Source organism: Mobula birostris, chromosome 24 (assembly GCF_030028105.1).
Source record: "Mobula birostris isolate sMobBir1 chromosome 24, sMobBir1.hap1, whole genome shotgun sequence".
Taxonomy (NCBI): domain Eukaryota; kingdom Metazoa; phylum Chordata; class Chondrichthyes; order Myliobatiformes; family Myliobatidae; genus Mobula; species Mobula birostris.
In genome coordinates, this window is record NC_092393.1 from 32,638,441 (window position 1) to 32,779,791 (window position 141,351).

At 39.5% G+C, this 141,351-nt stretch overlaps 1 protein-coding gene across 2 annotated transcripts; it reads right to left on the minus strand.

The window, feature by feature from the left end:
* Positions 1–60,606: 60,606 nt before the first annotated feature.
* LOC140187043 (SEC14-like protein 1) lies at positions 60,607–121,139 on the minus strand. Of its 2 annotated transcripts, none has more exons than XM_072241932.1 (16): positions 120,981–121,139; positions 120,442–120,526; positions 95,180–95,329; positions 85,225–85,356; positions 83,514–83,642; positions 81,296–81,539; positions 80,856–80,965; positions 79,621–79,810; positions 77,840–77,928; positions 74,044–74,114; positions 73,777–73,948; positions 73,546–73,680; positions 66,657–66,791; positions 65,438–65,689; positions 65,108–65,286; positions 60,607–61,469 (listed from the first exon to the last, which is right to left on the minus strand). In XM_072241932.1, exons 2-16 carry the CDS (start codon positions 120,502–120,504, stop codon positions 61,364–61,366), a joined length of 2,157 nt encoding a protein of 718 aa, XP_072098033.1. In that variant the 5' UTR covers positions 120,505–120,526; positions 120,981–121,139; the 3' UTR covers positions 60,607–61,363. The 2 variants fall into 2 exon arrangements, with proteins under 2 accessions (XP_072098033.1, XP_072098032.1); XM_072241931.1 differs by having other exon boundaries at positions 120,442–120,529.
* Between the last annotated feature and the right edge of the window lie 20,212 nt (positions 121,140–141,351).

Genomic DNA, 141,351 nt, shown 5'->3' on the forward strand with positions numbered 1-141,351 from the left:
GTGAAACTGAGGTAGTAGGGCTTACTGTCAGGTACATTAGGCAACTTCAGGTCATACTTGCTGCTGTCATGAATAGCTCTGGATGCCATATTGATGATGTCAGTCTGTCTGCAACTAACTTCCAATAAATGTCATAAAAATATATGCATTGCTAAATGCCATTCCAGTGATGTCATTTTAGAGGGCAACAGTCTACGTGCATCTTTTTAAGTCACTCTGCCTAAGTATTAAGAAAGGCTTCCAGCAGTATTTGTTTAAAGAGGGAAGAGGAGGGGAGAAAAGTGCTTAATTGGAGGCTTTACAGTGTCCAGGGATTATATTCAATAAGAAACAATATCTGAAATCTTTCCCTTTCCTTCTGCTCTCCCCTATCCTTCTGCTGTCCCAGTTTGGAAATGGTGACCTATCTCCCCCTATGGAGATCTACTTGCTCTATTTTGCCTCATAGCTTGGCTGTTGGCCTCATTTGCAGGTGACTCAGAAACCTCTGTGGCTGTGGTTTTACAAGCAGTGTATAGTGCATTCATCTGAAGTTTGATGACTCTGAGTCTAACACCAGGTGTTAATGTGTTTTTACTGCCTGCTGAGGCTACACTTCCTAAATATTTCATATTTGGATTAAGGTTCGGGTAAGGGGAGGGAGGTTTCAAGAGGTGGACTCTTACAGTATATCAGCAAATAATCTGCGAGTAACTCAGGAGGTTGATCATCATCTACCGAAGGAAAGGAATTGTCGAGATTTGGGATCGAAACTCAGGTCTGTGCACCACAACCCTTCAGCTGTGCAGATATGAGATGAGAGGAAGTCCATTAGATCAATGGATAATGTTAGTATTGAATGACTGCGGATTAGTCCAGTCAAGAATGGCGCCAGGCTGCGATAGCTATCAATGTTATGGCTCACACCTAATTGTTCTTTGAGGTTTGTAAGGCTAGTTTAGGGAACAGAGTGGGGAGTTATATTTAGAGACATGGATAAGATGGAGTTAGAGGTCAGGAGTAGTAAATGAAGAGTTTGGGCAGGAGCTCAAGTCCAGAACATCACCAATCCTGGATGTTTGTTCAGCAGGTGCTGAAGAGACCAGTGGTTCCCAGGTCAGCAAGTCCAGTCCAGAGTCAGAAGTCCATATGCACAGCAAGTTACAGGTATGGGCGGATGTCACAAAGGCTAGTAACCCCCACCGCTCAACCCCAGATCTGGGCGCATCCTGAGTCAAGACCGGCAGATCGACATCCTTGGATCGAACACCCAGACATCAGCAAAGTCCGGAATGCAAAGCCAGAAGTCGAAGACCAGAGCACGGTGAGCCCAGGTGTAGAAACCTGAGGCTGAAGACCAAAGGTCTGAAGGAGTCATGAGGCCTGGGTCACCAGTGTCAATGATCCATGCAAGTCCAGAAGTTGAGGCCCAAAGGTCAAATCCATAATTGGCGAGTTCTGAGGTAATATCTGACGTTGAAGGCCTGATGTCTGCAAGTTTGAGATTCTAGGACCAAAGACAGGAGGCCTGGAGGTGGCCTGTCCTGGGATTAGAGGCCTGTCTGTGTGTTTGAGTGAGTGCCTGGGTGGAAAGGATGGGAAATAGGCTTGTTTTGCTGGTGTTGTCTTGTTTTATTTTGTTGTTGCTGTTTGCGTTGTTCTGCTGAACATTGTAGGTATGCTACATTGGCATCGGAATAGGTGGCCACAATTGCAGGCTGCCCCCAGCACACCTTTGGTTGGTTGTTAACATAAATGACACATTTAACTCTATGCTTCAATGTATATGTGGTAAAGAAATCACATATGTTTCAATAATGACCATGACTATCTCAAGGTTAGGAACAGAGGCATCTACATTTAGGGGTAACTCTTGTAGCCTAAGTAAAGTAGCAAAATCATAGAGTACTGTGTAGAGGTCACAGGCACCGCAGAATTTTTATATGGTTTCAGATGGTACGGCCTCCAGAGCCCTGAGTTCTACATCATCAAGGCTGTCTGGGATTACCTGGAGAGACAGAAGCAAGGGAGACAGCCAACGTCTGCAGAAGAAGCTGTGACAAGTTCTCCAAGGTGCTTGGAATAATCTAGCAGCCGATTTTCTTATAAAACTGCAGGACAGTGTACTTAAGAGAATTGATGCAGTTTTAAAGGCAAAGGATAGTCACACCAAATAGTGATTTGATTTTTTTTACTGTTTACTGCTCTTTATATTAATTTTTTGATATTTAGAAACCTTTCAATTCATTATTTTGAAAGCATCTTTGCTTTACCAAATTTTTTACATGTGACTAAGACTTTTACATAGCATTGTAGATCATACTCCATGGCAACTGACCATTCTGTCCAGCATACCCATGCTATCCAGCAGTATCCATCTGTATTCATTTTACCCTCTAGAACTTGGCCTGTATCCTCCTACGTCTATTCAAGAGCTTGTCAAGGCACTTCTTAAATGTTGTCATTTTCTCTGTTTCCACCATTCTCCCTGGCAGTGCATTCCAGGTACTTACCCCTCTTTGGATGGAGAAGTTCCCTTTCAGTTCCCCTATAAATGTCTTCCATCTTACCGTATCTCTATGTCCTCTGACATCAAAAAAGTTTCCTGTAGTCTACTCTATCTATACCATTCATAATTTTATTTAGCTCAAACACGTCCCCATTTAGCCTTCCTTTCTGAGGAGTAAAGATTGAACCTCAGCAGCCTCTCTTCATATTTAAAAGGTTGCATCTTCGTATTTAAAAGGTTAATATCCTGGTGACTCTCCTCAGCACCCTCTCTGGCATTATCACATCTTTCATTTAACATGATGACTAGGCCTGTGCATACTACTTCAGCTGAGGTCTGAACAATGTCTTATAAAGTTCTTGCAATTGTATTCACTGCCCAGACTGATGAAGACCACCTTCCTATTTGCCTTTTTAACCGTGTTACCTTGCTGCACTGCCACCTTTGGACTTGCTAACCAAGGTCCCTCCAGTCTTTAGTACACCCCAGGGTGTTACCGTTCATGGTGTAAGTTAGTCCTCCTAAAATGCATCACTCACATTATCAAGATTACTTATCCCATTCCATCATCACGGTGATATATTTCTGCAAACTAAGACTATCCTCCATACTATCAACATCTCCAGCAATCTTTATTTCATCTATGATCATACTGATTATTCCAGCCACCTCCACATTCAAAGTATCCGTGTCTAATACAAACATTGAATGAGAGGGGTGAAGTTAAGATGGCGCTGAATGGCAACTCCTTTGCTTCCATCTTCGCAAATGGCTTTATTTCTATCGTTGATATCTCTTTTTTCCCTTTTCAGGGTGTGTGGGGTTCTTTGTAAACGTTGACCTGGAGCTACACTCTGCCTTCGGTCCTTTGTGGGAATGGGACCTCAAGGCTGGCTGCTTTTTGATATCCGAAAGACGGGGCCTGGAAGACGAGCGCGCCTTCAGGGTTCTGGGATTTCGTGGTGTGGCTTTGGGGACGTGCTGATTCTAGTCCTGTACCCCTGGCCGAAGCGTCGCGGCAGAACACGGAACATCGGGAGCAGCGGGTTAGCTGCCGGGGGTTGTGTGCCCGGAGACCTGCGCATTTTTGGTGCCGACTCTTAAGGTGCAGAGCTTGGAAAAAGTGACGCAACAGACTTTTAACGTCGTAAATCAGCAAGCTGATTGTTATGTCTCCCCTCTCGCTGTGAAATGGGGACATTTCTTTTCCCCTTATTAGGGAGAGAGAGTGCCTGTGGTATGTCAAATTATTGGATGAATGAGGAGTTTTGGGGGTGCTGCAAGTCTGTGTTTTTATTGATGTTTTTCTGCACACTTGACTGTCCAGTGGAGGGTGCCGATGCTTTTTTGCTGGTGGGGGGGGGGAGTTTTGTTGCTTTGCTACTGCTTGTGCATGTGAGGAGGAGCTGAGGAAGGGGCTTTGGGGTCCTAACGTTTTAACTGGCATTCATTCTTTGGGGCATTCCTCTGTTTTTGTGGATGTCTGCAAAGAAAAAGAATTTTAGGATGTATATTGTACACGTTTCTCTGACATTAAATGCACCTATTAAGCCTATTGAACCTACTGAAACAGCAAGAGTACCATTACTGATCACTGGGGAGCAGTGATAATCACAGGCTTCAAGTCACAAATAACAGCCCTTTACCATCAGCCTCTGTCTCCCATTACTGAGCTAGCTTTGGATCCATTTGTGCACTGCCCTCTCCTGTGAGACAGAGAAAGAAGAACCCTTTAGTCTCTCAAAATTTGTTTCAGACATCTGCCACAGTTTAATAACTGCCAGCACTTGCATGTCGTAAGATGAGGGAGAGCTACATCCGATCCTATGTCTGAGGATAGAGTGAAGCGTATGATTGTTAGTTACGAGACCTGCTTGATATCAAATACTTTTAGATGAGTAACAGAACTCTAGTCCATGGAGCAATGGTCAAGACCATTTGGTAAGTTATAGCTTAAAAGAACCATTCATCACCTGACCACGTGTAAGGTTACTGAACACCTTGCAGCTTACAGTCAAAGGTAAACTTCTGGCATTATTTGTTATTTCTCTCATGCTATTTGTTCCTATTGATTTCTGAATGTGTCTCTAACAGCCATACTGGCATGCCACCTATTTGATCTTCCACCAGGTAAGCTGGTTACATTGGCTGCAACTGTGAGGTCATTCCTTCAGCACTTTGCAAAAAATTCCAGCTCTCTGGGTAGATGAATCTGTTAACCTTACACCATCCCAAGTGCTGAAACTCTTTGAGAAGGCTGAATTTTACTGACTCTCCTCCATTATGTCCTGTTTAAGTTCAGAGAAAATAAGAAGTCGGACATTTGATACATCCTTTAAATTTGAGCAAATCTGGTGACCTTTTATCCAATATTTTCATTTAATTTGATTTATTACTCTTTCAATCTTTTTTTTTGAAGTTTTAGATTTGATTAGAAAGTCTTTTTTTCTTTCTTTTTTGGTCGTATCACTGAAGATGGCAGAGGAGAAGATGGCGGCGGACACAGCGCGCACGGCCACTCTGGTGAATGATATTTGTTATGTGTCAAGTAGGGTACCGTGCACAATTCTGATCTGATGGAGACAGACATGAGAGTAGGGAGGAACATCTGGAGAAACTTCTGAAATGCCCGCTTCGCTGCAGCTGCTACTGTGTGGTAACGGGAATCTCCGGAGCAGAAGGCCCCGAATCCTTGGCTTTGCTTGATTCGGCGGCCGGGGCGAGGTCGAAGGCGCTCAGCAGAGGATGGCACTCGGGAGGCTGTATCGGAGGGGGTGGTCGGAGGCTCGAAGTTTTCGGATGGACGGACTCAGTGTTGGCTGTGGTCGGCTGCTTCCAAGGCATCGGCAGTTACCGTGCCCATGGTCTGTTCTTCATCAAATTATGGTATTGCTTTGCACTGCTGTAACTATATGTTATAATTATGTGGTTTTGTCAGTTAGTTTTTGGTTTGTCCTGTTTTTCTGTGATGTCGCTCTGGAGGAACATTGTATCATTTCTTAATGCATGTTTGCATTTCTAAATGACAGTAAACAAGGACTGAGTGTTCTCATTATCTAAGTATCCTCAAAATGGACTGCGCAGTCCCTTTTTTATAGTGTCGTGGTTTTTTTTCCTTTTCATTTAAAACCTATGGTTTTTTCCTTTCTCTTCATAAACTGGTAAGAGGATAATTGTTATTTTTATTTTTTTAAATTATATATTTTATACTAATTTAACAATATCTATGATTTTGATGATGCCTATCTTAATCTTGGTTTATATTGTTACTGATATATATATTTGAACTAATTCTCCTCTTGATTGTATTTATGCTTTTTTAAATCAATAAAAAGATTAATAAAGAAAGAAAGAGAAGGCTGAAAATACTGAAACAGCCTTATCTTGCTAACCAGACCATAAAATCCTTGTCAGCAGCGAGCATTGTGGACCTCATTTCTTGCAGATAACATTGCTGGCACTGGTCATGTCAGTCAGCTCAAGCTAGGTACCTGGGAATGACAGAGAACAATCCATCCACTGACTGGCCACTGCTAGAATAAACACTGACTAAACCACAAAGAAAGTGCACTTATTTTTTAGTCAAGTATGAAATTCTTTATTTTCTTCTGAGAGGAAGACTGAATATTTGCAGTATTTTCAAGAAGATGGCATGCCCAATAGTACAACATGTCATTCTGAACCTACAGTATTGTTAAGTTCTTGTAATCAAAGAAATAAGAGAAATAAAGAACTTATATATTTTGCAGTACTTCATATAATATTTTTTCTAAGAAGTTTATGTCATTAATTTATAATAAAAAGAAAAAGAAATAGCTGGCAACACAGCAGTTCAGGACACAACTGAGGTAAGAGAACCATTCTGATATCCATTTGGAACCATAAAACTTTGTTTCACAGAGTTTCCTGGAATGCTGAATCTTTCCAGTATTTTCTGTTTTTATTTTACATTCAAGCCAATGAAATTATTTTTATGCGCTGTCTGCTTAATTACACTGAATAACATCATACCAAAATTTTCGTTAATAAAATAATTTTATCTTTGACTAAATATGGACTATACTTTTCATAATGTAGTCTTCTAACTGTGACTTTTTTAAAGCTAGATCTGCTGCCTTGTGATTTTGTTTATTAAATTTAGATTTTGCTGAATTGAATTGACTTTATTACATACATCCTTCTATACATGAGTAAAAATCTTCACGTTACGTCTCCGTCTAAATGTGCAATGTGCAATTTATAGTAATTTATAATAAATAGCATGTACAACAGAACAGTCAATATAACATAGAAATACAGTTGTGTCAGCATGAACTAATCAGTCTGATGGCCTGGTGGAAGAAACTGTCCTGGAGCCTGTTGGTCCTGGCTTTTATGCTGCGGTACCGTTTCTCGGTTGGTAACAGCTGGAACAGTTTGTGATTGGAGTGACTCAGGTCCTCAATGCATCTGTCACTGTAAATGTCCTGATTAGTGGGAAATTCACATCTACAGAGGTGCTGGGCTGTCTGTACCACTCTCTGCAGAGTCCTGCAATTGAGAGAAGTACAGTTCCCATACCAGGCAGTGATGCAGCCAGGCAGAATGCTCTCAATTGTGCCCAATATAGGACCATTTTTACAAGCAGGTTTTTGCTTCATAAGAGTCTCTACTAATCTACCGAAACTTGTCAAGACAGAGCAATGAGAATACTGGGGGAAAACAAAAAGCAAGAACAGTAACAAGGGTTTCCTGAAAGTTGCTCCCATTGCATTCATGAACGATGAAGCTCAGACATCTCCTGTAGGTGCCACAGAAGTTTTAGTTGATGGCAGCAATCCACAAGGTGAGCAACTGTTGTTCAACTCCAATGTGCTAAACTGGTTTGCAGTTCTGCAAAACGATGCAATCCATTTATTGACATGGGTTGTGTGCTCTGTCTATCAATGGTCAAACCTCCGCATATCACAACTGATTGGATTCACTACCTGTGTATTATATCTGCCTTATATCTGCTGATGAATGAATGTTTTTGTAACAAGTAGAATCTGGTTTACACACTTCAGAACAGAGACGATAAACTAAAGACTCAAGTTTGCGATTCCAAGGCTAAAGAGTTTGGACATCTGAGGCTAACAAACATGATTGTGGTCACATCTAAAATAGCCTATTAATGCCAGAGGAAGAGAGCAAAATGTATTCGAGTTCTAAAGCTTGCAGTAAAGGTTCAAGGAAATAATGATTTTAAGTAATTGCTATGATTCATATTCATTTTATTTATTACATGTACATCAAAATATACAGTGAAATGCACCATTTGCATTAACAGGCAACACTACCGAAGGATGGGCCTGGGGCAGTTTACTAGCGATTGTCAGATGATGTGGCACAAAGAAAAAATTAAGGATGAGGCTACTTAAGTTCACTGAACCAGAGAACAAATAGTTTTCACAGTGAATCATCAGTTCCTGAAAGAAGTTGTCCTAAGATGTTGCAAACTTGGTAATCAGAACAATTCCAGAACCAGGTAAGTTGTGTTATGGGAAATAGTCAAGAGAAAGCTGTAATTTCTCAGCTGTCATTCCAAGCAATTTGGTTGGGTGTCTTCAGAGCTTGGGTGGAGGTGATCTAAGGTTTGTCTTATTCGTAATTGTCAGCCTTGTCCAGGAAATATTATTACTTAAAAGAGAACTGGGGAGGAGTGGGAATGATAGTTATGCAGACAGTTTTCTAAAGATCTCAATCAAGTTTTGTGTTCTGCTGGGTGAGATATTGGTGCAGGTACAAGCAAAGTAAAATTGGCCCAAAATGTAAACAGTTTCGTAAATTACATACAAATAGTTGGATCTCACAATACGGCAAAATGTGGAAAAAGTGCACCTGGAGATAACGTAAAATGAACTGAGATCGACAAGAGGTCACTAGGATTTCTAATAGCTTCCAATAAAATCTTTCAATTTTAAAATCACAAAGCACTGAATCACTGCATTTACATTGAACACAATAGATCACAGGCTTCCTGATTTAAATTAAATAGTTACTCTTGAAACAAATCTCTTAGCAACCGTGATTTCTATGAGTATATCAAACTTCATTTCTATGCACTGGCCTGATTATGGTTGAACATTTCTAGGCAAACATTTATTTTTCCTTTAAATAACACAGGTTTTCATTCTCCTGTGCTGACAGGAATCTGCAGACACCACCTCGGCAGCTTACAATCACACATCACAGACAACTGCAGACACAATGTAGACAGTTTAAGCTATCTCTTCTTCTGCAGAAAATGGAAGATGCATTGGGCCATCATCGTACAGTATACGTTCAAGAATTATCTAAACATAACAATGAACAAATGGAGCAGCAATCAATCCTGGGAACCACAATTTCTTAGTGAGAACTGCTTCCACTGCTTGAGTTGATGAGCTACTCTGATGGTTCATTGAGCTTAGTTAAGGTTCATATTTCATATTTATTATAATTACTTTTGTGTATGCAGTGCCTCTTCAAGCAATAGTTGTTAAGAATTTGCATATATAATACATTTTTCTGGCTTAATATACAAAACATTTTATCAGACATGGATTCCCAATAAACATTCTCCTTCAGAGAATTTTATGCCAGGTGGCCAAATAAATTAACCACCAGGATTAATTTAGGATCTAAAATTACCGAAGCCAATTCAATTTCATGTATGATTTTGAGGAATTTTTATGCATCTGTCATTTTTCAAATTACCATTGATATGAACATGTAACTAATGTATTATGACGGAGGGATTATAAAAGGTGGGTGTAGATGGGTCCTCAGTGAAATCCAAAGCACTATAATTATAACATTAACACCAAAGTACTATAAATCCAAATTTATTCTTTCAGTTACTCTAATTAGCAATCTATTTTGTGTGACAGCTTTTTTAAGGGTGTCATTCATTCATCCCACTGTACCATTTCTTGGTTTTCAACAAATTAGATAAATGAAAATGATTTCATAAGAGGCTGCTAAATTCCCAAAGAACCTGAGTTCAGAGGATCTTATCAGTTACAGGACCTCCCTGCAGTTTAAAAAAATCTCATTTAGTATGAATTTATTCAGGAGAAATGAGTTTTGGGAACATAAGATTTGTTTGCTCACATTGTTGACCTTTACTCTACATTGGGCTCTCTGACTGACAGGAACTCAGCATGAAAGAATGAAGAACAAGTATATATTGCAGCTCTTGAAACTGAAGTTACTTACAAAATGTATGCCTTAATAACACATCCTGCAAGGATAATTTAATTCTAAACCATCAGTAATCTGGGAGTTAATGAAGATGTCATGTGGAGATCAGATTGGCTCCTTGGTTTGGGATCACTCAACTTATAGGATGAAGTCACAACTTTAAAAAAAATCAGGCTTGGTGCTTTACTGTGCAGACGCACATTATAATTTCAATCCAGTATATTCCACTCCTGAAATTTGCTCTGCCTCACTATTCAGTACTTTTATTTGATAAGGATTTCCACAACATTTGTTTTGTGACAAATATGCATTATCAAGTGTTCTGCTTGCATTTTTGAATTTCACTTTTCTCTTTATTCAGGTGTTCTTCTACTGGCCCCATGATGACTGGAAGATTTTATCACCAAAATATGTTTGTTTGCAATGGAGAAGTGAATATGGTTTCTTTTAGTGTGAGATGTTAGAAAATTACAGAAACTCCTACATGGCAAAAGGAGTCTGCTTTTAGATTACTGTAGATGATGAAGGTATGCAAGCATTTATACTCTTACACGGTTTTGGGCTTGATTTGATTTGTCTGTTTATTTGTGTTATAACTGTCCTTCCTTACATCACATCCTTAAACCACATTTCAGCTCTTAATATCATCATTTTCTTCACACATACTTGGCGTATTCTTTAGATTAGATTTTAACTCCTTTGGATTAAATGCCTGAAGCACCTTCAATAACTCCAAAAGACTGAAGTAGGGTAAATACTGAAAAGCTTTTATTCGCTGTACAATATGACATCCATGGTGAAAGTCTGCCCCCGGACTGAGGGGGAGGGGCAAGGCGAAACTCCTTTATACAGGAACTGTGGGAGGAGCCACAGGGGCAGTCAGCAGAGGGGCGTGTCCAGACAGTTAACCCGGTTACAACATATTTATGGTTTACCACAATGCCACACTTAAATCTTAAACTGATATATTGTTCCATTTGCACCTGAGTACTGTAGTTCTGAAGTGATTTCCTTATATAGTGCCAAAAATATTCAAAAACTTTGCAATTTGATTTGTACACGGATGAAGTTATGGAGTACTTAGTGACACAGGACAAGATAGGACAAAGTCAGCATGGTTTTGTTCAGGAAAACCTGTTGGAATTTTTTGAGGAGATTACAAGTATGATAGCTAAAGGGGATGCAATGCATGTTGTAATTTGCACTTTCAGGAGGACTTTGACAAGGTGCCACACATGAGGCTGCTTAGCAAGTTGAGAGCCCAGGAAAGTTACTAACATGGTTAGAGCATTGGCTGATTGGTAGGAGGCAGTGTGTGGGAATAAAAGGATCCTTTTCTGATTAGCTGCCAGTGACTAGTGGTGTTCCGCAGGGGTCGATGTTGGGACCACTTCTTTTTGTGCTGTATATCAATAATTTTGATGATGGAACAGAAGGCTTTGTTGCCAAGTTTGCAGATGATACAAAAATTGGTGGGGGGGTGAAGAGGTAGTTTTGAGGAAACAGGTAGGCTGCAGAAGGACTTAGACAGATTAGGAGAATGGGCAAGAGAGTGGCAAATGAAACACAATGTTGGAAAATGCATGATCATGCACTTTGGTAGTAGAAATAAACGTGCAGACTATTTTCTAAACAGGGAGAAAATTCAAAAATCTGAGACACAAAGGGACTTGGGAGTCCTTGTGCAGAACACCCTAAAGGTTAACTTGCAGGTAGAGTTGGTAGTGCGGAGGGCAAATGCAGTGTTAGCATTCATTTCAAGAGGTCTAGAATACAAGAGCAGGGATGTGATGCTGAGGCTTTAAAAGGCACTGGTGAGAGCTCACCTTAAGTATTGTGAACAGTTTTGGGTCCTCATCTAAGAAAAAATGTGGAGGCATTGAAGAAGGTTAAGAGGAGGTTCACAAGGATGATTCTGGGTATGAAAGGGTCATCATATGAAGAATGTTTGATAGCTGTGGGTCTGTACTTATTGGAATTTAGAAGGATGAGGGGGGATCTCAAAGAAATCTTTCGAATGTTGAAAGGCCTAGACAGAGTAGATGTGGAAAGGATGGTGGGGGAGTCTAGGACAAGAGGAAACAGACTCAGGATAGAGGGACTTACATTTAAAACAGAGATGTAGAGAAATTTCTTTAGCCAGGGGGTGGTGAATTTGTGGAATTTATTACCATGGGCAGCTTGGAGGCCAGGTAGTTGGGTGTATTTAAGGCAGAACTTGATAGGTTCTTGATTGTACATGGCATCAAAGGTTACGGGGGAAGGCCTGGGAGTGGTGCTGAGGAGGGGGAAAAGGACCAGCCATGATTGAATGGCAAAGCAAACTCAATGGGCCAAATGGCCTAATTCTGCTCCTAGGTCTTATGGTCTTTTGGTCTAATACTTTAAAGAGAAGCTCAATTTCACACAAGTCATTTAATCTCATTGATGCATTTCATTAAACTTTTAACAGCATAGTAATTTAATTAAAGAATTAAAGATGTTTATTAGGTACATATGAGTTGAAATGTAGCATTTTTACAATGTTACTGGCATCCAATAATTGCAATCTCAGATTTTTGTTCAAGTCTGGGCAAGATGGAATGTGGGAGAGACAGAGAGATACAGAGAGAGAGAGAAGAGGAAGGTAATCTGTAAATTCAATCAGTTTTGTAAAGGATTGTAAAACACAAAACTTAGCAATGCTGTGGAGAAGTGCAGAGTAATAAATAGCAGCAGAATATAAATCAGCGGGAGGAATGGCAATCATGGCAGATGAAGTTTAATGCAGAGAAATGTGAAGTAATGTATTTTGGTAGAAGAAACAAGAAGAAGCAATATACAATATCGAATAAGAAACGATCAGTATGGATAGCATGCAAAACAAAGTTTTTCTCTGTATCTTTGTACATACACTCAGTGGCCAGTTTATTAGGTGCACCTGTTCACCTGCTCATTAAATGCAAATAGCTAATACTCCAAACATGTGGCAGCAATTCAATGCATAAAAGCATGCAGACATGGTAAGAGGTTCATTTTTGTTTTTCAGACCAAGCATCAAAATGTGATCTAAGTGACTTGAACCATGGAATGATTGTTGGTGCTAGCCAGGATGGTTTGTGTATATCAGAAACTGCTGAACGCTTGGGATTTTCACGCACAACAGTCTCCAGAGTTTACTAAGAATGGTGTTAAAAAAAACCAAAAACAAAATCTCCAGTGAGCAGCAGTTCTGTGGATGAAAGTGCCTTGTTAATGGGAGAGGTCTGGAAGAATGGTCAGACTGGTTCAAGCTGACAGGAAGGCAACAGTAACTCAAGTAACCAGGCTTTACAATAGTGGTGTGTAGAAGCATATCTCTGAATGCACAACATGTCCAACCTTGAGGTGGATGGGCTGCAGCAGCAAGAGACCATGAATAAACAGACAGTGACCACTTTTTTGGTAGAGATGTTACCTAACAAAATGGCCACTAAGTGCACATCAAAAATAATAAACCAATAAAGAATACTAATTCTGAAAGAGTAATGCAGGAATCAAAGAACCTTTCGGGTATGCTATGTACACAAGTTATTGAAAGTAGCAGGGAAGATTAAGAAGTTGATTAATAAGACATACACATGCCTGGGCTTTATCAAAATGGGCATAGGGTATAAAAATAGGGAAGTTATGTTGTATCATTATAAAACACTGATATAACATCAGCTAGATCATTACTTGCTATAGGAAACATGTATTAGATTTGGATAAGAGCATGGATAGGAAGGGCTTAGAAGGATATGGGCAAAAGGCAGCGAAAAGGGATTAATTTGTTGGGCACCATGGTCACCATGGATACGCTAGGCCGAAAGCCTGTTTCCATGCTGCCATTAGTCTATGACACTATGTGTGGGCATTAGAGAGCAGGTCTGGTAAAAATTTATGAGAATGATCCTGGGAAGAGGGAATGCAGTTACACGGATAGATAAGAGAAGCTGGATCTATTTTCTTCAGTTCAGATAAGGCTAAGGAATAATTTAATGTATGAGTGTGTCTAAATCTGCCTGCCACTCACTTTCTTAGCTCTTTGAAATCACAGCTGCAGCAGGAAGTTGTCAAACATCTCTCTCTACCGGAAAGAAAAACAGGAATCAGCAGTTCAATCCCATGTTCGTTTTCAAAGAAAGTCTTTAGTTTGTAATTCACTTCTTGCACAAAACTGTGAACTTAAAGATGGGCCCTTATGCAAACCTAAAATGAGGAATCTCAAAGTGTAATACTCTAAAAGTGTGAGGTTGGAACATTTCCTTCCAGGTAATAGAAGTAGAATAATACATTAACAAGTGTGAAAGAGATCTTTACCAGGTGTTGTTTTTTGAGTGAATGCCATAGTTTTTATGCTATGAAACCTGACTGACTATTTAAATTAAAGGTGGGTGTCAGTAGACGAGAACAAAAAGCTAGGAACATTTTCTTTCCAGTGTCAAACCAGCCCTGTAGGACTTTCATAATAAAAATTAATAAAGGATGAAACTCCTTTTGCATTGTCAAAATGGTTTAAATAATGATTCCATCAATCATCCCAGGCCAAGTTTGTATAGTTAAATACAGTTTAAAACTTCACCTATATTGCCCTGTAATGTAACTTTAGAATATGTGATCATCAGCTTCATTCCAATCAAGAACAAGATTGGGAGGGTGCAGAATAAATCATTATCCTGCGTTCTAGAATGTTCATGGGCTTGGTTATTTGGGCATCTGCCAGAAGATTTAACTCCTGTAGAGACTATTCTGTAAGACAAGGACTGGGCCTAGCTTTTAGGTATTCTGTCAGCTTTACAGGAGGATACTGCTGAAACAACAGTGAGGACATTGGGTGTCTGTTCACTTTGGTGGCAAGGCTGAGGTGTAGATGTCATGTTTATAAAACAAGGGGCAAAAATATTACGAGTAGCATGAGGAAAATATTTTTATGCAGCATTGGTTGGAATCTGGAATATATTGTCTGCAGACGTCTGCTTCCACTTGGGTCTCAAGAGGGAATTGAATAGATATATGATGTGGAAAAAAGTGAACAAGAGAAAATCTGCAGATGCCGGAAATCAAAGTAATACACACAAAAGGCAGGAGGAACTCAGCAGACCAGGCACCATCTATGGAAAAGAGTACACAGTCGGTGTCTCAGGCCGAGATCCTTCATCAGGACTGGAAAAATGAGGAGCAGTCAGAGTAAGAAAGTGGAGGGAGGGGAGGAGGAAATACAAGGTAGCAGGCAATAGGTGAAACCGGAAGAGTGGGAGAGGTGAAGCAAAGAGCTGGGAAGTTGATTGGTGAAAGAGATAAAGGGCAGGAGATAAAGCTGCAGAGAATGGACTGTTGAGCGAAATGAATGAGTTTCTCTGCTAGAGAGATAGCACATAGATGATTAAGTTCTGTGTTGGAACTATTCCATGATTCTATTGAACAATGAATAGAATGCAACCCAGGAGAGTTTATTGCCACCAATGAGGAAGGAGGTGGTAAAAATGCATACAAAAAGCAGAGGATAAACTAGACCCAACCAGTTCAAAGTAAAGTAAAATTCAGGGCCCCAGAAGAGGCAACACTTCACCTGTGAGTCTGCTGGTGTGATATACTGTGTCCGGTGCTCCCGGTGTGGCCTTCTATACATTGGTGAGAAAAGCTACATCGACAACTGCATTGGCGCTGCTTCCTGCACGCATGCTGAGCTTGTTGACTTCATCAACTTTGCCTCCAACTTCCACCCTGTCCTCAAATTTACCTGGTCCTTTTCCGACATCTCCCTGTCCTTCCTTGATCTCTCTGTCTCTATGTCTGGAGACAGCCTATCTACTGATGTCTACTATAACCCCACGGACTCTCACAGCTACCTGGACTATTCCGCTTCCCACCCTGTTACTTGTAAAAATGCCATCCCCTTCTCTCAATCCCTCCGTTTCTGCCGCATCTGCTCTTAGAATGAGGCTTTTCATTCCAGGACAAAAGAGATGTCATCCTTTTTTAAAGAAAGCCCTTCCCTTCCTCCACCATCAACTCTGCTCTTAAACGCATCTCTCCCATTTCACGCACACCTGCTCTCACTCCATCCTCCCGCCACCCCACTAGGAATAGGGTTCCTCTTGTCCTCACCTACCACCCCACCAGCCTCTGTGTCCAACATATAATTTTCTGTAACTTCCGCCATCTCCAACTGGATCCCACCACCAAGCACATCTTTCCGTCCACCCCCCCCACTTCCTGCTTTCCGCAGGGATCGCTCCCTATGCGACTCCCCTGTCCATTCATCCCTCTCCATCCCTTCCCACCAATCTCCCTCCTGGCACTTATCCTTGTAAGTGGAACAAGTGCTACACTTGCCCTTACAATTCCTCCGTAACCACCATTCAGGGCCCCAGACAGTCCTTCCAGGTGAGGCGACACTTCACCTGTGAGTCGGCTGGGGTGATATACTGCGTCCGGTGCTCCCGATGTGGCATTCTACATATTGGTGAGACCCAACGCAGATTGAGAGACCGCTTCGCTGAGTACCTACGCTCTGTCCGCCAGAGGAAGCAGGTTCTCCCAGTGGCCACACATTTTAATTCCATGTCCCATTCCCATTCTGATATGTCTATCCACAGCCTCCTCTACTGTTGATATGAAGCCACACTCAGGTTGGAGGAACCACACTTTATATTCCGTCTGGGTAGCCTCCAACCTGATAGCATGAACATTGATTTCTCTAACTTCTGTTAACACCCCTCTTCCCCTTCTTAACCCATCCCTATTTTTTTTTCTCTCTTTCCCTCTCAAAATAACTCCTTGCCTATTCTCCATCTTCCTCTGGTGCTCCTCTCCTCCTTTCTTTCTTCCAAGGCCTTCCGTCCCATGATCCCTTCTCCAGCCTTGTATCCCTTTTGCCAATCAACTTTCCAGCTCTTAGCTCCATACCTCCCCCTCCTGTCTTCTCCTATCATTTCAGATCTCCCCCTCCCCCTCCCACTTTCAAATCTCTTATTATCTCTTTTTTCCGTTAGTCCTGACGAAGGGTCTCGGCCCGAAACATCGACCGTACCTCTTCCTATAGACGCTGCCTGGCCTGCTGCGTTCCACCAGCATTTTGAGTGTTGGTAAAATTTGTTATCAGAATACGTACATGTCGCCACATACAACCCTGAGATGCTGCGGGCATACTTAGCAAATCTACAAAACAGTAACTGTAAACCGTAAACATCAGGAGCTAAAGAAATGAACTGTGCAAATGCAGATATAAATAAATGGCAATAAATAACAAGCATGAAATTACAATATAACAGTGTCCAGAAATGCAAAATGAGTATAGCTATCCCCCTTTGTTCAAGAGCCTGTTGTTTGAAGGTGTTGGCTAGAAGAACCTCCAGTCTACAATTAGTGGATTTGGTGAATCAAGTACAGGAGAAGCAGACAAACCATTTGTCTTTGTCCACCACCAACACTCCCCCCCACCCCGGTCCCCCCTCGCCCATTTTGTGGATTGTGAATTGATTCTTGCTCTGGCATAATCCAATCAGAGCAATTGAATGTGGACACAAGGAGCTTCAGGGAATGACCTGCTAATCCTGAGGACATTCTCGGATGAGCCGCTACTTATTATGTAAAATGCCAGACCCACCAAAGAAGCAATCTATAATCTTGCAAACACGAGGAATTCTGCAGATGCTGGAAATTCAAGCAACACACATCAAAGTTGCTGGTGAACGCAGCAGGCCAGGCAGCATCTCTGAGTCCAGACCGACTCCTGACGAAGGGTCTCGGCCTGAAACGTCGACTGTACCTCCTCCTAGAGATGCTGCCTGGCCAATCTATAATCTTGTTAGACTCTGTCTGGGTTAGTTCATTTAACTAGTTTGGACCAGTCAGAGTTGAAAGACACCAATACACAAAGCTGAGGTCGGCAGAACCATGAAACAATGGTTGTATCCCTGGACTAGAACCAGTAAGGAGGTGACCCAGGTAGCTCAGGTGACCTTGAGCCAATGGGATAGAAATCCACCAGTTCAACTGATAAGGAACCCTATAAGAGTCAGGAGCTCCAACTACATAGGGGTGATAACTCTCCAGCAACCATAGTCCAACCATTACGGATAAAGAGGACTTCACGGACACACGGAGATTGGAACCATGAGGAATGTCTGGCTGGCATAGACTTTTTTCCCAGGTTTATAGCTTTTCTCATCATTAACTGTTCCTGGAGGGCTGGGGATTCTAGTGGGCAGCACACAGGTAGTTAATTTGTGAACCCATGTACTTTGGTGTAAACCTGGTCACATCTTTGTAAAAGAATGAATCTGCGCTGAGACATGGAACTGCTTGCTGTGAGTTTGTATCCGTTTTATCTACCGCGTGAGTTCAGCCATGCCATATTGCTCATTGTCTACAGTCCACCTTCCCGATGCTGCATGTGATGTCATAGACACAACCATCATGAGACTCCATACAAGAGAAAATAAAACATTGGACGTCTCGTATGCAAATAATAAAGATGCATACAGCTCCACAGCTCTCCCCCTAATTGGAGGATCAGATCACAATCTGATTCACCTCATTCCCCTGTAAAAGCCCAAAGTACAGCTACAGATAGCTACCACCAAGATAGTAAAGAAATGGTCTCCAGAAGACATTGAGACCTTAAAGAGTTGGTTTGAGGTAACTGACTGGAATGTGCTTTGTGAACCATATGTGGGAGACGTTAATGGACTTACTGATTGTATTACTGGCTGATCAACTTCTGTATGGTCACTGTAATACCATCAAGGACTGTTTGCTGCTTCCCTAACAATGAACCATGGGTCACCAGTGATCTAACGGTTGTTTTCAACCACAGAAAGAGAACCTTAAGATCAGGATACAGGGAGGAATTGAAACACGAGCAGAGGGAGCTAAAGGAGAAGATCAAGATGGCTAAAGAGGAATACAGGTGAGAGTTGGAGAACAAGCTTGGGTAGAGTAGCACACAGGAGATGTGGAGAGGCATGAAGAACATCACTGTCTTCAATCAGCCTAGCTGTAGAGCCTTGGAATGCAGCCGTGAATGGGCTAATGAATTAAACCAATTCTTCAATAGGTTTGATAATTACCCTCCTGTTCACACCCCCCTCAACACATCAGTGCAGATGCAAAGGCACCCAATGCTCCCTCAGCACCAACACCTCCCCTCTTTCCTCCTCCTGCCTCCTATTGAACACATGGATGAACAACACAAGCTACCATTGCCTACCTCCCTTTCTTGCCCTGCACCTACCATCCACATCTCCACATACCAACTGCTATCATCCCAATCTTTGTCTCCCCTGCTCCACCTTCTATCAACTCCCCAGACATCATGGACTCACCTTCAAAACTGAGCAGGTGGGAAGGTCTCTGGGGAAATCGAGGCATGGCAAAGCATTGGGGCCGGATAGTCTTGAAGGAGTGTGGAGTCGTCCAGTGCATTTTTAATCTGAGTCTCAGCTTGCAAAGGGTCCCAACTGTATGGAAAACATTATATGTGGTCCTAGTACGCAAGAGGGGCCAACCAAAAGTCTTGAATGACTACCATCCATTGGCCCTGAACTCACACATCATGAAGACCCTAGAGAGGCTGGTCCTGGCTCACCTCTGACCCCTGGTCCGATCAGCACTCAATTCTCTGCAGCTTGCCTACTGGGGCACATTGGGGTTGATGATGCTGTCATCTACCTGCTGAACAGAGCCTACTCCCTTTTGAATAAGGAGGGCAGCACTGTGAGGATTATGTTTTTTAATTTCTCAAGTGCCGTCAATACCATACAGCCCTCACTGCTGGGGGATAAACTCTGTTTCATGCAGGTTGGCACCCCCAGTGTATCCTGAATAATGGACTATAGAACCATAGAACCTACAGCACAGAAACAGGCCTTTTGGCCCTTCTTGGCTGTGCCAAACCATTTTCTGCCTAGTCTCATTGACCTGCACACGGACCATATCCCTCCATACACCTCCCATCCATGTATCTGTCCAATTTATTCTTAAATGTTAAAAAAGAACCCGCATTTACCACCTCGTCTGGCAGCTCATTCCATACTCCAACCACTCTCTGTGTGAAGAAGCCCCCCCTAATGTTCCCTTTAAACTTTTCCCCCCTCACCCTTAAGCCATATCCTCTGTTTTTTTTCTCCCCTTGCCTCAGTGGAAAAAGCCTGCTTGCATTCACTCTATCTATACCCATCATAATTTTATATACCTCTATCAAATCTCCCCTCAATCTTCTACGCTCCAGGGAATAAAGTCCTAATCTATTCAACCTTTCTCTGTAACTGAGTTTCTCAAGTCCCGGCAACATCCTTGTAAACCTTCTCTGCACTCTTTCAACCTTATTTATATCCTTCCTGTAATTTGGTGACCAAATCTGAACACAATACTCCAGATTCGGCCTCACCAATGCCTTATACAACCTCACAATAACGTTCCAGCTCTTATACTCAATACTTTGATTAATAAAGGCCAATGTACCAAAAGCTCTCTTTATGACCCTATCTATCTGTGACGCCACTTTTAGGGAATTTTGTATCTGTATTCCCAGATCCCTCTGTTCCACTGCACTCCTCAGTGCCTTACCATTAACCCTGTATGTTCTACCTTGGTTTGTCCTTCCAACGTGCAATACCTCACACTTGTCTGTAGTAAACTCCATCTGCCATTTCTCAGCCTATTTTTCCAGCTGGTCCAAGTCCCCCTGCAGGCTCTGAAAACCTTCCTCACTGTCTACTACACCTCCAATCTTTGTATCATCAGCAAATTTGCTGATCCAATTTACCACATTATCATCCAGATCATTGATATAGATGACAAATAACAATGGACCCAGCACTGATCCCTGTGGCACACCACTAGTCACAGGCCTCCACTCGGAGAAGCAATTTTCTACTACCACTCTTTGGCTTCTTCCATTGAGGCAATGTCTAATCCAATTTACCACCTCTCCATGTATACCTAGCGACTGAATTTTCCTAACTAACCTCCCATGCGGGACCTTGTCAAGGGCCTTACTGAAGTCCATGTAGACAACATCCACTGCCTTCCCTTCATCCACTTTCCTGGTAACCTCCTCAAAAAACTCCAATAGATTGGTCAAACATGACCTACCACGCACAAAGCCATGTTGACTCTCCCATGTTGACTACCTGACTGGCAGACCACAGTTTGTACAGCTTCAGAACTGTGTGTCAAACGTGGCTAGAAGCAACACTGGGGCCCCACAGGGACTGTATCGGCTTCCCTCCTGTTTACCCTGTATACCTTGGAGCTTTGGATACATCACTGTGTCATGTCATCTGCAGAAATTCTCTGATGACTCAGCCATAGTTGGGTATCTAAGGGGAGGATGAGCGGACGAATACAGGTCCCTGGTGGAGGACTTTGTCAGGTGGTGCAAGCTGAATCATCTGCAGCTCAACATCAGTAAGACGAAGGAGATGGTGATGGACTTTAGGAAGACTAATCCAGCACTGCTCTCTGTTACTATTGTTGGTGAGGACGTGGACGTGGTGAGGACATACAAGTACCTTGGGATGCGCATAGATGACAGACTTGGGTGGAGCACCAATACAGTGTACAAGAAAGGCCAGAGTTGTCTCTACTTCCTGAGGAGACTGAGGTCCTTTAGAGGATGTAGGCCTCTCCTTCACACGTCCTACCAGTCTGTTGTCACCAGTACAATTTTCTATGCAGTAGTGTGCTGGGGCAATGGCATCAATGTGGGTGCTGCCAACAGGCTCAATAAACTGATTTGAAAGGCTGGCTCTGTTGTAGGAGTCAGACTCGACACACTGGAGACTGTGGTAGAACAAAGGACCATATGGAAAATCCTGGCAGTTTTGGGCAATGTTTCTAACCCTCTGCATGCCACCTTGGCTGAACAGGGGAGCACTTTTAGTAATAGACTAAGATATTGTGCTGCTCAGAAGGGCGCTATATGAGGTCACTCTTACCCTCGGCCATTGGGCTCTATAATGAGTCAACCTATAGCTGGGGAAAGGCTAACCCCCTCCTGTTAGACTGTTTGTGGTAACTAATTTTTTATTCTTTCTACCTCTCTTTTAATATTTATATCTGCGCACTTGTAATGCTACTGTGACGCTGTAATTTCCTTCGGGATCATGTATCTATCTTTTAGTTGAGACAATAGAGGTCACTTGTCAGTAAATACAGATTCTCTGTGCCTCACTGAACATTATTACAAGGGGTGATTCTTGTAACATCTGTTCTTGAACATGATGAAGCAAGTCCTGATGGCAGCAGCGAGAAAAGAGCATGGCCTGGGAGGTGAGGACCTTTGACAACAGACGTGCTGCTTTTCTGTGGCAACATTTCATGTAGATGTGCTCAATGGTTAGAATTTCACCTCCACTAACAACCTCATCTGTTTGGCAGGACTTATTCTCACCATCAACAACTCTTTAAATTCTTCTCACCTTCTTCATTCTCCTTCCATTAAAAATAAACAAAATTCTTTTCAATGGCCATTAACTATGATTTGCCTTTATGCACATGATAGTTGAAAACCTTTGATTGTGTGAGAGGGGTTTAAGAATTACTGGAGAGTTGCAATGAGAGAATTTAAAACCAAGGAGGATTCTATTAATTCAGAAGACATCTAAGATGGAAAAGGTGAATGTAATTATGCATTTTGGGTTTTAACTACTCACAGGTTTATATCTGCTCATGACTGATAAATCTCCTTAACATTTTTAATTACATCATTTGTATTTAGTTCTCCTTAAATAAAATTGTCATGTTGGCATTTTAATTTTGCAGGCTTAACGACAATATGTTATCATATTTAGTGCAAAATTTGAGTATGATCTTTGATCATTTTTCGTTTCATCTTCCCAAACTCATGACCTTCGTCACCCATAAATTTACATACCACATCAAATTGGGCTCTAATATCATCATCATTGTATTAAAAATCTAACAATAGAGTAGCATCATCTTTACTACAGAATTTGGAATGAATCTTCCTTCTCAGTTGCACTGGGGAATACTTAACGAATGCTCCATTTGTTTCTAATGCCACAGTCTGCAGAAGTGATGTCTGAAGTTTTCAGGATGAAGTGGTTGATTTGCATGGTAATTCTAGTCATTTCCCCAGAAATGTCAGCTCCAGATGTGGAGATCCTGGATCTGCAATGAATTGTTCACTGTCAGTCTTCAGCATTTGCTCCAAAGATGAATACAGGAAGAGATGCAAGCTTGTAGTAATTTTACAGCTCTTACTGTGAACATTGATTAAAATATTTCCACTCTCTCTCTGTCAATGGAGACAAACAGGCAAAAGGGATTAAGCTAAATATTACTTTGTATTTTAGGTGCTATTAAGCATTTCTTTTAATGTTCTTTTTTAAATCATGTATAACAAGGTTAAAAATTTGAATAGTTATTAAAAAGTTTTCAATATCCATGAAGAATCTATCATTGTGTTTCAATGCCAGACTCATATTAAATTTTTACAGTTCTAATGCAGAATTTCAACCTGAAATGTCAACAATTCCTCCTCCCCAGCAACCATCTGCATTCCACAGTCATAGCTTGACCTGGTGATTTCCTCCAGCAGATTGTTTCTCAAGATTGTGCCATCTGCAGTAATGTATCTACACTCAGTGACCATTTTATTGGGTACAGCTGTACACCTGCTTATTAATGCAAATATATATTCAGCCAAATATGTGGCAGCAATTCAATGCATAAAAGCATGCAGACATGGTCAAGAGGTTCAGTTGTTGTTCAGATCAAGCATCAGAATGGGGAAGAAATGTGATCTAAGTTACTTTGACAGTGGAATGATTGATGGTGCCAGACAGGGATGTTTGGCTATCTCAGAAACTGCTGACCTCCTGAGATTTTCACACACAGCATTCCCTAGAGCTTACAGAAAGTGGTGCAAAAAATAAACCAAATAAAAGCATCCAGTGACCAAAAGTTCTATGGGCAAAAATGGGCAATGTGCAGGATCAGAGGGATCTTGGGGTCCAAGTTCATAGGACACTCAAAGCTGCTACGCAGGTTGACTCTGTGGTTAAGAAGGCCTTCATCAATTGTGGGATTGAGTTTAAGAGCCCAGAGGTAATGTTGCAGCTATATAGGACCCTGGTCAGACCCCACTTGGAGTACTGTGCTCAATTCTGGTCACTTCACTACAGGAAGGACGTGGAAACCATAGAAAGAGTGGAGAGGAGATTTACAAGGATGTTGCCTGAATTGGGGAGCATGCCTTATGAGAGCAGGCTGAGTGAACTCGGCCTTTTCTCCTTGGAGCGACAGAGGATGAGAGATGACTTGATAGAGGGGTACAAGATAATGAGATGCACTGATTGTGTGGATAGTCGGAGGCTTTTTCCCAGGGCTGAAGTAGCTAACACGAGAGGGCATAGTTTTAAGGTGCTTGGAAGTAGGTACAGAGGAGATGTTGGGGGTAAGTTTTTTACACAGGGAGTGGTGAGTGTGTGGAATGGGCTGCGGGTGGCAATGGTGGAGGTGGAAACGATAGGGTCTTTAAGAGACTGCTGGATGGATACATGGAGCTTAGAAAAATAGAGGGTTGTGGGTAAAGCCTAGGTAGTTCCATGGTAAGGACATATTTGACACAGCTTTGTGGGCTGAAAGGCCTGTACTGTGCTGTAGGTTTTCTATGTTTCTGTTTCTCTAAAATGTCTTTTTAATGGGAGAGGTCGGAGGAGAATGGCCAGACTGGTTCAAGCTGACTGGAAGGCAACCGTAGCTCAAATAACCACAGTGGTGTGCGGAAGAGCTTCTCTGAATGCACAACACATCTAACCTTGAAGTGGATGGGCCGAAGCAGCAGGAAGGCCATAAACCCATACTCAGTGGCCACTTTATTAGGTGCAGGAAGTACCACTAAATGCACATGTTAAGTTTTGACGTAATCTTTAGCTGATTAAGGGAAGGGCCATAATTTAACTGGTTGACAAAATGTTTTCACTGTTTAGAGGGAGGTGCTTATTTTGGAAACACTCTCCCTTTCCAACAGCTTCTCAACTTGTGATTCATCATGACACCAATGTTGTTCCCTTTTGCGCCTTGTGGCGCATCGGTGGCATTTTTGCCATTTCCGTAGCACTTGACTGCTTTTTTTGAAATGAGGCAGAGTTGCTAGCTCGACGAGAAAACGTGCAAGGAAACAGCCGGATTTGAACTTAGGACTACTTCCCTCAAAGTTTGGTGCTGATGCCACCACACCACCGGCAGGCATTATTTGACACCAAGTTCCTGTCAATACGTTGAGCCTCACTGTGAGGGATAGAGCTAATTCTATACCAGAGGAAAAGTAGACGTAAATGCAGAGAACAGTAAGTTGCATGAGCAGGTTGTCGCTGCTCACAAACTGAAGAGCAAAAACATTTTCAAGTTTAGAGATACAGCAATAAACAAAAATACAACATTTTAATGACAAAAATTAATTGACTTTATTAAGGATTTCAGGTGAGACTGACAATGAACAACGAAAACATTACAAAAAGGATTCCAAAAACTGTATTGGTTTATGTAAATCGATACGATTTAAGTTTTGTAAATTTATTCTGAACTAGCTTTCCATCTCACACCAGGATTCAAACTTCTACACATTGCTAAGCCAGAAAAAGTTTTTGCTAATTACTTTGAATGAAACAAAGCTGCCAGAATACTTAAGAAGGAAAGAAGGAAGGCAATCCATCTTTCCTGGTGTAATTTTAGGGCTCCCAAAGACTATTGAAAAAGAAATTAAAAACTCTGTCCCATATTGAACCTTTATTATTCTCAATCTTCATCCAAATCTTTAAACATTATCACTCAGCACATATGATTTACTTTAGTCCTGATGACCTAGAACAACAAGTTTTTGAAGGTTGGAAGCAGCCAACCAACATAAGTGGAGACAATGGCACTTCAATGATGATAAGTAGCTTTTGCTTGGAATACATTTAAAACTGTTTGATGAAAATTACTGATTGTTGATTTGAGTTACAATGAAAATCCTGGTACATCAGCAACCTAACACCTAAACAAACAGCCTTGTTTTTCCTATTGTAACCATAAAATAAGCATTAAATGCAAGGAGTAGAAGTTGTATTGCACAAAGCATGGATGTTTCTGTTTTGTACCTGTACTATATGTATTCTAGTGATTCTGGACCACCAACTGGGTTAAGGTTTTTATCATACTACGTACATTAATTGGGAGGCCCTTGTTAAAACCACCCCTCTGTTAAATTGGTTCTTAATCTGACCGTGGAATATCCCATTGAAGCCAAGGAAAATGAGAGTCATGAGAAATATACTGTACATCAAAACACTGAATCAATATTGCCCATTTGTGTTACCATCTAACATCATAATTAGACTCTGTGACTTTAAGAATATAAATAGAGAAATTGCTGAAGGTAGACATCAGCTGCAGGTCAGCTGAATTTTAAGAGTGTATTAACTTCTTTCTGGATCTATTCAAGGTCTGTGAATGGACTGTGAATTGGTGGCTACAGTACCTTCAAGTAACCATATTTTGGTGTTGCAATTAAAGAACAGTGGGGACGTTAAAAAAGATAATTAAAGCTGTGTCATGATATTTTTTGAGTTGAACTTATTGTGATTTTGCATGTGGTATTTTTACAATGCCAGTAATTGTCTGGTTTGCGAATGGTGAAGCAGGTACAAGCAGCCAAATGGTTTACCTCTAATTCTTAAGCACAAAGAATATCAAGAAACAGTTAAAGGATATAACAAAGATTCTGGTACCAGGCAACATGTCAGCTGCAGTACTGAGGATTTGTTCTCCATAATTAGCTATGCCTTTAACCAAGCTGTTACAGGCCAGTTACAATACCATCCATCTGGTAAGATGGAAAACCTGTTCACAAAAAGCAGGACAGTTCCAGAGTTGCTAATTATATCCCAATCAGTTGACTCACAACAATTATCGAAGTGCTATGAAGATGCACTTAGCCTGCTCATTAGTGGAAAACTGGTATGTTATCAGGGCCAAGCAACACACACAAAATGCTAGAGGAACTCAGCAGGCCAGGCAGCGTCTATTGGAAGAAAGTACAGTCTTGGCCCGAAACGTCAACTGTACTTCTTTTCTATAGCTGCTGCCAGTCCTGCTGAGTTCCTCCAGTATTTTGTGTGTGTATTGCCTGGATTTCCAGCATCTGCAGACTTTCTCATGTTTGTGTTATCAGAACTGCTCATTTCTAAATCACATCACAGTGCTGGCTCAACAGGGACAAGAGAACTGCGTTTCGGGTGCGCAGTGTGAGATAAAGGTGTTGAACAATCAAGGCAACATGCAATCAAGTATGACACCATGAAATCATGAGAAAACCAAAGTCAATAGAAATCCTGAGGAAAATTTAGTAGTGGATGAAATCGGGACATTATTCCAGGAGTTCCTTGGGCCAGTGATCTGGGCCCAACTATCTTCAGTTACTTTATCAATGATGGTCCATGTATCATATGTTCAGAAATGGAGATGTTCATTAATACACAATGTACAATTCTTTTTGGCTCTCAGCAAATATAGCAGTTCATGCCTTCATGTATAAGATCTAGATCTTTGACATTCAATAGCCTTGGCATCATGGAATTCCCCCATCGTTGGCCAGAATTTAAATTGGACCAGTCACTGCAAGCTACAAGTGCAAGTCAAAGGCTGCCATTCTGCGTTGAGTAACTCATTTCTGACAATGCAAAGCCCTTATATATGTAATCTACGTCATCCATAATGCACAACTTTGAAGTGTCGTGGAACACTCTTGCCTGGATGATGTAACTCTTACACCATCCACCACCAAGCAGTCTGCTTGATTGACATCCCATTAACATTCATTCCTTTTACTGTACTGCATCTACAAAATGTACTGCAGATGCTTGCTTCAGTTATTCCAATAATGCTTCCAAAACCACAACCTCTACTGCCAAGGTCAAGGGCTGCAGGTGAATGAGAACATGAACTGCAATTTCCCCTCCAAGTTCATCAACTTTCTCTAATCATTACTGGTCTCTTTCCTAGAATTTCCGGCACAACTGAATTGTATGATTCCCTTCAGGACTACAATGGCTCAAGAAGACTCCCCTCTTTGAAAAGAAAATTAGGAATGAAAAAAAATGATGTTACAGATGCCAAAATCCCAAAAAACAGTGACAATTTACCTGTATAAGTTAGTGATATTAAAAAATCAGAGGTAATTTTGATTAATTAATTCAATTCTTAATTACTGCTCCAAATTCAAATGATTGAAACCTATATTATTCACTTTACATGAAGCTTATGCTCTGGTCATCTTTTCTTCAAATATTTGTATCATTCATGTTGTTTTGTTCAACATTATGAACTTCATTCTGTGCAATACCAAAGCACCACTGCCATCTTGTGCTCATAAGTAATCTAGAGAATTCTAACGTAAAGAAATATTCCCTTTTGTTAATGAGTTAGAAATAAATATTGAATAATTTAATCAATAAAATTCCAGCAGATATTTTATTGGCTTTTCTTCTTAATAACTTTAAAATAAATCATTCTATCACAGTAGCATGGATAATTTGTATTTCCAGGAAGGAGAGATGCTGAGTTGCCCAAAATTATGCAGAATTAGGTTGATAAGTTATCTTGTTTGAAGGCTCGACAGAAATGCTTCAAATAACACCATTTATCAGCCAATGCTAATTAACTAAGTCCCATGAAAATAAAATTACAGTACTTGCAAAGTTATTTATTTTTGATATGAATAAAATCTTTCTCTCATATCATTCAAAGTGATTTTCAGGCAAGAGAACTATTCTTCCTCTTGATGCATATGTAAAGGAGTTAATCATTTATTATTAATCATAGAAGAAAAATTCAGGCTATGTTGAATATAGTTGATACAGTGCCTATGAAAAGTATTTACCACCCCCCACCCCCCCGCCGCGCCACCGGAAGCTGCTGTTTTATTGTTTTACAACATTCAATCACAGTTGACTTAATTTGTTTTTTTGACACTGATCAACAGAAAAAGATACTTCCGCACCAAAGTAAAAACAGATCTTCACAAAGTGATCTAAATTAGTTACAAATATAAGGCACAAAATAATTGAATGTATGAGTATTTACCCCCTTCAAGTCAGTATATATTAGATGCACCTTTGGGAGCAATTACAGCCTTGAGTCTGTGTGGTTAAGTCTCTATCAGCTTTCCTCATCTACACACTGCAAATTTTCCCCATTCTTCTTTACAAAACTGCTCGAGCTCTGTCAGAGTGCATGGGGATCATGAGTGAACAGACTTTTTGAAGTCCAGTCAAAAATTTTCAATTGGATTAAGGTCTGGACTCTGACTTGGCCACTCCAGGACATTAACTTTGTTGTTTTTCAGCCATTCATGTGTAGCTTTGGCTTTATGCTTGGGGTCATTGTCTCGCTGGAAAACAAATCTTCTCCCAAGTCACAGTTCTCTTGCAGACTGCATCAGCTTTTGCTCCAGGATTTCCCTGTATTTTACTGCATTCATTTTATCCTCTAACTTCATAAGCCTTTGACGGTTTGCTGCTGTAAAGCATTCCCACAGCATGATGCAGCCACCACCATGCTTCATGGTAGGAATGGAGTGTTTTTGATGATGTGAGGTGTTTGTTATAGGGCAAACATAGCATTTAGCCTGATGGCCAGAAAGCTCAATTTTGGTTTCATCAGACCATAGAACCTTACTCCAAATTACTTCAGAGTCTCTCACAAACACTCTTGCAAACTCTAGCTGAGATGTCATGTGAGTTTTTTTCAACAGTGAAACATAGAAACATAGAAAACCTACAGCACAATACAGGCCCTTCAGCCCACAAAACTGTGCTGAACATGTCCATACCTTAGAAATTACCTAGGGTTACCCATAGCCCTCTATTTTTCTAAGCTCCATGTACCTATCCAGGAGTCTCTTAAAAGACCCTATCGTTTCCTCCTCCACCACTGTTGCCAACAGCCTATTCCACGCACTCATCACTCTCTGCGTAAAAAACTTACCCCTGACATCTCTTCTGTACCTACTTCTAAGCACCTTAAAACTGTGCCCTCTCGTGTTAGCCATTTCTGCCCTGACTATCCACATGGTCAATGCCTCTCATCATCTTGTACACCTCTATCAGGTTACCTCTCGTCCTCCGTCGCTTCAAGGAGGAAAGGCCGAGTTCACTCAACCTATTCTCATAAGGCATGCTCCCCAATCCGGGCAACATCCTTGTAAATCTCCTCTGCACCCTTTCTATGGTTTGCTTCCTGTAGTGTGGCGACCAGAACTGAGCACAGTACTCCAAGTGGGGTCTGACAAGGTTCCTATATGGCTGCAACATTACCTCTCAGCTCTTAAACTCAACCCCACGACTGATGAGGGCCAATGCACCATATGCTTTCTTAACCACAGAGTCAACCTGCACAGCAGCTTTGAGTGTCCTATGGACTTGGACCACAAGATCCCTCTGATCCTCCACACCGCCAAGAGTCTTACCATTAATACCATATTCTGCCATCATACTTGACCTACCAAAATAAATCACCTCACACTGGTTTTCTCTTTGCTACTCTCCCATAAAGCTGCAACTGGAGAAACACCCAGGCAACAGTTGTTGTATGTGCAGTCTCTCCCATCTCAGCCACTGAAACTTGTAACTCCTCCAGAGTTGTCATATGGCTCTTGGCAGCCTCCCTCACTAATCCCCTTCTTGCATGATTACTCAGTTTTTGAGAATGGCCTGCTCTAGGCAGATTTACAGCTGTGCCATATTCTTTCCATTTCTTAATGATTGATTAATTGTACTCCAAAGGATATTCAGACACTTGGAATTTTTCTTGCATCCATCTCCTGACTTGTGCTTTTCAATAATCTTTGGAGTGTTCTTTTGTCTTCATGAGGTAGTTTTTGCCAGGTACTGACTCACCAGCAGTTGGACCTTCCAGACAGAGGTGTATTTTTCCTACAATCGGTTGAAAAACCTTGACAGCACATAGTTCTCCAAAAACAGATCTCCATTTATCTAATTATGTGACTTCTAAGACCAATTGGCTGTACCAGTGATGATTTGGTGTGTCATATTAAAGGGAGGAGTATACTTTTGCAATCAATTATTTTGTGTTTTATACCTGTAATTAATTTAGATCACTTTATAAAGATCTGTTTTCACTTTGACACAATAAAGTCTTTTTCTGTTGATCTGTGTCAAGAAAGCCAAATTGAACCCACTGTGATTCAATGTCGTAAAACAATAAAACAAGAAAACTTTGGGGCGGGGGTGAATACTTTTTATAGGCACTGTATGCCACAAATAACCTGGTAAGCAAATGCCTTTCTGCTTTCAACAACACATGCCAAATGATGCTTTAAAAACAAGGAATCTCACTTAGTGCAGGTGATAGAATCATAGAGTCATGCAACATGGAAACAAATCCTTCAACCCAACTCATCCATGCCTTCTTGAGCTAGTCTCATTTGCCTTTATTTTATATATCTAAACCTGACAGTCTTGATGCTGGTTTTCAAATGTTGACAGTTTCTTTCCTTTCATTGATGCTGCTCGACCCATTGAGTTCCTCCAGATCTGTGTTTGTCGCTCCAGTTTCCAACATCTGCAGTCTCTTCTATCTCTCTCTAAACCTTTCCAATCCTTGTGTGTGTGTCCATATGTCTTTTAAACATTATAATTGTACCTATCTCTACCACTTGGTCTGGCAGTGCATTCCATGTACCCATTACTCTCAATGTGAAAAACTTGCCTCTAAGCTCCTCTTCTCAACTTTAACCAATGGTTTCTAGGATTAGATTCCCCTACCGTGGGAGAAAGATACTTATTACTTCCAGCACAACTTGCCCAGAACTGTTGGATTCCTCCTAGGGATATTCTCCCCCATGCATGTGTTTATTATAGTTCTAGAAAAAGTAGTTTGTTGGATAGAAAGAAACATTGTCAGCACTGAATGCAAGAAACCAGAAGGCTGATCCTGTAGATCTGTGCTATCCTGGAGCTAAGTGGGTAGTTGCCAAGTAGTAGTAATGGTTTGAATGATGAGGCCGGGACACAGAGCTCGACAAGAGCAAGCTGTGCCCATTGGGTAGCAAGACTGAGTCCCCAGCCTTCATTCGTACTACCACTAATATCCAGAATTGTTTCATTACTATTTAAATAAGCAAATAAATTGCATGAACATATTTAAAAATTTATGTAAAACATTTATGTAATTAACATTTATATTTGTATTTATAGTAAATACAAATAATTAAAAGAAATGTAATTTATTATTGTTTTTCTTTTTCAAAACTTCAACAGGAACTTTTTAAGTTGATTGCTTTAGAAAATATATTGAAAATCTAACGATTAAAGGCATAATGCAAAAACCTTTTAGGAAATTACCAGATCAAAGCAACTGCTTAGCAAATTTTCGGGCTTTTAAAAATTACCATTTTGTGGATGTGGACTGTAATTCCTTCAGTATCCATTTTATGTTTTAGCAATTTTACTAATATGTTCAATTTCTGGTTGAAATGCATACATAGATTCTATATTGTGCAATCTGTAAAATATTTAAATGTTATAAAAGAAGTTGTGTTTTTCCTTCATATTTGTCTGATTCCAAACTTTCTTCAATGTGATTTTCTGCTCGGCCAAGTTAATAGCATCGAGGTTGCTGGTCTCCTGATATCCTATAGAACTAAGTACTGACAGCAAACAGTTGCAGAAACGGGCAGGTCCCTGCCACAAAGGATTTTTGCTCTTATTGCCCAACTCTCTTTAAGACCAATGAGAAGTTGCCTGGTTTCAACTAAGTCAACTAATGTCAGTTTATGGTATCGCCATTGCTACTTGGTATTCAAATGATATAAAATCAAATTTATTGCTGGAGTAATGTTATATTTTCTATATTTAACTTTGTGAAATAATAAATATATTAAGATGAAAAGTAAGCTAATTCTTCCCTTATTAAATGTAGCAGAGAGTAAAATAGCTGCAGCTATTTGAGTTTGCTGAAGATACACTCTAAGCTTTGCAAAGAACCTTTTCAAAACACATTAACTAGGATTTATTATATTTCAGATATAAGTACTGAAGATATGAGATCAATTTTGAGTACTATTTATATATATTTGAACTGGAACTTAACAACACTCATAAGAGTACAAGATTAATTTGGTTCAGGGTAGGGAGATTCATTTCTTCCAAAAGACTTTTTATTAATTTTGAAGTACTCATGCCTAAAGCACCAAAATAATGAGTTCAATTAAGCTTACATACCAAAAACATAAAATGAGAACTTTGCATTTTACTTGATTTTTTTTTACAATTAAGCCAGGAGTACAAAAATTAAAAGGAATTTATCTTTCTTCAACAGTGCACCTTGAATTTACACATTGAAGTAAAATTAATCCTTACTTTCACATCTTGAGTTTAAACTTTGAAATCAATAGCCTCAATTATATTTTAAATGCAAAACTATGTCAAACATTTTGGAGAAATAGCCAGTCTCAAGAATTCACTTTGAGTTTCATAACATTGGATTGTGAAATCTCATCATAAGCTGATACAATACATAAAAGCAAATGTTGTAGCTGTTCGATAGTCTTTAAATTTTATCAGGTGAGGTATACTCATAATCAGAGGGAAACCTTAAGAGAGCCACCATCTGTTTTGCTGCTGGCTATTACTAAATGGAGCTGGAAATAAAAATTGAATGTCAGGATCAACTTAGACTTTATTTATTCTTGCTGTTACATATCTAGGAAAAATAACCCAAGCAGGTTTCAAATTTTACCTTCCTTTGACTGCGGGTGGAATGCATTAGTATTTATTCAAAATTCTAATAAACAGCGAGCTGACTTTCTTCCTCTGTATTTTCAAATGTTATCCAATATGGTTCAAGGCACTGAAATTGATATTAGCACCAGCTGAGTGTCACTAGAATCGTAAATTAAATCTTAGCCGCAATTGGTGAAAGTTCTGACCAATGTAGGAACATGCACAGGAATTTGAAAGTGACTGCAACCTAACGTTTAACACTGCTTACATTACTTCAATTATTTTGGTTAATTTAACTTTATTCTTTCTTCAATCCAGTCCTGCCAACAATTTTAAAATTTAAAAGAGTTTGCTCTGCCACTTCATCATGGCTGATCCAATTTTCCTCTTGGCACCAATCTCCTGCCTTCTTCCTGTATCCCTCCATGCCCTGACCAATTAATAATATATCAATCTCTGCCTTAAATATAATTAAAGACTTGACCTCCAGAGTTACCTATGGCAACAAATTCCACAGATTCTCCACTCTCTGGCTAAAGAAATTCCTCCTCATCTCCATTCAAAAAGGATGCCCCTCTATTCTGAGGCTGCATCCTCTGGTCTTAGACTCTCCCACCATAGGAAATATCCTCTCCACATCCACTCTATCAAGTCCTTTCATCATTCGATAGGTTTCAATGAGGTCACCCCTCATTCTTCTGAATTCTAGTGAATAAAGGCCCAGGGTCATCAACGCTCTTCGTATGATAAACTATTCAATTCTAGAATCATTTTCATGAACCTCTTTGGAACTGTCTCCAGTTTCAGCACATCCTTTCTAAGATAATGGGTCCAAAACTGCTCACAATACTCCAAGTGAGGCCTCACCAGTGTTTTATAAAGTCTCAACATTACATTCTTGTTTTTATATTTCAGACCTCTTGAAATGAATGCTAACATTGCATTTGCCTTCCTCACCACAGACTCAACCTGCAAACTAACCTTTAGGGACCCCTGCACAAAGACTTCCAGGTCCCTTTGCACCTCAGATTTTTTTTTTCATTTTCTCTCCATTTAGAAAATAGTCAATCCTTTCATTTCTTCCACCGAAGTCTGTCTAATCCTAATCATGTCATTCTCCTAATCTGTCTAAGTCCTTCTGCAGCCTTTCTAATTCCTCAAAACTACATGCCCCTCCACCTATCTTCATATCATCTGCAAACTTTGCATCAAAGCCAGCAATTCCATCATCCAAATCATTGACATATAACGTAAAAAGAATCGTTCCCTACATAGATGGCTGTGCAACACCACTAGTCACCTGCCACCACTCAGAAAAGGCTCCCTTTATTCTGACTCTTTGCCTCATGCTAATCAGCCACTGCTTTATCCATACTACAATCTTTCCTATAATAACATGGGCTTGTAGCTTGTTAAGCAGTCCCATGTGTGGCACCTTGTCAAAAGCCTTCTGAAAATCCAAGTACACAATATCAACTGATTCTCCTTTGTCTATTCTGCTTGTTACTTCTACAAAGAATCCCAACAGATTTGTCAAGCAAGATTTTCCCTTGAGGAAACCATGTTGACAATGGCCTATGTTATCATGTGCCTCAAAGTACCCTGAGATCTTATCCTTAATAATCGACTCCAACATCTTCCCAACCACTGAGTTCAGAGTAACTGGCCTATAATTTCCTTTCTTCTGCCTCTCTCCCTTCTTCAAGATGGAGTGGCACTTGCATTTTTTCAATCTTCCGGAACCATTCCAGAATCTAGAGATTCTTGAAAGATTATTACTAATGCCTCCACAATCTTTTCAGCCACCTCTTTCGGCACTCTGGGCTGTACACCATATGGTCCAGGTGACTTGCTGTATCTAACTTCGAATCTTTCAGTTCTCAGGAACCTTCTCTCTAGTTGTGGTAAGTTCATACACTTCATGATGACCCCTGACATCTCAAACCTCCACCATTCTGCTAGTGTCTTCCACAGTGAAGACTGATGCAAAATACTTATTCAGATCACCTGCTATTTCTTTGCCCCCCATTATTACCTCTCCAGCACTGTTTTCCAGAGGTCCGATATCCATTCTCACCTCTCTTTTGGTGAAGTTGTGTAAAAATTGGGCATCCATATTGAAAATGAAGCAGTGGGGGTCCAGGGAATTGGGAGTTTTCAGACTGGTTGAGTGGGTGTGAAATGTTCCTGATGTAGATGGAAAGGAACAGAACAAAAAAAAAAAGATCGGACAGAGTCAAGGTATGAATTGAAACATCCAGTAGGGCGAGGGCAGGCAGAAGCAATGAGCCTACCAGGACCTTCTTGTTTCTGGATCTTGGAAGCTGGAAGTGCAGGTTGGAGGTTGTGGGGGTGGGTGGGTGGGTGTTGCAGAGATTGGTGATGGTGGCAGATCTCCAGGTGTAATGAGATCTGTGATGGTATAGGTGACAGCCTGATGCTCGTTTGAGGAGTCACAATCCAGGAACAGGCATGAGGAAGTGTTCAAGAATTGTGATCAGGCTCTGCAAATTAAAGGTTATATTGATAGACGACAACAGCACCACCCTTGTCTGAGGGTCTGATGACAAGAGTAGGGTTGGTGCGGAGTGAATGGAGTGCTGGGTGTTCGGACAAGGTGAGGTTTGAGTGGGTGAGGGGAGTGGAGAAACTGAGGCAATTGATGTCACGATGGAAATGTCAAGATGGGGTAAAAGGTGCAAAGATCATGTGGAAGAGGATGGGGAGTATTGGAGATGCAAAAAAGGTCATCAGTGGGATGTGCGGATGTCATGGTCCAGTCTGTGAAGTCCGCATTCCGGTTCACGGTCCGGTCCATGGAGTCAGGACTCCGGGTCTTCCAGCTGTCCCTTGTTTGACTAAATCAAAGGCACCTCATTCCCATCTTTGAGCTGGCAATATAAGTAGCCTTGGGATTGAGTGTGGACTGCTGGTTTGTCTTGTTAGTCCCTCTTGGAGCAACCTGCTGGTGGAAGGCTAGAGCAGCCAATTATCATCTTTAGGCTGTGTTGGGGAACCATCCCCTCATGGAGCCTTGCTGTCAGTAGTCGGAGCTGTCTTTGCGGTATGGATTCGGTTGTTTCCCGGGCCAGCTGAGTAGCTGCCAGCCACTCCTTGCTAGGTAGGGATCTGGCAGTTTCCATAGCCAGCTGAGGTTGCTGGCTGAACTGAGACTTGAAGCTACCCTGGAGCAGAGATGGAACTGTCTGTTGTTCTTTGGTGTTTCTCTCTTCTTGTCCTTGCCTCTGTGGGGTAAGTCAGGCTGTCTTGTTGTTGCCCTGTGGTGGGGGGGGGGGGTCATGTCTTGTCTTTGCCTCTGTTGGGTTAATCTGGCTGTCCTGCCATTACCCAACAGGTGGACCTGTCCCACCTTGGTGTGGAGATGAAGTTGAGTCCTGGCTTGTCGGAGGATAAGTCCTGGCTCTATATAGATGTTCAGTTCCCAGTCTGTCTCTCAGCTCCAGCCTCTGAGTTATCAGCCTTGAGGATCCTCAGCCAAGCTCCAAGAAGTCAAGCCTCGAGGATCACGAGCCAAGCTCCAAGAACCTGAGTCTTGAGGATCCCTAGCCAAGCTCAAGACCCAAGACCCCAGCCTGCAGTCAAGCTCTAGACCCAGGACCCCATGCCTCGAGAATCCCAAGCCAAGCTCAAGACCCAGGACGCCAAGCTCAAGCCTTGAGGATCCCAAGCCAAACTCAAGACCCAAGACCCCAAGCCTCGAACCATGTCATGTCCTTGCCTGGTTCTGAGGTCTGAGCCTGAGGCAAGACCCAGGTTCTGGGTCCTTGTCCAGTCTCGGGCTCGGAGTCCATGCCTTGTCTCCTAGTCCATGGTTCCTAGTCCTGGTCCCGCTTTCCCTAGCCCAACTCTGCATTCTTGTCCCTGCTCCTTGCCTGAATCCTGTCACGTCCCTACTCTAGTCAAGTCCTGTTCCTTGTACTTCAGTGTCTGTCTCTTGCATTTGGGTCAGTTCCCGGCACCCCTTGTGACAGCAGAAGGCTTGCCAAGTTAATAAGCATGGAAGACTCACAGGAAGAAGGCTCAGCTTCATAAGAGTTCTGACCTCTCATCTTTTTTCCCAGTCCTGATGAAGGGTCTCAGCCTGGAACGTCGACTCTTTACTCTTTTCCATAGATGCTGCCTGACCTGCCAAAGTCCTCCAGTATTTTGTGTGTGTTGTTCGGATTTCCAGAATCTACAGATTTTCTTTTGAATGCAAGTTTATTGCGGAGCTTAGGAGGAATGATAGCACTTAACAGAGACTCCTTTGCTTGCATCTTCAGAAACAGCTGTATTCCTAGCTTTAATATCTTTATTTTTCCCCTTCAGGGTACTTTTGAAGACCCTGACCTGGAGTTGCATGCAAGCTTTGGTTCTTTGCGGGAATGAGATCCGTTCTCGGGGTTCCATGACTGGCCGTTATTCGACATGCCAAGGGTTTGGCCTGAGAATCTCGATCATGTTCAGAAGCCTAAGATCTCGGGGCCCTGGAGGAGGGCGGATCGAGGATCGGTGTCATGGCAGGAGATGCATGTATTGTCGGGGAGGCCGGAAAATCTTTCGCTGTGGGCCCAAAGACCTGAGGTCTTTGCGATCTTCGGACACAGAGCTCGAAAAAAGCAATGAAACAGATTTCTTACATCATAAACCAGCAGGTTGTTATGTCTCCTGCTCGCTGTGAAAATGGGGGATACCTCCCTCTCCCTGGCCAGGGAGAGAGAACCTGTGGTTTGTCAAATTTCAGATGAAATGCGAAGCTTTTGGGGTAACTTTGGTCTGTGTCTTTGCTATTGCTTAGCACACACTTGGGCTCAATGATGGTACCAATGCACATTTATTACGTGTGGGAGGGGGGAGCTGGGGGGACTTTGGGGGTCTCATGTTTAACTGTTCATTCTTTGGGGCACTTCTGTTTTCATGGAAGCTTGTGAAGAGAAAGCATTTTCAGGATGTATATTGTATACATTTCTCTGACATTAAATTTGACCTTTGAACCTTTGAAGATCCTTTGAAGACTGTAGAGTTTTAATCTGTCTCTGAAAGGAGCAGTAGTCGAATGTCTCTCCAAACAGTTCTGTTCCAATCAATTACCAGCAAATGTGCATGGCAGGGAAGATCCATTGAATAGTAAAGATGGGGGGTCTGCAAAACACATGATCTCTTATGTACAAAAAACACAGGGTATTAACTAGAGAATTACAAACCATCTTAGTGTTGACATTCAATTGGTATTACAGAAAGGTCTACCTGCTGTCTGCCACAAGAAACACCATCACCAACATCAGGAGGGCCTTTAGTTAATTGAGCAAGCTCTCAGACCAGTCACTAAACTCATGGTTTACTAGAGAGCAGAACTACCATATGTTTCTGAGACTTGAATCGCTGACATCAGACTTCATGAGAAAAATACCATTATCGCTGCCTCCCCAAAATCCTCTAGATTCACTGGAATGCTAAAACCCTGAGATACATTGCAAAATTGTAACTAGTTGTTGCAATGCTTGGATGTCAAAATGTCAACATTTATGGAACTAAAATTTGAAAGAGATGCATAGTTTCTAGGAAGTCATGTAGTCATACAAAATGGATGTAACACCTTAGTTCAAGGAATATGGTAATCATAGCCATGGCAATAAATTAGGAAAAAGCAAAGAGATAAAAGGAAAGGGAATCTGAGGGGCAATGCCTTCACTCAGAGATAGTTGGAACGAGCTGCCAGTGGAAGTGGTGAACGCAGGTTCAATTGCAAAATTTAAGAGAAGCTTGGGTAAGTACATGGCTGGGAGGGTTATGGAGTGCTGTGCTCCAGGTGAAGGTTGTTGGGACTAGGCAGAATAACAAACAAGAGAAAACCTGCAGATGCTGGAAATCCGAGCCACACACAGAAAATGCTGGAAGAACTCAGCAGACCAGGCAGCATCCATGGAAAAGAGTAAACGGTTGACGTTCCAAGGCAGAATAATAGTTGGGCACACACAAGATGGGCCAAAGAGCCTGTTTCTGTGCTGCACCTCCATGCCTCTAGGATTATATTAAAAACCTACTAATTTTAATATCTCCTTTAACGATTATCTAAAGAAAGCATCAAATGCAGAAGTATTTTTTTCTCTAAACCTATGTAAAATAGTCATATTAATGGTAAAAAGCAGTGATATAGAACCCTTTTAAAGCCTTTAAATAAATGTTCCATTGAGATGCATTCTTTTTTTCTATACCTTTTCCTTTCCAACCTTCCTGAAGTCACAAGATTTGCTTGTATACAGCTTTTTGGGACTGGCAAAAAGGATTGGTTGATCATTTAAATGTTTTGTTTTTATTTGATCTTCCTGAATGTACACTTTCCAACGGAGGTTAATAGATAGCAATCAGGAACAGGAACAATGAGTAATTTCCTCCTCTCTACTTCACTGTTAGCTTTGCTACAATTGCCGTGCAATTAATTATCTCTAGACAGTTTAGACTCTTAACCTGAACTTTTATATCTTTAAGGCTCAGTGTAAATCTATTTGATGTTTTATCAAAATGGTTAACAAGAATGTGGATTGTATATTTTTATAAAATACAATAAATACTTGGATGTAATTAATTATTTTTAAGGTTTATTTTAAAAATTATAATTGCCATAATAAAGACTTCACTTGATCTTGTAATTAATCTAAACACCTTCAAAATAAACCTTACAAAATTCAAAATATACAGCTAAAATTCCAGTTATCTGTGCAGAAGGTTTAATGAATTCACATGAAAATCATTTGAATGACAAAAATTTAGAAACTTTGCTCTTGAAATCTCTGGAGGCTCATTAAAAAATTGCTTCACTTATAATGATGACCTGGACATAGAAAGGAATGCTCCACTGACTTGCCACGGCATCATGGGAGCTATCAAGCATTCCACTATATCTTCATTTTTTATCAACTTTAGCAGATTTAAAGCATTACATCTCAGGAGGATAGTGGGAAGTGTGTGTCTGAGAACTGCTAAAGGGAAATGAATCATACCTAATATTCAGAAGCTTTAGCAGTAATGCACAGTGTAGTAGGCAGAAGTGGATTAATTAGTGTCATGCTCATATTGTGGGCTGCATTTGGTTACTGAGAGATTAGCTATAATTTTATAAATGGCAATGATCGCCCAAGCAAGTAAATCAAGACATTTGTGCAATCTGTGCTCTCTGATTATGAAATGTTCTGCATCACATACAAAACACAGTGAGGATACAATTTTCTTTCATACCGAATCGCCTATTTGAATCAATCAAGTACTTAGATTGACATTTATAAAATGAGCACAAACATATAACTCAGGAATCACACAAACAGAGTCATAAACATGGAACAAAATACATTCAAATATCCTGTGTAAATTTGTATCGAGCAAGAACTTGATAGGTTTATTACATTGGCAGCATTTGGAAGCTACATCATGAGGAATTTTCTGTCCTTGAATTTAAAAAAAGGATTTTGACAGTTCACTAGCTTCAAGGCAGCTGGAGGTGTTGTACTGGTGCCATGCGAAGCTTTAATGAAACTTATAACATGCAATAAGTGCAGACCCTTGAACAGTCTGCCATGGGATTTGGATGGTTCAATACCATTATTATCTCAGGTAATTTATTCCAAGGCAAAATAATGAAATTTGGCAAATGAAATGTCAATTTAGTGAGAACATGTCAAAGATATAAAATTAGTTGGAGGATTTTAGAATATTATTTAACAGTGAATTGCATAAAACCCAGTATCTGAAGCAAATAAAATATTGGGATATAACATGAAGAATATGTATGTAAATTTAAAATGAATATTCTGACACAGGATTTGGAGCAATATGTCAAATCTTGTTTAGATTTCATTCCAATAAAAGCTATTTCTGTTTATTGTTTAGTATTGTGGTTCATTTTTGTTTTTGATTCTTTTTACTAGATAGTGAAAGTATGTGAGACATACAAGTGCATTTAATTCGCATTGAAAAACATATCAGCATTCTGAGATACAAGACAGTCTTCTGCACATGAGGCCCAGTGCGCTACAGCTCAAACTAAAGCCCTGTTGCTGAGTATGAAGTGTTTGGATTGCATTCTCAGGTGGAAGTTCTTGCCAGATAGATTTGTTCAGCATTCAGTCATTGAACGTTGAAAGCCTAATCAAAAGAATTCTATTAAAAACAACTCCAAAAGGGTTGTTTGCTGATAATATAAGATTGAATATAATGAGGAAGTAATTAAGGATTAATTTTAATTTGAAGACATGATGTGGTTAATACCAGCACCTTCTTCTTTGGCAATTGCTTGAGATCAATGGTGACTTGTTTCACTGAGGAGAGAAAGGTAACTGTGCATGATTCAATGGAATAATTGGAGACTAGGGCCTTCTGCATAGATATAGCACACAGAAGTACTGAAAGTACACTCTGATATACTCTGATTACCCACTAACCCTGAACACATTACACATATTTTATTTAATTCCTAGAAAAATTCCAATGTACTGATTAGGTCAGTTTTAACCTGATCTCTCACACTCTTTCAAAGCTTCATGTAATAACTTTTGTCAGATTGGCCTACAAGATTATATTGCCATAAAATGAATGAATAGATAAAGATAGCTGTCACGGTGTTCCCTCAGAAGACTGAACCCAAGTGGGGAGGAACGGCAGGCTTTCTCTGTCATGGGGGTCGCTGGCACTGACTCAACCCAGGAGCTGTGGACAGCAGGCTCACGTCTCATCCCAGGAGCGGAGGAACAGCAGAATCCCCATAAAGAAACAGAAATGACAGGTTAGACATAGGACATAGAACAGTGCTGTACAGTACAGGCTCTTTGGCCCACAATGTTGTGCCGACCCTTAAACCCTGCCTCCCATATAACCCCCCACCTTAAATTCCTCCATATACCAACAGAGCCTCAGAGGAGCGAGTGAACAACACCGTGAGACAATTCATTCTCTCCAACACAATGACCCCGCTAAGGCAGCAGTCCCGAACCACTGGGCCACAAAGCATGTGCTACCGGGCCGCGAGGAAGCAATATGATTTGGCGATATGAGTCAGATGCACCTTTCCTCATTCCCTGTCATGCCCACTGTTGAGCTCGAACGTGTGCAAGTTCATTGCGCGTGCGTCATCCATGTCAGCGCGGGAAGGAGATCAACTCCTCCAGCTTGCAGATGACGGCCGGCTGAAAAGTACGTTTGACATAACATCTCTGCCGGTATTCTGGATCAAAGTCAAGGCTGAATATCCTGAGACAGCCACGGAAGCACTGAAAACGTTGCTTCCATTTCCAACATATCTCTGCAATGAATTCAACGAAAACTAAATTGCAGAATAGACTGGACATAAGGAACCTGCTTCGAGTATCGCTGTCTCCCATCACCCCTCAATGGCACCGTCTTGTTGCAGGGAAACAAGCCCAGGGCTCCCACTGATTCAGTGATAGTGGTGTGTTGCAATGATTTTATATGTTCATACGGGGAAAATACATGCTGTGTGTTTAATATCCAAACGTTACTTAAAATGTTATGATGCTATTGACTTATAAGTGCCTTATATAACCATATAACAATTACAGCACGGAAACAGGCCATCTCGGCCCTTCTAGTCCATGCCGAACGCTACTCTCACCTAGTCCCACCGACCTGCACTCAGCCCATAACCCGCCATTCCTTTCCTGTCCATATATCTATCCAATTTTTCTTTAAATGATGATATCGAACCTGCCTCTACCACTTCTACTGGAAGTTCGTTCAACACTTACTTCAAGCTCCCCTGTCCTCCCCTGATAATTGACTTATCACTACATTCATGCAAGGAAAATATGCGCTGTGCGTTTAATATTAAATTCATTAAATAAACCCTTTTAGAAACGAAATTGAGTGTATTAACCACTTATTACCTATATTCCAGTCATGATTAACAACCTTCCCCTTGAACAGAATCGCCAAAAACGATTTGTAGAAAAAAAATCAGCACATACATGCATGCGCACACAGGTGCCCATGCAAGGCTTCATGGTTATGGTAGTCTTTCTCCGGGTAAACACAACGTATTTGACTGCTACTCTTGTCCGTTGGCAACCCTACCATCCCCCCCCCCCCCCCCCCCCCAGGACAGCCGATCCGCAAGAATATTGTCAATAATAAAGCGGTCCGCGGTGCAAAAAAAGGTTGGGGACCCCTGCGCTAAGGCACTAAATGGGGGTTCTCTTTTAATAAACATAGAATCCGGGAAACACATGCCAGTCACAATCAACTTGAACAGATGAAGCCAAAATCTCAAGGGTTTAAAGGCTTTGGTTAAGATAATGATTAGTAAATACAGGTGCTCAAGAATCCAAGAAACTCAATGTTCTACCACAAGTCGCAAAGCTCATGACAATAGCAATGTATTATGCAGGAAAGTGCATAGTGAAACACATATTTATTGTAAGAATTTTAGGAATCTGAATTTAGGCTACAAATGGAACAAGAAGAAAGAATAGGTTTACAAACTCCGGTCATATTTGCCAATTTAATACAGAGGGATGAACTATGATGTTTTTAAGCTGTTAGTTCTGTGAGTGAACTTTGAAGGGAGCTGACTGAGAAAGAAGCAGCTACATAGTTCACCAAAGATTCTAAGATCTAAAATATATGCATTGCTTCCTCAGACATAAAGGAAATAAAATGGTTAAGTAGAAAGGTAACTAAATCCCAGAAGAAACTAAGTGGAAAATAATTGACACCAGACAGAACAAAGAAGCCAAGTGATCACAAAATAGAAGCAAGTAGAGTCGTCTGAAAAGTTTAAACGTTCTCAGGAGATTCTGTTTCTCAGGAAGGTTTTGTTGGACTCATGTGGGTTTTTTTTAGATTATGAGGACACTCAGTCCTCGTTTATTGTCATTTAGAAATGCATGCATTAAAAAATGATACAATGTTCCTCCAGAAAGGTATCACAGAAACACAGGACAAACCAAGACTAAAACTGACAAAACCACATAATTATAACATATAGTTACAACAGTGCAAAGCAATACCATAATTTGATAAAGAGCAGACCATGGGCATGGTAAAAAAAAAGTCTCAAGTCCTGATAGCCCCATCATCTCACACAGACGGCAGAAGGGAGAAACTCTCCCTGCCATGAACCTCCGAGCGCCGCAAACTTGCCGATGCAGCACCATTGAGGCACCCAACTGCAGCGGACCCTGAGTCCGTGTGAAAACTTTGCGCCTCCGACCAGCCCTCCAACACCGAGCACTGAGCACCATCCTCTGCCGAACGCTTCAATCCCGCCCCGGCCGCCGAGCAACAAGCAAAACCGAGGACTCGGGGCCTTCCCCTCCAGAGATTCTGGACCACACAGTAGCAGCAGCAGCGAAGCAGGCGTTTCAAAAGTTTCTCCAGATGTTCCTCCGTGCTCTCACGTCTGTCTCCATCGAATCAGGATTGTGCACGGCACCCTACTTGACAGATAACAGATATTCATCACCGGAGTGGCCGCTGCGAGCTGCATCGCGCCATCTTCTCCTCCCTCCTTTGTTGTTTTATGAAAACAGTTGAAGTGTGAAGCCATCATCTGTTAAAGCCAAGTTTATAGAAAGGCAAAGAACAACTAGGTTACTCACAAGAACACAAGATCACAAGACAAAGGAGCAGAAGTAGGCCATTCGGCCCATTGAGTCTGCTCCGCAGCTCCCCCAGGAGCTAAACTATTCACCCATCTAGTTCCAATTTCCCGCTTTTTCCCCATATCCCTTGTTACTCAGGGTGCATTTTGAGTTATGATCTCTGTCTGCAGAATTGAAGGGAAAAGGCTCTGGAATTGTCATAATAAATAGAAAGGACAAAGGCTTGCCATGACATGTATACTAATGAATTAAAGCTATAATTGACTGTTAAGCAGCATGAAAGAATGAGAGAAGTACATATAGTGGAAAGAAATGAATTACTATGTTCAAGTAACACACCAATTTGCTTAAAAAAAAATCAAGGGAAAGGTTCAACAAACCTGCCAGCTGTCTGTCTGAAATGTTCAGGTGAAGTTGTACTTGCCTCAGCGGTGTTATCACTACATCTAGTGCATTGCCACTGTTTGATTTTTTGGATGTAACATTACTGATGTGGATTGCTATTGAATGTCTGCAAAGTCCTAGTAAACAAATGGATAACTTCCTTTACTCAAAAAACTCAGAGGAAAGCAAATAAGCAGCACTGCAATTGAGAAAAGAAAAATCCAAAAGCAAGAACAAAAATCAAAGATTCAATTTCCTGATCCTATTCAGATCACTTCCTCATGGGTGGCCAGTCATTCAATTCATTCATCCTGCCTAGACTAAAAAATTTTAATCACTGTTGCTGCTGATTTCAACCCCACTTCCACCATTACAAGATCTGTCTCCAACCGTTCCTTTTTGTTCAATGACTTTATCTACCTTAATTTAGGGAAACACACTCAGTGCCCATGTTATTAGATACCTCCTAATAAACTGGCCACTGAGTGCATGATAGTGGTCTTCTGCTGCTGTAGCCCACCCACTTCAAGGTTCAAGGTTTGACATACTGTGCATTCAGAGATGCTCTTCTGCACACAACTGTTGTAACGTGTGAGTTACTGTTGCCTTCCTGCCTGCTTGTTGAGTCTGGTCATTCTCTGCTGACCTCTCTTATTAATAAGACATTTTCACCCACAGAAATGCTACTCACTGGATGTCTTTTGACTTACTGGATGTTTTGACATTGACTCCTCAAACTTCCACTAATGCCTCACCTCTCCCTCGTACCCCGTCCGTTATTTATTTATATACACACATTCTTTCTCTCTCTCTCTCTCCTTTTTCTCCCTCTGTCCCTCTCATTATACCCCTTGCCCATCCTCTGGGTTTCCCCCCCTCCCCCTTTTCTTTCTCCCTGGGCCTCCTGTCCCATGATCTTCTCATATCCCTTTTGCCAATCAACTGTTCAGCTCTTGGCTTCATCCCTCCCCCTTCTGTCTTCTCCTATCGTCTTGGATCTCCCCCTCCCCCTTTCAAATCTCTTACTAGCTCTTCTTTCAGTTAGTCCTGACGAAGGGTCTCGGCCCGAAACGTCGACTGTACCTCTTCCTAGAGATGCTGCCTGGCCTGCTGCGTTCACCAGCAACTTTGATGTGTGTCACTTGAATTTCCAGCATCTGCAGAATTCCTCGTGTGTGGATATTTTTTTCTTGTTTTTCTGAAAAGTCTAGAAACTGTTGTGCAGCATGCACCACGATCGTTTATGATCAGAACATCACAAGGTGACAGGAGTATGCTCATGCGACTTCAAAGTCCATGGAAAGAAGAGAAAGAAATAGAGTAGACAAAGACCACTTACCTGAGGTGGACACACCTGCTTAAAAATCTCCATCCGCTCCAACACTTCCAGGAACCTATACCAGATTGGGTGGCTTATCTGTTCCACCACAGAGATATACTCCATAGCCTAATAGCTTAGGGCAAGTGACTAAAGAGGCAGAATAATCCTCTCACTTTGCTAGAGTATTCAGGTAGTCCACCCTGACCTCCATTAGACGTAGCGTTTTTAAAAGGAGTTCTAATGTTGAAAACATTTCACAAAATGAGACTGTTCTTTAAAACAAAAGGAATTGGTGAAAGGAGGAGTAAAACAAAGAGCAAGACAGTCATAATGCTGGCAATTCTTTTTTATGTTTATGTAAGGAGCACAAGTTACGTGCTATGGGTAAGGTGAACTGGATCGTTCAATTTCAGTGACTATAATTTCAATGCAGTTCTATGGACAAGAAGTACATACCTGGTTATTCATTTTTTGTCAAGAAGGGGAGATGTAATGGTAGTTAATAGTGTTATTCCTATACCTCTCGGTTAAGCACTCCCACATAGGAGGAGCTTACCTACTGTACAAGTAGGGTTGTCAATAAAGTTCATTGAGTGTCCTGCATGCTGGCATCCTGGTGTGCTCTGCACTATCTCTCAGTAATGAACACAATACATTTCTGCTGAGGAGCCTCGGCCCAAGACGTCGACTGTACCCTTTTCCATAGATGTTGCCTGATCTGCTGAGTTCCTCCAGCATTTTTGTGTGTGTTGCTTGAAATTCCAGCATCTCCAGATTTTCTCTTGTTTGTGATTGGACAATACATTTCTTCCCTACTTTAATTTAATGTGTGGCCTGAACAATTGAACCCCTTCACCATTAGCATTAAGTTGGTGCCACATGATTGACCAATTAGATATTTGCATTAATAGGCAGTTGTACAGGTTTACCACAAAAATGACCACTGAGCGTATGTTAACATTGATTATCTCATGAGTTACCATGGTCACTTTCAGTATAGTTGCTTCAACCTTCCTTCCTGTAACAACTCCTTTCCATTCTCCCAGTTTCTCCAAAACCATCGCATCTTTTCTTGACAACAACACCTTCCGCACACAGCCTCCAGTACAGATTCCTTTTCTTTCAACTCTGCTTTCTTTATACCATATTTGACTGTTCCCATCCATGTAGAAACATAGAAACATAGAAAACCTACAGCACAATACAGGTCCTTCGACCCACAAAGCTGTGCCGAACATGTCCTTACCTTAGAACTACCTAGGCTTACCCAGAGCCCTCTAAGCTCCAAGTACATTCACCATCCCACATTCTTAAATCCTCTCTTACCCAGAACCAGGATAGATTTATAATGAAAGGTCATGGTTCATAAACTCTAACTGTTTCTTTCTCCACTCATGTTGCCTGAAGTGATATTTTGATGAAAGGCATGGGGCATTTGAAATTCAGCAATGTGTTACCTAATGGCTTCTAATCTGTATATGGATTATTATTATTCTGTTACAGGTGCAAATTAGAGTCTATAAGCAGTATTAAACTGAATAGATAAAGACAAACGTAGAAATATATAGGTTGACAAAAAAATTACATCAAAGATGGAAGTGATAGGCAAACAAGACATTATAAATCAGGATATGTTCAACTATTTTTTACTGATTAGATTGTAGGGGCAAGGCAATGGGAGCTAATAATTACACTCTATGTGCACTTGTAACAGAAATGAATAAAGCGTATTTAAGACAGTATTGAATATTGGGAGGAAAATGCAAGTCAGAAGCATTACTGACATTAGCACAGAGGAAAAAATGGAAAATATAACAGAAACACAAAATAATCTGCAGATGCTGGGGTCAAAGCAACACTCAGAACACGCTGGAGGAACTCAGCAGGTCAGGCAGCATCCGTGGAAACGATCAGTCAACTGAAAATATAACAGAAGTACCAGAGTGCACCTGATACATATGGACCTGGTTCCAAATGTGAATCGATACATTTAAGAGAGAAAATTGAAAGGAAAAGCAAATCCAACAATAAATTTCAAATTCACCTAGAATGTTTGGCTGTAGGATTCTAACATTGTTCAGGAGTATTCTGAAGTTATGTGGAAATAACAAACATTTGTTCAAACAAGAACCAGTCTTCAGTTCTTATTCAGGATGCTTGCAATTAATCTTCAGCTCTCATTGCAAATTGAAAGCAGCAATTTATTTATTGCCGGACAGCACGGAATAGGCCTTTCCGGTTCTTCAAGCCACGCCATCCAGCAACCTTCCGATTTTAACCCTGGCCAAATCACAGGACAATTTACAATGAGCAATTAACCTACCAGTCGGTATGTCTTTGAACTGTGGGAGGAGCATCCGAAGGAAACCCACATGGTCATGGAGAGAACATACAAATTCCTCACAGGCAGCAGCCCGAATTGAACCCAGATCACTGGTACTATGAGGTGTTGTGCAAACCACTATGCTACCGTACTGCTATTGCAAAATTAATTTGAATTGAAGTTAAACTGCCCCACAGACTAAGAGAGTGCATATCCAACCACCAAACATCAAGACGATGGGATTATATTAATGGACTTGCATCAAACCAGGCAACACGGCTAAGTGATTGATTATGGTATGGTGTGGCGTGGCGTGGGTGTTTGTTTCTGTGTTTTGTGCAAGGGACCAGTTACCAGACATCGCTGGATAGTTTGTCGAAACAGGGCAGGCAGTTGTGAAAGGTGGTTACTGAGCATTTGGGACGCCAGAGGGAGCATGTATACTCAACCAGTGGGCAATGGATTAAGTGTAGTGTGGCTACTGAGAACACTTACGTGGTGTGGGAAATACTGTTTGGAATTCCATAGTGTGCGTGTGTACTCATTCAGGAATTATTTTTGTGTGTCTGTGTGTGGGAAAATCTGAGAATCAAAGCCTAAGGGGGTGATATAGCAGAAATATTTAACTTTCTACATAAAAGGGATACAGCAACATAATTGAGCCCATAATGAAGAGAGGAGAACTCACAGAGTAGATATTTCATAAAGTTGAGAAGGTTATAAAGGGAATGAACAGAGCTGGGTGGGTTAAGACCTGGAGTCCAGAGGAACATTGGCAGTGGTGGAAAAGCCAATCAAGGAGGAAGGGAGATAAACCAGCAGTCAACCTATGTTATGTGTATTTATGAGAGAGAACAAAGTGTCAAGAACTATATAATGTAGAAATAGAGCTACAGACAAAAAGGGAAGAATACAGAGAACAGCAAACCAGTGAACAAGTAGAGCTGGACAGAATGAACATAGAACAATTAAAGCACTTAGAGATGGGTGAAAAACAGGCAGAGCAATCAGAACAAAAATGAATTAGTCAGGGATTTGTGCAGAGGTATAGTAGTGCTCGAAAGTTTGTGAACCCTGTGGAGATTTCTCTATTTCTGCATAAATATGACCTAAAATGTGATCAGCTCTTCATGCAAGTCCAAAACTAGATAGAGAGAACCTAATTAAATAAATAGCACAAAAACATTATACTTGTTTGTTTATTTATTGAGAAAATGATCCAATATTACATGTATTTGTTGGAAAAAGTATGTGGACTTCTGGGGTAATTCCTTCTACGAAAGCTATTTGGAGTCAGGTGTTCCAATCAACGAGATGAGATTGGAGGTGTGGGTTGTAGAGGTGCCCTGCCCTATAAAGACACACAAAGTCAGGTTACTGACAGAGTCTGTTCTTCTCAAGAAAGATCTGCTTATGTGCACCATGCCTCGATCAAAAAAACTTTCAGAGAACCTTAGAAGAGGAATTGTAGAGATGCATGAAGCTGGAAAAGGCTACAAAAGCATTTCTAAAGACCCGAGTTTTCATCAGTCCACAGTAAGAGAAATTGTTTACAAATGAAGGAAACTCAGTACTTTTGCTATTCTCCCTAGAAGTGGGCATCCTGCAAAGATCACACCAAGAGCACAACGTGCAGTGCTGAAAGTGGTGAAAAAGAACCCAATGGTACCAACAAAAGACCTGCAGAAATCTCTAGAACTTGCTAAAGTCTCTGCTCATGTGTCCACCATAAGAAAAACACCGAACGAGAATGATGTTCATGGAAGGACACCACAGAGGAAACCACTGCTCTCCAAAAAACACAGTGCTGCACATCTCAAGTTTGCAAAAGACCACTTGGATGTTTTACACTGCTTCTGGGACAATGTTCTGTGGACAGATGAGACAAATATTGAACTTTTTGGCAGAAATGCACATTGCTATGTTTGGAGGGAAAAGGGCACTGCACAGCAACAACTGCATCCCAATTGTGAAGCATGGTGGAAGGAGCATCATGGTTTGGGGCTGCTTTGCTGCCTCAGGGTCTGGACAGCTTGCAATTGTTAAGGGAACAATGAATTCAAAATTGAATCAAGACATCTTACAGGAGAATGTCAGTGTAGCAGCCCATCACCTTGAAGCTTAATAGAAGTTGGATAATGCAACAAAACAATGATCTGAAAGACAAGAGTAAATCATCAACAGACTGACTTCGTCCTGATGAAGGGTCTCGTATCGAAACGTCGTCTGTACCTCTTCCTATAGATGCTGCCTGGCCTGCTGCGTTCACCAGCAACTTTTATGTGTGATGCTTAAAAAGAGGAAAATTCATGTTTTGGAATGGCCGAGTAAAAGTGCTGAACTTAATCCTACAGAAATTTTGTAGAGGACCTGAAGCAAGCAGTTCATGCAAGGAAACCCACCAACATACCAGTGTTGAAGCAGTTTTGTAAGGAGGAAAGGCCTAAAAGTTCCTCCAAGCCAATGCGCAGGACTGATCAACAGTTACTGGAAATGTTTGGTTGTATTGCTGTACAAGGAGATCACACCAGTTACTGAAGGTTAAGGTCCAACAAATATATGTAATATTAGATCATTTTTCTCAATAAATAAATGAACAAGTATAATTTTTTCATGTTATTTATTTAATTGTGTTCTCTTTATCTAGTTTTAGGACTTGCATGAAGATTTGATCACATTTTAGGTCATATTTATGCAGAAATAAAGAAAATTCTACAGGGTTCACAAACTTTCTAGCACTACTGTAAAAACAATCAGGCCTGGCAGGTGGGTGCTCACTGGGCAGAAGCCATGAGAATAATTGCTGAGGAAGGTGATAAGGTAAATTGGGAAGTTCTGGACAGCCACTCACACTCACCATCACCATCCACAGACCCTTCACCCCCAGGGGAAAAGCAGAGTATTCTATCCAAACTGCCCTCCCTTTGAGTTGCATTTGACAATGCAGAATTTTGGTGCAAGTTAGAAAAAATGATTTAAGTCACCAGATGCATCCCAAAGACATTCACATATTGACTAAAGCTAAATGCCTGAGAAATACATGGGACAGCATGACCCCAAGGGTGTGTGATGGAACATGACCAACTCATGGGAATTCCAGTAAGGAGGAGAGGTATCAGAACTTTATGGAAATAGTGAGGCAGCGATTGAAAGGAGGTGGGAGTGACTAGGGAATGATAATGTCTGTTATTCAGAAGACGAATTAACCTGCCATGCAAAGTGAAAATACTGGGCCTATGAGGAATACTCGGGGCTAGGCAATCTGTGGAGGGATGATCCAGTTTTCCTGAAAATGCTCAAGGAAGGGCTGAGCTCATTCCACCAGTAGGTTTTACACTTGGGGATAACTGTGGGATCCACCTACTCCACATTAGTTTCATGGGCTGTGGAAATAGATTGAAGGAGAAGGATGAAGGGACATCATGTGGTGGTCGTGAATATAGCTGCTGCAAGGACACAGAGTTGCTTGGTGTGCCAGCAAACAGTGCAATAAGGAAATAAATAATTGCCAGAACAGACATAGGAGGGTAAAGACGATGGTTTGCTACAGCTGTGGCCTCTCAACAGGAAGGAAGGAAGGACGGACGGCAGGCGTGACAGTCACCCATTAGGACAGGCAGAAATCACAGCAGAATTTTCTCTACCCATATTGACCACTGACCAGATTATAAAACTGGTAAAAACAGCATCCAGGTCAGACAAACAGCTATCGGTAACCCCCTTGGTCATCACTGGTGATGCACAGAGGTATGTAACAGCATTGTTAGGGGGCCAGCAATGTTAGTGGACACAGGGGCATTAGTATCTGACTACCCTTATCAACAACCAGAAAGGCCATCTATATTACAGGTGTAGGGGCGAAGCGATGACAGCAGAACAAGAGTGAACCTCTAGTTTTTGAAATCGGGTAAGAGCATCTCCGGGTTCGTTTCTGAGTCTGTCCAAACAATGAGGGTACCATCCTGGGAATAGTTGGATTAGGGAAGGCAAGTGCCAACATAGATTCAGGAGGGAGAAATTATATGGACAAGTCAGGGTAGGCAAACATGTAGAACCTCCAGAGTTTACAACGTGGTCCGTGTAGCTGCAGCAGCTCTGAGAAGCAGACATTGGAGCAAGAAAGGTATGTATGGGCTACTCTGTCAGCAGTTCCCAAGGGTATGGGCCAGACACAAACAAGACTGTGGGCAGAATTGACTCAGTTAAAATAGAAGGGGCACTGCATAAGCCCCACAGACAATACCCCATACAGAGTTCACCATACAGTAAAGGAATTGAAACAACTCATCCGTGTGACCAGTAAGGAAGTCAGATGGATCCCGCTGGTTGACCAAAGATTACGCTGCTCTCAATATGACTGCACCACAATGGCATCCCATTGCGGGCAGCCCATCAGCAGAGATACCAGAATTTGCAGCACTGGTGGCCCCAATATAGGCTTCAATCAAAGGAGGGAAGCCCCCTCTGGAGAAGCAAAGACTACAGCAATGAGGAAGGATACTACAGTCCTGTGCCTCAGGACCATGGAGACACAAAGAGGCCAGTAGCATACTATTCAACAAAACAGCCTCCTACAAGAGGTAGCAGGACTTCCCTGGTGTGTTGCAGACTGGCTAAGCGGGTTTCTGAGCCTGTAGTAATGGTGGGACAGCTCATATTACACCCTCCACACAGCATTGTAGAGCTCCTGATTACGGGGAGGCTGAGAGCAGTCATGGACAGTCGGCCAGCAGCTTAGGAGGCAGTTCTCAACCCCAAAGACAAATCAGTAACAATAGTGAGACACTGGAGTGAAGCCCACAAGTACAAAGGAACAGGGGGTGAGACACACGCATTTCAACTGGGAAAAAAGCAAGAGATGGATACTGGTGTACAGAAAACACCACTGGAAGGGAAAGTAGCAGAAATATTTACAGATGGGTCCCGATGTTTCATAGATGGGAAGCTATGGACCGGATGGGCTGTGATGACAGTGACAGGAGAAGAATTAGCTGCAGGAGCACTGTCAGGATAATGTTCAGCTCAGGTGGCAGAACTAGTAGCTTTAATAAATGGCAGGGGGAGCAAAGTGAATGTAACGTTCAGTTATATTGGCTCCTGTATGTCTAGGGGAAATCCAGCCCAGCACCCGCCTCAACACTCCCCACAGGGTCGGTTGCCGCCCGAATCAATCACAAACATCAATCATCAGCCAGCACACCCAGTAAATTTTACCAAATACACTTTATAGATATTACTAATTCTACGACATTAATATACATTTGATACAGAGAGGAAAGTAATGAAAACAAAGGCGCCAACACTTATCAAAGTCCAAGTTCTTTGCGCGCTATGTTGGAGCTCAATTCGACTTCAGACGACCACCCGAATTCCGTCGACTCACGGCTCGGGACCACCCTGAGTGATCGACCGGAGCCTCTCCACACGTCTGCGGTCTTCCTCATCTCTCCTCCGACTCCCTGCCAAAACTCAGTCCACAGTCATATCATACAGCATGGTATCCGAAAACAAAACGATACATAACCACCCATTGGCTAATAGAACCCTGTTATCTCATTTTAAAATAAAACAAACTGTTAGCGCAAACTCTCTTCAGCGTTAAAGCACAACAAAGCCGCATTCCCCAGATTAACATAACAAAGTCGCCATTTTAAATGTAACAAAAGAAAGACCCCATACATGAACATACACACAGACAGAAGGTACGCCTTTCGGGTGGTGAAAGATTACTTGATGGCATGGGCACAAAGAGGGTTTGTAACCTCTAAAGGTGCAGGTATTCAGCACGGGCATCTAATACAAGAACTGCTAGAAGCAGTGAAGTTGCCTGCAGAGGTAGCAGCGATTAAAGTAAAGGCTCACCAGAAAATGCAAAGTAAGAGCAGAAAGGGAATGAATAGGCAGAGGTCAGGGCAAAAAGATCAACAGAAGAACACGAGCCAAAAGAAATTGTTAGGCCGGAAGGAAAACCTACTGAAGTCAATCCAGTAAAACTATATGGGGATGTAGAGAAGAAAAGGCTGAGGAGTGAAGGAACAAAAGAGGAACCAGATGGTAACTAGATAAAAGGGGAAGGAGTAGCTGTAGCCCCAGCATGTGTTAGGCAGACACTGCTAAAGTTATATCACAGGGTGGTCCATCAGGGAAGGCACAATATGGTTACAACCCTCCAGTAGTCTTGCTGTTGGCCAGAGATGGGAAGGACTTTGAGAAATTTTATTCGAGATGTATCATTTGTGCCCAATATAACCCTGGTGGGGAATAAAGGTGTGGCTAGAAAACAGCCACAGCTGAGGGGGCCCTGGGAAAACATCCAGATCAGCTTCACGGGGCACCTGCTAGTAAGCAGGATAAAGCTACTGTCTGGTTGTTATGGATCACTTCACCCGGTGGGTAGAGGCTTTCCCAATGAGATTGTACCACCAGCAAAGCAGCAAGGATTTTAGCTTGGGAAATCCTCCCCAGATGGGCAGACTGGGATCAGGGAGCATATTTCACAAGGAAAGTGATGAAGGAAATATGGAAGATGTTATGGATTCAACAACAATTTCATGAAACCTACTACCCTCAGAGCTCAGGAATGGTACAAAGGATGAACTGAACAATCAAAACTGCCTTAGCTAAAGCTATAACAGACAGGAAAGATATGGGTTGATGTATTACCAGGAATCCTGATACGGAAATCAGTTGAAACTTAATTTTATAAAGATCTTGATACTGAACTAGAAAGATTTATCAATACCAATGTCCTTTAACTTTTATAGCACAGACTGGGAACTAGACACACAAATATATATGAACTCCCAAGTTTGAACTACAGTATTTTCTCAAATATGTCATTTAATTTTTGAGTATTTAGTTTAATCCCTTCCACCTTTCCATTTTATGCTTTGATTCATTCTAGATTTATGCCCTCCAGTTGTTCCAATGTGTTGAGTGACTTAAAGTCATTTCTATTGAGTTTGCATTTGCAGTAAGGTTGATTTTCTCAATGCTTTACATAGTGTGCTGATTCAAATTCATATCTGAATTATGAAGTGGTTTAATGTTACTATTCATTGAGAACATGTTGCTGTACTCTTTAGTAGATAGTTCTTGAAGGCCAGAATAGTGACGCAGTCCTGAAATTGAAAAGTGAATACCAACAGAACAGTACTGGTAAAACTGTAATGCTCCTGATATGTTATTGATTACTATTAAATATTAACAGTTATACCATTTTAATGATAAGTAAATATTGCATAGATAAAATGTTAAGTGCTCAAAAATAAAATAAACATCAGCACAAGAATTGAACATTTTACATAACTTAGGCCTTCCCATCTCTCTCAACCTTCCTGTAGCCTTTAATATATTTAAACGATCCTTCTCCGATATTTATTGTTGTCCACTTGAGTTTACAATCATGCAGTGCTATTAATATTTATGTTGTGTAAAAAAGAATCAAGCCAAGATTACTCTTCCAATAATCCACCCATAATACTGAGTCTGCTAATGTTTGATTCTTAGATATCTCTATATGCAACGTTTACTCTTTGCTTCATTATCCAAAACATACAAGTCCTTTTTATCGATTGGCTAATAACTCAAGTCCTTGTACATTAAGCCCAAAATTTGTTAATTACTTTGATAACACTGTTTGAACCTAAAAATAACTGTTGTAATCTCAGATACTTTATTAAAAAAATAATTTATTTTATTAATAAAGAGTTGAGTGCAGGCACTGCTGCATTTTGATAGCAATTTTCACATAAAGAAGATTAGTCTATAGCAATATAATTATAAATTTAATGATTCAACAAATTAATCTTTCACTGACAAAATGTAATTTTAGCTATCAAATTAAGAAGATGCAATGGATAATATACTTTAAATAGATTAAGATGTAAATTTATTGTACTCGGGCAAATGTGACCAAATTGAAGGGTCATAATAATTTGCATTTGAATGAAAATCAGCCATGCAAGGTTGATCAAATGTAACACTAAAACTTAGCGTTGCTCCACAATTGATAATGTTGCAAAGATAACTAAACACAAAGCAAACTATTCACTTTCCTCGTTTCAAAATTGTTTGTCACCAGCATCTCACCTCTACGATCTTAGTTCTATTTATCATATACATAGTTAACCCAATCATTCAAGATTCAAGATTGTTTAATGCCATTTCCAGTACACAAGTATAAAGGAGAACATAATTGTTACTCCAGATTCAATGCAGCATATTGAAAATCACAGTAAGATAAAGAACAATTTTAAAAATTCACAAATATAAATACATAAGATAGCTTATTTACATAGATAGTACATCCATGAAGTAACACTAGGTGTAAGAGTGTCTGTACATAAGGTGACTTGCGACAGGAAATAAAAAGTAGTGATGGTAGAGTGAATTATTGAGTGAAAGTGTTCAACAGTTTCACTGCTTGAGGAATGTCACTGTCTTTGAGTCTGTCGGTACTGGCATGGATGCTACATTATGTAGCCTCCTCCCTGATGAAGTGGGACAAACAGTCCATGAGCAGGCTGGATGGGATCCTTTATGATACTGTTGGCCTTTTCCTGGCACCTTTCTGTAGATATGTCCTTGATGGTGGATAAGCTGAGCCAGTTGATGTTTTGGGTAGTTTTGACAACTCTTTGTAGAGCCGTCATGCCCGTCACAGTGCAGTTTCTGTACCATGCAATGATGCAGCACGTTAGAATACTCTCTACTGTGCATCGGTAGGTCATGAGTATTGATGTGCATAATCCACCTCTCTTCAGCATCCTTAGGAATCAGAGGTGTAGGTGAGCTTTCCTGATTGTGTAGGATGTGTTCTAGGACCATGAGAGGTTGTGCGAGATGTGTGCTCCCAGGAGTTTGAAACCGCTGTTTCCACTGCTGTGCCGCTGATGTAGAGGGGTGTGAGTGGTACAAGATCTCCTGAAGTCGATAACCATCTCCCTTGACTTGTTGACTTGAGGAACAGGTTATTTGCCAGGCACCAGGCCTTGAGCTCTTCCATCTCCTCTCTGTAGGCTGTTTCAGTTTTGTGAGTGTCCAATGTGGCAGGAATGGAAGTTTTGATGTGAGGCATTACCAGCCATTCAAACCACTTCATGTTGACTGGTGTCAGTCATTTTGTTCTGAAGGTGTAGAGTTCTTTGGTACAGTGATGACAGTGGCTGGTTTGAAGCATGTGGGGACAGCAGCCTGGATGAGTTAAGTATTGAAGATGTCTGTGAAGACAGTGAGCTGGTGTGCACACTCCAAGTACTCGGCCTGGGATATTGTCTGGCCTGGCAGCGTTACAGGGGTTGACTCTCTGCAGAAACCTTCTACCGTCTGTTGCTGTCAAAGAAAGTGGTTGCTCATATTACTTTGAACAAAACAATTACTTCACTGAAATCAGAATCTTCTCCATCAAAAGTAGTACTTTGTTTTACACAGTAATCATATCCAAAAGTTATTTTGGGATGCTGATAGGCATTATTTATTGCTATTATTTTTGTGTCAATTATATGTAAATATACAATTTCAACAGAATAGCATAAAATATCCATTATCTGTACCAACTCTTTACTAATACTGGCATTCTAATGAAGGGTTCTGCACCTCAATTGTTTCTCTTTCCAGATGCTCCCAGGGCTGTTGAGTGTTTCCAGCATTTTGTTATTTCAGACTGACTGGGTCTCCAGTTTGTTTTGAAGTTTCAATGATCATTTTTACATTTGGTTCAACTTGGTTTTCCTCATTGAAGGCAAGATTAAATTATCTAGATAGTTACTGAGGTTTTCAAATTTTTCTCACCCCTCCCTCATCTTCAGCTTTCTTTCTACTAGTAATACATTCGATAAATGACTCTGCCACAATTTCACCACCTTCGATATGATGCCAGCATCAAACACCACTTTCCCTTCCCTCCATTTTCAATATTCCGATAGAACTGTTCCTTGCACCACATATTGACTCCAGTTTCAATCATTCGCATTTGCCTCTTCAACTCATGACACTTACCACTGTGAGCACAGAACACCCATTCTCCACACTGGTGAGCTCTAATTTAACTGCATTTCCAGCTTAGTATGCTAGCATTTTAGAAATTTACAATATATCATTGACTTTCCTTTGGGGAACTAAATATGGATTGGGAGATTGCTTTATGGAATATCTTCATTCTGTCATCACCGATCATATCTATTTTCATTGGCAAATAAACCTTCTTTTGATATTGTAGAGAAAAAGGAAACCACTCACACATTCCAATTCATGTCAAACAGGAAAGCATTTGTTTATCGGTCTTTTATCTTGGAGAGGCAGGGAAACTTGTCTGCCATAATGGCGCTATCTGTACATTCCCTCCAATTGGACAACGCAAAGAATTTTTTTAATATACGTTTAGAGACAAGGGAAATCATCTTCACCAAAATGCAGGCTTTTCGCCATCACTTCTTGACCAACATAAGAAGAGGCATCATCATTTATTTCTGACAACAGCCTTACAGGTTGATTACCATAAGCACACAAATCCTAGTCTTTGGTCAGAATCCAGTCCCATGCCTTGATTACCTTGGTGATGGTACTGGCAGTTCAACTACCACATTCCTCACAGGGGTCTTTTGGTATCTCTTTTCTCATATTCCAGATTAGGTACTTATAAGTCAAGTTGAAAATATATTTTTGCAACACACTATTCTTTGTTATATAGTATGAAAACTAACCATTTACGTTATTATCCGTGTCTGAACTAACTATTTATGATATTATCCATTTTCACCAGTTTTGCATCTGAAATTATGCACTTGTCTAGTTAAATTCAATTTTTGGATTGATGACAATGCTTCTTGTGACACAAAATGACAGGCTCCAATTAATTTTAAAGAAATATAGCACCATCTGGTGTCCAATCCATTGTGAATATTCCCGAGAAAACAACTTTCCCTCCATCTATTCAGACAGTAGGTAAGAATATTCATAGCAATCTTAAGCATCACATTATCCTTGCATTAAAGGAGCTTTAAACAAAGTATCTGCCAATTTACCAATCATATTCATACAATTTTACAGTTTATTCTATTCCTGCTGTGCTTGTCTTTTACATGTCTGCCTTGTACACAAGTTGCCTAAGTAAATTAAAATGAAAATATTATGAATTTAAAGTAGTAAGCATTTGCAAAACAATGAAAAAACATCAAAACTATTTTTTGTCTGTAATGCCTTCAATTCATTTCAATACAAAATGTTTAACTTTTTAACTTTTCAGAATGGGTGAACAGGCTATTTGTGTCAGTGCTCACCGCCCTAGAGTCCACAATCAGTGGCACATGGGTGCAAAGATGCCTCCCTTTGCTAAGGCGTATCATTAGGCAGAGCACTGGTATTGTAACAAGGATGGCAGATCTGCTCCACCGACCCACAAAGTAACTGCAAATACATGTTTAGAAATGTTTTGTTCTTTTAACTAAAATGTTAAGTTGTCCATTCATGAAACTTCAAAATTGCAGAAATACAAATGGAAATGAAGACCAGCACTAGCATTTAAGTTTAGACATTTATTATTTAAAAAGAGACTGCTGAAGAATATGTGAATGATATATTACCAAACCAGTGGCAACATATATTGCTCCGTAAGGACCGATATGTAATGTATAAGTTATAAGACAACAACAATGTTATCAGTGATTTTGTTTCAAGGGAGTACTCCAGGTTTCATGAACATATTAATAACTAAATTACAGAAACAGTTATTCAAACTCAAAAAACTGAAATGTTAGCTATAACTTCAGTAAGGTTTCAAATCTGAAAATCTGACTCAAGTGTAAAAGCCATTTTCTATCTCTGGCATGTGCTTGTAATAACTTTTTATTTATACAACTTTTCCTTTACGTGTCATTTAGAATAATACAAGATATTCATTTTTTGATGTTGTGCTTTTTTCTCCAAAACATTGTAATGACAGTCATAAGAATTAAGAAACAATTTACTATTTCCAGAGAAAGTATTTAAAGTACAGTATTATCTTTAAAATGTATTGTCGTTAGAAACTGCAGTGCTGTAAGTATATACATCTTAATGGCACTTGTCTAAAAATTGCATTATTTTAAAAATTCATTGCAAGTTACAGATTCATAAAGATCAATGAAGGAAGAAATGAAAAGTACAAAGAAAATGAATTGAGCTGATTTTACAGGTTGTACTGAAGATCTTTTTTGAGCTGCACCATTATTACAATCAGCTATCACCAAAAACTGTCCTGTTTGGTACTTGGTTTTAAATTGTAGGCAATCTGAATCACTACCTGGAGATCATAGAGCTGGAATGTGACTGGCTGGATGATGTTGTAGCAGCACTGAGCTGTGAGAAGCCACTGTGACTAGATTCAAGACTTGTCATGGATCCCCTAAAATATAAAAAAAAATTTGCGGATTTTAATGCAAAGCAAATATTCTTCACATCCATAAAATAACAGTTGTGTTTGTTCATTAGGAATCTCCTTCTTTGTTCCTCGTAACATTTTTGTACACAAAATCCTAGAATTTCACAGGCCTAAGATTCATTTGATTGTTGGTCTGAGACTGGCTGTTAAAAGTAGTTATCCACTTATACCCAGTCTCCTCTTCCCAGCCTATATTTAAATACTGATTCTCCTCTTCGGATAATTTCCTTCCATTTTCTTCCTTCAGCAAAAATCTTTAACTTTGCATGTCCAAGTAATTGACAGACAACTATATAGGGCTCCTTTTTATTAATAATTAACATTCTTTGTAATTTTGAACATCAAACTCTTTGATCTTCCTTTCAATATTAGTATATTAATATTTAAAATATACTAATTAAAAATAACAAACCAAACTGAGCTTGTGGATTTGTTCCCTCTTTTGTTTCGGTGGACAACACTCCACTGTGTACTGCATCAACTTGCATCTCTAATAAAATATACAAGAAAGTACCAGCTTCATTTGGTTTAGCTAAACTACAACATAAGATAAGCCAGGTCCATATCACAGTGCATCAAATAAGTGTAGCTAGTTTTATTTATTTTTGTCAAATATCCCAGAGATGACATTGCCATTGTTCTCATCTTATTGTTAAAAAATCAATACTAAAGGAGTTAACTCTGACTACATCAGAAATTCAGGTATGTGTACTAGTTATCTTACTGCACTAGTAATTCAGTGACCTAGAGTGGCAAATAAAAGTCTCATCACAACAACTAGGGAAGTTAAATTTGGTTTATGATATAAACAAAAATCTGTGATAGTGAAACTAAAAAGTTAGACAATGCTTACCCCATTAAACATCCATTTGGCTCAGAAACATCCTTCAGGGAAATAAATCTGCTTTTATTTTAATCTGGCCTGGCCATATGTAAATATGTGAAAAGCACACCCAATCCATATAATCTTGCAAAATCATTTTCAGGTCTGGAAATTCGTCTCCAAATTGGGAGAAATGTCTCAGACAAGCCAAGCAATTTAATACCGTCATAACCACAGGTTTGCAGCTTTCATCTGTTTGCCCAGATTCTTCAGTAATTGTCACTAGCTATACCATGTTGCACATCAAAACAAGTGACAGTACAGTGATTTACAGATATGGTAGAGTGACTAAGTGCCCTCAAGTGATTTCTGGATCTTATGAAGACTCATGGTATCACATCAAACACAGACAAGAATATATGCTGCTGATAAGTATTGATTTGAGTGTGATTACTACATAGTATCACAAACAAGAGAAAATCTACAGATGCTGTAAACCCAAAGCAACGCACAGTAAATGCTGGAGGAACTCATTGGGCCAGACTGAAGGGTCTCGGCCCACAATACCAACTGTTTACTCTCTTCCACGGATGCTGACTGGCATGCTGAGTTGCTCCAGTATTTAGTGTGTGTCACTACACAACATTCGCCCTCAGCTAACAAAGGCTGCTATGGTTAGTACTACCATTGACTGACCTGTTTAAGCCCCGAAGAACATATGTGATAGACTAGGTTTGTGGCAAACAGCAAGTGAATCAACACCTATTTGACTATATCCTTAAAAGCTGCCTATTGCAAATGAACCCTGTCCATGAAACTAAAAAGAACACTGCCTTATAAGAACATAAGAAATAGGAGCAGTAGAAGGCCATCTGGCCCGTTGAACCTGCTCCGCCATTCAATAAGTTCATGGCTGATCTGACCATGGACTCATCTCCACCTACCTGCCTTTTCCCCATAATATTTAATTCCACTACTATGCCAAAATCTATCCAACCGTGTCTTAAATATATTTACTGAGGTAGCCTCCGCTGCTTCATTGGGCAGAGAATTCCACAGATTCATCACCCTCTGGGAAAAGCAGTTCCTCCTCATACAAAGTCCCTTCTGCACACTGAGAACATCCTTCACTGTAACACTACCAGTGTCGAATGATTTGGTTTAGCAATAGAATGGGGTTGGGAAAATATCAGTCATGATTGAATGGTGGAGCAGACTCAATGGGCCAAAGGGCCTTCAGCAGCAGCAGAACTAAATTCCACCACTTTGTAACATTGTGCAGCAATTCAAGGCTTCTCCAGTGACACCTTTCACATCCGTGGCTTTCAACAATTAGAAGATGGAAGGCAGAAGAAACCAGGCCACCACTTGCAAGTTGTCCTTTAGATCATGCATACTTCTGACTTGTTGTTCCTCTTCATCTTCACTGGATCTTAATACTGAAATTCTAAACTCACCATGAGTATAGTTTTGTCAAGGGGAATGCAGTGGATCAAGAAAGCAACCTCACCTTCTCAAGTGTTTTTAAGGACAGGCAACAAAAGCTGCCAATGATACCCTGATCTTGGTAGCAAATAATAAATGCATGAATTTACAATCAAATAACTGGTGACCACTTCTAAAATGGTGTCAGACTATAATCTTTCTCCTCAGTGGAGTTTTGATAAAACTAAATGGTCTGCTTTACTATTTAAGAGCCAACCACATTTCTGTGTACGAGTCACAATAAGAATGACAAATTGGTGCAGTAATTAGAACTGCTTCCTCTCAGCTCCAGTGACCCAAGTTCAATACTGACTTCTGATGTTGTGTGGAATTTATACATTTTCCTTATGACCTTGTGGGTTCCTTCTCAATGCTCCAGTTTCATCCCACATCGAAAGGACATGTAGACCGCTAGTTAAACTGGTCATTGTTAACTAACATTTGTGAAGATGAGTGATGGAATTTGGGTAATGTTGATGGGAATGTGAGGAGAATTACAAAAATAGGATCAGTGAAAATGGGTTTTTGATGGTTTGACAGGCACTCAGTGGGTTGAAGGGCCCACTTATGGTGAACGAATAATACCTGCCAAGCCAAAGTAAATGTGATGGATATCTTTTTCCCCCACCAAAAGTAATATTAGTGAACTAAAAGGGTTATTAAGGGAAATCAACCATTTTTCTTTCACCTTTAAAAAAAAGACATTTTTTTATTCACAAATATTCTATTCAAATGAGTTTAAACTCCCCAGATTTGAACACGTTTCCAAATCATCAGTCCAGGCTTCTAGGGTGCTAGCCCTGCAACAAATAAGATTCTAATGTGCTGGCAAAGGACGTTACATACAGACACCACAAATTACCATCAATATTAAATGTATGGCTAAATTTTGAAAGTTAATTCCAAACATTTCAGTGAAGTGGTATAATTACTAGTTTTTGAAACTCTTTATAATTAGGTTTATAATCCTTATAGAGACATGCTTTGTAGCAGAGGGAGATGGTGAGTGCTTAAAGTGTAGGTTCAAGTGTTGAAAATATGATCTGAACACATTTCATCAAAAGGAAATTCACATGCAGTATATTAGTATATTTCAGTTTCAATGCTCATCTTCTACCCCCAACAGCCTCTGCATTTCACTGGCAGAAGCCCATGAATTAACCAGTTTGGTCAACATGAGGAACCAGCATATGGAGTGGAGGGACAATGACTGACAGAACTATAGGTTTTATTTGTACTTCTACTAATCATGCACTGCGTACATATGGCAATGAATTTATTGTACGTCTCTTACCTGAAATCATCTGATCCTATAACTTCAGTGTAATACATAACTTTACACTTATGGGATGAAACCTGTAACGTTGCCAGTACATCATCTACACGAGGTAGGTTAGTTGTAGCGCAAGAAGGCATGTTGTGAAACTTCCACTGAAGAATATAAAAACCAGGCCATCTTGTTACATGTGAACCCTATAAACAATAAGAATGAAAAATAATTGAATAAATCTTTGTTTTACGGAAAATATACAAAGACTATTTAAACTACACATCATTACTAAGGATCTATGAATCTCAGTATCTTGACTGAAGTCCCAAAACAAAATTAGGTTACGTAACTGACCTGTACACTCTCTCCTTCCTTACATATAAGTGCTGACTCCACCATACTATAATCCATTCCCAGTTGCCATGACTTATCGATAAGTTGCACATTATTTCCTCCAGGGCATGTTATACCATGGGCCCCAAGAGTATCCTTTTTGGGTAGCTGGGGTGCTCGCTTTGAATGATAGATGTTGAAGGCAATATCTCCTTTTAACACATCAAAATCCCAGGTTATCACAGAAGATGCGTCCACTATTTCAACTGATATCTGGAAAACAAAAATAATAAATCAACATTCTATAGAAATGCTCAACATTTCCTTAACCACTATGTAACAAATTTTAAAGACAGAACATTTGAACAAGCAATAAATCTTCCAAGATGATGGTGGCAAGACATAGCAACATTTTGTGGGCAACAAACAAAAGTGTCCACTATTCAATTAAATGTACTTCTTACAGGCTATGATCACTGCAATCCGCAGCCTGTAATTTCCCTTTGGGAGCTGAGCTTTTAATTCAGCCGAACAATCTAGTGTTTTGTGTATCCTAAAAGATTCAGCGAACTGGTCTCTTGAGAATACAGATATGGCCATTTTGAACATTGCCGAAGTGAACTTGGGGCCAGATTTAAAGTTCCGGCTGGATTGAAGAGGCGGGGCCCAGGCACGAGAGCAGAAAATGAACTGATGTTTAGTCTATATAAGCACAATGCCAAATTAAAAAGATCAAGGCATAGAAGATGAGAGTCAATGAAGAACCGGTGTTCAGTTCACTACTCCATGAGGCTTTACTTGCCTCAGTAGCCATCGAGCTCCTGGGCTGGCAGCAGTGCTGAAATGACTCTGTAGCTGTGGGCTCACTTTTGGGGACGCTGCCATTAATGTTCTGCATGTTATTTGTTTGCTCTATTTTTCAAAGTTCAAAGTAACTTCATTACATAAGTACATATGTCACTATCCAGATTCGCTTGCACGATTTGTTTCTTTCCTCTCGCCCTGCTCATTGTGTATCTGATTGCCTTTGTTGTGTGTGGTTTTTTAGTGGGTTCTATTGTGTTTCTTTATTTTGTGGCTGCCTACAAGACGAAGAAACTTAAGGTTGTATATGGTATAGATACTTTGATAATAAGTGTACTTTGAACTTCATGTTTAGCATAAGCCATTCTTATTATTGCCACTTCAGCTCTGAAATCATGAATATAAATTTTTGAATTAGTTTAAGGAAAAACCTTACCTCATGAGGTGATCCTTTGAAAATACTTGCTGATTGATAAATAGTTTCAGTCAAAAGCCTGATGTCATCATTGTCAAGCTCCTCTGGTGTTCTGTACATAGATTTGGGGATTAAACCTCCTTCCGGAACCTCACACTACAGAAAATGCATTAAAACAGTGTTAGGTATGACATTTTTTATACGTTTTTTCTTTATTTAGCTTGACTGTTCAAGGAGTACATTACAAGATTTGGGGAACCAAATGAACATTTAAATCCAACAATGCACTTTTCCAATATGATGTATTACAGGCATATGGCAAAAATATTGCCAATGTCAGATGTCCCATGCATCAGAGTTCATTCTGTTTCCAATTAATACACAATTCCATAGGGAAATAGAGGGAAAACATCTGTTGTTTATAAGGAGCCCAGATGCTTCAGCAGAGTGTGCAATGCAAGTTGGCTACATACTTCGTTCAAATGAGTCGTAGTTTTTTTTTTAAATGTTATAATCAAATATTTAAGAAGAAACAACCAATTTCACTTTCCTTGGACCTGCCTTTCTCTTTAACTCCAACCCATTCCATTTCTAAATAATTCAAGAAATAAAGGATTATTCGGAGATAACTCTATAAAATAGCAGATGAGCTTATTATTACCAATTTTACATAATGTATTAAAAAAGTTCTTCTTGAAGTGAAAATGATGGAATTAATATTTTCATAAGGTTACAGTAGTACAAGAATGCCTGCACAAAACTATGTGGGGGTGCGGAGGGGTGGGAGAAGAAATTGCTTAATCCTTCATACTCTCTGACCTACATAAACCCATGAAAAGCTAGTACAGGCCACCCTAACATTACAACTATTGACAAATTATTACCCGGAGATTTGATTTATGGAATAAAATTCACTCTCACAGAACTTGTGTGAAAAAAGGAAATAAACTGGAAATAAACAATTCTTTTCAACTCGAGTTTCTTAACATATGCACAGATGATGCAACTTTGCCTTTTGGAAAAATTTCAAGATAGACCATATTCTGGGAATGCAAACCTCCCCTGCATTGTGGGGGTCAACTGTACTTTCAAATTTCAACAAAACATTGTTATTACCAAAACTGAAATCATAAATGGAATGTTGGGAATACTCAGCAGGCCAGAAAAAAATTGTGGATTTGAAACAGTTCTAACGTTTCAGGTTTATTCTGTAGGGACTCCATTCCATTCTCCCAGTTCTCCATCTATATTGCTGTTTTTCCAATGATGAGACTCTCCTCTCTACCATTGTTAATAAAGCCCTAGGTCATAGCTTATTTCCTGTGCCTCACCACCTCTCCTCCAGAACAGAACACGTGTAGAATTCCTCTGATCCTCAGCTTCCACCCCAACCAAACTCCACAATTAATCATTCAATGCAATTTCCACCACATTTAAAGAGATTCCATTACTCAACACAACTTCTCTCTTCTCCTTTCAGTATTTTGCAGGGACCATTCCCTTCATGACTCTGGTCTACTCTTCTGCTCCCGCAAACCACCCTTTCAGTGTTTTCCCATGCAACCACACGCAATGCAACTCTTGGTTCTTTCACCTCTTCCTTTCCCACCATCCAGGAAGCTGAATAATATTTCCAAATGAAGCAATGATTCACCTATACTTCTTCCTATTATCCAGTAATCATATTGTACTTACCTCGGCATTGGAGAAAGCAAATGTAGATTGTTGTCTACTTGTGAAGCACCATCATTTAGTGTACCTGAGCAACTCTGAGTTGCCTGGTGGTTTCCACTTTAATTCTTAAACTCATTCCCAATCTGTTCTGTTGCCTTGTGATTGGTACAACGAAACCAATGCGAGTCTGAGTAACAGCATCTCATCTTCCATCAGGGCATATTGCTACCTTCTAGACCCAATTCTGAATTCAGTACTGATTTCTCTATTAGATATCCATCCACCCTCATTCTCCCAGCAGCTTCTTTTGTCTCCTTTCCAGCTCTTACAAATGCCTTCAATTTAAAATATTAACTTTGCTTCTTTCCTCAGATATGTATTTCCAGCATTTTCTGTTTTCATTTTTATGTTTCACATTGATGATCCTCAGAAACAGTTAGAAAATTAGAAATCAGAAGTTATTTTTAATTTGTGGAACGAGGAGGCAAAGGGTCGCAGGGAACAAAAGGAATGGCTGAGGTCAGATGGAGGCCAAGAGACTGAATGGAAAGTCGTGCTATTGCTGGCTGAGTGAGGGTACTAAAAGTTTATTGACTGCAAATGATCTGCCTAGTGGAGGTGCAAAGAGAAAGATCAATGAAAACAGAGAGAAAGAGTGTGGACAACTGTGAGATAGCAAACCTGGAGAACAAAACTACTATGGATGATGGAAATCTGAAATAAAAATTGAATGTTGGAAATACTTGGCAGGTCAGGCAGTAACAATACAGAGATGATAACAGTTCTACTGTCCTCTGCTTCAAATGGACAACCCGACAAATCGACAATTGGGTAGAACTAGCCAATTTAACGTGAAGCGTAAAAGCTTGTCCCCTGAAATCATTTAATTCAGTACCAGGTTCGCACTGCTGAAACGTGCCAAGTTAGAAGGTGAGTTGCCGATCATTTCAGTTGACAAAGGAATTACTTGGTTCAATATAGATCAAAGACAAGACCAGAGGTCAGAGCTGGGAGTGTAATGGAAAATTAAAAAGACAAATTTGTAAGCTCAAGCTGCCTGAACTGAATGGAAGTGTTCTGCAATGTTATCATCCAAACTACATTTTATTTCTCCAATATAGAGAAGAACATACTGAAGAGTAATGAATACAGCACATTGAATTGTCGATGAGTAAATTGCTGCTTCTTCTAAATCAAGTTCAAGGGCCTATATTCTATAAATGAAACATAACCGACAACACAAGCTGTCCTGTAGAATAAATAATACTGTTACTTATACTAGTTGAAGTTATCTATTCCAAAACTAATTAAGCACTGCACCACACTTATGATAATCAGGACCTTCAGAAGACAGTATAAGATAAAGAAATATTTGAAATACAGTGGATTCCAGTTAATCGTGACACATAGGTTCCAGTACATTTTGGCCCAATTAAGTGGCTGCCCAATTTGGGAAAGTTTCATGAAAACAGTTAAAAAGATATAAAAAAAAGACAAGCTACCATTTCACTGAATAACAAATTTTGTATGTAAATGAGTTTCAGAACAAACACTACCAATACTATTGTCGTACCATAAAACTGTGTATTAGTTCCTAATAGTTAATGACGTAGGAATCATCCAGTGTATGCTGTCCTGTTCTTTTAATTGACTGTAAATGAACAAAATCAGTACAGACATCTAATGCAGTTAAGGGAATGCCTTCATATAATGTTTTCTATGATTCCATCCTCCAAAACTTCTTTATCATTTTAACATTAAAGATCATTGTGGATACCTTCAAATTTTTCATAGTTCCTAACCTGAAATAGTGAAATCTTTACAATTTCATTCCTGGTAATTACTGCCAAGTCCAAGTCTGAATGCTTGAAACCACAGTGAGCACAACAGTACTGAATCGACTTACTGCTTATTTCTCGCTAACTACCACAACTGCTTTTTGAATACAAACACACGTAATTGACATTATTTGGAGTCTGAACTGCAGCCAATCAATGAAGGGAAGCGTGAGAAAAAGAGACAACTTCACCCAGGTCCACGACTGAAGACTAAAAAAGCAGTGATTAGTGGTTGTTTTTGGAGTTTGAACAATGGCCAATCAGTGAATGGGATTCATGACCAAGGGTGAATAAAAATAAGACAGGAGCAAGCAGAGCGACTAGTGGGGAGGTTTTAGCATTGGCTCATCAGGCTTAGAGGATATCAGGCTTGTGCGAGTTAAGTATCTGGCATGTTTCTTCTTATTCTTTACTCCTTGTCTGTAAGGACATAGTTATAGCAGTGAGAATGACTCCAGGAGCAGTGTTATGTTCTTTGTGTAAGATATGGGAGTTTTGACAGACCTACAGCCTCCTAGATAACCACATCTGTACCAGGTGCAACAAGCTGCAGATCCTCAGAGAATATGTGTAGGAACTGGAACTGCAGCTTGATGGTATTTGGATCATACAGGAGACTGAGGAAGTGTAAGATAGGAAGATGCACACCTCCAGGTTACATGAGGTAGGTAACTGGGTGATTCGGATACTGTTTTGGATACTGCTCAGAGGGAACAACCTCCCGGGGCAAGTTGGGTCTCTGGCGCTGTGGCTCAGCGGTGAAGAAGACTGCAGTGCAGATAGGAGATTCCATAGTTACAGGAATAGAGACAACATTCTGCGGATGTGATGGATACACTGGGATGATATGGTGCCTCCCAGGTGTCAGGGTTATCTCGGATTGGGTCCACGGCATTCTAAAGGGGGAAAGTGAGCAGCCAGAAGTCTTGGCACATATTGACACCAATGACACTGGTAGGAAAGTCGAGGAGATCCTGAAGAGAGATTTTAGTGAGCTAGGTAAAAGGCTGAAAAGCAGGATTGCCAGGGTAGTAATCTCTGGATTGCTGCCTGTGCTACGTACCAGTGAGGGTCAGGATAGGAACTTTTGGGAGATAAATGCAAGGGAACACTAACAGGGTTGACGGCAGAGCAGCAATGGCTGGAATTTCTGGGAGCAATTTGGAAGGCAGAGGATAGATAAATCCTAAAGAAGAATATCACAAACTAAAGGAGGATGACACAACTATGGCTGACAAGGGAAGTCAATGCCAACATAAAGGCCAAAGAGAGGGTCTATAATAGAGCAAAAATTAGTAGAAGGTTAGAGGATTGGGAAGCCTTTTAAAACCAACTAAGAAAGTCATAGAGGGAAAAGATGGAATACGAAGGTAAGCTAGCCAATAATATTAAAGATATTAAACTGAACGATGTGAAGGTAGATAAATTAGCTGGACCAGGTGGATTACACCCAACGGTTCTGAAACAGGTGGCTGAAGAGATAGTGGAGGCATTAGTAATAATCTTCCCAAAAAAAAAAAAAAAAATCAGGATTCTGGCATGGCTCCAGAGGACTGGAAAATTACAAACATCACTATTCTAGAAGGGAGAAAGGCAGAAGAAAGGAAATTATAGGCCAGTTAGTCTGACCTCAGTGATTGGGAAGATGTTGGAGTTGATTGTGAAGGATATGGTTTCAGGGTACTTGTCATTAAGGACTCTTTATGGGAAAATCCTGTCCAACTCATTCATAGGTATTCTTTGAAGCAGGATAGATAAAGGAGAATCAGTGGATGTTGTGCACTAGGGTTTTCAGAAGGCCTTTAAAAGGTGCCAATCATAAGACTGCTTAACAAGTTAAGAGCAAATAGTATTATAAAGATACCTGCATGGATCAAGAACTGGCTAATTGGAATGAGGTAAAAAGTGGGAATAAAGGGAGCCCTTTCTGGGTGACCTCCAGAGACTAGTGGTGTTCCACAGGGATCTGTGTTGGAACCAGTTCTTTTTATGTTATATGTCAATGATTTGGATGATAAAATTGATGGCTTTGTGGCCAAATCTGCAGGTGACATGAAGATAGGTAGAAGGCCAGGTACTGTTTAGGAAGCAAGGAGGTTGCGGAAGGACTTGGGACAAATTAAGAAAATGGGCAAAGCAGCAGCAGATGGAATACAATGTTGGGAAGTGTATGGCCATGCAAGTTGACAAAAGGAAGAAAGGTCTGGACTATTTTCTAAATGGGGAAATTATTCAAAAATCTGAGCTGCAGTATTCCCTAAAGGTTAAATGCAGGTTGAGTCGGTGGTGAGGAAGGCAAATGCAATCGTAGCATTCATTTCAAAAGAACTAGAATATAAAAGCAAGGATGTAATGTTGAGCCTTTATAAGGCATGGGTAATGACACACTCTGAGTACTGTGAGCAGCTTGGGGCCCTTATCTAAGAAACAATGTGCTGACATTGGAGAGGGTTCAGAGGAGATTCACAAGAATGATTCTGGGAATGAAAGGGTTACCATATGGGGAACGTTTGATGGTTCTGGGCCTGTACTCAATTTAGTTTAGAAGAATGGAAGCGGGGGAATCTCAATGAAACCTATTGAATATTAAAAGGCCAAGGTAGAGTAAACCTGGAGACGATGTATCCCATTCATGAGTGAATCTAGGACCAGAGGGCACAGCCTCAGAAAAGAAGGACGACCACTTAGAATAGAGATAAGGAGTAATTTACTCAGCTAAGAGGTAGTGAAATTGTGAAATTCATTGCCACAGGTGGCTGTGGAGGCCAAGTCATAAGGTATATTTATGGCAGAGGCTGATAGGTTCTTGATTAGTTAGGGCATGAGGGGTTATGGGAAGAAGTCAGAAGATTAGAACATAGAATACAGAAATCTACAGCACATTACAGGCCCTTCAGCCCACAATGTTGTACCAAGCATTGGGGCTGAGGTGGAAATGGATCAGCCATGATGAAATCAGGGAGCAGACTCAATGGGCCAAATGGCCTAACCTGCTCCTGTATCTTAGGTCTTATTATCTATTTAAAAACTGGTCACCCCAAGCATGGTGTAATGCCTAACAGCAACTAATGCTTATTAGAAACTTTTTGGCAACAGTCTCCTGTCCCAATTTAGTAGACTCCTGCCTATTTTCTCAATCAGTTTTTGTTCTTTAAGAGTTGTGCCAATAAGCACCTGCCCCAGTTAATCGGAATCCATTGTACATGACATAATTCTGCTGTTGTCTTCACCAAAGTAATTTAAAAACATTTCATCAATAACTGCTTGTTTTCCTGCACATGTGCCTTTACATTCCATTCCAATCGCCTATATTAGACAAATGTCTTCACATATATTAAAACTTCATTTTAGGCATGTTACCTACAAATCAAAACAGATTTGTTATTGTAGATTCTTACCACACATTCGCCTCCAAGAAAATCAGGGATTATTTCTTTGTCTATGTAATCAAGTAGCCCTCCAGGCCCTTGGTAGTCATTCCCTGCATAGATAAGGAATTTCTTTCTTGTATTGTCATCAATGAAAGGACTGACCTATAGGCAAAAGAGGATATAAAATGAGAATATGCAGTGCAAACATTTCAATACAGACAATGTAAAATTGGTTTCTCAAACAATTTAACAACTTACCAATGTCCAAAGTACTGGAAAAACTCTGGGCGCCCTGAGGATTAATAATCGACCAAGTGTTTCTGGATAGTTAGCTTCAACAACTTCAATGATTCTTAGCAATGCTTTAACACCAGGTCGCCAAAGATGTCTCATATTCAAACCTTCTAAGTCCACCAAGCATGTCCATGAGCTATTAATAAAAGAAAATTTTAATAAAAAGTGTTATGATATTCTAATGTTAATAACTTCCTGTTTGTGTGGTGCTAAGTTGAAACTTACTATTACCTGATAGGCCTTCCAAACACATTGGTGTTTTCTTCACATCGTCTTAATCCTTCTTCATTAATAGACAGAACCTGATTTGGAACAAGAATACCATAGGGCCAAAATTATTATTGCAGTCCAAAAAAAAAAGAAACTTTCTGTATTTTTCTTTTGAACTGAAAGCTAATTTCACACAGCAATAAATAAACTCAGCAGGTCAACAGCATCTGGGGAGGCAAAGTACTGGTTGAGATTTCAGATCAAAGCTGCTCAGGAGCTTCGAAGGACGATGGAGCCTAACGGCGACTCCTTTGTTTGCATGTTCGGAAATAGCTCTATTTCTATCTCCATTTTTCCCTTTCAGGTTCTTTTGAAGACCTTGACCTGGAATTAAATGCTGACTTCGGTTCTTTGCAGGAACGGGACCCACTCTCGGCATCTCACGACTGGCCGCTATTTGATATACCAAGGACAGACCTTCAGCATTCTCGGATTTCATGGCTCTGGAAGCGGGCAGACTCGAGGCCGGTGGCTCCGCAGGAAACTGGTGTTTCGTGGGAGCATATGGAAGATTGAAAGCAGCCAGTTGGCTGCTGGCTGCGTACCCAGAGACCCAAGTTTTTTGGGCAGAGCATTATAAATCAGCGAGTTGTTTGTTATGTTTTCCCCTCTTGCTGTGAAATGGAGATACCTCTTTTTCCTTTACCAGGGAGAAAGAGAGCCTGTGGCATGTTGAATTACCAGGTGAATGAGTAGTCTTTGAGGTACTGCAAGTCTGTGTCTTAATTGATGCTTTGATGCACATTTGAGTGCTTGGTAGGGGAGGGGGGCACCAATGCTTTTTTTGCTGGTGGGGGAGGGGGATCATTGCTTTGCTGCTGCATGTGGGGGGGGAGCTGGGGGGGGCTTTGGGGTTCTAACATTTAACTGTCATTTATTCTTTGGGGCACTCCTCTATCTTCATGGATGGTTGCAAAGAAAAAGAATTTCAGGATGTGTATTATATACATTTTCTGACATTAAATGTACCTTTGAAACCTTTGAAGTGCCCAGACCTCCTGACCAGTTCTTACAAATAAATGTAATTCTCTTTGGTGCCACTTAAACCCTTCAGATTAATCCAACAGCTTAAGTCATGGATATAGGAAGGGAGGGGAGGGAACGTCAACTCAGACCATGAGAGGCCTGCATCGGGCATTTTCATGCCTTACAAGGCGCATATTGGAAGTCTGTGTGGGGCGTCACTCCTCGCACAGACTACAGCAGTGTGTGATTAAGGGCACAAACATGCTGCCACAGCTGAGGCTCAAACTAGCGACCTTGAGATCACTAGACGAACGCCTTAACTACTTGGACACGCGCCCAACATGGATATAGGTGTTTTATAACTCCATCTACCCATCCTGGTATTCTACCCCTCAATCCTTTCATTTAAGGAAAATCAGTCTTAACTGCCTCAACTTAATTGCCTGGGTGGATCAAGTATGGTGACTGGTTGAAAACCTTCCCAGTATTTCATCAGTTTCATTGAAGTAATCCTTACAATCAGCTGATTTTAAGGTTATGCACCCTTATTCTGAGATATCCTACCAGAAATTGTTTTTCTAGCTACCCTATTAATTCCTTCAACTGTTTGACCTCCTCAAATATAACCATTGACACAACTTTTCCTTTCTGTTTTAAACTGACTGTGCGGAAATCCAAAATAGCTCTTACTGTCACAAACAACAGTGAACACTGTTTCATCATTATTACTACAGCAAAATCTCTACATTGTATCATTGTTTTCTAAACACTTTTGACTAATATTACAGATTTTAAAGAGATATAATCTTAGAAATCTGCATGGAGGCAAAGTTATATGCACATTTAATGTTTATAGTTTTTTTATTTTTATATGCTGTATGTTTATATTTTTTCTTTAATTTTGGTTTAGGGTTACTGAAGTCAATAAGCTCTTAGTCACTCAAAGAATTCAAATAAAACAGGCAATTTTGTTAGAAATCAAATGCCACAAAGAGAATCAGATCCAGAAGAATGAACTTCAAAAAAAGCAGCAGATGCTGGAAATCTAAAATTTAACAAGCAAATTGGTAGAAATACTCAGCAAGTCAGATCACATCTGTAGGAAGCCGAAAAGAATTAATGTTTCAGGTCAAAACTCCTTTGTTCCGATCATCAGCTTTATAGGCTGGTGCAAAGAGTGTAACATCACTTAATTGAGTGGAGTCTCCACTTTGAACAAAGTGACAATTAAATTTGGATGATTTATTTTAATCTTAATGTTGCCTAAATTTTAAAAAAATAAAGACCTTAAAAGACTTATATATTCGCCAATAGTTATTTAAACACTTTAGATAAATTTAATTTTAAATGGTATCACTGAGTTAAAAGGGCAAGATACACCACCTGCAATTTCCTGGTACAAATAGTCAATTCTGCCAGCCACTGGATCAGTATTATCTCAGCTGGGCAGGTACCTTTGTTCACCAGTTAGATTCAAGATGACCTGGCACAATTACACACACTATTTATTGAAAAAAGCTCTCCTTTAGTTTAAACCCCTTTGGGCCAAAATCTGAATTTATTGCCATTGTTTAAAAATTAAATGAATGGGCTTCAAAAAAAGCTGTGGAGTTCACCATGCAATTTTAATTAATTGTAATGCTCATTTTAATGTAGTACTTAACATAATTGGCCAATAAGGTAAATGCAATGTTAACATTCGTTTCAACAAGACTAGAATATAAAAGCAAGGATGTAATATTGAGGGTTTACAAGGCACTGGTGAGGCCTCACTTGGAGTATTGAGAGTAGTTTTGGGGCCCTTATCTAAGAAAGGATGTGCTGTCATTGGAGAGAGTTCAAAGGAAGTTCATGAAAATGATTCCAGAATCGAAAGGTTTATCATATGAAAAGCGTTTGATGGTTCTGGGCCTGTACTCACTGGGAGACATTGAAACCTATCGAATACTGAAAGGCCTCAATAGAGTGTATGTGGAGAGGATGTTTCCTACGGTGATGGACACAGCCTCAGAATAGAGGGATGTTCATTCAGAACAGAGATAAGGAGGAATTTCATTAGCCAGAGTGGTGAATCTGTGGAATCTGTTGCCACAGGCAGCTGTGGAGGCCAAGTCACTGGTTATATTTAAGGCAAAGGTTGATACATTCTTCATTAGACAGGGCATAAAGAAATATGGGGAGAAGGCAGAAGTTTGGGGGCCATGATGAAATAGTGGAGTAGACTCCGATGGGTCAAATAGCCTAATTCTGCTCCTGTACCTTATGATCTTATATAAAGAAAGCATGCTAATCAAACCAAAATGTTTACAACTGCTCAATGAACAATTCATTACTGAATCAAATTACTTCAAGTGTCCATCATAAAATTGCTACTAACAATTAATCATGCATTAGTTCTTATTAGAAAGATGATAAAATTCTTAAGTAATAGAATTTGTTGGGCTAAACAGGATAGTGTTTCAGCAAACAATTTTTCCTTCCTGTACCAGAGCCCAAATTCAGCGCAGACTAAAATGACATCCCCACCCCCCATTCTCTCCCATGCATAAGCTTAACAAGTTTCAATTCTAGTCATAATGGCCACATATCATTAAGATTCCACATACAGCACCACTTGAAGAAACCACTTAATATATAAAAGCCGTGTGCTAAAGTACTGTGGCATGGGATGTATTAATTCTTAATAATAAGTGCCTCATAATATTTTTGCTGACAATGCTCAACTACACTAATTCAGTATTCATAATGCTAGAGATAATGAAATTAGATTTAATGATTAAAGTGCACTCACATGCCGCAGCAGTGCCTCCTCTCCGAGTGCTCTGACAAGACCTTTGGTATCCATTTGTCCAAGTCGTAAAATATATAGGGGTCTCCCATCTGTTTAAAAACAAATTGTATGATTATATTACTTGCTCTGGTTACTAATAGCAAAATTTAAATGGAATGATTTTAAAAGATTTCAAGCCGCTGAAAAGTTAGGTAATAGATTTCAGATCCTCCCTCCTTCAATATGAAAAACTAAGACAAAAACATGCCAATGAATTAGATAGTAAAAGCTCTTTATGGTTTAGCTTCTTATTTCAGAGCAGCTAATTGAAGCATTTAGCAATTATAGTCAGTAATAAATTTGACAATATGCTTCCTATCAACGGTTGCTTTCACAAATCTAGCCTTGGCACATCAGTTTAATGAATCAACAACTTACACAATATAAGAATGATCAAATTGGGCTTCATATTTAACTGTACTGGAAGCAGTTTAGACCAAGATTCTCAGTGTGGATTGTCTTATGAGGAAAACCTGAGCAAGCTGGAACTAAATGCACCAGGGTTTAGACAAGCGTCAGGTGATCTTATTGAAATACAAGATACTAAGGGACTTGACTGGGTAAATGCTCACTGGGAAATCCAGTACGATCGGGCACAATCCCAAATAAGGACAGAGTTGAACAGTAATTTCTTCTCTTTCGTGACTCTTTGGAATTCTCCCACCCAAAGAATTGCAGGGGATGAGTCATTGAAAATATTCCAGGTTAAGACAGAATTTCTCAATATAGACAATAATCAAAATGCACCTAAATGTACAAAACAGAAGTGACAGGCAATGCAGTATCACCTTAGATAAATCATCATGAAAATGTTTATTAATTCTTATCATTTGCAGTTCAATTTCTATCTTAAGTTTTTTTTTAAGATAAGGGATCTCAACATTATTAATGTAAAAAGTGGAATTAGACCAAACTCAGTAGTACAACTTCCTCTCTCCCATCTAAACATTCCAAAACAAGAAACACACAATTACCAAAATAAAACTCACTTTAGACTTATAATAGAAAGAAAATTTGAGCCATGATTTTATGCTCTGCTACTGATCTTATGGTTCTGTCCATAACGTACTGTAGTAACTTAAAAGAAACATTTCTTTCATAAAACTATAAACCAAGAGGGCCACAATCTTGTAACATTCACAACACGCTGGAGGAACTCAGCAGGTCGGGCAGCATCCGTGGAAAATAAACGTCGACCGATCTTTTCCACGGATGCTGCCCGACCTGCTGAGTTCCTCCAGCGTGTTGTGAGTGTTGCTTTGACCCCAGCATCTGCAGATTATTTTGTGCCCACAATCTTGTAGGGTTTGGAGGCATGCGTGTCCAGAGAACTATGTTGGCTGGAGTCAGAGCTTTATGCTTTGGCTCTTAGTAGGGTCACCCATGCTAAACAGATCAAAGGGTAGAAGCTAGACCAAGAGTGGTCCACTAGTACTCCAGGTTCGCGGGTTCAGCTCAGGACTAACAACCCTAAAATAAAACTGTTACGGAAACTGCAATGAAGAACCCTTCTAGATCTGTGTGCGATGGTATGGACAGGCAAAGATGGAGGCCCTTCAGTGTCGCCCCTAAATGCCAGCGGTGTAAAGGCCAGTAAGAACTTGTGTGTTTATGTACAAAGCCACTGATGTTTTTAAATTATTTGTGTTTAATAGGATTTAGATCTTTTTTTTTTAGCAGACAGCCTTTCAAAATACATTCTAAGAACCTAGTGTAATATGCAAGGTAACATTTTGTGTAACCTCTGTCATGGTGATGCCAGCCTCCTGTGTAATAATCAGGCAACACTTGAGGTGGTGTCCAAGTCTCCAAGAGATAGTCCACTTTGTGCTGTTTGCGCCATGTCAAAGACTGGCACAGAAGCTCTCTTGCTTTATCAATATTGAAATCTCGTGCTCTCAAGAACCGCAGAATGTGCTCATCCTTAGGAATCTGTGAAGTTGCAATTATGAAATATTAATTTTCCTTTTAACTGCAAAGAAACTTAAATGTTTCAAAAAAAATGTTCAAATGATCAATTGTTTATCCAAGTTACATAGCTTTGCATCCAAATTATACAGTTAGTTGCAGACTCATGAATATAATACAAATACTGCTTCTTAAAAAAAGGACTGCCAGGAAAATGTTTTAAAATTGTTTAAATTTTGTGCATGAAAACTGGGAAACAATACAATATGCAATACAATGGCTGCATAGCCATAGAAACAGAAAACAGACAGGGCAAAATATAAACTGAAGCACTTCGACATATTATTGGTGTTCTGGAAGGATTAAGAAAGTGTGACTGTCAGAAAGTTGTGATTTTTAGAAATATGTACACGTATTTATTGTGTCTACCCCAATGATGTAATAGATTTTTAATTTTACGATTAGGAATATTTGAAAAATAAGCAAATTTTTGAGCAGCTAAATTAGATACAGAATCAAATCTAGCTTAATACACCTTGAAAGATTTTCAATAGGTTTATAACTGTAAGGATTTGCTGTTCAAAATTTAAGTTACAGAATTAATAATTATATTTAATTTGCAATAAAGTTTCAGGAAACTACAATGTATATAAAGAATTCATATTTTGTGCATTAATTACATTTTATTACACGGTATTATAAAGTCATATCAACAGAAGTAGGTTATAACAAGGCGCACCATAGATTAAAATAGAAAGCCTTCTGTTTAAAAATCATGTTCAAATTAGACAATGACAGAAATTAACCAATCAGGTTCATCTCATCTAGTAAACAGAATAAGCCTGCGCACACAGTCATCTCATATTTAGTAATGGCCCAGAGTAATAAATTATCATTGAGAATATTTTGTTTAGCTGAAATCAATACTATAATACAAAATTCAGCAACATCAATTTAATTAAAGAACTGAGAATGAAGCAATTGTTTGCTATTAGGAAGACAACACTGATGGTTTAGGTTCCAGATCAAAATAACCCAATGCAGATCATTCTGACAGTTAAATCTTTACCTTGCCCTTGTGTGCTTCTTGAAGCCAAGTGCGAAGTCTAATAAGACAGCTCTCTTGTAGTGGTGTCAAATCACCCAGATAACGCTGGATATAATCAGCATCCAATTTATCTAGAACACAATTTAAAGTAATTATACATAAATTAAGGGAGCTCGTTCTTTTTAATTTGAAAATCCAATACTTGTTAATATACATTTCTGACAAATAAAAACAATTAATACCTTAGTATTTCACATCAACATTTTTGAACTAAATGAGCTTAGCAAACATAATTTATTCCAATTACATTGCTCAAAGTGTTTCTTTTAACATTTAGGATAAACACATTACTGCTTCTCATTCAAGCCTGAACACAATAAGTGTACATGATATAATTTTAGAATGCACAATGATAAATATAAACATGTAAAAGAAACTTGCAACTGAATTATAGTGTTTACCATCTGGAGTTCCTGAGAGAGAGTCAGGTGAATTATTGGAACCAGCAATCAAGTCCTTATTAACATGTTCTTCCTTTCTAACTGCATCACCCCGACTAGGTATGGCTACAGCTGGAGAGGATGTCAGTTTCTGGGCAGGAATTGACTTTTCTGTGTTAACTTTGACCATTGGTGACCAACGTGGTACATGGGTAATTCCTTCTTCTTCCAGTTGCTTCAGGTAATACTCAATTATTTCTTTCCCCTATAAAATGTACAAACATAGCACGCTAATGGTCAAAACCCAGAAGATTAAATTGTTATGCATTATTCAATATCAATTTATAAACAAGGAACTTGGTGTGAAAGGTTAATAATAAAAGATATGTAAGCATCATCTCCAATTTGTCTGTATTCTTTTGTACCTGACTATAATATACTTTAAATTTCAGTTATCCAGAGGAAAAAATTAAATTATTTTAAAAACATGAGCATCTTCAATGGCACGCAGTTCCCTGAGTGTTGAAAATGTTTTGTCATCTTTTATTCTAGACAAATCAATGAACTGAATTACTGTCTGAGAGAAAAGCCTTCCAAGGTATTATTCATAAACAATGAACAAAACATGTTAATCACTTTTGATTGTTGTGGAAATGAAAATCACTGAGATGGAAAGTAAATGCCTTATGGTGCAATGGGATTGAGTTTTAGCAGCCTGCAGCAATTTGCATCCCTTGATTGCAATTCAGAGGGTTGCCAGGTGCATTGAGCATACTGTTGTGGGAATAAGAGGTAATTTGCTAGAGGTGTATAAGATTATGAGAGGCAGAGATAGAGTGGACAGCCAGCGTCTTTCTTCTCCTGAGCAGCAATGGCCAATACCAGAGGACATCTGATTAAGGAAAGGGTAGGGTAGTTAAGAAAGCTTATGGGGTGTTAGCTTTCATAAGTCGAGGGATAGAGTTTAAGAGTCGCGATGTAATGATGCAGCTCTATAAAACTCTGGTTAGGCCACACTTGGAGTACCGTGTCCAGTTCTGGTCACCTCACTATAGGAAGGATGTGGAAGCATTGGAAAGGGTACAGAGGAGACTTACCAGGATGCTGCCTGGTTTAGAGAGTATGTGTTATGATCAGAGATTAAGGGAGCTAGGGCTTTACTCTTTGGAGAGAAGGAGGATGAGAGGAGACATGATAGAGGTGTACAAGATAAGAAGAAGAAGAGATAGAGTGGATAGCCAGCGCCTCTTCCTCAGGGTACCACTGTTCAATACAAGAGGACATGGCTTTAAGGTAAGGGGTGGGAAGTTCAAGGGGGATATTAGAGGAAGGTTTTATACTCAGAGAGTGGTTGGTGCGTGGAATGCACTGCCTGAGTCAGTGGTGGAGGCAGATACACTAGTGAAGTTTAAGAGACTACTAGACAGGTATATGGAGGACTTTAAGGTGGGGGCTTATATGGGAGGCAGGGTTTGAGGGTCGACACAACATTGTGGGCCCAAGAGCCTGTACTGTGCTGTACTATTCTATGTTCTATGAAAGCATAGGGGCGATATCAGAGGTAGTTAGTCTTTTACACAGAAAGTGATAGATTCCTGAGGATGGTGATAAAGGCTGATACAATAGGAACATTTAAAAGACTCCTAGGCAGGCACATGGATATAAAAACGTAGAGAGCTATGGACTGTATAGGAGGAAAGAGTTAAGTTTTATCATGCAGTGGCATCATATAGGTCAGCACAATGTTGTGGGCCAAAGGGCCCATATCGTGCTGTATTGTTCTATGTTCTGAAGTAATTATACAAGAAGCTATAAGTAGGCATTACCAGGAGTAACCAGACTTCCTCTGAAGAAGAACATTTTGGACTATAAAGAAATAGTATTAGTGAAGCAAACAGTGTACCTGTATTAACAAATCACTCCTACATAACAACAACATACTAACCAAATCAGAGAAAGGGTTGACTTGGACAGCTATAAAATCAGCTATTCTGCTTGTAGTTCTATTAAAAAGTTTAAATCATTCCACTATAATTTGAAAAAGTAATTATAAGAGAGACATCTACATATTTTACAATGATGTTAAAAGGTTAAAACAACATAAAACTAAATAATGTAAATAATCATGTCAAACAGATTTGATAGTTTTTGCACTTTCTTCATGCCTAGGTTATACCTACATCATAATACAGGCGCCAAGTATAACAGAGGCAAAATTAAATGTCTTTAATTCACGTACCTTTTTTATACTGCTGGCATATTGTTTCATTGCTATCTTTTCAACAGTACTTTCAAACCCAAAAAAAGACTTGATATCAAGACTTGCTGACTGCTCAAAGCAAGTCCAATCCTCATTTTCTTGGTGAACCTAGTAGTACAATAGAGAGGATATTCCAGCTTCAAACCATGTTGCTTAATGCAATTATACTGTTTTTTTTAAAATAAATAAATACTGATGAAATACACAATTTTAATTTGTAGAGTACTTCTAAATATGATTGAATTTTCATACAATGGAAGAGTTCTTTGCTCCAAACAGCAATAACACTGTTACAATACAAATGATATTTTGCAATAACAATAGTACAAATAAATCTTAAAAGATTCTTTATTTCTATTAGCTACATGAATGATTATAAGGTGTGATTAAGTAAAATATTTGAAGTTTCAAAAGAGTCCGTCAGTTAACTGAAGTAGGACTAATAAACTCCAAGTTGCAGAAACCAATGTACTAGATTAAAAGAGGTTAGATTGTAACAGATTAGACTGAGTAAATCCAACTAAGAAAAAATTAGTTACTGTATCTACTGTGAATTTATTGAAAAACACATGTTATCATTGGGTCTCTTCAAACTCTGGATATGATAGAATTGGGTTATTACTGATAAATTTTCAAAAGGCAGCAAATAATTTAAAACTTTTTTGACATAGAACTGAGCAGTAGCAGATCAGTCAACTGGTGCTAAAACTGGCTCTACTGATAATTTTCAGCAAACAGAAGTCCATTGCTTTCCCTCATTCTTAATCAGAAATAGTCAAATAAAAATGAAGAAATTACTCAAAAGAAGCAACTATTAATATTTTACATTCAACCTCTTAATTTTACAGTTAATATCAATGGAATAACAATATTTCTTCACATTAGAATAGCATTATTTTTGCAATATTAACATTACTCACAATTTCAATTTAACATGTTAGAGACTTGTTAGCCAAAATTACAAGTAGCCCAATGGTCAAGTGGTTTATTAATTTTTCTATACTTTATTTGCTTTATGAAACTGTTCCCTACCATAGCAAATAACATGTATAAACAGACTGATTTATAATTTATGGTATTATAAAGCAAGTGAAATTTACAAAAATTAAATGAACCTTCAACCTTTAGGCTGGTGGTAGATCAAGATAATGTGCATATTTTTACTGATGTTAGTTATCAAAAATATACCAGTAGATCTTTGAAAGAAAACAATTTAATTAACCAAATTCAATTTTTTGACTCTTAAATGTGCTGACTTCCTATTCTCTTATTCTAACTCAATATATTTATTGCCTCAGGCATTTTCTTAACCACTAGAGAAGGGATAATGTGCATGCAAAAATAAGCTGCTGATCTAGTGGCACCATGTGTATACTGTGCAATCCTCACCGTGACTGATAGAACTCTGTGGGCATACAGAGCATGTGCAATATTTAACACTAAGTGTGGAAGAAAATCAGTGTATTAAAGAATGACACTGAAAAATCAGATGTTAGAATGAATTATGATCTCATGTCGCTTTTCCTATCCTGAGCTTCAAATTAAAGGAACGTTAATTCTTCTGATCCACCCCCCTCCACCCACCCACGTTTATTCCGTTTATTATCCATCTTCGGTAGATAAAGTTGCTGACACTCCAATTTTATTTTACATTGATTTGATTTAAAATATTTTACAATTGATTACATACAGTATAGCAGCAGAATTCATTGATGACAACTCGGTTGGCAAAGGTTTCATTGTGGGCTTCTATTTTTAATGTTCTCTCCCGCCAGTTCAAGGAGTTCTTCTGAATAAAGTAGATGTAATCAACACCTGCAATCTGATAAGGTTTAAACAGTAATTAGAGATAGATCATCATGCAACAATGATATCACAGTCCTCTTGTGGTAGTTATTAATTTGTTCTAAGTCAAAGTGCAATAAAATAATAATCTTAAATTTTATTTAGGTCTCCAGAAATTACAAGACTTAAGCAATCTCCAGAAAGAGGAGACTGAAAGCAAATTTCGAACACCACTAAGAAGAATGCAAGCCCTATTTGTGAGTGTAACAAACTAAGTAAAATGTGCATTTTTCTAGAATCAACATGTTCTTACATAAATTTTAATGCAGTGTTGCTGCTGACCATGCACACTCAAGAGACAGATGGAGTAATTTAACACCAAAATAAAGAGAACACTAATAATTTTGGCATAAATATAAAGATATATTTAAATTTCTTCCTCATGGTATTAGGAAAGAAACAGATTTGCAAGGAGAAACATAGACATAAGGGTTTAAGAAAATGTAATCCCTTGAACCAATTCTATCAGTGATCTTGATTAATCTGTGTCATACACTCACCTTAGGTATTAACACCATTAGTGAAGAAAGAACTATCAATCACAAAATTAAAATTCACATTTAACCTTGCATCAATTACCATTAAGCAGCAGTGGGTTCTATATTTCGATCATTTTCTGCTTTCACTCCTGAAAAGCCCCTGAATTTTAGATTTGACTCTTACACTTTCTTCATTGTGGCAAATTAACACTGCACTTACATAGTGCCCTACAGATATCCCTACCACACCCATGTATAGCTGGAACATAACTTGCTTCTTGCATAAAGATAACATTCACTTAGCTTTTTAATCATTTCCTGCAAAATTCCCAATAATGTGTTCACAGATGCCCAAGACTCTGGAACCTCACACTGAGATTTGTTTCATTCAAAACAAATAATTTCATATGTCTGAAATTAAATTTATTTACTTTTCTTATTCAGTAAATTCTGCAATTTAATGATTCTTATCTACCCCCTTGGGTCTTCAACTTTTCCAAATATGGTTTCTATCCTCAGAGTCTGAGTGGTTCAAAAGGACAGCTCACCACGATCTTTTCAAGGACATTTAGGGATAGATAATTAAGCACTGGCTCAGTCTGCGAAGCCAAATCCCTCGAATGAAGGAAAAAAAAACACCACCTAAGTAATTTATAAATGCAAGGTGTAATTGGAACACCATGCATGCAAATCCTGTGGGAGCTTGCTAGTCACGAGACAATACCAGTGCCTGCCCATTAATCCCGATATCCATATCAACTAAATTTCTAGCCAGATCAATAATGCCTTTCCTATCCACAAACTTTAACTTCAGGTCTCCTAGGATCCTTAGCACGCATCCGTTAGAAATCTGTGTGACTAATACACATTGACAATCCACTCTCCACTACATTACTCACCTGTTAAAAAAAATAAACCATTAAGCTCAAGATTGATCTACTCATTTACAAATGAAAACATTCAGGACATTTAGATACTCTTCTCATAGTTAAAGTCTCATAATTTTCTAAGAGGCAGTGTTGATAAACTGGGCTTAACTGTGGTTTGTTTTTGTTATTGAAAAGGAAAAATGACTAGCACAATTTTCCAATCCAGAGAAACAGTTCTCAAGAGGAAAGAAATTTGGAAAATTATTTAGCAGTTTAGTAGCTCTCTCACCAACGCTCCAAAAATTGTTAGAATGGAAATCATCTGGTCTTGAAGATCTGTCTCTTTAGTCTGAGTATTTTCATCTGCACTATCCTTGTCCCTTTTGATATTCAGAATGCTATTATCTTTTCTAAAACATTAAACTAATTCAGTCATTCAATAGTAAGGCAATTTTGTTTACACTTACAGTATCATAATGATCTATTTTCTACATGCAGCCAACCACACGTTTCATTCTTTAATACACACGGACTTTCATATCCCTTAAATTTATTTTCATAATATTCCAAAAAGTGATTTTCCTTCTTGGTAAGCTTCTGCTTCATTTTTCCTTGACTCAGGCTCCAGAATTTACAATAAAGTTTTGAACCATCTCACCTCTTTTTTTAATCCATACATTTTAAAAAATAGTATCACTGCATTCCATGGATACAGCTGGCTGTGTCGAAGCAAATGAATGCCTTCCTGGACACCTATACTTTTCCACTATGATTTCACCTACTTGCCTATTTTATTCTGGGCAATTATTCACATTACATAAAAGACAGCACTGTCCAAATCTAGAATCAGCACTGCATTTCTTCTTTTCAAATGCCATAGTAGAGTAGCAGTTAGTGCGACACTATTACAGCTCAGGGCGTTGGAGCTCAGAGGTTAACTCTGCCACCATCTGCAAGGAGTTTCAACGTTCTCTCTGTAATCACATGGGTTGCCTCTGGGTGTTCCGGTTTCCTTTCACAGTCCAAAGACATATCAGTTAGTAGGTTAACTGTCCTGTGATTAGGCTAGTGTTAAATAGGTGGGTTACTGGGCGACACAGCTTGTTGGGCCAAGAGGGCCTGTTCTGCACCGTATCTCTAAATAAATAACAAACTTGATTGAATTTGTTAATCATCAAATAAAAGTACATGGACCATTGCCCCTCCCATGGCTCTCTGATACCCTTTTCATTACCAAGGGGCTTCCCCACCCAGCTCGGCATCTCCACATGCAGTAGTGAAATGAGCCTATTCTGTGGTCCTTCTCCAGAGCGCCTCAGCATTGTCTCCATCTGCAGCCTGAACTGAGCCAACCTGTAGTATTTCCTTGCAGAAATCTCGCTGTGCTGCAAAACCAACAAACTTCAGGCAGACCAAATTGCGTCCTGCACCAAGTTGATGACCTTCCAACAGTAATTGATGACTCTCTCGGTATGTATCCTCTGCAGTTTCCGGGGATGAAAGAAGAACATGGACTCATGCATCCGCCTCCACATCCTCTTAGCAAATCTAGAGTCTGCAAAGTGGATGACCTTTACTTCCCCACTGCAGGTGTCCCAGGGGCAGCATACATGAGGGTCTATAAAGTTCTGACTGGAAGGGCACCTCTCACCACCAGCCAAGCAAGGTCTTGGTGTTTATTGGTTAACTGTGACAATGAGGCATTCTGCCATGTGGTTCGGACCACTTACTCAGAAAACAGACACACAGAATCCAGTGTCCCTGTCTCATAGAGTCTGTAGTACATTCTGTGCTGACCGTTATCTGATGGGTTGTGTTGCCCTTAAGGCATTTATTTAACTTTATTAAATTTCCACTTTAAAATATTTGTTTGTAACTATTTTCTAGTTAAGGTCAAGGGTTGATAACTACGTTACAGTTCAACAAAAGGTAAAATTTATTGTCTATAGTATATAGCGGCATGTAATGATGTCACTTCTGGTTTCGCCGCATCTTATCAGTAACTTCCGGTTCATAGAAAACAACGGAAGCGAGGCTCACACGTGCAGCATGATTGTGAAAGCCTCCATTTCTATCCACAAAGAAACATTATAGAGGCAATGCCATAAGTTCGTATGACAGTAGACATGTTGAAGTAAATATGTTAACTCCGATTCTGTTAAAAGAAACGATGGTTGATGAGGTTTTATTTACAAGTATTTACAATGCAAATGTGGTGTCGAGAATGAAACAGACACCAAATATGTTTTGTATTATTTTATCAACAGTTTTCATCATATGATGTTAATGTGGAAGAGTGAACAGTAAACGGTTAACGCAAACACTAGGAAATCTGCAGATGCTGGAATTTCAAGCAACACACATCAAAGTTGCTGGTGAACGGCTGCGTGTTTCCTCATGTTTGCATTTTTAAATTCACTACTGCGAAGCCTGTTCCGGTGAGGCCTACACTGAAGAAGCTTAAATCTCCTCTTCGACAGGAGTTCAGTGAAACTATCTCTCATTGATCCCCATCTGTAATTTCTTTGGCTCTTCAACTTTCGACCACATTTTGCCAGCTCTTGGCTCCATCCCTCCCCCTCTTGTCTTCTCCTATCATTTTGGATCTCCTCCTCCCCCTCTCAAATCTCTTACTAGCTCTTCTTTCAGTTAGTCCGGACGAAGGGTCTCGGCCCAAAATGTCGACTGTACCTCTTCCAATAGATGCTGCCTGGCCTGCTGCGTTCACCAGCAACTTTGATGTGTGTTGCAGTAAACGGTTAACCTTACTACAACTCTTGTCTTCATTGGCTCTGGTTTAACTTGGTGTTTAGTCAGAGTTTCAACACACTGCACGAGAACACTACAAAGCTGTTTACTTGGATTAACTGGTCCACAAAGGATCTGCGGTGCAGCGGCATCCAGTTGGTTGGGGTATTGCATGCTAGAGGAGCCAGGTCTATCTTCTCCAACACCAGGGGCAGGTAGAACCTCAGGACAGTGTTGCCCACATACTTCAGGTATACACACTGACTGATACAGCCACACATGAAGGAGATCATCAGGATAAGAGTAATGTGTGATACACTTTTGCCCCAATTCTTAGGGGACTTTTGCATTGTGGCCTATCAGGCTCAGTCCACCTCGGACTTCCCAGAAAAACTGGAAAGAGTTCTGGTTATTACCAAAGCAGAGGAGAAAGGAACAGGCCACACCTGTGCCCAAGTACAGCAGCCCTGAGAGTATATCAAACCTTATGAACAATTTCTTTCCAGTTATTAACAGAGAATGCCATTTCCACAATCCCAATTTTTGTTTTACTTTCTCAATCTACTCCAGACAATTTTTGTTACATGCCTCAGCCCCTCCAAGTCAGATCCCTCTGGTAGTAGAGGCTGATGGTGAAGGGGTCATTGGATTGGTTGGGGCAATTACTAAAGAACATGACCTTACTCTTTGTGCAGTTGACTCTGGCCCTGTATGCCAACTTGAAAAGGTTATAAATGTTGAACAATCTACAAAGTGACTGTGGATCCAGGCAGAAGATAGCGACTCCATCCATGTACAGGAAGGTCTTGACTTGTATGTCTTCAATGCAAAGCCATAAATTTCCTGATGGATTCGGCAAAGAGTTCTATGCAGCATACAAATATGACAGGGTAGAGAGGACAATCCAACCTGATTCCAGACTTGATGAGGAAAATGTCTCCCACCCATTAATTTGAACTACACCACAGATTCCCTCCCAAAACCCATCAAGTATAGTATGTGTGTGATATCCTATTGATGACCTTCTGTTGGCCCAAACTGACCAAGTAGGCATCTACCCCTCTATACTACATAGGTAAGGGTATCCCTGAGTACAGTAAGACTGGCAACAGATTTTGCTGCCTGGTACAGCACTGGTTTAGTTTGGGTAGATTGCCTGTCCTAGAACAGATTTCATCTGGTTGATATTGATCTTGGAGAGCATCATATAGTCCATATTCAACAGTGAAATGGGTCTCCAGTTCCTGACGTCTTCCCTCTCCCCTCCTGCTTAAAGGAATTTCATCTTTAATCTCTGAGGCTACACCTTCCCCTAGCTTTCCTACAACTATGCAAAGATCATGGTCCAGATCATCTTATGATAATACCATCTTGTGAACATAAGCTGGGACTTGGAGCAAAAGGCATGAGAGTTTGAAAGAGATAGGTTCTAGAAATTTGTGATGAGTTTCACTGAACAGGAACCTAAAAGAGGCACATCTGCAATTTGTTAAGTTAATAGTTGAATGGCTAATTTATCTGATTAACAGCAGCCAATAAAAAGAAGAAAAGGAGAAAAAGAAGTGGCTATTTTGGAGTAGTCATGTGGAAGTGGGTCAGTGTGAGAGTGAGGAGCTGAGGTTTTGATCAAGAGGCTTTGGTATGATGAGGTGGAGTAAGTGGCCCAGGTGTGGGGAGTGAGTGCAGCTCCTAAAAAATGCTTTAGTGAGAAAGCACAGGTAAGAACTCATAAAATTTTATTTGTTTCTGATCCTTAGTCCTTTGGGGCAGTGAAATGCTCTTCCAGCAAGATATAGGAAGTCAGGGAATATCATTGTCTCCCTGCTGACCTCATCTATGTGAAGTACATCCAACTGCAGCCTCTAACAGGCCAGATCAAGCATCTGGAGGCACAGGTTGATGTACTCAAGATCACTTAGGAAACCGAAAAGATTATAGACAACAATTTTAGTAATGTGGTCACACCCAAAATACAGTCTTCAGATGGGTAACCAACAGAAGTAAGGGGAATAAGCAGTCAGTGCAGGGTTCCCCTGTAGCCATTCCCCTCACACTTTAGATTCTGTTGAGGGGTATGTTCTTTCAGGGGCTAGCAGTAATTATCAAGTCTCCAGCACTGTGATTGGCTCTGAGGCTCAGAGTGAAATGTTAAGTCAGACAGAGTGATAGTGATACTAGACTTGATAGTGAGGGGAGCAAACAACACAGGCAAAACAAGGGATGATAACCTGCAGAATGAGTATAGGGAGTTAAGTAAGAAACTAAAATACAAGACCTTGAGCATACTAATCTCTATACTGCTCCCAGGCCATGTGCTAGTGAATCCAGGAATAGTAAGCTATGCCAGATAACTATGTGGCTGATGAGCAAGTGCAGGAGGCAGGGATTCAGGTTCTTGAATCACTGGAATCTCTTCTGTTGTAGAAGCAGCCTATACAAGAGGGACAGGTTGCACTTGAATCAGAGGGGAACCAATATTCTGTTGGGGAAATTTGCTTTTATCATCAGGGAAGGTTTAAACCAAATTTAAAAATAGGATGGGACTCAAGAGCAAAGTCAATGAGAAGACAAGAATATGTGCAGCAACCAAAGTGTTAACCTGGCAATCCATATAGCCATGCTTATAGTAAAAGGGTAGAGGGTACCACAGCTTTAAATCATATCTATTTCAATATCGCTTAACAGGTAAGGCAAACAAGGAGTGGATTGTTTCTAGAGACTGGGATATAGTGACTACAACAAAAACATGAATGAGAAGGGCAGGATGACAGCTCAGTATTCTTAGATACTGACCCTATCGGTGTGACAGAGCAACAGGTGGATGGATGGGATACTGCACTTTTAGTAAGGGAGGACATAACAGCAGTGTGTAAGGAGGATATTCTTGAAGTATTATCTAACAAGGCCAGTTGAGTAGAACTTAGAAAAGTGGCAGCTGGGGAACAAGCTATGGCCCAGTGACCACAATCCTTTCAGTTTTAAGATGGTTGTGAAATAATGTAGAACAGGTCCACAGGCTAACTTTGGGAACATCAGGCAGGATCTAGCTGAAGTTCAACTGGCTGACTACTTAAAAGCAAAGGAATGGGTAGCAATTTAGGAGGCTTAAAAGGGTCATATCCCTTTTAAGCCTCCCAAATTAAAGCCTCCCAAAAAGGGTCATATCCCTTTTCAGTTCCAGGCAGCCCGATTCTATTAGAGTGAGGGTAAACATACAAAGTTCATGGAGCTCTGGCTGACAGGAGATAGAGGCTCTATTAAGGAAAAAGGAAGCATACATCACTTTTAAAGAGCTGGGTACAAATAAATCTCCTGATGACCGTAAAAAGGTTAAGAGCAAGCTCAAGGGAAATCAGGAAGGCATAAAGAGGATACGAGATGGATTTGTTAGGCAGGATTAAAGGTAATCCCAAGAGACTCTGGTTATTAGTAGCAAAAAAGTTGACGAGGAAGAGACTACATCCTCTTAAAGACAATCTGGGTAGTTTATATGTGCAACTCCAAGAAATGGCAGAGATTTTCAATTTATTTTTCCTCCTGCATTTACCAAGAATATCATGCATGCCAAAAAATGAGGGAGAAATTCATGAATCTTAGAGTATATGCATAGAATGAGGCTTTGATGTGCATTAAACTAGGCAAATCAAAGCTAACCAAGTGCATTCCCAGAATTTATGGGAGGCCAAGGAAGAAATTGTGGATGTACCTGTAGAGATAACTGCACTATCGTTGGCTACTGGTAAGGTTCTGGGAAACTGGAGGGTGTCTAACATTGTTTGATTGTTCAAGGATAGCAAGGGACAGGCCAGAGAATTACTGGCCAGTGAGAATGATTTCAGTTGTGAGAAAGTTACTGGAGGGAATTCTGAGAGATAAGATCTACCATCACTTGGACAGTCAAGAGCTAATCAGGAATAGTCAACATGGTTTTGTGTGTGGGAGGTCATGTCTGAAGAATCTTTTGGAGTCCTTTGAAGAAGTGAATGTTGTCTATATGGTCTTCATATTGTATGCCAAAATTTGTAAAGGCAGCAGTGCAGTGAAAGACAAAAGTTATAAGTTACTAAAAGAAATAGTGCAAAAGAAGAATAGCATGATAGTGTTTGTGGACCATTTAGAAATGTGATGGCAGAAGGGAAGATGATGATCCTATAATGTTGAGTGTGGATCTTGACGGGTGTGTGTGTGTTGAGTGTGGTACAGGAGCCGTATTATGCTACCTCAGTTATAGGTATGAATGCCGTAAAATGCAAGCTGAGTTTACACATGCAGGACTTGTAATCTATGCATTGTGTGATAAACCACACACTAACTTAATTTAATGTATTAGGGAGAAAATTCTGAAGTTTAGGTCCTTGGTAAGTGAAGTGATATGACTAAACAAAAGTTAAAACAAACATCTTTAAGGAATTCAGAAAGGCTGAGGCCATGACAAGATTCAAAATAAAATAAGTGGTAACTTCATAAATTAAGGGGTTATTCAAGAGACAATACAAATCAGCTTTAGTAACAGAACATAATTTTGCTATGAGTTAGTAGTACACAGGCCAACTGAAGGTGTCCAAGAGCATGCCTGAATAGAAAAGCCCTGAAGTTGTTATACAAAAGTCTGCCAATAATTCAGATCTGGCTCACAGGCACTGTTTCCTACACTCCTTTTAAATCCAAATAGACAGTGTTCTCTCACCCACTACTACACCATCAAAGATCCTCTTTCAATACTACATATAATCCAGTTGTGGGTTAATTGCAATTTTCATTTGAACTCTCTACATTCTGGGCCCAGCTTTGTCTAAACTGACATGGTTCAATGACAAGTTTATTACACCACTGTGTAACACCTATATCCAAATTATAAAATGATTGAAGCATCAAGAGGAGTAACATCAAACAGTACAGAAATTACAACACGGAAGTCCCAATGGTGATCCATTATCAGATGTATACTGTGGTTGATTAAAATGGGTACTTGGATTCTCATTAGCTAAAAACTGTGATACTATGTGTTACCAGCAGATGGTAAATGTAAATAGGAATGAGCTTATCTCACTACTTGCCTGATTAAAGTTACTGAAAGTGGAGACAAATGGTGTAGAATATTCATGGAATAGTAATAGCAACTAAGCTGATGAATTAGGTAAAGCAAAATCTATTTGAGTAAGATAATTCCATCCAGTAGCAGTTAAGACAGCTTTTATCCGATTTCCTTGCCACCGGGAAGGATGTCATTTGGCCCATCAAGTCTACATCAGCTATCAGTTCCATTCATCTGCTAATTTCCTTGCAAATTATCCCTTCTCACATGCTCCATCTACTGTCCTACCAATAATCTATAATGTAATCAATCAACTTACAAGCAGTGATCTTTGGTACATGAGAGGAAATCAGAAAGAAAATGCAAACCAACACAGTAGGAACTGGATGTATTATCACAGGAGCTGTGAGGAAGCAATATTACCTACTGTGCCATTTATCTGGCATATTCATAGCAGTTGCATCACATTCACTTCTAGCCTTATGACATACGGTCATATTGTCAATCACTTGATCAGGTACTCAACCCGTTTATCATAGTAAATGCTCATGTCATATTTTTTTTTAACCCTATGATTGGAACTCAAATTGCTTGATCCATTCATTTAACTTAATCTATTTTCATTATAATTTACATATACAAATGCTCACATAACTGTTTTATTCTTACCTTTTTTAGTAGTCTTGGTGCATCCACATCTAATTTACAACGTCTTTCTAAAATATGAACACCCTCATCCTCATTCTTGTACTCACTGGTTATGTCACTTCCAACAAACATTGGAATTAGAGGACATGTTGGGAATCGTCTTTCATAAGCCTAGAAAAAAGTAATAGTACAGACTTAAAGTTATAGTTAGCAGAGACTTTCAAATATTTGCACCATTTAAATTCACTGTAAAACTGAAGTGAGAGTTTGAGAAACGAGCATTATAAATACTAGATTTCAGTTGGACACTGTCACGTTGGGATTAGTTATACAGGAGGTTGGCAAGTACTTTCACTTTTTTTGCAATTCTAGTAAAGCATATGAAGAGAGATTAGATTACATTTTTAGAGACCTTTTCGAAATTAAAAGTATGGCAGGTCAGCTCAGGCATGAATGTTGTATAGCTTGCAATATGTGGGAATTGCATCACTTTGGCCAGCTTCAGTGCCAGCTTTCAGAACTTCAGCATCAACAAGGCACAACAGTGCTTATGAGGACTAGGGAATGTGGTTATTGAAAGTTAGACAAATAGCTCCTTTTTAGAGACTGTCTCAGAAAACTAGTGCCACAGACATAACCCAGATAAGAAAGGAGCACCAATGAAACAGTAGCTCAAGAATCACAATACTGCAGATAGTGCGCAGCATCTCATGTGCCTCAACTGTCATAGTGCAACAGGACAACCTCTTGGAATAGTTAAGAAAATTATTGGAGAAGAAATAAAGTAGAATTGTAGCACTTTCTACAGCAGATTGCCTGGCACATAAAACATCCCCCACACAATAAAGCACTTTAAAAATCACTAACCACTGATTTAACCTAATAAAGGTGGCACAGTAGTCTAGTGGCTAGCATAACAATTTACAGTGCCAGAGACCAGAGTTCAATTCCTGCTGCTGCCTGTAAGGAATTTTTATGTTCTCCTGTGACCGCGTGGGTCTCCTCCGGAGGCTCTGGGTTCCTCCCACAGTCCAAAGACGCACCAGTTGGCAGGCTAATTGGTCATTGTAAATTGTCCCATGATTAGGCTAGGATTAAATTGGGGGATTGCTGGTGGCATGGCCTGTTGGGCTGGAAGGGCTTATTCCATGCTGTATGTCAATAAATAATCTATTTTCATTATAAGTTAAGCAAAAACAATCAGAGAATGAATAGGTGACCACCAAGCAGAGGAAAGCAGGCAGCTGGTCTAGATAAAGCCAAGGTCATGACAATGTGGGAAGCTCAGCACCACAAAGGGGGAGAATGAAGAGTCCATGGAAAATGTTAGTAGGAAACTCATTCGAGGGTGGAATTGAAAAATATTTCTGCAGTCAGACTTAAATCCAGTGTTGTGTGGCAAGGATAGTCTGGAATTTATGATCCGAAATGGGAAAGTGGGTGGTGGGTTGGGGGAGAGGAGGAGAAGCAAAGGACAGGACCTAGCAAAAGTCAATGAGGATTTGCTACTTCCAACAAATGAGAGTCACTGAACTGGATTAATGAAAGATCATGCCCAAAGAGCCACATGATAAACTGTTTCTCAGGGTAGAAATGTCAAATACTGACATCTTGCATTTAAGATGAAAGGGGAAAATTTTAAGATGTGTGGGTCAAGTTTTTTTTAAAAACACAGTGACAAGTGCCTGGAATGAACTGCCAGAGGCAGTAGTGGAAAAAGATATGATCATGGTTTTAACAAGGCTTTAGATCAGGGGAACCCAACCTGGAATCCATGGACTACTTGCTTAATGGTATTGGTCCATGGCATAAAATAGGTTGGAGTCCCTGCTTAAATGGACACAGGAATATCAGGGAATAGACAGATATGGATCATTAGAGGCTGAAGAATTTAGTTAAATTTGGCATCATATTCAGTGCAGAAGTTGTGGGTTAGTAATGTGGTGCTCCTTGTTCTGCAAGGGTACAAGTAGATCAAAGTAACCACAGATGCCAAGAATTATCAAGAGCTAGATACAAAAAGCATGTAGCAAGTATAACGAGCACATACAAGATGAGAGGCCCTTCAAGTAGAGAAAAGGGTGGTGAAAGGAACTTCAAAAAATAGAAAAATTAGGACAGTAAAGAGGGGGCACAACAAAATATTACCGCCAGACAAAAATAAATACATCGATTTTATAAGTATGTTAAGGACAAGAGGATAACCAGGGCCCACAGGACACAAAGGGAACCTTTTTTTTAAAATCAGCAGAGAATGTAGTGAAAACAAGTAAGTATTCATTTGAGAGTTGCAGTTTTCAGGGTGGGGGAGGGGGGAAACAGTGAAATTCTAGAGCATGTTATTAGAAAGAGGTGATACGTGTTTTTGTAAGTTTAAACATGGATAAATATATTCCAGGCTGCTATTGTAGGCAAAGGAGGAGATTGCTATTACTGAATAAATTGAAGCTCAAGATTAAATGTACACTTGAAAGACAGATTAATCTAAGATGGTCAGCGTGGCTTTGATAGTGAGACATCCAGTCTAAAAAGTTTCAGATTTTTTCCAAAGTAACTAAATGTATTGTAGAAGGCGGTGCAGTTGATGTTGTCTACTTGGGTACCATGAAGGCAACTGACAAAGTCTCACATAGGAGATTGGTCTCTGCAATTGAAGTTAATTTGGCTTGATAACAGCACATAGTGTGTCACGATGAAAGTTGTTTTTGTGATTGAACGCATGTGAGCAGTGGGATGGGAGGAATCAGCACTGGGACTATTTGTTTGTTATATACATATGCACAAGGTACAATAAACAAGTTATCAGATGACAAAATGTTGTTTCCAGTGTGAATAGGCTTAGGGTGATATAAGTGGGCAAAGTAGGAAAACTTATGCCAAGCATAATTCAACAAGTGTGGGGTGATGCACATAAGAGGACTAATAGGTAGAGGACATATACAAACACAGTATTGAAGAAGATAGGGACTTTGTGTACAAGTCCAAAGATCCCTGAATGTGGCAGCAATGGTGGTGTCATGTTGAAGGTGGCTTATGGTATACCTGCCTTCATTAGCTACAGTAAATAATATAAGAGCAGTGTAATGGTAAAATTTGGTATAATTACATAGAAAACTGGTGTAACATGTGCTGTTCTCATCACTACAAACCACCTCCAGGTAAAGGGCATTTCATTATTATATACACTTGCAAGAAAAAATTTGTGAACCCTTTGCAATTACCTGATTTATTGCATTACTAATAAAATGTGGTCTACTCTTCATCTAAGTCACAATAATAGACAAACACAATCTGCCTACTTTACTAACACACAAACAATTGTACTTTTTGTTTCTTTATTGAACACACTGCTTAATCATTCACGGTCCAGGATGGCAAAGTATGTGAGCCCTTGTACAGGTCAACCTTTTATAATCCAGCACCATTGGGACCTGAGGAGTGCCAGATTAGTGACAATGCCACATTACAGAAGGATCACATTAAGCAATAGCTAACCGCCTGATCATACCTTTAAAATATCAAAGGATTCAAAGGTTCATTTAATGTCAGAGAAATGTATACAAAGAATAAAGCACACCCACTACCAGCACTCAAGCATGAGCTAAGCGACAGCAAAGACACAGTCTTGCAGTTACCCCAAAGACTACACTGCACTCGCAGTTACCGAGGGAATCTCCGTTAATTTCTTTTCCTCTGCTTAGTAATATGCTTAAATTCAGCGGGTCACCATGTTTGATCTGAGGTCATAGGCAGAAGAGAATGGAACGCCAGCCGGGCGACGCCGGAGGGCAGAGCGCAACTGTTGGCAGGTGGGCAAGAAGGCGGACCAACCCAGTGCACACCAGCTCGCCTGCCAGTGTCGGGCAAGACGGGCAGGTGCCGGGTGGCCGCGCCTCACGCAAATGATATTAATAAATGCAGGAAAACAAGCAGGAATCACCAGTCTGTGCTTACAAGAGCACAGCAACACGTGAACAGATCTAGCGCAACCAAAACAATGTGCAGCAGATTGGTACGGTGGCCCGGAAAATTTGAAATTACAGTTGTGCAGAAAATTTCAAATCAGTGCGGATAATCGAAGGAACCGGATTACTGGTAATCAGATTAGTGAAGGTCGACCTGTATTTAATAACTGGTAGCACTTGCTTTAGCAACAATATCCTCCATCACACATTTCCTGTAGCTGCTAATCAGACTTGCACAACAGCAAGGAGTAAATTTAGACCATTCCTCCATACAAAACTGTTTCAGTTCATTAATATTTCTGGGATACCTTGCATGAATAGCCCTCTTCAGGCCATGTCACAGCATCTCAATTGGGTATAGGTCAGGACTTTGACTCGGCTATTCGAAACCATAAATTTTCTTCTTTTTAAACCATTTTGTTGATTTACTTGTATTTCAGATCAGTGTCTTGTTACATCATCCAACTTCTATTAAGCCTCAGCTGACGGACCACTACCCTGATATTCTCCTTAAAATGCCTTGATACAATTTTGAATTCATTGTTCCCTCAACGATTGTAAGCTGTTCAGGCCCTAAGGCAGCAAAGCAGCCCCGAACCTCGATGCTCCTCCCACCATGCTTCACAGTTGGAATAAGGTTTTGGTGTTGGTGAGCAGTGCCATTTTTTCCTCCAAACATAGCAGTATACATTTCTGTCAAAAAGTTCAATTTTTGTCTCATCTGTCCATAGAACATTGACCCAGAATCACTGTGGAACACCCAGGTGGTCTTTTGCACACTTTAGACATGCAGCAATGTTTTTTTGGAGAGCAGTGGTTTCTTCTGTGGTGTCCTTCCATGAACACAATTCTTGTTCAAGTATTTTTCTTAGTTATCTTTAACAACTAATATCAGTAGAAATGAACAAATTTATCTTGATCTACCACCAACCCAAAAGTTGAAAGTTCATTTATTGTTTCTAAATTTCACTTGCTTTATAATACCATGAACTGTAAATTGGCCCTTTAATAAATATTATTTGTGTGATGGTGTACTGTTTCATAATGAAAATAGAGGAAAGTTAATAATTTATTTAACCATTGGGCTACTTGTAATTTTACCTTAAGTCTCTAACTTAAATTGAGATTGTGAATAATGTTAATATTGCAAAAATAATGTTATTCTAATGTTAAGAAATATTGTTATTCCATTGATGTTAATTAACTGTAAAATTAAGAGGTTGAATTTAAAATATTTGCTTCTTTTGAGTAATTTCTTCATTTCTTTTATTTAACTATTTCTGATTAAGAATGAGGGAAAGAAATGGAATTCTGTTTGCTGAAAATTATCTGTAGAGCCAGTTTTAGCACCAGTTGAATAATCTGCTACTGCTCAGTTCTATGTCAAAAAAGTTTTAAATTATTTGCTGCCTTTTGATAACTTCTCAGTAATAACCCAATTCTATCATATCCAGAGTCTGAACAGACAAAATGATAACGCGTGTTTTTCCAATAAATTCACAGCAGTAACTGTATTTTTTCTTTGCCTAGTTGGACTTGCTCCGTCTGATCGGTTACAATCTGACCTATTATAATCTAGTACATCGGTTTCTGCAACCTGGAGATTTTTAGTCCTACTTCAGTTAACTAACAGACTCTTTTGAACTTCAAATATCTTACTTAATCACACCTTATAATCACTCAACTAGCTAATAGGAATAAAGACAACCTCTTATCTTTTATTGTTTTTGAAGATTCATTTGTACTATTATTATTGCAAAACATAATGTGTTGTAACAGTCTTATTTCTGTTTTAAACAAAGAACACTTCCACTGTGTGAAATTTCGATCATATTTAGAAATACTCTATAAATTAAAATTGTGTATATCATCAGTAGCCATTTATTTCAAAAAAACTACATTAAGCAACACTGCAGTAATAATCTGGAAAAGTTGAGAATCGGGTCTGAACCTGGAAAGTCCTCTCTTGTGTACTAGTAAGTTCACCAAAAAAATGAGGATTGGACTTGCTTTGAGCAGGCAGTAACTTTTGATATCAAATCTTTCTTTGGGTTTTAAAGTATTGTTGAAAAGATAGCAATGCAACAACATGCCAGCAGTATGAAAAATATGTGAATTAAAGGCATTTAATGCTACCTCTATCGTTTACACTTGGGCCCTGCGTTATGAATGTAGGTATAACCTAGACATGAAGAAAATGGCAAAAAGTATCAAAGCTGTTAAATCATAATTATTTACATTATTTAGTTTTCTGTTGTCTTAACCTTTCAACATTATTGTAAAATACCTAGAGGTCCCTATTATCACTTTTAGAAATTATAGTGAAACAATCTAAATTTTTCAGTATAGCTACAAGTACAAAGCTTATTTATAGCTGTCCATGTCAATGCTTTCTCTGTTTTGATTAGTATATTGTTGTTTTATGTAGGTTTGTTAACATGGTTGCACTGTTTGCTTCACTAACATTAATTCTTTATAGTCCGAAGTTGGATGATGCAACAAAACAATGATCCAAAGCACAAGAGTAATCAACAGCAGAATAGTTTAAAAAGAAGAAAATTTGTGTGTTGAAATGGCCGTCAGAGACCAGACCTTAACCCAATTGAGATGCTGTGGCATGGCCTGAAGAGGGCTATTCGTGCAAGTTATCTCAGAAATATTGATGAACTGAAACAGTTTTGGTGGAGGAATGGTCTAAGGTTCCTCCTCGCCGTTGTGCAAGTCTGATCAGCAACTACAGGAAACATTTGGTGGAGGTTATTGAGTTAAAGGAGGTTCTACCAGTTATTAAATACAAAGGTTCACATAATTTTTCCAGCTTAGACTATGAATGGTTAAAGAAAGTATTCAATAAAGATATGACAAGTATAAGTGTTTGTGTGTTATTAGTTCAGGCAGAACGTGTTTATAGCGGCTTATTATGCTTGTAAAAAGTATTCACCCCCTTGGAAGTTTTCATGTTTTATTGTTTTACAACTTTGAAGCACAGTGGACTTAATTTGTCTTTTTTGAAACTGATCAAGAGAAAAGACTCTTTTGTATCAAAGTGAAAACAAATTTCTGAAAATTGGTCTAAATTTATTACAATTATTAAACAAAATAATTGGTTGCATAAGTATTTACCCTCTCCAAGTCGGTATTTAGTAGAAGGGCTTTTGGCAGCAATTACAGCCCTGAATCTACGTGGGCAGGTCGCTATCATCTTTCCTCATCTGCACACTGCAATTTTTCTCCATTCTTCTTTATAAAACTGTTCAAGCCTTGCAGATTACAGGGGGATCGTGAGTGAACAGTCTTTTCCATGTCCAACCACAAACTCTCAATTGGATTGAGATCAGGACTCTGACTTGACCTCTTCAGGACATTAACTTTGTTGTTTTTAAGCCATTCCTATGTAGCTCTGGCTTTATGCTTGTGGTCATTGACTTGCTGGAGAACAAATCTTTTACCAAGTCACAGTCTGCAAGAGAACTGCATCAGGTTTTTCTCCAGGATTTCCCTATATTTTGCTGCATTCATTTTGCCGTGAGGGATCCCCACAGCGTGATACAGCCACCACCATGCTTTGCGATAGGGATGGTTTGTTTTTGATCTGTGATGTTTGGTTTATTGCCAAAAAAGCTCAATTTTGGTTTCATCAGACCACAGAACCTTCTTCCAGCTGACTTCAGAGTCTCCCACATGCCTTCTGGCAAACTCTAGCCGAGATTTCATGTGAGTTTTTTTTTCCCCAACAGTGTCTTTCTCTTGTTTTCAATTTGATATCAGAGCCCTTTTTCTGTTGATCAGGGTTTAAAAAAAGTCAAATTAAATCCACGGTGATTCAACGTGGTAAAACAATAAAACAAAAACTTTCAAGTGAGGTGAATACTTTTTATAGGCACTGTAGATAAAGATCAGACCAAATTTTATGAGTAAATACTGTAGAAAACCAACTAATTGCAAAGGGTTCACAAACTTTTTCATGCAACTGTAAGTCCATAAAGTAACTTTGTTCAAAATGTGGAAAAGAAAGAAAAATTACTCTCGGGTATCCATAGCGCTATACTATTGTGATGAATGTCATCAAAAGCACACAAGACGGAAAATTACAATAAGTGGAGAGGGAGAAAGGAAACTTCAATTTATGGGTTCTACAAGTTGGCCATTCTTAACATGGGGTCACATTCTACAGTATAGGAAGGACAGGTTTGCACTGAGAGTGCACTGGGAATGCAAAGGAGTGTAGTTTGGAATGTAGTTTGAAAATATAAGGAAAGACAGGATTATCTGGGTTTAACTTTCTTGGAGCACAGGCAGGTGAGAGGTATGACCTGATTTGAGGGAGGGAACGTCAACACAGACCGTGAGAGGCCTGCGTCAGACATTTTCATGCCTTACAAGGCACAGATTGGAAGTTTGTGTGGGGCGCCACTCCTCGCACAGACACCAGAGCAATGTGTGGTTAAGTGCCTTGCTCAAGGACCTGATTAGAACTCCCAAAATTACTAAAATACCTAAGTGGGCAGATGATAGGAAATTCTCCTGATTATATCCATACTTAAATAATCAATCCACTTCTCTTTTGAATATTACTATTTAATTTATAGCAGTACCCTTTCACAGCACATTTTTAGTTCATAACCGCCATTAGCACAATACTTCACCTGCCTTATAAAGGTTTGAATTCACTTGCTTTTGCCTTTTATTCCTCTAATGCTGAAGGTCCTTTCCCTATACAATAAATTTCTCAATTTGTTTCACCTCACTTCAAAATGTCACATACAAATCTTTGCTAGAGTATCACCGCTAAAATTCAAAATAATTTTAAATTATCATCTTTTTTTGGTCTGTTTGGCTCAATACATTGCCTACATTGAAAAATTGGACTCAACTCACCCCAATTTGACAACTTTTATACCTCGTGAATTTTCATTTTCATTCATTTCACTAATTTGAATACATCCATTAGACTTTCTATTGGCCTGCTCTAATGAATAGGGACCATCTGGTTTCTTCGATCTCCATACATGACTGAAACCCCTCAGCCTCAATATTATATCAAATTTCTTCCACGCTTTCTCCAGCCCTGGCATAATACGTAAAGCTGTTCACTAGTTGTAATAATCTAACTGCACTTTCAACAGTCATTTACTTTTTATATTCTTCCCTTAGTTATACAGATTGAGTGGCCCGTATCCAAAATGTTTGGGGCTGGAAGTGTTTTGAATATTATTGGATTTTTGAATACATAATGAGATAGCTTGGGATCACCTGAATATTAGAATCAACTGTTGAACTACAACAAACAATGACAAGTTTTCAATCTCCACCTATGATGCTGCGTTTTGATTAAGAGGTTACAGTACTCGGTATTTGTATTTTACTATTATTTTATGTAAAGTACAAAAACAATCAGCATTGTAGACTTGTTCTGGTGTTAGATTTTTATCACCAATGCTTTAAAAATGTAATGCTGTTATGTAAGATATAAAAACAATCAGCATCGTAGACTTGTTCTGGTGCTAGATTTTTGTGATCAGCAGGTGCTTTAAAAATTTAATGTCATGCCTTTTCTTAAATTTCTGCCACCAGCCTGGTGAATATTCACAATTACATTCGATTTCCAGTTTGCTGTAATCTTTGCTCGTTTCATGATCTGCATACCATTAAGTTGCATATGTTCACTCTAATGCTGACAAAACACAAGCAAGATCCTCATTTTTCACTCTATGCAGTGTTTTTCTATTTTTCATTGACTCTTGCTCAATACATATGTGAAGTCACTTCTCAGAATTGGCTGTGGCCTGGGAAGATTTCCATTTGTGTCGTCATGTCAATACTTAAAAAAAACAGATTTCAGATTTTGGAATTTTAGATAAAGGGTATTCAACCTATCTTCCCACTTACAGATCTCTATGCTGGACTCCATAGGTAGTTGATGCCACTTAGAATTCCTAGCCACAGCAATTTTGTCCAAGTTCCAAATAACATCCTACATTGGCAGTTTCTTCCAACATTATCACGAGTATTTGATCTTAACTATACTCTAATGGTGTATATTGTATTAGGTTGGCTATAGAGTTGATATTGCTTCTTTGTTTAGTGTAACAGAATTATATACTGGAAAACTCTGCCAGAGAGCATATATCTGTAAAGTCAATAGTACTTTGATTAAAGCATTCGAGGCACCAGTTCACCAAAAACAAAACGCAAGCCCGGAGTACAGTATTAAGAAACACTTACAGTATTAAAACACACATAAGAAAAACAAACTGCTGCAGGAACTCAGAGGGTCACCAACAGTTTATTGTTTTTTTTTGCTCATCCCAGTATCTGCAGTCTTGAGTCATTTAAAAAAAAATAACTTGAGCCAAACAAGACAGCCTGAATGAATAACATTTTCCAGCTTATGCAGTCTGGTAGTTAAGCATCAGACAAACAATTTAATAACTGGGAACGAGCAAATATTTTTGTGAAGCAAGTAAAACATATAAAATCAAGATTCTGACTCCATTGTTAAGACTTGTGGGGAAATTAACTGTTTTAAGATTGTAAAGTTCTAAGTCAATGCAGCATAAAAAAGGCACGTTTAGAATTATAAGTTATTTTTGATTGGTTTCAAACATTAACACCTGGAACATTTTCTACTATTATGAATGCAAAGACATTTCAAGATTAAACCAAATGGACTATCCTGAAGATAACTTAGCTGAATCAATTAAAGCCTCTTTCAAGAAGAATAAGTTTTTATAAAGAATAATATAACCAAGTATTATCAATTACATACAACTATTAAATAAATTTACCGCATTTTCACATGAGCTATTTTCCAATCTTATTTAAATCTTTATTAAAAATAGCTCATCATACACCATCTCTAAAACAATTGCTTCACTTTCATAAGATACGGATTTTAAAAGCTTAGGTGAAGTGTCCGATGGTTTATTTATTTAAAATACTGAAACACTTCCTAAATCACATCTAACTGAAATTGGCCCTTCTCAAATTCAACTATTTTTGTAACAAGAACAGACCAGGCCCAAATAACTAGAATCAAAGATGGGTAAATAAAACCGTAACTGAACAATGGGAAGCCTTTAAAGAGATGTTCAGATAGAGTCCAAGTATGTACGAGAGAAAGGGAGTATATTGAAAGCCGGAGCTCTCCAGATGATCAGAGATGAAGTACAGCAGTAAGAAATTATATTTAATAGATACCAAGTTGATGACACAAATCAAAATTAAGCTCCTGAAGTTTAGTTGGGCAATTAGAAAACAAAAAAATGGAAGCAAAGTATGAAAAAAAATCAAAATCAAACATGAAAAGGAATCAAATAATTTACCAATGTCATGTGATTATGAACCGACAGTAGGAATAAAGCAGGAATACATCAGGAATCAAATCAAAACAGATGGAATCATGGAGCATGAATAAAGTACTAAATGAATGTCTTACAATAAGACCTTACCAAAGAAAAAATACACAGTTGGTATCAACAAGAGAGTTGTAGTAATGAATGGATTAAGAACTGGTGAACAGGAAGCTGGATAATTAGTTTAAAACAGATAAATCACCTGGGGTGCCTCCTTGTCTGCTGTGAAAAAAATAGCAGAGCTATATTCTTCCAAATGTCAGTACATACAAGCACGTAGGAAGAGGACTGAAAACTTCCAAATGTTACACCTGCATTCAAATGGTGCAAGGATAAAACCAGTTGCTAAAGGCTTAGTCAGTTGAACCTTGGTGATGAGGGATCATGAGCAAATGTGGACTAAGTAAGGAAAAGCAGAATATTTCTCTTAGAAGAAAATCATGCTTTGAGACATGAGAGTAGGGAGGGGAAATGCAGTTGAACTGGAATACCGTGGATTCCAGTTAATTGGGATCAGTACTTTTGACCCAATTAAGCCAAAGTTTGATGGAAATAATTAAAAATGTATAAAAAAGACAAACTATCACTTAACTGAGTAACAATTTATGCAGTTAAGTGAAATACAGAACAAATGAGAACACTACCAATTCTACTACAGTACTACATCGGGAAGGGGAAGCTGAAACACCTTGGTATGTCAAATTGTCAGGTGAATGATTAATTTTTGTTGTACTGCACATCGTGGTCTTTCTTGAGTGCTTTGCCATTGCTTGCTTGGTGGGTGGAGGATGCTGATGCTTTTTTTGATGAAGTGTAAGTGGGGGTGGGGTAGGGTCATTGCTTTGCTGCTGCTCGTGTGTGGGAGGGGAGGAGTGGGGGGCCTTTGGGGTTCTAACACGTTTATTGTCACATGTTCTTTGGGATACTCTTCTGTTTTTGTGGATGTCTGCAGAGAACAAGAATTGTACAAGTTTTCTGATATCAAATGGAAATTCCAAACACGTAGACAGCACAAAATATGAAAGCAAAATGGACTGCAAGGAGGAGGATAAAAGAGACTAGTGAAATAAGAGAAAATTTAACAAAGAAATTTGAAAATTACTACTTTTTATAGGAAGAAGCAAATGCAAATTCACCTTTGGCTTCAAAGAGCAAAGGGATCAGTATGCAAAAGAAAGCAAGGATAGCCAATGAAAATTTGAGTGCTCAACCGCAAATGAAAACAACATGCATTTCCAAGGAACCTGTATACTTGCATATGAATTATTTAAAGTAGCCCACAAGTGAAGATGGTAGTTATAAACAATCCAGACTCTAGGTTTTAGTATTTTGTGAATATAGTACATGAGCAAGGAACTCACAATAACTGCCACCTTCTGTTGCAATTAGGCTGCAACAGAGTTACCGTGCGCAATTCTGTGCATTATTATGATTCAGGAAAAATAAGACTGTCTTAGGAAAATGAAGGATTTACATGAATAAAATGTATGAGGATGTGTAACTTTAGGGAAACAATTGTGGACTTCAGGAAGGGGAAATCATGAAGATACACATGAAACCTCAGTGAGGAGTCAATGTTGGAAAGAGCGAGCAGTTTCAAGCTCCTGGCCGTCACTATCTGAGGATCCATCTTGGGCCCAATACATTGATGCAATCACAAAGAAACCACACCAGCAGCTCTACTTCATTAAGAACTTGAAGAGATTTAGTATGTCACCAAAGATTCTTGCAAATTTCTACAGATGTACGGCACAGAATATTCAAACTGGTTGCATCACAGCCTGGTATATGCAGGATCAAAAAGGATACAGCAGGTTATAGTCTCGGCCAGTTTCATCACGGACACAACCCTCAAATGGCATCCTTCATCAAGGATCCTCACCATCCAGGATATGATCTTTCATTGTTTCTAGGTAGTAAAGGAACCTGAAGACCCATACTCTATGCTTTAAGAACAGCTTCTTCTCATCCACCATCACACTACCTCATTAGTCATCTCTTGCACTGGTTATGTATAACAATTTTTTATGGCTTCCACTGTATTAATACCACAAAACAACAAATTCCACAACTTGTCAATGATAATATATCTGCTTTGATTAACAGTGGCTGAAAAAGACCTGATAGGAGACCTTTTAAAAAAAAAATCATGAAGTTTCTTTCAAAGTAGATTAAGCTGATTCAACAACTATGGGTGAAATACCAGAGGGCATGATGTAAAAGCAAATGACAAAAGAATCAATTGACATAGAGAAAATATTCCCCTAAAACATACTTCTATCACTTACCCTGTCCCCACCCCCGCCAAGGACAGCAGTTGATCTCAATGTGAAATACTTTACCAAAAGAGTAGTGAAGGCAGATTCGATCATGCCTTCAAAAGAAACGGGATAAATATTTCAAAGCAAAAACACTACAGGAGGATAAAGGAGTGAAACTGGCTAGATTGATGTTGCATAGAGTTGGCTTGGACAATATGCTGAAAGGTTACCTTCTACACCGTAATATGTGATTTGCTATTTAATCAATCAGAAGTAGATCTGGTTTGTTAACTAAGACAAAGCCACAGAACGAGACAACCACAATATCCCCAAGAGGACATATATAACAATTACAAACAACTTAATTTGGGGAAGGATACAATAAATGTTTCACAAAACACCCCTCTCCATTTTAAGTCTACAACCTTACTTTATAAGCATCTGAACATTCATTATTACTTCAATTGCATTTGCTACTTTGCTTTCACTCAATTATTAGAAATACTTTTCTGATTATCATAATACCATCTATACAAATGTTATCATGGAGCAGTGGGAGAGGAGAAATGGCAAGCACACCATACCACAGTGATTACACTTTCACATAAAGGCAACCCCTGCATTATAAAAGGAAGAAGGAATTGGAAAACAGTCTGTATTGCAATTTTCAGTTGAAAAAGATTGTTTATTTATTTTTCATCCACCTAAAATTCAGTAAGAATGAATTTTATTCAATAACTCCTGATTAAGGGTCTTGATCTGAAACATCAGCTCTTTATTTCTTTCCTTAGATGGTGTTCTTGCTGAGTTCCTCCACCATTTTGTGTGCATTACTCTAGATTTCTAGCATCTGGAGAATGTCATGTTTATATTTTATTCCTCTTAAATTTTTGAGTAGAGATGTGGGAATTACTCAAGGGCAAATTTCTGTTAGCTGACTAGCCATGGGTGGGGGGAGAGGGATCACCTGTACAAAAATCACAGCCAAATAATATACCAGATTATATAGGCAGCCAAAATGGAAAGATGTGCTTAGTGGTGGGATCGCTTTGGAGATGGTGGAAGTTACGGAGAATTACGTGCTGGACGAGGAGGCTGGTGGGGTGGTAGGTGAGGACAAGAGGAACTCTATTGCTAGTGGGGTGGCAGGAGAATGGGGTGAGCACAGATGTGCACAAAATGGAAGAGATGCGGTTGAGGGCAGCATTGATGGTGGAGGAAGGGAAGCCCCTTTCTTTGAAGGAGAAGGACATCCACTTCATTCTGGATTAAAAAGCCTCACCCTAACAGTAGATGTGGCGGAGACAGGGGAATTGAGAAAAGGGGATGACATTTTTACAAACAGGATGGAAAGAGGTAGCTGTGAAAGTTAGTGGGTGCATAATAAACATCAGTAGACGAGCTGACACCAGAGACAGAGATAAAGAGATCGAGAAAGGGGAGGGAGGTGTCGGAAATGGTCCAGGTAAATATGAGGGCAGGGTGAAAGCTGGAGGCAAAGTTGATGAAGTCGACGAGCTCCGCATGGGTTCAGGAAGCAATACCAGTGCAGTCGTTGATGTAGCACAGGAAAAGTTGAAGGGTGACACCAGTGTAGGTTTGAAACATAGATTGTTCCACGTAGCCAACAAAAAGGCAGGCATAGCTGGGACCTATGCGAGTGCCCATGGCTACATCTGTTATTTCAAGAAAATGGGAGGAGATGAATGAGAAATTATTGAGAGTGAGAACAAATTCTGCCAGAGGAGAATGGTGTTAGATGGGGAACTTGTTGGGTCTACTGCCCAGAATGAAACGAGGAGCTCCGAAGCCTTCCTGGTGAGGGATGGAGGTGTATAGCGACTGGATATCCTTAGTGAAAAATAAGATGCTCTGAGCCAGGGAACCGGAGGGAGGTGGGGAATAAAACTGAGTCAAGGTATGAAAATATGAGTTCAGTGGGGCAGAAACAACCTGAACAGGCAGGTTCGTGGATCTTGGGTAGGAGGTAGAAACGGGAGGTGCGGAATGCAGGAACTATGAGGTTGGTTGCAGTGGATGAGAGATCCCTAGAGTTAATAGAGACAGTGGCGTTGTGGGAGACAATAGCCTAGCGTTCCTTAGTGGGAACCTGTTCTAAGGGCAAGTAAGAGGAGGCGTCAGACAATTGTCACTGAGCCTCAGCAAGGTAAAAGACCGCCAGACTACTACAACTCTGAGAAACATGTTTTAATTTGTGAAGAGACAAGAACAATGGGAATAACCGCCAATACTATGGTTACTTTGACAACTTGGCTCTGCAAGGTTTCATTGATATTGCCTGTTTTTTTCTTCCACAGCACTCCTTTCTGCAATTTAAAGAAAGCGTGTATTCCCACTTTTACATTTTCGATGACTGGTTCCTGATTGAAACCTTTCACTTTGCTTCTCTCTCCATGGATGTTGCCCAACTTGAGTGTGCCTGTTTTTGTTTGAGTTCCAGCATCTGCTGCTTTTTCTCCAATTATTTGATCTGTGGGGGCTACCCCATCTAACATCATGCTCTAGGTCCCAGAAATCCCATCTACTATGCATGTCAGAGGCCAACAATAATAGATATGAAAACAGAAACACTTCTATTTTATTAGAAGTTAATAATTTAAATGAAATTAAGAGATTAACTGCTACAAAACAATGTTTTCAATTTAAACATCATGATTAAACAATTTAAACACCTTGCATAAATTAAGGGGTGAATAAAATAATTTTTTGGCAAGTCTCCAAGTAAAACCTGATCAGATTTAGCAGCATGTATTCAAGAAAAGCACACTTTTGTGATGTATCTGCAGTTTTAGTTCTAAATATGGCATCTCAATTTTAAAAATATACATTTCTATTGAAAGTAGAAGAGACACAGCTAAACCCAAAGAAACGTTGCATTTTCCCTTAGGTGCTCCGTGATGAAGTTTTATAGCACACACAGCTAGCTCTTTCAAAAATAACTAGTGCTAATATTATACTGCTGCCTTAAGGCTTTATTAAAGTTTTATTCTTAACAGCTGCCAATCCAATTATTTTCAGTTCCAGAAGACTTAACACAATTCAATTCAAATACATTGCAAGCCACATATTCAAGATAGCTATGTGTTTAGTAAGGACTTGTATATAACCATATAACAATTACAGCATGGAAACAGGCCATCTCGGCCCTTCTAGTCCATGCCGAACTCTTACTCTCATCGAGTCCCACCGACCTGCACTATTATGGAATTTTGACCATTAAAGACTTCAGGAAGCGGGGCAGGGTACACACCCATCTCAATCAATTGTGCTGTGAAGTAAGTAGTTAAGAGTTTAAGATCTTAGGTGTAAATGTTGCCAACGACTTTTGATGGTCCAACCACGTGGATGCTATGGCCAAGAAAGCACACCAGCATCTCTCTCTCCCCCCATTAGGAGGAAATTCAACCCTCACTATTTTTAAAGATGCAACATAGAAAGCATTGCATTTGCATACATCACAGGTTGGTATGGCAACTGCTCTGCTCAAGACTCAAGAATTGCAAACAGTTGTGAAGGCAGCCCAGTCTATCCTGCGAACCAGGCTGCATCGAATCCATCAACACTTCCCTCTGTCTAAGGAAAGCAGTCTACATAATTAAGAACCCCTCCCAACCCCATCATTCTCTCTTCTTCTGCCTTCCATCAGGCAGAAGATAACAAATTTTCGATGATACATACCAAGAGGCTCAGGGAAAGATTCTATTCCCTGTTATAAGATTCTTAAATGGACCTCTTACACAATAAAGGTACACTATTTATCTCTCAATCTACCACTTCATTACCTGAACTGCACTTGTTCTGTAAATGCAACACTCTACTCTGCATTCTACTGCTTTCTTTTTGTACTCCCTTGACGCACTTATGTATGAAATGACTGTTTAGATGGCATGCAAACAAATGATTTTCATTGTGTCTCGGTACATTTGACAATAATAAAGCAATTACCAATTAGAAGCAAACAACAGAAATTCTGCAGATGCTGGAAACTCAAGCAACACACATCAAAGTTGCTGGTGAACGCAGCAGGCCAGGCAGCATCTGTAGGAAGAGGTGCAGTCGACGTTTCAGGCCGAGACCCTTCAGTTAGTCCTGACGAAGGGTCTCGGCCTGAAACGTCGACTGCACCTCTTCCTACAGATGCTGCCTGGCCTGCTGCGTTCACCAGCAACTTTGATGTGTGTTGCACCAATTAGGAGCAGTTGTATTACCAATCTACAACAATATTCTGAAACTACTCAATAATTATCCACAATATAAAGCTGTAGCATAAAGATTAAGTGAAAATAAAAAAGTACTGCAAATGCTTGACTTAAAAGTCAGTGCCAGTCTGTGTGGTTCGGTAATAATGTCTCCTCCTTGCTAACAATCAACACAGGAACACCTCAAAGATAGGTGCTTTGCCCACTGTTCTAGCCCCTCTTCACTCACAACACATAGTCAGTGATAAAAAAAAACTGGTTATAATTTAAAATAAAAACAGAAATCGATGGAAATGCTTTGCAAGTCAGACTAAATCAGTGGTAAGCAAACCAGAACTAACATTCCAGGTCCAAGTACAGACAGTCTTCAACCTGAAATGTCAACTTTGTTTCTATTCCCACAGCCTAACCTACTTGATATTCTGAGCATTTTCTGTCTGTTAAGCATCAACATGCAGTCCAAAGATTTAAAACCTGTGATATACACCAACCTACCTCAAAATCAAGGTCCATAAAAACAGCTTCATTCACAAAATATGGAACAGAATCCAAATGTTTTATATCAAAGTAATGAAAAAAATCAGTTAAATACCAGCTTGAGTAGACAAAAAAATGCTGACATTGCAAAAATAGTAAATATTTTGTAAACTATCAAGTCTTTTGGTACATTGAAGGCAGTGAGTTGCAGAACTGTTATATAAAAATATTACATGCACAACCCAGGTGTTTAACCTTATCCCACTTCACCTCATATTTACCTCACCCGCTTTTTTCTGAAATTATTCAGCTAAGTGCATCATTGTAATTTAAGCAGAGGATCATTAAATGTCATTATTTACAGTATGTTGGAGCACTTTTCCTTTTACCAATTGGATGTGAATTTTATTTCCGAAAATCTTGGAGCTCAGCAATGCTTTAGAGCACATTAAGATCATCAAATATTACATGACAGTTGAATTTAATTCCACATCATGGGAACTGCACTTTCAAACAGCACTGCCGTCAGATGGCAAAGTACGAATACAGATGCAAGGCACAGCGAGGGAAAAGGGAAAGAAATAGCAGGAGAGTATGTTGATTAATATGAAAAGCGGACCATTCCCAAACTACTGACATCCCTTAGTTGTGAGGAATGCTGCACAAGCTGCAATACAATTTTCTCTCTCCAAACAGATTCAATTCCCCACCGTTAGGAGCTGTTCACAGAAGTCACATCACAAGAGAAAACATACATTAAAGGTCAGGCAGTTCACCACATTAGAGGATAAAAAGACCGAACACTGAAGCACATATTCTAGCATTTACTGAGATTAAATTACTTGGCACTTAACACCAAGGGAAAAATAAAGATGTAAAACAAAATTAACTCAGGAATTAAACAGAAAGAAATTAAATCTTGTAAGTACAATTCCATCAGTGCCAGACTGCTGCCCCCACAGAACATTAATGTATTGTGTCCAGATTACTAGATAAGCAATTCTGAAGATGTCAACTCTGCCAGTACACAAAGAGGCAATAGAAAATCAGTTACAAATTATATCCTGCCTAATTTTCTTTACAAGGAAACCAATTTGTCCACAGCTCTTTATCCAGTACAACTCTTCCACTGAATGCTTTAACTATTTAAATGATTTAGTAAAGTATCTTTCAAATATGCCAATGGAATTTGGTGGCAAGTGAAGTAAAACCTGAACTCATTACTAGTTATCTAACCTGAATAGCTTAATCCTATCCTTCTTTATATAAAAACAGCAGACATATAGAAACTGTGCCAGAATACTTTGCATATTCAGCTTGTATTATGCTCAGAAAATGCACTGTGTATTTCCTGACCTGATTTCCTTTACATCATAATATGGTTTTGCAACAGATGCGATGCAGCAAACCACTAACACAAGGCGACTGTAGGGCCTTTAACGTATTTAAATTTAGAGAATGAGACAACACATCAGAGTACGCAACTCAAATGAAATTAAAACTAAAAAGGGATTGTTTCGGGGCAGGGGAGATTTGTAATTTGTTTCTATTTGGGGAAACAAATTAGCTTATTTTTCTAAATTCTTCTTAATTAAATGAGGAAATAATCCTATTTGTTATAATAGGGACTTCCCAACTAAAATCGGTTCATAATTTCTTCTCAAATGCCTGTATTATTCTCAGTCAATCCACTTTGGGGTTCTGTCAAAACACACAGCTAAGAGGTGTTAAGTAACCACAAGATTCAAATTAGCAGATTTAAAACACACAGTATATCAAAATAACATTCCCAATGCCAAGGTACAAACAACGCATATAGGAAGTGGTCAAAACAGCCCAGAAACAAGCAAAACCCTCCCCATCACGGAAAGCTACCACGTAAAGGCAGATAAATCAAAGACCCTCACCAACCAGGTCTGCCCTCTTCTCACTACTACCTGAATGCAAGAGGTACAGAAGCCCAAGGCCTCACCTCCAGACTCAAGAATGGTTATTATCCAGCAATGATGTGGCTCTTGAACCGCTGTGGATAGTTTAATTCACCACTATTTTGATTCTTCCACCTAAATACTTACTTTCAAGAACTCTTTCCAACTCATGCTCTCAGTATTGTTTTTATTTGCACAGTTTGTCTTCTTCTGCACATTGGCATTTGTCATGTATGGTTTTTGGTAAAATTTTTAACATATTTCTTTCTTTTGAGAAAGCAAATGTCAAGGTAGTATATGGCAACATAACTTTTCACAACTTTGCTTTGAACTTTGAAATAAGATTCATTTGCTATCAATCTGTAATCTCCATTCTGAAAGCTGTAACTTCAGATAAGAAGCATGTAGCAAAACTGTAAGACTTCTCAATGTAATGAGTTAAAAATATTTCCATAAGTTCCTTAACACTGCATTGTTACTGCAATACAATTAACACAGCCTTTTTTGTCTAAACACTGCCAACTCTCTCTAGATAGCTCTAACTGGTGCATTTTTGATACTAACAGGATTAAGATTTATAAACTGCATGCCAACTGTAAATGGAGCCATTAAGCTGTAGGAGTTGAATTGCCTTGTGCAATATTGAGAAAAATTCCTTTTAGCTAACAAAAACTGCTTAAGGATAAAGCTTAGTCAGCAATCCTACCACAGAGCAGAAAGTGACTGAACTTTATAAACAGTTGTCACACAATGTGCAGCTGTTTTTATTAGCTGACAATGCATTCATGTAGTTGCTGATAAAAAAATGCAGATCAGAAGACAGTAAAATATTCAACTTAAATAACTAGTTAATGGGCTAGAAAAACTAAATGGGTTTTGCTGAACATGTTTTAAACCAGTCAGCCACACAAACACCCTTTTATTTAAATAGTTAAGATTATTGGAACTACTTCAGAAAAATGAAGTTGTAATACCTGTACCCAAATGGACACATAAAATCACTTGAACTCCTCTGCTGAAAATGAACTGTCCCTTATACAATTATGCCATGAATGTTGAAATATTAACATTGGCTGATAAATTTATATTATCATTGTTTTATCCCCATTTTTTCTTACTGAACCCTCACTGATTCTTTTGTATCACATCTTGAACTTTCATAAAGATGTGATTAAAAAAATAGTATAATATTCTACTTCTGAACTACAATGAATTAGCTAATCTGGCAATCACAGGGATCCATAACTGTCATCAACTATGATGCTAAGTGATATACTAATGGCATCTATACACAGACAGGTTTGCACTCTAATTCAATAAACCACACCTCTATAGAAACCAATGCACCAGAGAGTGGAACAAAATGTCATGCCAAAGCAAGAACCATGTGTCTGCTGCAAGTAACTGGCAAGTTTTAATGTTAATTTTCAATTTTCAAGATTAGCCAGACTATAATTTGCAGGTGCAGAAAACTTTCACACTTTCAAAATCAACATGTTAGGCATTAATCCCCAACACTATTATACTGCTAATAATTAAATAGACCCCAGATTATAGTACTTTGTTTAAAAATACTGCCATTCAGTAAAGCGTAGCTCTAAATCAAACCAATATTCTACTACTGTACTGACTTCAATTAATCTTATAAATTTTGCAAATATACATAGTATTACTTCTGCGGACCATCAATCTAAATCTGGTATAACCTTTTAGCCACAAGGAACTACTGTAAAATAAAACACCTTAAAATACATTATTACAAATCACTTGTCAATGATCTCCAGTTATTAGCTTTAGATATTCAGTATACTTGACTATGGGATATACCTATCCTAGCATGCAAAGTCAGCATCAGTGGACTGGACAGATGAGATTGTCAGTGAGATCTAATGGCCAGGAAGGCAGCTCTCCGCGGACAGTGAAGGACATGGTAAGGCACAGAAAATGTCATGGCTGCCTACTGCAACCAAGGAGGTCTCCAGTTGTGACAATCACTCATAAAAACTGGAATAGGGCTTCTGAGGTTGAGAGAGAGGACCTGCCCTAATACAATGGCTTTTCCACTTTATAAGCTTTCCTGAACAGGTTTCTATCATCATCGACAAAATCAACAATCAACATACTTGACTATATTAGTCTCTCTTCCATCTGCCTGTACAGGGTTACACACTAACAAATCAAAAACCAGAATAAAAAGTGATACAAGTTAATCAAAAGTTATTGTTCATGACATACTAACAAATAAGTTTGATTTTACAACAATCACGCTTAATCTTCACAGAATCTCTTCCTCAAAAACAGACATTTCAACATCAAGCATCACTCACATACCCTGCATAGCCATGATATTCAAGAAATCCAAGCTGCCCATTACAACTACATTTCAAAAGTATTTAGACTTTAATTTCCTGAGACATGCAGACATTAAGAATGCCATCTTCCTATTCAGACTGAACATATAAAAAACATACACAAAGATAACCTATTCTACTTCTCTCCATTGTGTGCTCTTTGGTTATTGTTGATAAATAATGGGCATTAATGCATTCTTATTAAGGTACATAAAATACAAAAAGGCATAAATGTTAAACTTCTATTTTTAAAACAGCTCATGCTCAAATTTAATGAGTTTATTTTAATGCTTATATGACAATGAGATTACAGTCTAAACTGCACGTCAGTAAAGATAGCATGGCTTGTGGTTTACATCCTGCTATAACTCTTAGAGAGCGGATTTCTAAGTCACAGATGAACCCCTGAGAGAAATTCAGCCTTGAACTCAATTAAATACTGGAAGTATGATCCCCTTCCTCTAACCATCCAGTTTAACTAAAATGAGAACACAGCTAGGTGCAAATAACTGTCACATCCCTGAAAAATGAAAGCATTCCTTTTGCAAGTGCTGCTTAAAATTTTGAAGGGTGGAGGTCTGTGAGATTGCAAGAAAAGGCTCCTTTCTAAAAAAAAAGGCACCCAAGGTGCAATAGAGATTGCTGGGAACAAATTTCTCTTACTTCCGCATTTGTATGAGGCAACAACCTCAGAATGTCTCAAGGCATATAGCTTTAAAAATGTAGTTATCGTAGTAATGTGGATAACTTGGGCAAATGAATTGACCCAACTAGACTGATACTTACAAATGAAGATACAGAGTGGAATAAGGGAATCCATATTCTGTTAGCCCCCATAAATGCCATTAAATCTAAACCCATGTATTTAGTTAAATAAATTAGTATGTACAACAAACAAAATATTGGTGCCCACTGTCATGAAATGCTCCCTTACATAGACTGGAGATGAAAATTAACACGTTTTAAAACATTTTCAGATCATTACTCATTTGAAAATATATAATTTAACAAAAGTACATAACCATTTAAATGTGGAAAAACAATATGTTATTGGCATTGCATAGCCAATTCCTCCGAGGACCAGATGACTTTCCTAATTACTACCATTAAAAATATCATAATTTTCTGTTACGTTTTCAGATCAGTATAACATCCACTACTGCAATCATAATGTGATGAGAAACAGAGTACACAATTTTTGCCAACTTGCATTGTGCTCTTGACACAAGACTATTCTACCAAGAGAAAGAGACTTAATGTAAAAAAAATTCGTGTAACACAAAATTAAGCAATGTTCTGTACAAATCTATTTAAATAGAAACCTGCAAATACATACATCTTTTTAATGTAAAATCTGAAATTCTACGAAATAGGCTGTGCACCTAACATCATAAAATAATAAAAACTGAACCAAGTGCAACTGCTGTATGACAGTGCAGCAAAAATAGCTACTAAAATAAATAACAGAATCTGGAACAATCCAGCTAAAATCATCAACCTGAAAGAATATTCTCCTAAGGGACACAAGGACAGCTGCATCGTAACATAACGGTTATTCAGTGAAGAACCAGGATTCTGTTACACCAGGCAGGCAGAATTAGAACACTGGAAAAAATAACACTCTAATCACTACACTATATTAAGGGAAAACTGTCAAATCATTGGTTTCCTTGCAGATTCTTTTCACCAGTTTAAATCCCAACTAAACTAAGTTGAAATAATAGCCATCTCTTTGTATCAACATACAACAAAGTTTCTATAAAGGCTACTGACATAATTCCATAGTTATCTGAAAGAAAGTGATTTAATCATTGTATATTTTGTTTTAATCACCACATAGTAGATAAGATCCAAATGAATATGGACATCTAAGATATTTTGCTCACAAAATACTATTAAAATGTTGAATTCTAGCATTTGAGACAAAATCCTTCAAGAAAGCAGCTTACTTCACTCATTAATCTCTTTTTCAACATTCACTCAAAATACTTACTTTACTCTCTACTTTAAAGTTGCCAATAATTCAGGTTATCAACACTGTACAAACCTAAGCTTTCATACTTTAAAACTGGAACATATTTTGTAGCAAATATACTAATTTTAACAAGGGTAGGTTTTGAACTGCAAACTAGGTCTTAAAAAATATCATCTGCCTTTGATAAAAGACATTGTCTATGAAAATCCTTATTAGATTTCAATGCTCCTTGCAGCCCAGACAGATTGAATTATGTAATTGCCTGAAGAATCACTTTTGCAAGCTTACTTGAATTTTAATTCAAAAATCAGGAAAGCATGTATATTTCTGGCTCAGAAATGTTATTATGAATAAGTTGTACTTATATTCCATCAAATGTCTGTAACACAAAGACAATTTGGTTAAGCTTCCATCCAGAGTCGTTACATTTCAGAGACCACGGATTTTTATAATATATAGATCAACATAGCCAAAGAATCCTTCGTTTTATTAAGTACAATTCCTTGATTTTCTGGCATACTTTCAGCAAAGTACTGTATTGGAGTTAGACAGCAAAACTATTTGTGCATATATTTTGACAAGGAGCTAAAATAAAAACTGTTAATCTAGTGCAGGAAACTAAGTTACGTCCAAAATAGCGCAGACCTAAATAGCACACGATTGTGTCAATTATTTACCATGTAACGTGCGTGGGCATAATTATATTTGCCGTCGGTCTAGAAAAACATGAAACTGAAATGTTTCTACTCACTGTCATAACAAGTTCAAAAGGATGTTTGTAAACCCTGACGGGCGACTGATATTTCTGTACCATCGTTTCCCTTGCATCAAAACACCTACTGGGAAGGAAGAGATCTAGTTAACGAACAACAAGGGCTCAAAACAAAAACAAAATCAACAACATTGTTTAGAAATAGGATGCCCTTGAAAGGAGGAACTACTTATTCTCCTTGTCAGGGAATTGGAAGATATGCGGTACCAGGAAATCAAGCCTTTGAATACGCCCACTCCAAGTTCCATGAAAGCTCACTCAAAAGCAACTTGCCGCTGCCGACCTCTCTCCCTCCCTCATCCAACTCATGATCCGGCCAGTGTACCCTCCAAACTTAACCCCATCATGCCGCTTGGTTGCCATTAGCACCGGTATCCCTCTCACCCTTACGCCGCCGACAATGGCAGGCAGCGGCCGTCCGAAACTTTCGGGCAGGCGGATGGAATGGTAAACAACACCGAGGCCCAAGCTCCCTCTCTACTTCCCAACAACCATCCCGCCACTGCCCGCAACCTTACCGGCGCCTCGCCTGGCCTGGCGTGTCCAAGCTACTCCGGCCAAATTGCCGTCGATCCCGAGCCAAGAGCGCGGCCGCCGGGATCACAGTGAACACCGGCCCCAAGACTCCACGGCAACCGGGCTGCTGGCTGTCTGCGCCTGCGCACCTCGCCCACAGCGGCCCGAGTGTGACGTAGGAACCAGCGTGATGACGTAAGAGACTCTATATAAAAATAGCAAAATGCTCCGAAAAAATAGATCGCTGTTGCGTACTGAAAATGACCAAGATGTACGGTAGAAAATATTACTCACCGTCGAAAATGTCACTGGCTAGGAACTGCAAAACCATTACTCGCCATTGCAAATGTTACTCATCGTCCGCAAATACAAAAGAACACACATTTCAAACATCACTGACCAAAAACAGCAAAAGCAATTTTCACAATCGGGAAATATAACTGACCAGAAAATGTAAAACACGACTCGTTGCCAACAGAATGTAACTGACTAAATGTAGCAAATATGCTACTCACAATCAAAAATACCCACTCTCCTAAAACTCAACACAGATGTAATAATGGTCAGAAAATGGAAAAATGTTATACACTGAGTATAAAAACGTAAACACGAGGAATTCTGCAGATGCTGGAAATTCAAGCAACACACATCAAAGTTGCTGGTGAACGCAGCAGACCAGGCAGCATCTGTAGAAAGAGGCACAGTCGAAGTTTCAGGCTGAGACCCTTCGTCAGAACTACTGAAAGAAGAGTTAGTAAAAGATTTAAAAGTGGGAGGGGGAAGGGGAGATCCAAAATGATAGGAGAAGACAGGAGGGGGAGGGATGGAGCCAAGAGCTGGACAGGTGATTGGCAAAAGGGATATGAGAGGATCATGGGACAGGAGGCCCACATCCCATTTGTATTCTGACTTCTGCATCCCATTCCCATTCTGATATGTCTATCCATGGCCTCCTCTACTGTAAAGATAAAGCCACACTCAGGTTGGAGGAACAACACTTTATATTCCGTCTAGGTAGCCTCCAACCTGATGGCATGAACATTGACTTCTCTAACTTCTGCTAATGCCCCACCTCCCCTTTGTACCCCATCCGTTATTTATTTATATACACACATTCTTTGTCTCTCTCTCTCTCCTTTTTCTCCCCTGGCCCTCTGACTATACCCCTTGCCCATCCTCTGGGTTTTTCTCCCCCTCCCCCTTTTCCTTCTCCCTGGGCCTCCTGTCCCATGATCCTCTCACATCCCTTTTGCCAATCACCTGTCCAGCTCTTGGCTCCATCCCTCCCACTCCTGTCTTCTCCTATCATTTTGGATCTTCCCCTCCCCCTCCCACTTTCAAACCTCTTACTCACTCTTCCTTCAGTTAGTCCTGACGAGGGGACACGGCCGGAAACATGGACTGTACCTCTTCCTAGAGATGCTGCCTGGCCTGCTGTGTTCACCAGCAACTTTGATGTGTGTTGATACACTGAGTATAATGTTATTACAAAAGTTATACAAAATTCTTCTGCAAAATAAATATAATATTACCAAATGGAAATGCTAAAAACTCAATTTACAATTGTGGTGCAACACAAAAACACTGGAGGAACGCAGCAGGTCAGGCGACATCTATGGAGTGAAATGCACTATGACGATAACCCATTTAAGGCCAATTTATACTTATGTGTTAAATCTACGCCGTAGGTACGGCGTAGCCGCATATCCTACGCCGCAGCCTGACACGCACCTCCCCAAAAATGTAACTACACCTTGTGGTGCCCCAGACCGCAACAACTGTGATTGGTCCGCTTGGTAGCATTGCTTGGAGACGATGAACCAAATCGTCAAATCTACCTGCCGACATCCGAAAATATTTGAAATGTATTTCCTCATCCATGTCTCAGTGGCCGGACAAGCACAGAAAATTCACCCTCCTTCTGCCTCAATCCATTCAATGGTCGTACACACCATCTCCTCCGACGTCCTCTCTCTTTTCTGCATTGCAGTAATTTCTATAAAAGTAACTCTTGTTCAACATTTATTAGCTCCAACTCCAACATGATGCACTCAGTTTCAGTCGCTGTTTTTGAAGTACACAAACAAACTCAGCATGAACAATCTCAACACAGTGGCATAGAAATCCCACCACCAAATAGCGTTTTGGTGGTGAATTGCAGAGTGACGCAGACACACCAACGCACAAATATAAATGCTCACAATAGCGTAGGCTACGACGTATAGCCTATGCAGAAGTATAAATCAGCCTTTTGTGTGCAAAGTGCTGATTTGTTATTGTGCTCCATTCAAAGTACATGAAGGTACATACATACCTAAGCTTCAAAAAAGATGGCCACTGGGACTGCCTGTTGAGTGATGCTGTGACAAGAGTGGGGAGGATGAACCCCTGACCTTCCCATTGCCATGACCTGCAGTGCTTGGAACCTGGGCCACATGACTGGCTTACTAGCAACAACAAAGTCAATGGTTTGGTGTGAAGAGGCTATCTGTGAGGGATACTATTAGGTAGCAGTCACACAACAATACAGTGCTGACCAGGCAAAACGGAGAAATAGAGCCAATCGGTGAACCTGCCAACCCCAAGGACTCCTCTTGAGTTGTTCAAAGTGACAGCAGCTTCATATGTGCAGCCAAGAACCATCTTTGGGGATTATGAGAGCTTGCATGATTGGTCAACCACGCTAACTGGAATATTACAAAGATAGCTTGCTGAACACCAGCTCTATCCCGACCAACATTCAATTTTCAACCTGAATCCTTGTCAATGTAACTTTTTGCTGTTGTGCTCATCTTCATCTTCACCTTGACTTTCCTTTGCATGCTGCGACCATCATTCCATCCATGTCAACCTTCTGCCATTGTCAACAGTCGATAGGTATTCCCAGTTCGTGTTCTTTTTTTTTGTTTTAATTTAATCCCATTAATGATGGATAAATACATAAATACACACGGTGTGATCTCTTTGAGTCGGAAGGAGGTGAAGCCTTAAATTCTAATCTTGCTAAGAAACAGAAACTACAGAAAATGCATCAATACAATGTTACATTCCTGGAGTATGGTTTTATTCTGTTCCTTTCAGATCAGGAATGCCCCAAGTGTCTTATTTGTAATACTATACTGTCAAATGAAGCCATGAAACCATCTGCATTGCAGGAACACTTCTGCAAAAGACACCCTGAAAAGGCTACTTATGGTATTATTCAGTTTCAGAAGATGAAAGAAGCATTTGAAAAGCATTGCACACTAGGGTAATTTGACAAGGAAGCCAAAAATGTCCTTGATAGTGGTCTCATTGCTTGTTATAACATTTCCAAAATGATAGCAAAGTGTGGAAAATATCATACAACAGGTGAAAGATTAACAATGTCTGTTCTATCTGAAGTGCAAACCACTGTTCTTAAAATGGATACCAGTATTTTAAAATCATTCCCTCTGAGTAATAATTCTGTAGCTCATCGTATTGACAAAATGAGTGAAGACATTGAGTACCAACTATACACAGAGCTACAAAAAACAGAATTTGGTTTACAACTGGATGAGTCAACTGTGCAAGACAAAGAGGCATTGCTAATCTTCGCAGTCCATTGTGTAATTCATCGTCAACATCTCCCAGCCAAAAATGCCAGCCAGCAACTTTTTTTCAAGCATGACTCCAATAATATCTGCTATCACCAAAATTAAAGCTCATCCATTAAATAGCAGAACATTTTGCCAGTTATGCCAAGATAATGATGAAGAGTTTGAACGCTTACTTCTTCACACTGAAGTGTGTTGGCTGTCACGTGGCTGCCGCTTAAAATGTTTCTTTGATCTTTTTGACACTGTGGTTGAATTTTTGCTCAAAACCAACAATAGCTTGGGAAACAAGATTTAACTTCTACATAGAGATGAGGCATACCTAACCAATCTGTATGACAAAATGAGCATTCTAAATATGAAACTGCAGGGTGAGAATTTCAATTTAGTCCAGGAAAAAGTGCAGTGTCCACTTTTATCAGTAAATTGGAAATATACGAGCAAAACATTGGGAGAAGAATGTTCTCACAGCTCCCTTGAATGGAAAGTATGGCACTTGCTTTCACAGATGGTGATTCACAAGAGTACTGCTTACACCTGCAGTCACTGAAGAAAGGATTTCAGAATTGATTCAAGTATTTAAACAATCTGGAAATTCTGGACTGGGTTAACCCATTTCTTTGCAAGGTGGAAGAATAGGAAGAGAGCTTGCAAGAAGATATTTTATCAAAATTCAGAAAGATGAAGAAACAAAAATGCTTTCCGAAAATGTCGGCATTTGTGGTATGTGGCTACATACAAAGTTTCTTGGTCTTCAGAGAAGAGCCAAACTGCTTATCATTGCATTTCCATCTACCTACCTTGTTGGAGGAGGCTTCAGTGCAGTGAACCACATACTCACAAAAAACAGAAACCATTTGGACATTGTTACGTGTGGGGTCTTAAGGCTTTTACCGTCACAATTTGAACCAGATATTTCAACTCTTGCTAAAAACCATCAAGCTCAAGGATTCCATTAATATCGAAGCTGCTGTACAACACACAGGTACTGTGTAAGCTAGGATGTATCCCAGCATCATCATGGTATTGAATGATGTTTTACTCTGGCTGGGTATGTTTTTTTTCTTGATCCTGAGAAAAAATATTTTGTTAAGTACTACCTTGCCCCTGCTGAGCAACAATTTGGTGCTGTTGAGGTGTTATTTCAGGTCAGGCAGTAACATTATACAGCTACACTGATGGCTTAGCACTCAGCATATGCTAAAGACAAACAAAAATTTAAAGCAGAATAATTCTTCTCCTGTTAGCATATGGTAGACATGTTTTGAGATTATGGGGGTGCTGGAAAGTATATTGTGCCTAAAAGAGGTGTTGGCAAGTATGAAGGTGCGTTGGGGGTCGTTGGCAAGTATGAAAGTGCTTTCCGGGGGGGGGGGGGGGGAGGCATTGGACGAAAAAAGGTTGGGAAACACTGCTCTGAAGTAACAAACTCTATGGACAAAAGCCATAATTTAACTTGTTACCATCAAGGACAGGAGAGGGCAGGGGTTCATGACGAGTTCCCAATGCAGCAGCAGTGGCATAAGTAACACATCTCTATATTTAATCTTTAGACTAATCTTATTAGCACCGATTGCATTAGACTCTCCCCATGGGGGCACATGCTGAGTGCTAAGACATCAGTGTAGCTGTATAATGTTATACTGCATGACCTCAAATAGCACCTCAACAGCACCAAATTGTTACTCAGCAGGGGCAAGGTAGTACTTAACAAAATATTTTTTCTCAGGATCAAAAAAAAAACATACCCAGCCACAGCAAAATTCAATGCCATGATGATGCGGAGATACATCCTAGGACATGCTGGGACACTTTATCAGTGATGTAAACTGAGGTCATCGTGTGTTTCTGGTCTTTTAACTTCAGGCAACCCCCCCCCCAGGTGACCCAGCCAGGATAGATCAGGCCCAGGCTTGTGACCCAGCGGCATTAGTCCATGGGCCACACCTCATGATCAATAGACATCTGGAGGCTCGCTCAGCAGCCTTTGTGACGGGCCTGGTGGCTCTTTCCTTTGCAGCCCTCGTAATGCCAAGGAGAGAGTAGGCATCAACAAAACATTGACAAAAATATTTTTGTTCTGCTACTGATAATATTACAGAAAGCTTTTCTACTTCGGCACGGACTGGAAGGGCCGAGATGGCCTGTTTCCGTGCTGTAATTGTTATATGGTTATACTTTCAGTGTATACCTTCTTCTAACAGAGCAAAACTAATAGTCATGTTTCCCCCTCATTACTTCCCTATTGTGTTCAACTTATACTCTCTCACAAGTCCAACAACTGCATTTTGATTCTTTTGGCAATACCTATATTAGGGGGTAAATTTTAATTGTCAATTCACCTTTCAGCATGCCCATCAGATATAGAAGAAAACTAGAGCACCTTGCAGGAATGCAGAGTGAACTTGCAAACCCCACACAGGTTGCACCCAAGATCAAGAGTGAAGCAAGTTTTTTGAACATGTGAACATTGGCACTAATTGCTGTGCACCCAATTATTGACTATGACCATCAGGCAGAGGGTACGAGAGCCTCAGGGCTCACACCACCAAGTTCCAGAACAGTCACTACCCCACAACCTTCAGACTCTTGAACAAAGGGGTTAACTACACTCACTTGCCCATCCTTTGAGATGTTCCCGCAACCAATGATCTCACTTTAGGGACTCTTTATCTTGTCATTTACATATTCTCATTATTTATTGCTATTTATTTATATTTGCATTTGCTCAGTTTGTTGTTTTCTACACTCTAGCCAATCTTCCATTGATACTGTTATCATTAATATACATTAGATTTGCTGAGTATACCTAAAGGAAAATGAATCTCAAGGTTGTATATGGTGACATCTGTGTACTTTCATAATAAAATTTACTTTGAACTTTGAACAGAACACATAGGTAATCTGCTGCATGACATGTATTGGTTTTATTTAACTTGTATGTGTAAAAGGGGTCTTTATTTTCTTTTTGGGAAGGCCAGATATTTGCTTGACATCTTTCCTCATGGTATTTGCAAGAACGAAATATCATTAATGTTTCATTGAATATCATCATTTTTGATGATTACAGCCACCTGGGATGTGTCATCCTTCTGAAATAATCTGAAAAATAATTTTCATTAAATTTGCTTCAAAAAGAACATCTTTAACAATATCATATTATTGATATCCTTTAATAATATTGTTTAAGTGTATCTTGAAACTTAGTGTTGGATTATGACCATCAATAACCAGAAGTTTGGGAGAGTGTGGGAGTGGAATCTATTTTTGCAGCAGAGCCACCACCCATTTCCAGCCTGTTCACTTCCAGGTTTAGCAGGACCATGTTCAATATAGAGAAAACCTATTCTATAAACTTGGGGGATTTTGCAAATGAATGTACTTTTTGGTGCACTTAATATCAAAAGTTTAATGAGGCATTTTGGAAATTTTTTCTATTTGGTTCCAAATTTAACTTCATCCAGTCAAATTCCTCTGAGCTTATGAAGTTGGCAAGGGAATCAGAGGCATGTTTGAACAACAGTTCAGGTGTACATTAAGAACAGCATTCTCCCATCTGAATAAACCACAATTTTTGCATCTGTTGTGTTAGTTCTGGCATGCAAATGTTTGACAGGGTGTGTTTGTTAAAATATATTTTGAGCAATACACCAAGATTAGGTTGAGCACTTCCTTGGGCATAAGGACTGTGACAATCTACAACAGCCATAAAATCCTGTGGTGGAATTAAGAAATCATGTGGTGGAATTAATACAGGAGGGAGCTACACAGCAGGAAGTTGCACAGGAGAGGTGCACAGCACAGAAAAGGATGTCATGTGGCAGGAGAATCTATCTACATCATAAGGTTTGCTCCTCACTTCCTTGGGCCAACAGAAGATTTTCTTCAACATGTGGTAGCAGATGACCCTCTTAGTGGGTCTAGGACCACATAAAACCAATGCCTGTAAAAGGGATTATTTCCCTCAATGTTTTTTTTGCCTCTGGGAAGTACCGCGGGCAATAATATTCAAGGTTTCCCTGCCACCCACACATAAATACAAAAGGGAAATCACATATGGCTTGTTTATCAAACCCAATAATGATTTAGAAACATGGAGTCAAAGATTTGTACAGCATAGAAACGGGTCCTTTAACCCATCACTTATTGCTAACCATCATGCCTATCTGTACAAATCCTATTTTATTGTGAGAATTCCATATCTCTTTATGCCCTGCTCATTTAAGTTGTCTCTTAAATATTATTACTGTTCCAGCCTCCATCAACTCCTCTGGCAGCTCATTCCAGATAATTTTTTTTAGTGTGAAAAACTTACCCTTGATATCTCCTTTAAACCATCTTCCTCATATCTTAAATCCATGCCCTCTAGATTTAAACACCCCTACGATGGGAAATAGACCTACCTATGCCTCTCATAATTGTCATATTTCTCTATCATGTCACTTTGCAGCCTCCTTCACTCCAGAGAAAACAGATTTTGACTGTCTAATCTCTCCTGGTAACTCAAGCTACCCAATCCTGGTGACATCCTTCTGAATCTTCTGTGCATCTTTTCTAGCTTAATTATGTCCTTCCTTCCTATCGTGTGATGACTGTTTCCCCTGATTTCCCCTGAGATGAAAATAGGCAGTGATTGAAAATTCCCCTGGAAGAAAGTACCATTAGTATGGCAATCCAAAAGCAATGACACCACCTAACAGTTTTGATAAACCACAAGGGATGATTTCAGTAATGCACACATGAGAACAACTACAAGATAACATTCCAACATGTCACATTAACATTTTCTGAACCTCTGTGTGCAAACTCCTAGCAAATTACATTTTGTCCATCTGCCATTATATCACTTCTAAGCAATGCATTCCATTTGCTTCAGCAGGACTCAAGGAGCTGCTCCCAAGTGTAACTACACTCCCAGAGTCCTGACACAAAGCTGCCCCATCTGCACCTTTAATGCTGCCTTCTAAGCTATTACAGGACAGGCAGATTTTTGGATACTGGCTGAGTGGTGTCTGGGAGGGTGTTGGGTAAGATTGAGTAGTATCTTCAGGAGACGCTGCCTCAAGAAGGTAACATCCATCGCCAAAGTCCCCTACCATCCAGCCATGCCATCTTTTCACAGCTACTATTGAGCAGGAGGTACAGGAGCCTGAAGTCCCACCCCAGCATGCTCAAGAACACCTACTACCCTTCAATCATTCAGTTCCTGAACCAACAAGCTAAACTCTAATGGCCACAGTTTAGCAACACTACGACCACTTTGATCAATTTGCACTAAAATAGACTTCTGATCTAATTGTGCTTTTCTCCTGTAAAATTTGCATATAGTTTATGTTTTCTTGTGAATACTTCTTTATAAGGAAATGGGTCAATGATGCTGCTGTAAGCAAATATTTCATTGCACCTGTACAGCCAATAAACTCTGACTTTCATTGATTTTAGTGTACTCTGATTTCCAGCTCCTCTTCTTTTAAAATGAGTACATTGATTCACCTTTGGCACTTTCCTCTTAGCAATAGCCCCTAGGATTCTGATGGTGCTACATATGAGTAGAACTTGGGGATATTGTATCCTCAGTGTGGACAGTTTACACCTGTTCCTACCAACAATGTCTCCTCATGCAGTATAAGGAGAAAGATAGTATTGGGCGATAGTGCAGACATGAGGTCAGAAACTACTTAGAAATTGCTGAGTGGAAAATCCATGAAGCAGTGTAATTGAGCAAAATGTAAATCTGCATTAAGAAATATTCCACATAATATAGAGCAGAGATAAATATTGCATTTCGATTCATAAACCTGAGAATGGGTTTATAACAAAAATAAACATTTTTACTCAGTATTTTTTTTTTGAGTAGGCCTTTCTGGTTCTTCAAGCCACGCCACACAGCAACCCACCAATTTAAAACTAGCCTCATCACGGGATGACAATTTACAATGATCAATTAACCTACCAACCAGTACATCTACCGTGGGAGGAAACCAGAGCACCCGGAGGAAACCCACATGGTCACAGGGAGAAAGTACAAGCTCCTTACAGGCAGTGTTGGGAATTGAACTCGTGTCGTCTGTACTGCAAAGCGTTGTGCTGACCACTACATTGCCATGACGACCCACATTTTTAATCTGAGGCTGTAGCCTATGTGAAACTCACTTTTAGATAACAGAAAATCACAAGAAAACCCAAACATAAAATAATCTACTTCTGTTTATGTACTGTAGACAATTTCTTATTCAATTTAATATTTCTTAATATTTAGAGGTTTTAAAATGTTAATATTGATATAGATTGAATGAGAACAAGACTAATTTTAATAGCCTCATTAGAAAGCAGTTTCTTTTGCACAGTTAGTATAAACATAGTAACAAAATGAACATATAAAAACTGGAGGAGAGGCTGTACTCAGTGCTGTCGCAAGATCGAAGAAGATGGAGGTGCATAGCAGCCAACCCCGGATTCAGGACGGCACCCACTGACTGACTGACTGAGTAAGATGTCTAAAACACTTGTGGAGAATGGCCATTTTTGTGGATGTGCCTCCTTTCTGGGCATACTGATACCTGTTTGGCGCTAGTCCATGGAGCAGTGATTCATAATAGCTGTCTTGATCCTCCCCTCTGAACACTCATGGATATAAACCCCAAGACTTTTTTTTGAAAAGGTTTCCATTTGAGCTGCACATTAAGTGATAACTGTGCACTCAGTGCATTCTCAGAAGCTGACGTGCAGAGAGGCTGGGACAACTCTGTCCGACTCTGTGGCATCTTCGGCCTCACAATTAGCACAAAGAAAGCAGAAATTATGCACCAATCTGCACCAAACACCCCACATCCAGAACCGAACATTCTTGTGAATGGTCAGAGGCTGTCAGTAGTGGACAAGTTCACATTTTCTGGATAAGTCAACATTGACGACAAAGCCAACAGTAAGAAGGGTGAGAAGGAAAGCATTGGAATAATGAACAATCAGCCTAAGGATCAAGCTGAAGGTGTATCACCTTTACCACAATGCTCTCCTCCAGTAGTTTTTACATTTTATTCTTCATTGTTATTGTTTCACCTTATTCTAGCTCAAATCACTGAGAAATGACTTGACCTACATAAACAATATGCAAGACAAGCTTTTCACTGTATCTTGGTACACGTGACAATAATAATCCAATCATACTTGTCATTTTCAGTTTATGCCTACAGGACTTGCAAAGTGCACAGCAGACACAGACATGCTAGACAGCTTAACCACTTCAAGATAACCGTCCTGTGCAGAATATTTCACATCAAGTGCAAGACAAGATTCCAGACACATAGATTCTGAACCAAACAAACCTCGCCAGAATTTGCAGATTGATGAAAGAAGTACAGATATGGTGGTCAGGACATGTCAGAAGAATGCACTATGACAATGTACCAAAGCACTACTTTATAGAGAGCTGATTGAGGGTAAATGATCACATGGTAGAGAGAAAAAGAAATTCAAATACCCTCTTAGGACATTCTTTTAATATTGACACATTGGGAATGACAAGCACGGGATTGTCCTGTCTGGTGTACCTGAAAGAACGAGCTCACTCATATGAAGAAGCTAGAATGACGAAAACAAAGAGGCAAAGAGAATCTTGAAAATCATGAACAACTGATGCTACAGCAGCTCTACATCTCTGGCAACTTTTGAGCTCAGATTAATTATTCGGCTATCAGTACGCATGTATTCTATAGTGCTCAAGTGGCCCTTTTCTGTTATCATTCTACTTGCTGATGTGCTCCAGTTCTGGCCTCTAGAGGTGCAGCTCATTTTGCATGCACATCGTTTTGTATGAAAATCACTCCCAGCCTTTCTAGGTTGATAACCATCTTAGATCGTTTTCTAGTGCAGAAGCAGTCAGCATACTGAAAGCAGCACAACGCATGTTGGTGCTATCTAATCTTTGACTGCATAAGATCATATCTAACAATGTTGAGGTCATGCAACGTTTCTCATCTGAAGATCTGGCCAAAGGTCTACAGAATCTTGATCTTGGACAGCATCTCCCTCCTAAGTGATGCAGTCCGTGCCTTGGATGGGACCTTATTACTGACATGCTTACTTTTTAATGTCGTGACCCTCTTGGATTTGCTGCTCCAGTCAGTATCCATGTACCTTTCGTGTTAAGACAGTTGACTTTCGACACTTGTGGATGGGACGTCCCACTCCCTAAAGAAAAGTGTGAACAGTGGCAGCAGTGGTGTTCTTTCTTTCAGGATTGTATTGGCTTAAAAATTGTAAGAACCTACACCACAGTTTCATTACCTATGGCGCAAAAGAATGAGGCCTGCATCCTCTGTGATGCATCAACAAAGCTATTGCTGCTGCTGCTTATCTGACGGTCACAGGCGCTGCTGGATGTAGTGAAGTTGGATTCATCCTGAGCAAAGTAAAGCTTGCTCCCAAACCAGATCTCATCATCCCAAGGCTTGAGCTCAGTGTTGCTGTTCTAGCAGTTGAGATGGCAGAGATTTAAGATGGTGCTACTGAAGGCATGCGACAGCTTACTTGTAGTTCAGGAGGCAAGGAATTCAACTAAAAACATTATTAGTAACCCCTTTTCTGAAGTAAATGGTGGTAAACTATCACTGCAAATAATGGAGAGGCGAGCAAAGACAGAGGGAACTAGAGGGATGAGCCATGCTGGTGCGTTGCAAAATTGATACAGATGGATTTGGAGTGAGTGAGTCGGAGAGAAGGAATCAAGGCAGAGGAGTTTTGATGCCCATTCGATTAACCCTGGTGCAAGGTTGGATTGCTCTAAGCGCCAAACCAATTTGGAGGGGTTGAGAATGGCTTTAGGCTGGGCAGCATAGTTTAGGACCAGAGCGCTTTGCTGTGGTAGGGCTTGAATCCTAATGCGAGGCACAATCCACCATTTGGACAATTTAAAAGTCGGCCCAAATAGACTGGAAAGCCAGGGTGTCAGGACCAGAGGCGCGAGTTGCATTGATTTCGCTCACTCTCGCTCAATGTTCACTCCACTCTCCACGATGCTGAGGCTGTGAGACTGCTCCGGTTGCTGTGCTTCATGACGATGAACCGAGACCGAGGTTCTGGGCCTACTCCAGGCTGCTCTGGGGATTCGGATCGAAGGAATCCATTTGGCTTGGAATGCTGTGCTGGCTTCTATTGTTTGCATGATTTGTGGTGTTTACTTTTTCCCTACACATTGGGTGTGGTCTTTTTTTAAATTGGGTTCTTTTGGGTTTCTTGCTTTGTAATTGCCTGCAAGCAGACAAATGTCATAGTAGTATAATTAATACATTCTTTGATAATAAATGTATTTGAATCTTGAATCTTGATAACCAAAGAGCTGGCACAGAACGGGATGATATCAAGTTCTTTACTAACAGCAAGGCTGCACTTGGTTATATATTTAATGAAACAAGGAAATTCTATTCAAGTTCAAGTTTAATTGTCATTCAACCACGTATGAATATCCATGAAAACAGCCAAATGAAACTAGGGCCAAGGTGCAAAACACATTGCCAACAGTCATACACAGCACAAGGCATATACAGCACATATAAGTTAACCGTAAAATACAGTCCAAGTCCCTGATCTGTGAATGTTGCCGCAGTCTGCAGTTGTACACAATACAGCTTGTCTTCTGCCAAGTGGAGACTGGGAGGGGCAGCACTAACTCCAGCATGGACACAGCGCCACATTGGCTGCAGCATTCTGTGGAGCACCTAGCTCCAATGTTTCCCCCAGGGTGGCTGCAAACAGGCAACACTGGGGCTTGAGGCCTAGCACTCTCTTCAACCGAGGCCATGCAGCTCCTCCGCTACCCACCCCTGCTGTTCGCCAATAAACCCATGAATTGGACTTGCAACATTCCACACCACCAATGTTCAACAGAGTCTTGCGATCACAAGAAAAGTGACTAAAACAACCGCTCACTGGAATCTGCACACTGTCTTGGCGCACCAATACCTCTCTGTCACAGGCAGCATCTGGGTATGCTCCAAGTCCAGTTCCTTCATTTTCTCCACAAATGAGCAACTCAATGATGGGTAGGCCTGTAGTAATTTAAGTTCTTAATTTCCAGCAGGGCCTTGAGATTGTAAAAAAATTGTGTTTTTATGCTTGACCCCCATTGAAGCCATCATGTCTAAATGTGCCGCCAAATTACCACAAGTTAAGCGCGTGGAGAATCTGTATTGAATTTAATATGTATTTTACTCAACTTTCTGAAATACCACATGTAAAATCTCATTAGAAACCCTGACTCTTCCATCTCGAGAGGTTTTTAAGATGGTTTTTAATTCAGTGCATAGCTTTGTACATATGTACAAATCCCAAAAAAGTATCCTCAACAAAGTGTGGCATCAGGCCCGAAACATTGACTATCTATTCATTTCCATAGGTGCTGCCTGACCTGCTGAGTTCCTCCAGCATTTTGGGTATGTTGCAGTGTAATGTGTTTTCAACTTGGGTGAAAAATTCTGAAATTGTTATGTTGGACATAATTCACTTTTGAAAGTAATTGATATCTTTTGCTGACTTAGCCTAACTTGGGATTTGAGAATGAAAAACATATGCAACTGAGTGAAATCTGTGGGCCAATTTCTTCAAAAGATACTAAGAGCATCTGTCAAAATACTGGAAAATATTGACATTACTGAAACCCATATTTGGCAATGTTCCAAATGTAATAAATAATATGCATTTCACACATCCTTATAAATATTTCCAGGCAGAGAATTCTAATGATTCTCTGTCTTCAGTGAAAATAAATTTCTGCAGACCATGGCAAATGGACTAGAAGAATGTGCACCAAACAGGCAAATGAGACTAGCAAAAATGGCCATCTTGGATGGCATGGACAATCAGGGCCGAAATGTCTGTTTCCACACTATTGATCTGACTCTGACTCTGATGCCATTTCCAAATCATGAAATTAGCTTCTTGTGGAATGTTGATATTGTAAGTAGCATTTTGTTGCTTGACACAAGAAAAACTTTACTGGGTCGTTTTTCTTTCACTCTTACGTTAATTTGTATAAATACTTATTTCTAACTCATCAACTTCTTTGAAGTCCATGTCAGCTTCATTTTGAAGCTTGTCATATATTTTGTTAGTTTTCTAAATTTCAATATTTGTAGATCAAAAATAGTAATCATTTTGCTTTTTCGGTATTTTATGCAGATGATGCTCCAAGAAGAGCTTAAACTAAAAACTTTGTTTGGGATAGGATTTTTCTGTTGCTATGGGGGTTGAGGTACACGAAGGCTCAGCAGAGGGACTGCTGAGGAAGTGTTTTGCTGCTGAGCTTACTTATTGAAGTTGCAACCAATTAGGTAGGATACAAGCTTAAGGTATGTGCAAGATATTGATCATTAGTCAACAAAGGGGGAGCTTTATGGTTGCAGCATGTATTTACATCTCCTGTGTGATCGGAACAGAATATACACAAATAGCTGAAAGAAATCCAATCCTAGGAATGGAAGGAATAAACAACGAACAAACTAACAAAATTAGTCTCATTTAAATAATGCTAAGTAAAATGGAATATAGTTTAAGTCATTAAATTTGCAAGATTTCAGGAAGGAAGTACAATTAATTATATATTAAACAGCTTTGACAAATAGTACCACAGATCTCAAAATGTATTCTTCAGGATAATTAATGTGTAATGTACATTTAAATTAAACTCTTTGTTAAATTTGATGTACCACAATGATTGCTTATGCAACTGCAAAGAAATTGGCTTTTCATAAGGTGACTTTACAGTGGTAACAGACTTGGGGTTTGGTGGGGGAGGGGAATCAATGGATATTGGGGTAGAAGAAGGTGTTGCAAGTGGATGTAGATGAGGGGTGGAAATGAGGCATGATGGGTGGTGTGATTGGGTTAGCTTCTGAGAAACATGGTAGGCAATTGAATGCATCAGTCGGAATGGATCAAAACAATGATCCAAACTTACTTGGACCAATTAATTCTAGATTTTCTTCTCCAACACCCCAGAATTTCAGAAAATGTTACTTAAAAAGATTTTGCAGAACTGGAAATTGAAGGGGCTGGGGACAGATGCTGACTGTACTGAATTGGAATCATCCAGACATGTTGCAGAAATTATCGCCTGTTGCATTCTAGGTGAACATGCCAGGAAATGAAGAAAAAAGCACCGGCCGGCTGGTGGCACAATGACATTGGTGCCGGACCTGGGAGCGGAGGTTCCCGGGTTCGAGACCAGTCGGGTCCGCTCCCGAGTGCGCCTTCCATCCGTGCCGGGTTGAGTGTCGAGATTGCAACTCGACCTTGTAAAATAAAGGGAAAAATACTGCAAAAATGTCTGTGTGAGGAGTGACGCGCCACACTGTCTCTCTCTCTCTCTCGCTCTCGCTCTGCGCCTTGTAAAAAGCCATGAACAAGACATCATCACGGACGCAAGGACGCCCACACACATGCACACGCACATGCACAGACTTGCACGCACACAGGCACACGCCAAAAAAAAAGAAAGAAGCACAAGGGAAGGAGGCAGGACTGAAGGTGAAGGTAACCAGCACATGAGTGAAGAAGTTGCCAGCAGTGAAGTGGAACAGCTGTATTTTTTCCTTTCAAAGATGGAATGATGGGAAATTTGTGGATTACTCTTCATTCATAGTTGGAATAATTGGAAACTTGTAGATAGCTATTGATTCATAGAAAGAATGATGGGGAACTTTGTGGATAGCTGCTAAGCGAATTGCAGATATTTCTGCCATACATACAGTAGCTTCATTCTATTAAACTAGAACAATAAGAAGACATAATTAAGTTATCCCTAAGGTTGTTACTTTGCCACAGATAAAATACAGTATATCCCTTTTTTGTCTTCTAGGGACCTAATTGAATCTTGCAGAGCCTTTATTTGGACATTTCAGATGATTCCAGTCCTCTGTGGGTCCACTTGAAGTTTTATCAGGGTTTTTTTTAGGGATTTGTCTAACTCCAAATCTGTTGTGGCTGACCTACATTTTTTACCTCTTAATTTGTCTGTTCAATAGCTCAGGGGTCCCCAACCTTTTTTACACCGCAGACTGGTTTAATATTGACAATATTCTTGGAACCGGCCGACCGGGGGTGGGAGGGGTGTTCAAGTAGGGTTAAACTCACCTTAACATGTCTCTTACAGTGAGGGTTGCTAACTTTCTCACTCCCAGATAAGGGACAAAAGTAGCAGTCAAATACGGGACAGTGTTTATCACGAGAAAGACTACCATGACCATGAAGCCTTGTGCGGGCACCTGTGTGCGCATGCGTGTACGTGCCGATTTTTTTCCCACAAATCTGTTTTGGCTTAATCTTCCTGACTACACTGTACATGCATTATTTCTACTTTATATAGGCTGTGTATTTATCATATCAATCCTGCTTTTACTATATGTTAGTGTTATTTTAGATTTTATGTGTTATTTGGTATGATTTGGTAGGTTATTTTTTGGGCCTGGGAACACTCAAAAATTTTTGCCCATATAAATTAATGGTAATTGCTTCTTTGCTTTACACTATTTCGGCACGAAAGGTTTCATAGGAACGCTGTACCTTAGTGGGGGAAATACGGGACAAGGGCGGCCCCGTATAGGACAAACCAATTTAGCCCAATATACAGGATGTCCCAGCAAATATGGGACAGTTGTTCAAGTTCAACAGTGCGTGACAGGGAATGAGGAAAGGTACAGCTGACTCATATCATTTCCTCACAGCCTGGTAGCGCATGCTTTGCGGCCCAGTGGTTGGGGACTGCTGCAATAGCTAACCCTTGTCTTCCACTCTCATGTGCTCATCCAATCCACTGCTGTTTGTTTCCAACTCGTGTCTAACATGTCAGCCACTTCTGTTCTTTTGCTCAAATTTTATCTCCCTCACTATCCTTATTAACTCTTCAATTTAATGAAGGGTTACCATGGCAATCTGACCTCATCTTATTGGAGCTCTGCCCTTTGTACTATTCCTCCTTTTAGCACCTCCACTGTAACTTTAATCTGCTCTATTCTCCCAGTTCTCTAGAAAGTCTTTGACCTGAGATATTAATCCTGTTCCTCTTTCCACCAATGCTGCCTGATCTCGAAGTTCAACGTAAATTTATTATCAAAGTACATAGATGTCATCATATGCTACCCTGAGATTTATTTTCCTGTGGGCATTCACACTAAGTACAAAGAAACACAATAAAATCAGTGAAAAACTACACACAAACAAATGCAGACAAACAACCAATATGAAAAGGTCAACAAATTATGCAAATACTAAAAGGAAAACAAAATGATAATTACAGATAAATAAACATTAAATAATATTGAGAACAGGAGTTGCAGAGTCCTTGAACATGAGTCCATAGATTGTGGAATCAGTTCGGACTTCGGTGTTGGGTTGAGTGATGTTATCCATGCTTGCTCGGGAGCCTGATGGCTGAGGGGTAATAATTGGACCTGAACCTGCTACTGTGCAACCTAAGGCTCCTGTACCTCCTTTCTAATGGCAGTAGTGAGAAGAGAGTTCTGTTGTGTTTTCCAGCATTTTCTGTTTATCTTTTCAATTTGCAGCATTTGAAGTTTTTTGATTGACATCTAGTACTTTAAATTCATCTGCTCACTGATCTTTATTAGCTCCTGGTTAATCAAGGACTCAATCTTACTTAATTTATTCCAGTGGATTTGCAGCTCATCTTCACTCACACACCATTCCTTTAGATTTTATCCTGTAGCATAATTCTAATTTACAAAACAGTATCAGCGCTATAATTAGTAAAGCAATCGCACATGTATCAGAAACATTTAATAGATTATTGTAGAAAAGGAACAAAATATATAGTGTCACGTACCCCATGACGGGTTAAAGAACCAGCAGAAATGGAAAACATCTTGGAGTCTGGTATTGCTGTTAACTAATGGTATTTATTAGTAACTATGCAATACAGTTATATAAATTCAGATAAATCAAACAGGTTAGCAATGAATATATATATAAGTGTGGAAATATAAAAACTTAACTTCTTCAAGCCTAGGGGTAAATGGATACAGTCTTACGGTGATGTGTGAAGGGAATCAGTTCAGTTTGTGGTACTCAGTTGAGTAGCGATGGAAAGAGAGGGGTGTTGCGGTTGTCCAAGTAAGCCGATGCTGTTGATTCTTCCCGTTGTCCTCCGAAACTTCCAAGTTAGGCAAACTTGACTAACTTAAGAGCACTGTCTTCAAGTGATAGTCTCCCAACCCAGGCAAAGGTTAGACACACAGGTAGACTCCACAGGGTCGCTCTTTCATGTACTACTAATCACAGATCGATCCCTCACGATCGATCCTCAGTCCCACACTCATGGGCACTTGAACAGAATAGTGGTAACTTCACCACACCTTAGTGTGTCTGTGTGTCCTGTGAAACAGGCAATTACACTGGTTTAAATACTGTTGTGCTGAACACCAGCTGTCCATCCAGTAGCTCCTCCCTTCCCTCTCTGTAGGAACTCAGAAGCTGGCACTGTCCTTGCAGAAATTCCAAACAAACTGTGAGCAGTCTTCGCCTCTCTCTCTCTCTCTTAATAACAAGGAGTTTGTGCTGTATAGCTCTCTCTCTCTCTCTTTATAAAAGAACAGTTCATACGGGATAATTCAGGATCCTGTCACAATAGTGATGGAAATACAAACGTAAATTCAGTATATTAAATCTTTTTAAGAAGTAGTAAAAACTGAATGAGTGTAGATGAATATATTAATTCATGGTCACTCTAAAAATAAAACCTCCAAAGCTGAGGGAGTTTATTTATTTATTTGTTTGTTTGTTTATTTATTTATTAAGATACAGATGGAATAGGCCAGCAATCCCCTATTTAACTCGAGCCTAATCATGAGACTATTTACAATAGCCAAGTAACCTACCAACTGGTATGTTTTTGGACTGTGGGAGGAAACTGGAGCATTCGAATCACTAAGAATTTTCACTGGAGTCTTACTCAGTGATAATGCATATTGCTGTTGTGGAACAAGAAACTGTCAGAATGAAAGGACAGGATTGATATACTACATGTACTCCCATTGTTCGATGTTATTCTTTCCCATACACATTTGCTGTCATTCATGTCTCAGAACAACAATCTTGATTGCTTCATCTTTCCTTTGTGATCATTGTTTTGACTAACATAATTTTCTAAGAAGGTGAAGCCAAATGCTTTAAACTTGAAAACAAACACAGCCTACACAGCACTTACTGCGAATGCTTAAATTTCTTTGCCTTCTTTTATCACATCCACTACTGTAGCCCTGATTCCACAATAATTTTAAAATTCTTCTTGGGATGTTTACTTATTTACATATGAAGTCTATGATATTCATAATGTTTCATCAATGATAACACTAATAACTTACACAAACAAAAATGTGTCTTCTGAGGTAACTTCATCAATCTGAACAAAGGATACCATCCATCATTTTTACTGGCTTAATTGCTGTGGCCATACTTTCACCCACATGCCAAACTATACAGTGATTCTCTATCTTTCCAAACATCCAATATTTTACTCTCTTCCTAGTTCAAAGGTAAAATTGTCTTATCATATTTTCAAACCCCATGATAGATTCCTTATTGAAAAGTAATCTTCCCCTTTTTCCATTAATCACTGCAAACATTTTTGTTGAGTTAAGTCAACATCTCACTCATTTCATTTCCTCCAGCTTCATTTTCCTCCCACACCACCAATTTTTAAAAAAACCTTCCCTTGACTTTCCATCCATGTAGACCATCTTTATCATCTCCACCTAAAATACTCATAGTCATAGTTATAGTCATA

Bases quoted from the DNA above. Each gene is read 5' to 3' on its own strand.
- LOC140187043 (XM_072241932.1), bottom strand. From the start codon at position 120,504: ATGGTACAGAAATATCAGTCGCCCGTCAGGGTTTACAAACATCCTTTT. The intron at 81,540-83,513 runs GTACGTGAATTA...TACATTTTATAG, and splicing joins ATGCCAGCAGTATAAAAAAG to GGGAAAGAAATAATTGAGTA. The intron at 66,792-73,545 runs GTAAGAATCTAC...CATTTTCTGTAG, and splicing joins TTCTTGGAGGCGAATGTGTG to TGTGAGGTTCCGGAAGGAGG.